The 144,179-nt window shown below is 44.9% G+C and overlaps 1 protein-coding gene across 2 annotated transcripts; it reads left to right on the top strand.

Annotated features, from left to right (window-relative positions):
* Positions 1-46,936: 46,936 nt before the first annotated feature.
* Positions 46,937-135,931, top strand: GCGR (glucagon receptor). Of its 2 annotated transcripts, none has more exons than XM_040436897.1 (14): positions 46,937-47,135; positions 91,466-91,606; positions 93,861-93,957; positions 110,273-110,380; positions 110,449-110,570; positions 111,918-112,024; positions 116,542-116,695; positions 117,447-117,600; positions 126,102-126,162; positions 128,702-128,771; positions 129,668-129,735; positions 129,921-130,059; positions 130,148-130,189; positions 135,338-135,931. In XM_040436897.1, the coding sequence occupies exons 2-14, from the start codon at positions 91,553-91,555 to the stop codon at positions 135,620-135,622; spliced, it is 1,461 nt and encodes a 486-aa protein (XP_040292831.1). In that variant the 5' UTR covers positions 46,937-47,135; positions 91,466-91,552; the 3' UTR covers positions 135,623-135,931. The 2 variants fall into 2 exon arrangements, with proteins under 2 accessions (XP_040292831.1, XP_040292830.1); XM_040436896.1 differs by having other exon boundaries at positions 129,668-129,756.
* The last annotated feature ends 8,248 nt before the right edge of the window (positions 135,932-144,179 follow it).

Here is a 144,179-nt window from a genome sequence, read left to right as displayed (position 1 = left end):
CAGTCCCAAACAGCACGAAGAGGTGAGATGAAGGGAGCGGGCGGAGGGAGGAGAGAGAGCCAAGCCGGGAGGATCGATCCACACTCACTGCGATCAAGACAGCTGGAGAGGAGAGCAGAGGCGCCGCAGTCAGGAATCAGCGGTCAGCCGAGCAGCGGGAGGAGAGGAAAGAGTGACATTTCACGTCAGCCCAAAAAACTCGCTCCAGTATTTTTGATTTATCAGTTATAATTTTTTCTGTATATATGGCATCCTATTACCATACTGATATTAATAGTCCCCTGATGAACCTTTGATTATCTATAAGGTGAAATGCGTTGGACCAATGTATGTTGTGTCAGAATGTGGTAGGGCTGTATAAGGACAGGTTAGCCCAGGTACGTGGAAAGAGTACATCTACCTTCAAGGTGTATCTCTGGGCTGAGCAGTGTTGGTAGGGGCAAGAATAGGGACAGATATTATATATTGATTCTCTGCCCCAAATGTATCTTGTCCAGATTTTTTGCTAACCTTCCATTGTATTGACAGCTTTGTTGCACTATAGATATTATGGTCCAGTTTTAGAACCATATTTATTATTTTTGGTATTTTTAATTGTATGTGGATTAAAAGTTACGTTTTAGGAAGTTGCCCTCAGAGATGTAAGTGTTGTTACAGCAACTGTCTTTTTGGACATCTTGGTATTCAGTGAATAAGAGGAATGATAACCATATTGTCACCCAGATTTCCCAGGTACAGATACAACTAAGAATATGTACAGTGAAAAAAAACTAAAAGTAAGAAAGGATTTCTCCCCTCCGTGCCAGGGATATGGCTGGCAGTGCAGCTGGTATCCGAACAAGGTAATGTGGTGCCGTGTGCATGGCTGGTGTTAGGGAGTCAGAAAATAAACCTAAAAAAATATATAAAAAAATAAATATAATGGGGCAGAGTCATGAAACGATTGACGCCACATGTGTAACGCCCCAGAGTGGCATTACCACTACTGCACCTTGCTACTATCTCTAATGGGCTAAAATTATGTCATTTTGTGTATTTATTTCAGGTCCACTACACTGTGCATTCCTATTTCTAATGTAACTGTTATGTTCAAATGTAATGTGCTTGGTTCACCAGCAGGTGGCAGCAAACATGGCAGAACTATAGTTAGGTAGAATGGAGCTTTCCATTCCATTCTAACACCTCTCTCTGAAGAGGAGTGGATGAGTCCCACTTCTTGTAGGAAGGGTAGGGACCAGTTTCTAGAGCAGTCTAGCTTACCCCCTGCTAGGGGAAGGAGGGTGTGCTGGGCACGTCTCTGCTGGATGTGCCCAGGCCAAGCCAAGCCAGCAAGAGCACCTTCAGCTCTGCTGGATGTGGAGGCCAAAACTTAGAGCCTCAGGAGCCAAGAGGAGAGTTCCCTGGCATAATTAAGAGACAGCCTACAAAGAGAGAAGTTGCAGCATAAAGAAGAAGCTGGGTTATACAGCAAGCCTGTAAGTACAGCAGAGCCAGAGAGCAACAGATGAGTTTGCCTACCAGAGTTTTAATGCCAAAGCCTGCTGGGACCAAGACAAAGCCTGAAACTGTTTAGAGAAACATTTACCAAAGTAAAGCTGCTATTCAACCTTATGACAAGGTCTGGACTCAATTATTTCTTTAAATTCCTTAACTATTCCCCCTATTTGTCTGCTTCGAGCCAACACCTGGGGTCCAACCGTATCCAGGTAGGAGAACCGGGACACTCACTTACACTAGAAGGGACATTTTAGGCCACCCTATACCACTCGGCCATTCCTACACCACCACCACCAATTACAAAAGGGGCCCTGGCTGTTGCCGCTGCGTTGCACATGTATAATGTCAAAAGAGCTGCAAATTATAGCGCAAAAGATATATGAAAAGTGGCGACAAAATGAGTGGGCTTAGCAGGAGAGGACGGGGCCAGTTGCCTGACAGAAGCTGGCGTAAATTCTAGCTCATATCTATGCCGACTCACAGCAGCTGTAAATGTGATTTTCTGGTGCAGGGACTGCTGGGCGGGGCAGCAGGTCACTGTTTAGACAGTACCATGTGCTGCATAGGAACAATGGGAGAGATTTAGCAAACTAGTGTGAAGTAGAACTGGCTTAGTTGCCCATAGCAACCAATCAGATTCCTCCTTTCATTTTCCAAAGGAGCTGTACAAAATTAAAGGTGGAATCTGATTGGTTGCTATGGGCAACTCAGCCAGTTCTACTTTACACCAGTTTAGTAACATAGTAACATAGTACATAAGGCCGAAAAAAGACATCTGTCCATCCAATTCGGCCTGTCATCCTGCAAGTTGATCCAGAGGAAGGCAAAAAAAACAAAACCCTGTGAGGTAGAAGCCAATTTTCCTCACTTTAGGGGAATAAAAAATTCCTTCCCGACTCCAATCAGGCAATCAGAATAACTCCCTGGATCAATGATCCCTCTCTAGTAACTATAGCCTGTAATATTATTACACTCCAGAAATACATCCAGGCCCCTCCTGAATTCCTTTCTTGTACTCACCATCACCACCTCCTCAGGCAGAGAGTTCCATAGTCTCACTGCTCTTACCGTAAAGAATCCTCTTCTATGTTTGTGTACAAACCTTCTTTCCTCCAGACGCAGAGGATGTCCCCTCGTCACAGTCACAGTCCTGGGGATAAATAGATGATGGGAGAGATCTCTGTACTGACCCCTGATATATTTATACATAGTAATTAGATCTCCTCTCAGTCGTCTTTTTTCTAACGTGAATAACCCTAATTTTGATAATCTTTCAGGGTACTGTAGTTGCCCCATTCCAGTTATTACTTTAGTTGCCCTCCTCTGGACCCTCTCCAGCTCTGCTATGTCTGCCTTGTTCACAGGAGCCCAGAACTGTACACAGTACTCCATGTGTGGTCTGACTAGTGATTTGTAAAGTAGTAGGACTATGTTCTTATCACAGGCATCTATGCCCCTTCTGATGCAACCCATTATCTTATTGGCCTTGGCAGTAGCTGCCTGACACTGGTTTTTGCAGCTTAGTTTGCTGTTTATTAAAATTCCTAGATCCTTCTCCATGTCAGTGTTACCCAGTGTTTTACCATTTAGTATGTACGGGTGACTTGCATTATTCCTTCCTATGTGCATAACTTTACATTTGTCAGTGTTAAACCTCATCTGCCACTTATCTGCCCAAGCCTCCAATCTATCCAGATCCCTCTGTAGTAGTATACTGTCCTCTTCAGTGTAAATTACTTTACACAGTTTAGTGTCATCTGCAAATTTTTATTTTACTATGCAAGCCTTCTACAAGATCATTAATAAATATATTGAAGAGAATAGGGCCCAATACTGACCCCTGAGGTACTCCACTAGTGACCCAATCTGAGTGTATACCGTTAATAACCACCCTCTGTTTTCTATCATTGAGCCAGTTACTTACCCACATACAGACGTTTTCTCCCAGTCCGAGCATTCTCATTTTATATACTAACCTTTTATGTGGTACAGTGTCAAATGCTTTGGAGAAGTCCAGATACACGACATCCATTGATTTGGCGCTGTCAAGTCTAGAACTTACCTCCTCATAGAAACTGATTAAATTAGTTTGGCATGACCGATCCCTCATGAAGCCATGCTGATATGGCGTTATTTGCTTATTTCCGTTGAGATGCTCTAAGATAGTGTGACAGATCCATCTTTATAGACCTATATTGCTGGTTCGTCTGCTTGCCTTCATTTCGCTGGATTTCCTGTCCGTAGGCCCCTGTTCGTGTGTTTCCCCAAATACCGATTGAAAATACCGAACGGACGGCCACCCAGGAGAGGAGTGTGCTGCTAGTTAACCTAAATGGCCTCATTGTTCACAAAGGACTTGAACTAACTTGAACTCCTGGTCTAATTCGTGGCATTGTGGGATGTTAAATGTCTGTGTATTGAAAAGGGTTGGGACATTGTATGCTTAAATGGTGATTTCTGTTCTGTTGTCCCCACATGTGTATTGGTGATTTCCCTCTGTCTTGAGAGATAATTGGATTACTCCTCGGGTGTCACCAGGGCAGAGAGGAGGAAACCATGATGCATTGTGGGGATGTATTGTCTCTGTAGTGCTGCATGTCTGTCCTGTGTCACAGTCTCCATTCTGGTCCCCTAGGGGCGTGTCCACCAGATGGGGACCTGCATAAATACGGGCGGGTAGCCCTCAATAAATCATTCCTGTTTGACCTTCAAGACGGAGCTTGGTCTCGTTTGTGGAGGGATTTATTATTGGGACAGCGCTTTCGTTTATTGCTAGCTGTGGAAGGAGTTTGACGATCGGCTGGATTAAAAACTGCATTTCTGGAGAAAGGGGATTATTCACTAAACGGCGGCTTCATCTACCTGGCGGTGAGTGTTGTAACAATTGGTGGCAAGCAACGGGATGAATCCCACCGCCCAGAAGGCCAGCTACAAATCCCAGGGTGGAAATGCAGTATGAGGAATTAAGGCGTGCTACCCTTAAAGATATATTGGAACGCAGAGGACGATCAGCGAGTAATCTCAAGAAAAGAGAGATTATTTCTATATTATTGGAGATGGATGCAGCACAGGGAACGGAGAGAGCTAATGTGCCTGGCATACTGGATTTAACACCCGAGGAGGTACAATTTAACCGGGCAGTCCAGATAAGGCTGGCACACCTTGGCCCTAACCCTGCAGCAGATATTGTGATCCAGGTGCAAGCAGCAGTAGCAGCACAACAGGCGCTCCAGGGAAGAGGAGCTGCAGCAGCAGAGGTACCCCATAATAATAATGGAAGGAGAAAGGTACCTTTTGCTGCATTTAGACATTTTGTGGAAACGGAGGGAGAGATTGACGGGTTCCTGGCCGATTTTAAAAGGCAGTGTGCCTTACACCAGGTACCCGCAGAGGAATGGGTCACTATCCTCTCTGGGAAATTATCCGCCCGGGCCAGTGAGGCTTTTCGGGCCATCCCAGAGGAGGAAATTACAAGTTACCGGGCAGTAAAAGATGCCCTTTTGTCCAGATACGCTGTCACCCCTGAGGCGTACCGGCGGCGATTCCGGGACACTAACAAGCAGGCTGGCGATTCTTATGTGGAGTGGGCATGCAGGGTACACCACACCGCAGCCCACTGGATGGCAGGGTGCCAAGCGGTAACTGGGGAAGAGGTGCTGCAAGTATTTTTGTTGGAGCACTGCTTTGATCGGTTACCTGCCGGAGTCAGAGAGTGGGTTAGGGACCGCAAACCCGCTACCTTACCTGAAGCTGCTCGTCTGGCCGATGAATACACAGATGCACGAAGGCTAGACCAGACAGCAGCCAAGGTCCCTACCCGAGTGGAGTACAAACCGGCAGCACCTCCAACCACTACTGTGTATCACCCCCCAGCGCAACGCACCCCCACAATACCACCAGCAAACAATTATGTTCAACCAGCTCGGTTCAACGCCCGGGATTACTCTCAGCCTATCCGGTGCTATGGGTGCAAACAGTTGGGGCACAAGAGACCGGAGTGCCCATTGAACAATACCAACCAAGCGCAGTCGTAGAGAAAACCAGCCGGCGGAAATCAGCAGCCACCACAGCCTTCCGCTCACTGTCTTGAGCAGGAGGAATTTTGGGGTATACTACATGAGGCAGATCCAGTACAAGCAGCCCAGCAGGATAACCGGCAGCAGCACAGGCAGACCGTTAGACTAAATGGCAAAGTGGTCACTGGTCTGAGAGACACCTGAGCCACTATGACCCTGCTCCAAAAGAACCTTGTTTCGGAACACCAACACACTGGAAATACTGTGGCAGTGAGGGTAGCAGGAGGCGCCGTGTTCCGTCTACCTGTTGCCCGGGTTCATTTGGATTGGGGAGTGGGCTCTGGACACGTGAATGTGGGGGTTATGAAAGACTTGCCTGCTGATGTCTTGCTCGGGAATGACCTGGCCCCTTTGGTTTCTGCTTCTGCTCCAATGGGACCTGCTGATGTCAACCCAGTGACTACCCGGGCCCAGACCCGTGTTGCTGGAACCAGCCCACCTGCCGCTGAGACCCAGGTAAGACCCGATTCCCCGACTGATATCCTAGGACAGACCTTTTCTAGCTGGGATTCCCCAGAGGAGTTTGGGAGGGAAACTCAGGCAGATCCGACTCTCCAGAAGTATAGAGACAGAGCAGATACTGGAGAGGAAGGAGTAGATGGGGAGCGGTATGAATGGGTGGGGGACAGGTTATATAGGATCCCTAAACCGTCCCGAATCGACAGCTGGTGGTGCCCGCTAAATACCGGCGGGAGATTCTGCGGATAGGGCATGATGTTCCATTAGCCGGACATCTAGGGTCCCGCCGCACAGCCTATAGGATCATGCAGAACTTCTTTTGGCCAAATGTTAATCAGGCTGTGCGGATATATTGTAGTACGTGTGACACTTGTCAACGGGTAGGAAAGCGGGGGGACCACCCAAGAGCTAGACTTATGTCTATGCCTATCATTGGGGAGCCCTTTGCCCGCATAGCCGTTGACATTGTGGGTCCACTGGCCAGGGCTAGTCCATCCGGTAAGAAGTATATTCTCACCGTGGTGGACTATGCCACTCGCTATCCAGAGGCAGTAGTGCTGTCTGATATAGAGGCAGAGACAGTTGCTGATGCCCTGGTTAGGATTTTTACTAGAGTCGGATTCCCTAAGGAGATTCTCTCTGACCAGGGAACCCAATTTACCGCTGTGCTCACCCAGCAACTGTGGAGGGTGTGCGGCATTAAACCGATACTTAGTTCCCCGTACCATCCACAGACTAACGGCCTCTGCGAGCGATTTAATGGCACCCTCAAACAGATGTTGAGGACCTTTTCTGACACTTGCAGAGACTGGGAGCGATTCCTGCCTCATCTGTTGTTTTCTTACAGAGAGGTGCCCCAGGAATCTAGTGGGTTCTCCCCCTTTGAGTTGCTCTATGGGAGGAGGGTCCGCGGACCCCTAGATCTCATTAGAGGACACTGGGAGGGGGAGACAGAGCAGGAAGGGACCCCCATAGTACCGTATGTCCTGGAACTCCGGGACCGCATGGAGAAACTGTCCCTGATGGTAAGAGAGAATCTCCAGGTGGCCCAGGGGAGACAGAAGAGACGGTACGATCGGGGTGCCCGGCAGCGAGTCTTCCAGGTTGGGCAGAAAGTGCTAGTGCTCAAACCTGTGAAGGCGAACAAGATGCAAGCATCTTGGCAGGGCCCATATAAGGTGTTAGCTCAGGTGTGTGATACTACCTACCTTATAGCCAGCTGTTCAGATGAAAGGATCCAGCGATCCTTTCATGTGAACATGCTAAAGGAGTATCAGGAGAGACCGGAGGATGTCGCTGCAGTATGTGCCCCTGCTGCAGACGATACAGAGAGTTTACCCTTACCCGATTTGTTAGAGAGGGACTCCCAGACTGACCTTACTAGTCTTGTACAGCTAGGGGATAGATTAAGCCCCACAGAGAAGGGACAGGCAAGACAGCTTCTGTGGAAGAAGCAGGCGACGTTCTCCCAAGAGCCTGGCTACACTACCCTAGCTGTACATAAGATAGAGACCCCTGGACAGAACCCCCTAAGACAGCCCCCTTACCGTATCCCTGAATCAGTCCGAGAAGGAATGCGGAAGGAGATACAGGAGATGACCCAGCTTGGGGTCATCGAACACTCCGATAGCCCTTGGGCTTCGCCTGTAGTCCTGGTGCCTAAGAAAGATGGGACCACCCGGTTCTGTGTAGACTACAGGCGGCTCAACGAGTGGACCACCACTGACGCCTACCCGATGCCCCGGGTAGACGAATTATTAGATCGTATTGCCAGGGGATGCTATCTGACCACCATAGACCTGTGTAAAGGCTATTGGCAGATTCCCCTGGCCAAGGATGCTATCCCCAAGTCGGCCTTCGTCACCCCATTTGGCTTGTACCAATTTAAGGTCATGCCATTTGGGATGAAGTATGCCCCGGCTACCTTTCAGCGTATGGTGGATAGACTTCTCGATGGATTCCAGGAATTTGCTTCTGCATACCTGGATGACATTGCGATCTACAGTGGGTCCTGGGAGGAACACCTAGTACATGTAGAGGTAGTTTTGGACAAAATTCGGGCTGCTGGCCTGACATTGAAGCCAGAGAAGTGCCATCTAGGCATGGTTGAAGTGCAATACCTGGGTCACAGGGTGGGGTGTGGGAGCCAGAGACCGGAGCCGGCTAAGATAGAGGCAGTAGCTAACTGGCCCACACCTATCACTAAGACCCAGGTGTTAGCCTTCCTAGGGACAGCAGGGTATTACAGACGCTTTGTCCCAGACTACAGCACTATTGCTAAGCCCCTGACTGACCTGACCAAGAAAAATCTCCCTAAGCAGGTCCTGTGGTCTCCGGCTTGTGAAGCTGCGTTTCAAGCACTCAAACAGGCTCTTGTAAATGCCCCTGTCCTGGCTGCCCCAGTCCCTAACAAACGTTTTCTCGTCCATACAGATGCTTCCATGTATGGACTGGGGGCTGTGCTGAGCCAGGTCGGGGAAGATGGAGGAGAGCACCCTGTCGCATATCTCAGTAGAAAGCTGTTACCCTGGGAAGTGAGTTATGTGGCAGTGGAGAAGGAATGCTTGGCCCTGGTCTGGGCATTGAAAAAGTTAAGCCCTTATTTGTATGGACAGGAATTTTCCCTTGTGACGGACCACAATCCCCTTGTCTGGCTTAACCGTGTCTCAGGAAACAATGGTAGACTGCTGCGGTGGAGTTTAGCTTTACAACCGTATAACTTCACCATCAGCTACCGACCCGGTAAGCAGAATGGGAATGCAGATGGATTGTCCCGGCAAACCGACGTTCTTGCTACCTCCTAGTCCGGTCATCCCCAAGTTGACCCGCTAAAGGGTCAAGCCGGGTCTGCCGGAGTGTCCCACAAGGGGGGAGCCGTGTGACAGATCCATCTGTATAGACCTATATTGCTGGTTCGTCTGTTTGCCTTCATTTCGCTGGATTTCCTGTCCGTAGGCCCCTGTTCGTGTGTTTCCCCAAATACCGATTGAAACTACCGAACGGACGGCCACCCAGGAGAGGAGTGTGCTGCTAGTTAACCTAAATGGCCTCATTGTTCACAAAGGACTTGAACTAACTTGAACTCCTGGTCTAATTCGTGGCATTGTGGGATGTTAAATGTCTGTGTATTGAAAAGGGTTGGGACATTGCATGTTTAAATGGTGATTTCTGTTCTGTTGTCCCCACATGTGTATTGGTGATTTCCCTCTGTCTTGAGAGATAATTGGATTACTCCTCGGGTGTCACCAGGGCAGAGAGGAGGAAACCATGATGCATTGTGGGGATGTATTGTCTCTGTAGTGCTGCATGTCTGTCCTGTGTCACAGTCTCCATTCTGGTCCCCTAGGGGCGTGTCCACCAGATGGGGACCTGCATAAATACGGGCGGGTAGCCCTCAATAAATCATTCCTGTTTGACCTTCAAGACGGAGCTTGGTCTCGTTTGTGGAGGGATTTATTATTGGGACAGCGCTTTCGTTTATTGCTAGCTGTGGAAGGAGTTTGACGATCGGCTGGATTAAAAACTGCATTTCTGGAGAAAGGGGATTATTCACTAAACGGCGGCTTCATCTACCTGGCGGTGAGTGTCGTAACAGATAGCATCTCTCAGAAAACCTTCAAACAATTTACCCACAGTTTGATAAATCTTGCCTAATTAATTTTGGTGCCGACAGAGCAACATGATCATCGGATGAACGAGGGTTTGCTTGTTCATCGGGTGATCGCCAGCACCGTTTACAATGGGCAGTTATGAGGAATGAGCATTTATGCAAATGCTCATCCCCGATAATCTGCCTTATTACCGGGGTTCTCCCATGACTAATGTAAAAAATGAAAATCAGACTTAATTTAGTACATGACAATCTCTTTCTAACAAATTGAGAACCAGCCCTGGACCTCACATGGATCCAGAGATCTCCACATTCATTGCTCTGCTAGATTTAGCTGGCAGCTCAAGAGGAGTGTCTTTTCTGCTGCAGCTCAGGAGGCGTGTCTCAGCTCTCCCTATCACAGCTCAGGAGGCGTGTCTCAGCTCTCCCTATCACAGCTCAGGAGGCGTGTCTCAGCTCTCCCTATCACAGCTCAGTAGGCAGTTGAAGGGTGAAACTGAGCATGTGCGGCCTTCTCTGTGAGCCAGATAAATAAGTAAGAAAAAATAAACAGCAGGTGGTGCTATACAGATATATTTTATTGAATATCTCAGTAGCTATGCTAAATTTTTAATGATATGCAATTGCAAAAGTATTCCGTTCCAGGTGCTGGTTTGAAAACTGTAGAATATTTTCCGTTTGAACAACCCTTTAAGGCCTTATTCACATTTCCATGTCAGTATGACATCCGTGGAAAATCTGTACATGTTTCATCCGTGAAGAAGTTTGTGAAGGATCTGTGTTTGGTCCGTGTGTACGTTTTTTACCCTCCGTGTGTCATCCATATTCCACAGACATTGCTCAGCTGACAATTTCCAGAGCATCTCCTACCGGTGGTGAATAGTCTGTGTTGTGCCAGTGGTTTTTCACGGACCCGCATACTTCAATGGACATGTTTGGTCTGCATGGCACGGTCAGTAAACAAAATACTGATGTGTGAATAAACACATTAAAATCAATGGGTACCTGTGCTGTCTGTGGAAAATGCGCCATTCAGTCCATATGATAAATGGGAGAAGAGACCTGTTTTCTGAGCGCATGAAATATTGCTAAATAAGGCAATCACAAAATGTTCTTCTTATCTTTCTCAAATCTTAGCCGAAAAAGTATTTTTTGTAAGAGTTCAGCGTCCTCCTCCTCCTCTGACACTGTTTTTCTAATGCAAAACTCAGAAGATGGATGTCAGTGAAGAGTAAATATTTCTAAACTTTTCTCAAGTATTCCTTCTAGACCGCAATCCGTTTATTCCTGACATCATTAAAAGCTCGCTTTCAAAGCCAGAGAACACCACCCCATAAGAGTCACTTTTGGGTAATTGTTTTTCTATAACTCATTTTTTTTTCCGTTTCGAAGATGACTAAACACGAGATTTCTGTTGACCGACCGCTCGTTCAGATGATAACTATTCCTCCAACTGCCCCATAAAAATCCTTAGAGGAGCGTGCATGTTTTTCAGTTGGAATAGGGGAATAAGCTACTAACAGACACTTTATCTGTGGGAAGAAAAGATCAGGCAGGTTGACATCCAACATGACCAATCCATCCAACGCATTAGATCAGAAATTGGTGAAATTCAGCTAATGTTTATGCCCAACTTGTCCTGTATAGAACTAGGAGCAACCCCCTGTCCTGTACCTGGTTTCACTCCCACGACCCATCCTCCAGGTTCCCTATGTGCATGGGTCGCCTATAAGTCATATTAGTCTAGCTTTGTCGAACAGTAGATACAGACCTACCAGAGTACCCCTATAATGACTGTAAGCATTCCCCCATAATCAGCGACAACCAACCAATTGTGGACAATCCAGGAGAGAAGAAAAGTATGTTGTAGGTGGCCATTCTGGGACAGAAGCAGGAACGGGACCTGGCACCAAACTGGTACCCAAGTGCAGATATCTGAATTAAGAACTGAAGCTTGGGGGGAAAGCAGAGGTGTATGCTACTTTAAGTCCCCCACCATTCTCATAATCAGTTTTCTCAGATCTTCTTGAAAATAATTCTTAGGCTGAGTTCAAATCAAATTTTTGCCCTACACGACTTACACGTTAAATGGCATCAGACACCATAAGGGTTCCATTGTAAAGGTATCCTTTAACATATATGTTTTCTTGCCAGATTCTGCAACTTCTTTGTTAACCAAAGGGCAAAAACGTAATGTGAACAGCTCCTTAAAAGGATGCAAGTGAAAAGACTTCTATTTGGATCAGGTTCTGTTGGATACATTAGGGTACGGCCACATGGTCAGGTTTCCTGATGCAGGTTTGGAAGTCAAAACCAGGCGTGAATGCAAAAACAGAAGATGCTTTCTCTCCTTCTATGATCTGCTCTTGATTTTGGCTTCCAAAACTGAAACTGTGCCTCCGTGGGTTTTAGTTACGGTACCTCACAGGTGACCTTGTCACCAACCTTTAATTTAAATGTAGTAGATATAGGACTGACATAATCATGGTCTGGGGACAGGAACTATCTTATCTTCTCACCAGACCTTCAAGATAAGTTCATTGGATGTCTAATGACCACATCATAAATGTGTTGGGCTGTAAGAGGAAGCAGAAGTGCCCAGAGGAAACACATGTAAGCGCTGCCATGTTAAAAACATCATGGTGCTATGTCTGAGTAGTTTATCCTTACGGACTGCCAGCATCTCTTCTAATGCCTGACTTCCTTCCTTCACATTTCCGATCTAAGGACCTTTCCAATTCCAAGCCTCCAGCTATTTACTCTTGCCAATATTTAAGAACACACTTCCATATACACCCTCAGCATCAGCTGAACTGGGTCCTTGTTCCTCAAGGTTTCCAGGCGGTAATAGTGCCAGTGTCTTCTATAAGGCTAGGGCTACACAGCGACTTTTGATCACACCACAATGAATTCACAACCATTGCATTGCTAGTCTCGCCTCAGGATTCTGAATGTGATTGGGTAGAAATCTAAAAGCTTTGGATTTACTTTACCAATTTTGTCTTCTGGCAACCATATAAATAGTGTTTCCCCAGAATGTCCTGTTGGTGGTTTTCCTTTTCCTCCCATTTTTCTGTTCAACTTTTTCAAACATAGTTGTTGTTTCTAATGGGTCTTATGTGTGGAAGGTGGAAGGTAGGATAGTGCCAGTCTGATTATTCGTCGCTCATCTTTTTTGCTATGTGAGCTTTCTCACATCAAAGCCATAAATATTTCTAGGTCCTGCCTCTTTATTTTTAGCTGCGTTGATACAAGAGTCCATAGCCAGGAGAGCAGACTCTAAAGAGCCCAGCGGGTGTGCCTACTTTCGGTGCCTACAAAAATAGGTGTCACTCACTGATAGGTCTGCCCACTGGACTCCTAAGCCCAGGATGAGCATAGATATAAATGACTAGTTCACATTATACTGAATGATTTAAAGCAAAACTATACATCAATCTTCTCAGCTTCTCCTGCTCTATAACCTGCTGGACCCAGGCAGGACTGTATGTACAACATGTGTATCAAGCCCCGGAGGAGTGAAGCGGAGAATGGGAGTGGTAGTGGCTCTGGCTGCAAAATTTATGCAAAGTGGTAAGCCTCACACTAAGGACTTCCCAGTTTTGCGGACCGCAAATTCCGGTCCGCGATGTACGGGTACCGACCGTATGCCCACCGTCTGCTGATGTGGACCCATTCCCTTGAATGGGGTCCGCGATCCACATTAGACGGTTCACACTGCAAAAAAGTTGTGTTTCTGTGATCTTCCAATCCGTGCCTCCATTCCACACCGTACCTTATCCTCCGGATTATGGACCCATTCAAGTGAATGGGTCCACATCCATGATACGGTGCGCACACAGCCGGTGCCTGTATATTGAGGACCCACTGTTTGAGAGCCACAATACGGGCACGGCCAGCACACGTTTATGTGCATGAACCCTTAGGGCCAGGCAGTGATAGGAGGATGTGTAACACTCCAGAGTTGTGTTACTACACGCCTCTACTCCGCTACTATCTTCTAAGAGCCTCTAAACTGTCATCAGATGTAATTTATATTATGTCTTCCACAAATGTGCATACAAATCTATGTTAAATGTAATTGTTCCTGTAATTTGCCTGGTTACCAGTAGGTGGCAGCAACACATTGGCAAGTACAAGTTACAGTTTAGTGTATCTGAGCTGGAATGGATTATTCCAGCTTAGCTCCCACTCTGTGTAAAGGTGGGCTGAGCCCACATCCTGCAGTATGGGTGGAGAAGGAAGTTAGAGTTAGTGTAGCCTTGCTAGGGAAAGGCTGTGTGTGTGAGGAGTTCCCCTGCATAGGGAAGACAGCAAGGACCTGGTCTCGGCTGAGACTTGGCCATATTCCCAGTCTGAGCACCTTCAGCTCAGCTGGATGAGAAAAGCAGAAAATTTCAGACAACCTGAGAAGAAAGCATCACCTGAGAATCCATCTGTGAGATAAGTCCAGAAACCTAGGAGAAGCTCATTCCTCCTTAGCTAGTCTGTCCCCATACAGCAGAAGTTACCAGATAAGAGCAGAAGCTAACCCTGCCACAATTGCAGAGCTACCAAGCAGACGTTTTATCCTGCAAGCTCCAAACAAATCAGAAGTATTTATTCCTGTCAATTCTTGCCAAAACCTGCCGGGACCAAGAGATCAAAGCTGTATACTGCTTGGATGCAAGTTATTTCAAGTAAAGAAACGTTTGAACTTCATCTAAAGGTCTGGACATCATTTCTTCTGCAAAATCCCTCTATTACTCCTACTATCAGTACACTCAAATTTATTGCAAGTGAGCCAGGAGTACGGCCGTACCCAGGTAGGAGACATCGTGACACAACTATCCCTATCCTACAGAGACATTATAGGCCATTACACCACTCTGGCATTCCTAATCTGGGACGTGCATTATTACACCTTGGAAGGGCCCTGGGATAGTACCCTGCGCATGCTGCAATTGGCTTCACAAACAAATACAGACTATTATCCACCTGACCCTGCATTAAAGTGGCATCAGCGTACCCGTTTCTTGTCACTGCAGATGCACCCTTTCTTCCCTTAGGGCACACCCTGATGTTGCGGCTCCTGCCTGATGGTACTTGGGGTGCCCTTGGTGTTATGAGTGTTGTACAGGTGCAGGGCAGGATATGTAGCTGCTGTAGCCAGTGAATGGTGCTGGAGTCAGTAGCTATTGTAGAAAATAAACAAGTGAAGAACAGAAGCAGTAGTACATCAAACAGTATCACACATTTCCAAACAATTCACAGTGCAAATCTTTCCAGATAGTGATGTATGGATATGAGAAATTATGGGGGTTGTAGTACTCTCTCTATCTTTCCCTCTGGGAAGTAGACCTAGTACTCTGACAAGTGAGCACGTGTCTTCTCTCACCACTCCAGCTAACTCACACTTTCTAGAATTAACTAGGTGCAGACCTAAGTCCAATGCCTAGCTTCCTACAGGGGCAGAGTCAGGACTGTTAACTCGGACTGATCCATACAAAACTATGCAGACACAATACAATCCATCAAATAACATTAAATAACAATAACAGTTTTCAAGTACCCTATTCTGGGGTACTGAACATGACAGGTTCTCTTTAACTCTAAATCCATCTGAATTCAAGCTAAATCTGTTGTGAATCAAGATTCCCAGTTTCAGTAATCCTCCTGGGAAATTCTGGACAAGTACGCTAACCAGGAGCAATGTCTCAGATGGCTGGCTGCTGTTTCCTGCAATCCTCCACTACAGATGGTTGTTATATGATGTCGTCCTGCACATCTTCAATAACTTGGAGCACTAAACATAAACTGAAATGTGTGTTTTATACCAAGAACTTCCACCATACAGGAAGCACAAATCACAGGCCGCTCTATTACATCATATACACTTGACCATCAACATTGCTACCAAAAGTCTACGGAGAACGTTAAAATCGTCTCTCTACGCGACAGCTGTAGATAAAATAGGGGCGTGCCATATTTTTTTGGCGAGTAAAGATTAACTATTACTTTATTAGATTTTATACTAAGGGCCCTTTTACACGGTTTGTATAAACGCTTCTTCCCGATAATCTGACAGTGTGAAAGGAGTCAGCAAACGTTAATGCATCGGGTGATCGTGTCATTCTGCCGGCACTTAAAATCATCATTCCTAGTGTATAAACAATAATTTTCTATGGAGACAAGCAATGGCTGAATCATTCGCTTGTCCCCATACAGCGGGGGTGATTGCCGCGTGTAAATGCAGCTTTCACCTCCGCAGACGATCTGACAGTGAGCGGGAGCGTCTGCTTAGTTCCCGATCATCTGTCAGATAATCAGCCCATGTAAAAGGACCCTTAGATTAAATTTCATTGCTCAGTATAGCCTGGTCAACACCCAATTTCTGTAAAAAATATATATATATAAGGTCTTGGTATATTTGCCTAACGGTGCGCACACAATTGTGCGCCAAGAATAATGTACAGTGCACAATTAATAATGCCTAGTTCCATATAGATAGCCTATACGGTGCCCAAATAATACTAACATGTGGCACTAAAGAAAGGCACCCAGTACCCAAAACTTTTGACATGTCATAGTGACATCATAAGTTTTGGTCGATAGGGGTCTGGGTGCTGATACCCCCACCAATTGTTAAAACAAAGAGACAGACGCCCCACTGAGCTGAGCGCTGTGCCCCTTCATTTCTGATCAGCTCTGCTCGGCTCTCCTCTATTACAGATCTGTAGTAGGTCTATGAGTCCGTGCACAGATGGCTCAGCTCTATAAGGCAGGGATGCCCAACCTGCGGCCCTCCAGCTGTTGCAAAACTACAACTTCCATCATGCCTGTACAGCCTGCAGCTATCAGGGCATGCTAGGAGTTGGAGTTTTGCAGCAGATGGGGGGGGTGGGGGGGGGGCGCAGGTTGGGCATCCCTGCTCTAAGGAATGACCCCACAACTGATGCCACCGACTCCGCTGAACTTACAGAGGCTGTGGCCTCTTCTGTTTGGATCCCAACCTGAAGTGTTTCCTTCTCATTCTGTTCAGCTCCATAATTGTAAATGTAGATGAACAGGAAGACTACGGAACGGTTTCGGTCAGGACCCAAGAGCCCCTCTGAGTGCAGCAGAGACATGTTAGTATTAACTAAAATGTCTTTCTTCAACAGGGCAGAAGAAAGCGTCAGGTTCTTAAAAATCCCAAAGAACCCTTTTAAATCTTAAGCATGAGCAATGTGCTCAGTGTCACCGATTCACCGATTTCAATCTCTTGGGGTTATATAGTCAGTATGGTTGAAGGACTTATGTCCATCAAGTTTAACCAGTAGTGCGGAGAGTAAAAGTGAGGAGAGGGGATCATAAATCTTTGTTTTCCCCTTTAGTCGTGGACATTAAATATATATATATATAGAAACCTGTGCTGTTGCAGCTGGGTCCACTACTAACTTAAAGGAATAATAATGTCTTCATACTGTCCATTGGAGTGCATGGAAGGGTCTACACCATCAATGGTTTTTGGATATATAGACAGGTGAGACATATTCTGGAGAACCGCTATGGGGGTCTGTGTCCACGCCTACTGATCCATAAGTCACGAGTCAATCTGCTCTGAGATGACTTGCACACCTCTTAATAATTTGGGGGCATCATGGCGGGTCGGTGCACCAGCTAGCAGCAAGTGTGGAATTCGGCTGTTACTTGAGCCAAAAAACTGTCATAAGTAACTTTAAATGTATTAGGATGAGCAGGTACCCACCCTCTTATTTACAGAAGTGCCAAGCGTGGCTTAAAAGGGCAAAACAAGGTTTGTGCAGTTGTCATTCAGTTATTATATGGGACACTGTGGTGGTCATGGGGGACTGTTCTCAAAACCAGGTTACAAATGTTTTAGTCTTCAGTGGTTCTATGTCTACGGCAATTATATAATGGAGCAGCTAACAAGGGTGCAATGCCGACAACAAACAAATATCCTATCGGATGAAAAGCACTTAGCTCAATAATTCAAAGAGTATTTCCAGAGCCCTGCACCTACACCTGTAACATTAGCTCACAGCCCCTGAATCAAGAGTGGCCGTTCATTTGGCAGGTGGGTATTGGGAATGACCAGGCAACTGTGGATTCATTGGAAAATAGGATCGCGCTGCAGATATTCCTGAGGTCCTCTTGCACACCATGCGGTTTAACACCATCAGATCCAAGCACGGGGCGAAATGTAAGTACTCATAAAATTCCTCCCCTCATCCAAACCTATAAAAACCAAGGGGTCGTAGAATAGTGAAGCACATTTACATACAGTGCCTTGCAAAAGTATTCACCCCCTTGACTTTTTTTGTATTTTGTTACATTACAGCCTTAAGTTCAATGTTTTGTTAATCTGAATTTTATGTGATGGATCAGAACACAATAGTCTAAGTTGGTGAAGTGAAATGAGAAAAATATATAAATAAAAGTATTGTTTAGAAATAGAAAACTGAAAATTGGCATGTGCGTATGTATTCACCCCCTTTGTTAGGAAGCCCATAAAAAGCTCTGGTGCAACCAATTACCTTCAGAAGTCACATAATTAGTGAAATGATGTCATGTATGTGCAATCTAAGTGTCACATGATCTGTCATTACATATACACACCTTTTTTGAAAGGCCCCAAAGGCTGCAACACCTAAGCAAGAGGCATCACTAACCAAACACTGCCATGAAGACCAAGGAACTCTCCAAACAAGTAAAGGACAATGTTGTTGAGAAGTACAAGTCAGGGTTAGGTTATAAAAAAATATCCAAATCTTTGATGATCCCCAGGAGCACCATCAAATCTATCATAACCAAATGGAAAGAACATGGCACAACAGAAAACCTGCCAAGAGACGGCCGCCCACCAAAACTCACGGACCGGGCAAGGAGGGCATTAATCAGAGAGGCAGCACAGAGACCTAAGGTAACCCTGGAGGAGCTGCAGAGTATCTGTACATCGGACGACAATAACCTGTACGCTCCATAGAGTTGGGCTTTATTGCAGAGTGGTCAGAAGAAAGCCATTACTTTCAGCAAAAAACAAAAAGGCACATTGTGAGTTTGCGAAAAGGCCTGTGGGAGACTCCCAAAATGTATGGAGGAAGGTGCTCTGGTCTGATGAGACTAAAATGTAACTTTTTGGCCATGAAAGAAAACGCTATGTCTGGCGCAAACCCAACACATCACATCACCCAAAGAACACCATCCCCACAGTGAGACATGGTGGTGGCAGCATCATAGTGGGGGGATGGGACTGGGAAACTGGTCAGAGATGAGGGAAAGATGGATGGTGCTAAATACAGGGATATTCTTCAGCAAAACCTGTCCCACTCTGTGCGTGATTTGAGGCTAGGACGGAGGTTTACCTTCCAGCAGGACAATGACCCCAAACACACGGCTAAAGCGACACTTGAGTGGTTTAAGGGGAAACATGTAAATGTGTTGGAATGGCCGAGTCACAGCCCAGATCTCAATCCAATAGAAAATCTGAGGTCAGACTTAAAGATTGCTGTTTACAAGCGCAAACCATCCAACAGCTGGAGCAGTTCTGCAAGGGGGAATGGGCAAAAATCCCAATGATAAGATGTGGCAACTGCTCATAGAGACTTATCCAAAGCGACTTGGAGCTGTGATTGCCGCAAAAGGTGGCTCTACAAAGTACTGACTTTAGGGGGGTGAATAGTTATGCACATTGACTTTTTCTGTTATTTTGTCCTATTTGTTGTATGTATGCTTCACAATTAAAAAAATTAAAATAAAAAATATTCAAAGCTGTGGGCATGTTCTGTAAATTAAATGATGCTAATCCTCAAAAATTCATGTTAATTCCAGGTTGTGAGGCGCCAAAATACGAAAAAAGTCAAAGGGGGTGAATACTTTTGCAAGGCACTGTATATGTCCCGTAAAAAGGTTTATTGTACTCCAATCATCCAAACCTATAAAAACCAAGGGGTCGTAGAATAGTGAAGCACATTCACATATATGTCCCGTAAAAAGGTTTATTGTACTCACAAAATTACACTTGTAATCAGCATATCAGAATTTAAAATCTCCACGCTGCCCTGTATTTTAAATTCGGATATGCTGATTACAAGTGTAATTTTGTGAGTACAATAAACCTTTTTACGGGACATATATGTGAATGTGCTTCACTATTCTACGAACCCTTGGTTTTTATAGGTTTGGATGATTGGAGGAATTTTATGAGTACTTACATCTCGTCCCGTGCTTGGATCTGATGGTGTAAAACCGCATGGTGTGAAAGAGGACCTCAGGAATATCTGCAGCGCGATCCTATTTTCCAATTAATCTACAGTTGCCTGGTCATTCCCAATACCCACCTGCCAAATGAACGGCCACTATTGATAACAGGTGTAGGTGCAGGGCTCTGGAAATACTCTTTGAATTATTGAGCTAAGTGTTTTTCATCCGATAGGATATTTGTTTGTGGTCGGCATTGCACCCTTGTTAGCTGCTCCATTATATAATTGCCGTAGACATAGAACCACTGAAGACTAAAACATTTGTAATCGGAATGCCTCTTAGGTTTTGAGAATCTGCAGCGCGATCCTATTTTCGCACAATTTGGAATTAAAGTGAACTTGACCCACATCACTATACTAGGATCTGCAGCGCGAACAGTCCAGGCAACGTATCAGAGACCTTTTTTTCTTTAAACTGTGGATTCATTGGTTGATCAGCCTGCGTAAATCTACCAAGTGGGCGCTCTTGTATTCGAGAAATCTGCATTAAGTCGAAGGGCATAAATGAGTTGTGCAACTAGTCATGACCTTCGTGTGTAGCAGGCAGTATGGGTACGTATCTGGTACACCGACTAGTAAGTATATTGCAGCACAAAATCCCACTCAGCAGAGCCAAATATCACACTGCAGCACAAAATAATTGCCCCGGCAGCACCAAATACCTTTCCAGAAGCTGTCCGTCTGTGGTGGCCACGTTCTGCCCTCCTAACTTCAGTTGCGTCAGGATGGCAATATAGTGAAATTCATGAGTCAGAAGATCACATGCAGCCACCAGCCAGGTACATGTGCACTTGAGGTTCCCAGTGTTAATTAACTCTGCGAGCGTCAGATCATTGATGAATGATGTGGCTGAAAGATGTCATCATCGTGGTCTGCTGCCAATAGAGAAGATGATGAAAGAAAACATCCACATCAGAAGAGAAGTCACTGGATATAATCAGTATGTAGTGCTTTATTCTCCTTGATGTTTGGTTGTGCTGAATGTAACGTCCATCTAAATATGTCCACTGAGGCAGAGACCACCAGTGGTATGGTAGAGCTCTCTGCAAGATCTACAGTCATTTTGGTGCAAACCAACCTGGTGGAGTCAAAATCTTCAACCAAGGTTAAAGTCAAAACATCCAAACAGCTGATACTGTGGTTGTACTGTGCAGTATACTGTTTTTTTGTACTCATGGGGACCAAGCTTGAGGAACAGCCCAGGGCAGGGTTGCCAACTGTCCAGAAATTTCTGGACAGTCTATAAAAATGGGCAACATTATGATTTTCCAATTTGTCTGTAAAAATGTTGGCTGTTCATGATTTTGGGATAAGTTGTCCAGAAAAATTCCGGTTGTCAACCCTGCTTTTGGGCCACTTTTGGCTACCATGACCTATCTATCTACATTGACGTAACTCCATATGGCAGCCATTGAATGAAGTTGTTGCATGATTTTATGACAGTGGGTGGACTAGTCAGAGCACAGAAAAAAATGTTTTTATGCCAATTACAGTACGGGCAAAATTTTTCTTTTTCTTTAATTTCCTATAGGTTTAACCGCTTCACGTCCGCCCATAGACTATAAACGTCCTATGGGTGGACGTCTATTTCTGACAGCACGTTTTAGAACGTCCTGTCAGAAATAGCAGCTGCACGCTAATCGTGCAGCTGCTGATCGGGTTGCCCGCTGTCAGTGACAGCAGGGCAACCCTAAGACAAGGCAGGGACAGTTCCCAGGTGTCCCTGCCTTCACGATCGCTGCAGACACAGCGCTCTCCGAGCGCTGTGTCTGCAGAGCAGGAAGCGCTGTGCGCTTCCTGTTCCGGCCCGGCGGTCATGTGACCGCTGTGACCGGAGAGTGCAGGGGCTGTGTGAGGTCTCTCAGAGACCTCGATCAGCCCTGCTCTGAGGCTGTACAGCGCTGGATTGCTGCTGTACAGCCTCTATAGGGGTGTATTTGTCCTGTAACTGGGGCTACTATGTCAGCCCCAGTTACAGGAGAAATCAACTGTGAAAAAAAAAAGAAAAAGTGAAGCAAATGTCCCCCAGAGGTCTTGTATGACCTTATGGGGGACGAAAAGTGTAAAAAAAAATAAAAAAAAATAAAGGGTTGAAAAAATAAAATAAAATAAAGTTTCACATGTAAAAAAAAAAAAGTTCCCAAGTAAGGAATAAAAAAAAAAAATTAAAAATAGAAAAAATAAAATAAAATAGACATATTAGGTATCGCCGCGTCCGTAAAAACCAGCTCTATAAAAGTATCACATGACCTAACCCCTTAGGTGAACATCGTAAAAAAAAAAAAAAAAATGTCAAAACAAGCAATTTTTTTCACCTTGCATCACAAAAGGTGCAACACCAAGTGATCAAAAATGCGTATGTCCCACAAAATAGTACCAATAAAACCGTCACCTCATCCCGCAAAAAATGAGCCCCTACATAAGAAAATCTCTTAAAAATAAAAAAACTATAGCTCTTAGAACATGGAGACACTAAAACATCATTTTTTTGGTTTCAAAAATGCTATTATTGTGTTAAAGTGAAAAAAATAAAAAAAAGTATACATATTAGGTATTTCCGCGTCCGTAAAAACCAGCTCTATAAAAATATCACATGACCTAACCCCTCGGGTGAACACCGTAAAAAAAAAAAAAAACTGTGTCAAAACAAGCAATTTTTGTCACCTTGCATCACAAAAGGTGCAACACCAAGTGATCAAAAATGCGTATGTACCACAAAATAGTACCAATAAAACCGTCACCTCTTAGAACATGGAGACACTAAAACATAATTTTTTTGTTTCAAAAATGCTATTATTGTGTAAAACTTTAATAAATGAGAAAAAGTATACATATTAGGTATTGCCACGTCCGTAACAATCTGCTCTATAAAAATGTCACTTGACTGAACCCCTCAGGTGAACGCTGTAAAAATAAATAAATAGAAACTGTGCTAAAACAACCAATTTTTTGGTCACCTTGCCCCATAAAGTGTTATAATGAATGATCAAAAAAATCATATGTACCCAAAAATAGTACTAATAAAACTGGCACCTTATCCCCTAGTTTCCAAAATGGGGTCACTTCTTGGGAGTTTCTACTGTAAGGGTGCATCAGGGGGCTTCAAATGGGACATGGCATCAAAAAACCATGTGGAGTTCCTTTTCTTCTGCGCCCTGCCGTGTGCCCATACAGCAGTTTATGACCACATGTGGGGTGTTTCTGTAAACCGCAGAATCTGGGTAATAAATATTGAGTTTTGTTTGGCTGTTAACCATCGATGTGTTAAAGAAAAAAATTTATTAAAATGGAAAATCTGCCAAAAAAGTGAAATTTAAAAATTTGATCTCCATTTTCCTTTAATTCTTGTGGAACGCCTAAAGGGTTAACAAAGTTTGTAAAATCGGTTTTGAATACCTTGAGGGGTGTAGTTTCTACAATGGGGTCATTTATGGGGGTATCCACTATGTAGGCCCCACAAAGTGACTTCATACCTGAACTGGTCCTTAAAAAGTGGGTTTTGGCAATTTTCTTAAAAATTTGAAGAATTGCTTCTAAACTTCTAAGCCTTCTAACATCCTAAAAAAATAAAATGACATTTCCAAAATGATGCCAACATAAAGTAGACATATGGGGAATGTTAAATAATAAATATTTTATGAGGTATCACTTTCTGTTTTAAAAGCAGAGAAATTGAAATTTAGAAAATTGCGAATTTTTCTAATTTTTGGGTAAATTTGGGATTTTTTCATAAATAAAGGTGAAATATTTTGACTCAAATTTATGACTATCATGAAGTACAATGTGTCACGAGAAAACAATTTCTGAATGACTTGGATAAATAAAGGCGTTCCAAAGTTATTACCACATAAAGTGAGATATGTCAGTTTTGCAAAATTTGGCCTGGTCAGGAAGGGGGCAAATGGCCCGGATGGCAAGTGGTTAATAGGGTTGCCTAGTGATGGCATATCTTATGTATAATCGGTAGGAGTCCAAATTGTCCCCTCTGCTTTCTTATAATCCGGCCCTGAACATAGCGGAGACATACGCCCCTCCTCTTAATTAGAATGGCTTTAAGAAAAATGTCAGGCTTTCTCATCCAGAGTCAACACATTAAAGGGGTTGTCCGGCTTCCTCACAACACAGAAATATCACCATTTTAGTAAACCACTGGCTAGGAGGTCGTAGCACGAAGTATGGAGATCGACAAGTAATCCTGAAAGCGTTAAAGGGAACCTGTCATCACCTTTATGCTGCCCATACTAACGGCAGAATAAAGTAGAGACAGGTGAGTTGGCTTCAGCCGTCTGTCAATTAAAAGTTAAAAGTAAGTGGTTGCCGAGAACCAACATCACAATCATTGCAGACTGGGCCTGGAAAAGAGTCCTGGCCACCTGAGAAGAGTCATGGTTATTCATGTAGTCCTGCTCTCCTGCCCACCTGCTGATGACTGACAGTCTTCTACCTAGTTTTCTCCCTTTCTCTCTAGGAGAGAACTGCCAATCATCAGCAGATCGGTGAGAGTGCAGGAGATTATGAATACCCAGGACTCTTCTCAGGTAGATTTGACTCTTTTCAAGGCCTGTGCTGTAATGATTATGATGCTGGTTCTCAGCAACCACTTACTTTTACCTGATGAGCGACACACCGCTGAAATCAGCATTTCTGTCACTATTTTATGCTGCCCTCAGTGAGGTCACCATAAAGTTGATGACAGGTTCCCTTTAACGGGAGTGGTAGGGGATCAATGTAATATATATTTTTTCCCCAGTTATTGAATAGAATGCCAGTACTACAGTCAAGACTGACATACAGTTAGATATGTGGGCTCAAAAAGGGAATGGAACTATAACAATAGGAAGCTCTATAGGCACTATGGCTGCCATTAGTGGTTGTCACCGTTTGGCTGTAACTAAGTGAATTCAGAAACATCCGAATGAAATAAGAAATGACCATGATGCCAGCTTCTGCTGATTTTCATCTGCTGTTTGCCATCCTCGCGGCTTGCTGTGTGTTTGACTCATATCCATTATTCCTACTGCTTCTTCTTTACATAATAATCTGAATTTAGGAATCGGTTCCTATTTTGCTGATCAGAATCACATTGGGTGTTCCACACCATGCAAATCTCCTTCCTTGTGCTGCATATCGGAGATGATAACAACAGGAGCCAAGTGTAAATAACCCAACATAAAAATGTAATTTTATGCAACAGTGTCATTGTTTTTATGGAGCTCTCAAATATCTGATCCCCGCAGGAGTAAGCACTTGGCGACAGATCCGATCGGTCTCCTCTACCTGCTGGTACCATATCACGACCGGCGTGCCGATCACATACGTGACGCAAAGGGAGGGAAAAGGGAAGGCCCTGTCCAAGGGAGAGGGAAAGGTGGTGACCCCTAACTCACCTTGAGGCTGGCACCTGACGTCCCTAGACGGGGTTTCTCACCCGTACGCCGATCACGTGCCTAAACCCTGGCTTTCCCTAAGATGAGCCCTAGGTAGTGAATAGGGCGGTGGGGACATTAGTCCTCACCACTATCACTAAAGGAAAACACCAAGGAGAGGACAGACAATACAGACAAAACATATAATCCAAGGTGGGCAACAACAGCGGACAACAAAAGCCCAACAGGGATCCGGAGGGTAACGCTCTGGAACGAGAACCAGGAATCAAAGCTACACAGCTCCAGTGGGTCAGTATAGAAGTCCAGGCAGGAAGCTCTATATCTGGCAACCAGAGAAGTGGGATGGAGAATATAAGGGAGGTTGGGAGTGCCGGACAAGAAACAGCTGAGGAGAAGAAGCTACGGATCCCTGAGTGAGACAAAAAGGATTGCAAGGCAAACACAGAAAGCTACCATTAAGAAACAGCGCGATCTTTAGACATAGAGCGCGCAGCCACCCGCTGCGACTTCCTGATCCCGGGTATAACGGAGTCAGACGTGGCTCTAGACACCCTCGTGACAGTACCCCCCTTTCCACGAGGGGCCTCCGGACACTCAGTACCAGGTCTCTCAGGATGAGAAGCATGGAAAGCTTGAACTAACCTGTTGGCGTTTACCTCTGACGCTGGAACCCACATTCTTTCCTCGGGACCGTAACCCCTCCAATGCACCAGATATTGAAGAGAGCGGCGGACCCGACAAGAATCAACAATTTTGGATATTTGAAACTCCAGATTACCATCAACAATAACAGGAGGTGGCAGCGGTGACGGTTCTAGAGGTGAAAAATACTTTTTGAGTACCGACTTATGGAAGACGTTATGGATTTTAAAAGTCTGAGGTAGCTCCAGGCGAAAAGCCACGGGGTTAATGATGGTTACTATTTTGTAAGGACCAATGAACCTAGGACCCAGTTTCCAAGAGGGAACCTTTAACTTAATATTCCTATTAGATAACCACACATAGTCATTCACTCCTAGGTCCGGACCTGGCGACCGTTTCTTATCAGCCATGCATTTATACTGTATTTACTTCCCATATTTCTCAAGTTAGCTTGCACCTTCTGCCATACAGATGAAAGAGATGACGAAAACCGTTCCTCTTCGGGAACCCCTGATGACCCACCTTCTTTGAAAGTACAGAATTGGGGATGAAAACCATATGCACTGAGAAATGGTGACTTGCCAGTGGATTCCTGACGGCGATTATTTATAGCAAACTCGGCTAACGGTAAATATGATGACCACACCTCTTGGTTTTCAGACACAAAACACCTTAAGTATGTCTCAAGATTTTGGTTGGTACGCTCAGTCTGTCCATTCGACTGAGAATGGAAAGCGGAGGAAAAGGACAAGTGTACCCCCAAACGGGAACAAAAAGCTTTCCAAAACTTAGAAATAAACTGGGTTCCCCTATCCGAAACAACATCGGAAGGGACTCCGTGAAGCTTCACAATTTCACTGATGAACACCTGAGCAAGAGTCTTAGCATTAGGTAGTGCGGGTAACGCAATAAAGTGTACCATTTTGCTAAACCTGTCTACTACTACCAAGATAACTGTTTTACCCGGAGACAAAGGTAAGTCAGTGATGAAATCCATTGATAGATGTGTCCATGGCCTATTGGGAATGACAAGTGGCAATAAAGACCCTGTTGGACATGTATGAGAGACTTTTGCGCGTGCACAAGTAGAACAAGTAGACACAAAATCCATTACATCCTGACGCAATCTTGGCCACCAAAAACGACGAGACAATAGCTCCAACTACTACTAGCTTTACTACCCGGGTGCCCAGCAAGTGCCGAATTATAATGTTCCTTTAATAATTTGAGACGCAAGATTAACGGTACAAACAATTTCTCTGAGGGGCAAGAGACCGGGGCGTCCCCCTGGGCCTCTAACATCTTCCCCTCCAGAACAGAGTGTACAGCAGAGACAACCACTCCTCTTTGTAAAATGGGTACCGGATCACCCAAATTACCCCCTCCAGGGAAACTACGAGATAATGCATCTGCCTTGGTATTTTTTGCCCCAGGACGATAGGTGATGAAAAAGTTAAACCTGGTAAAAAATAGCGACCACCTAGCTTGTCTAGGGGTGAGACGCTTAGCTGATTCGAGGTACAGAAGGTTTTTGTGGTCCATAATCACCGTGACGGGGTGGATTGCCCCCTCTAAAAAGTGACGCCATTCTTCAAACGCTAGTTTAATAGCTAATAGTTCCCTATTGCCAATATCATAGTTCTTCTCCGTGCAGATAGTTTTTTAAAAAAGAAAGCGCAAGGACGCCATTTGCCAGGAGACGGACCCTGAGACAGTACAGCCCCCACTCCCACCTCTGACACATCTACTTCAACAATAAAAAGCTGGGAGACATCAGGTTGAATTAGTACAGGTGCCGAGGTAAACCTCTCTTTTAGAGAGGAAAATGCAATTTTAGCGGCGTCAGACCATTTAGAAAAATCTGTCCCCTTTCTAGTCATGTCAGTAAGGGGTTTGACAATCACAGAATAATTTTTAATGAACTTTCTATAGAAATTTGCGAAACCCAAGAACCGTTGCAGTGCTTTAAGGTTCTCAGGAAGATCCCAATCTAAAATTGCCTGGACCTTCCTAGGATCCATACGGAAACCTGAAGCAGATAAAAGATATCCCAGGAACTGTATCTCCTGAACGGCGAAGACACACTTTTCAATTTTCGCATATAATTTATTTGTCCGTAGGACCTGCAGTACCTGTCTGACATGTATCTAATGTGTTTTCAGATCAGACGAATAAATTTAAATATCATCTAGGTATATCACCACAAACCTGCCGATAAGATGACTAAAAATATCATTAGCGAAATGTTGGAAGACAGCAGGAGCATTGGTCAGACCGAAAGGCATGACTAGATTTTCATAATGCCCCTCCGGGGTGTTAAAGGCTGTCTTCCACTCATCCCCTTCCTTGATACGAATCAGATTGTAGGCCCCCCTAAGATCAAGTTTGGAGAACCACCTAGAACCCGCAATCTGATTAAACAGGTCAGGAATGAGAGGAAGGGGGTATGGGTCTCCGATGGTTATCTGGTTTAGTTCGCGGAAATCTAGGCAAGGACGCAGGCCCCCATCTTTCTTTTTAACAAAGAAAAACCCTGCAGCCACGGGTGATGAAGAGGGTCTGATGTGTCCCTTAGCTAGACTCTCGGAGATATAATCTTTCATGGCTTGTCTCTTGGGACCCGAAAGATTATACAACCTGGTCTTGGGTAATTTTGCACCGGGAATCAGGTTAACTGGGCAATCATAAGGACGGTGAGGTGGTAACTTCTGACAACCCTTTTCAGAGAAAAACGTCCTCAAAGTCCGAAACAAATGTAGGTAGAGTAGCTATGGAGCAATTTTCTCTGCAATGCTCACTCCACTCCAATATCTCCCTGGCCTGCCAATCCACCACTGGATTGTGCGCTACCAACTAGGGAAGACCCAATACCACAGGAGTGGGAAGGCCCTCCAGAACATAACATGAAAGACACTTGTTATGGTGGTCCCCTACCCGAAGGTGTAAGTTATGGACAATGTGAGTGAGGTTTCTCTGAGACAGAGGAGCAGAATCAATAGCGAATATGGGAATAGGTCTCTGTAGCGTACAGAGAGACAAACCCATAGTGCGGGCAAAATGGGCATCTATCAAATTTACCCCTGCTCCACTGTCTAGAAAGAAAGAAATAGTCTCCGTCTTAACACCAAAAACAACAACCGCTGGCAACACAAATTGAGATGTTCGTATGGAGGAAACGTATATAACCCCCGTCTGACATAGGGGGTTAGTAGTTTTCCGACGGTCTTTTGTTTTTGAGTAAGGAAGGACAGACATTAATGAAATGACCCCTCCCCCCACAGAAAAAACAAACCCCACGCCTACGGCGAGCCTCAGGAGGACGGACCTGACGAGTAGTTCCTCCTGGCTGCATAGGCTCGTCTAAGTCCGTACAGACTAACTGCTGCTTGGAAGGGGTTACCAATTGCTCAGGATTTTTCAATCTGTCCCTAAGACGTCTATCTATTCTGATAGAAAGGGACATAATAGCATCAAGGGAAAAGGGGGTCTCATACAGCGCAAGCACATCCTTAACCCTTTTGGATAACCCAGAGCAGAACTGACTCCTGAGAGCCGGGTCGTTCCACTGGTATCCGTAGCCCACTCCCTGTAGGAGTCTCCGTAACTTCGACTCAGCCAGGGCGACTCGTCAGGGTCATCATATATGAGACCCAAGGCCCCAAAAAATTAATCCACTGACCGGAGAGCCTGGGAATCAGTGGGTAAAGAGAACGCCCAGGATTGCGGGTCCCCCTGAAGCAGGGAAGTAACAATCCCCACCCGCTGTTCTTCATTACCAGAGGAGTAAGGGCACAGCTTAAAATATAGCTTACAGGCCTCACGGAACGTCACAAATTTGTCCCTTCCCCCAGAAAGTCTGTCAGGAAGAACAACCTTGGGTTCCGCAGCAACCTGGTTACCCATAGCAACCGCTGGGCTTGCGGTCTGCTGCAATTGCTGCTGTTGCTGGAGGACCGACGCCTTCAATCCTGCCACCTCCAAAGACAGGCCTTGAAGTTGCTTTGTCAAAGCAGCAATAGGATCCATACTGGATTCTAAATAGGCAGAAAGAAAATTTTTCTCTTTTTTTCTTTTCTTTCTACCTACACAAAATAAGGGCCAGATATAATATCACGAGCGGCGTGCCGATCACATACGTGACGCAAAGGGAGGGAAAAGGGAAGGCCCTGTCCAAGGGAGAGGGAAAGGTGGTGATCTCTAACTCACCTTGAGGCTGGCACCTGACTGTCCTGACGTCCCTAGAAAGGTTTTTCACCCGTACGCCGATCACGTGCCTAAACCCTGGCTTTCCCTAAGATGAGCCCTAAGTAGTGAATAGGGCGGTGGGAACACTAGTCCTCACCACTAACACTAAAGGAGAACACCAAGGAGAGGACAGACAATACAGACAAAACATATAATCCCAGGTGGGCGACAACAGCGGACAACAAATGCCCAACAGGGATCCGGAGGGTAACGCTCTGGAACAACAACCAGGAAAAACAGCTCCAGTGGGTCAGTATAGAAGTCCAGGCAGGAAGCTCTATATCTGGCAACCAGAGAAGTGGGATGGAGAATATAAGGGAGGTTGGGAGTGCCGGACAAGAAACAGCTGAGGAGAAGAAGCTACGGATCCCTGAGTGAGACAAAAAGGATTGCAAGGCAAACACAGAAAGCTACCATTTAGAAACAGCGCGATCTTTAGACATAGAGTGCGCAGCCACCCGCTGCGACTTCCTGACCCCGGGTATAACGGAGTCAGACGTGGCTTTAGACACCCTCGTGACAGGGACCTTCAGTCATAGAGTACTGAATTCCCCTACCCTCTGGTAGGCGTCTTAGAGCCCTACATGCCCGCACCACTAGGCTGAAGAACAGCTTTTACTAAATGCTCGGAGATTATTGCCCCTTCCTAGGATAGAAACTACCACAGACTGAAAGTGACTGCTGCATTCATGACCCCATGATGATCTCTTGTCTGCAGTGGTGTCTGAATCAGTGTGTATATACAGGGAGTGCAGAATTATTAGGCAAGTTGTATTTTTGAGGATTAATTTTATTATTGAACAACAACCATGTTCTCAATGAACCCAAAAAACTCATTAATATCAAAGCTGAATATTTTTGGAAGTAGTTTTTAGTTTGTTTTTAGTTTTAGCTATTTTAGAGGGATATCTGTGTGTGCAGGTGACTATTACTGTGCATAATTATTAGGCAACTTAACAAAAAACAAATATATACCCATTTCAATTATTTATTTTTACCAGTGAAACCAATATAACATCTCAACATTCACAAATATACATTTCTGACATTCAAAAACAAAACAAAAACAAATCAGTGACCAATATAGCCACCTTTCTTTGCAAGGACACTCAAAAGCCTGCCATCCATGGATTCTGTCAGTGTTTTGATCTGTTCACCATCAACATTGCGTGCAGCAGCAACCACAGCCTCCCAGACACTGTTCAGAGAGGTGTACTGTTTTCCCTCCTTGTAAATCTCACATTTGATGATGGACCACAGGTTCTCAATGGGGTTCAGATCAGGTGAACAAGGAGGCCATGTCATTAGATTTTCTTCTTTTATACCCTTTCTTGCCAGCCACGCTGTGGAGTACTTGGACGCGTGTGATGGAGCATTGTCCTGCATGAAAATCATGTTTTTCTTGAAGGATGCAGACTTCTTCCTGTACCACTGCTTGAAGAAGGTGTCTTCCAGAAACTGGCAGTAGGACTGGGAGTTGAGCTTGACTCCATCCTCAACCCGAAAAGGCCCCACAAGCTCATCTTTGATGATACCAGCCCAAACCAGTACTCCACCTCCACCTTGCTGGCGTCTGAGTCGGACTGGAGCTCTCTGCCCTTTACCAATCCAGCCACGGGCCCATCCATCTGGCCCATCAAGACTCACTCTCATTTCATCAGTCCATAAAACCTTAGAAAAATCAGTCTTGAGATATTTCTTGGCCCAGTCTTGACGTTTCAGCTTGTGTGTCTTGTTCAGTGGTGGTCGTCTTTCAGCCTTTCTTACCTTGGCTATGTCTCTGAGTATTGCACACCTTGTGCTTTTGGGCACTCCAGTGATGTTGCAGCTCTGAAATATGGCCAAACTGGTGGCAAGTGGCATCTTGGCAGCTGCACGCTTGACTTTTCTCAGTTCATGGGCAGTTATTTTGCGCCTTGGTTTTTCCACACGTTTCTTGCGACCCTGTTGACTATTTTGAATGAAACGCTTGATTGTTCGATGATCACGCTTCAGAAGCTTTGCAATTTTAAGAGTGCTGCATCCCTCTGCAAGATATCTCACTATTTTTGACTTTTCTGAGCCTGTCAAGTCCTTCTTTTGACACATTTTGCCAAAGGAAAGGAAGTTGCCTAATAATTATGCACACCTAATATAGGGTGTTGATGTCATTACACCACACCCCTTCTCATTACAGAGATGCACATCACCTAATATGCTTAATTGGTATTAGGCTTTCAAGCCTATACAGCTTGGAGCAAGACAACATGCATAAAGAGGATGATGTGGTCAAAATACTAATTTGCCTAATAATTCTGCACGCAGTGTATACTCACAAGCACTTCCTACCTTGCTCTTGCCATATATATGCTGTGAACTGTGAATAGTAATGCTTTCTAGTGCAATGTTTAGGTTTTTTTCTAGTGTAATGCTTTAGTTTAAATGTCAGTTCTTGTTCCTCTGTCCATGGCATCTAGGATTGCTCCAAACAACATTTCATTGTATTGTACATTGTATTACATTGTATTGTACAGTGACAATAAAGGCATCTTATCTTATCTTATCTAGAAGATGGAAACAAGGAAGATCAAAAGGGTCACAAGAACCACTGCCGAACGCCACACAGTACACGGCCCATGCCGATGTGAAGCCAAGACAACTCCCATCTAAGGGTACGTCCGGAGAGGATGTATAGGCTGGTAATTTTCTGCAGTAGAAAATCTGCTGCTGATCTGCTGGAATTTCCAAAGCAGCAAGATCTGCACCAATTAACCTGGATTGTGTCACAGAATTCAGAACGTCAGATCTGCAGGTTTGTCTCGGTTTTGAAACGGCTGAAATCCTCAGTGAAAGCCCGCAACATAAATTGAGATGCTGTGGAGTTAAAATCTGCACCATAGCCGTTGCAGACAGGGGGAGATTTTATAAATTGTCAACACTTTGATGCTACTGTATTACGTGGTTGAAAATTTGCAGTGTATCTGCACTTGGGCATGGACCGAGGGCCCGCGGCCACTAGGGGGCCCACTCCCTCCTGCAGCCAGAGGACGCAATAACTTTTACTCAGTGGCATACTAGGGGGGGGGGGGCGTGGGGGGGCGGTCCGCCCCGGGTGTCAATACAGATGGAAGTGCTCATTGCTGGAGCGCAGGGAGCTGGGTCCTGTCACTCACCGCTCAGCTCCCCGCGCTCCACCCCAACCAGCCGGCGGCGCTTTGAATGGTGAAGCAAGAAGACTTCTCCCCGCTCCACCATTCAGCCTGCAGGCACGGATCTCGCTGCTGGCCTGTGTGGGCGGAGCCTGCAGCCCGGGAGTCTGCATAAGCTCTGCCCACACAGTGCTGCAGAGCGATCTGTTCCTGCAGGGGAGAGAGGACTGAGCTTCAGGAACCGGACAAGGTGAGTAGTTACTGTGTTTGTTTTTTTAACACAGAGGGGGCACAATGGTCATTGATAATGTGTAGGAGGCACAATGGGCATTTCTACCCTGGAGGGAGCACAATGGGCATTTCTACTCCGAGGGGGCACAATGGGCATTGCTAATGTGAAGGGGACACAATGGGCATTTCTACTATGGAGGGGCACAGTGCACAGAGGGCATTACTACTGGGAAGGGGGCACAATGGGCATTACTAGCACAGAGGGCATTACTACTATTAAGGGGGCACAATGGGGATTTCTACTATGGAGGGGACACAGCGGGCATTATTACTGTGAAGGGGGACAATGGGCACTACTACCATTAAGGGGCATTATTACTGTGGAGGCACAATGGGGATTATTACTGTGAGGGTGGCACAAAGAGGGCATTACAACTGTGACGGGGCTCAGATAGGGCATTACTACTCTGAAAGGGCCACAGAGAGGGCATAACTACTATGAAGGGGGCACAATGAAGGGACAAGTACTTTAAGGGGGCACAATGTGGGCATAACTACTGTTAGGGGGCACAGCACACATCTGTACAAAAGTATTGGGGGGGGGGTGCCAGAGAAAGGGCCCACCCTGGGTTCCAAACAACCTAGGCACGCCACTGCTTTTACTAAATAATACATTTTACTCCCTGGAAAAAGTCCCCCATATTCATCAGCGCAATAAGCGCTGTGAACGGCACGGGCAGCCCAGCGATGCTGCCTGTGCCTGAAATAACCAATAACAAAGCTCCTTACAGCAAGGAGCTTTGTTATTGGTTGGGTATTGGCGATACAGGTCGGGTCAGGCAGAGGAAGCCGGCGAAAGCTGGAAGGAGGAGGGGCCGTCTCCCAGAAGTGGCTGTATTAAGGAGAGCGGGGCGCGCTGCCCAAGGACCCTGGGGAGCCGCGGACTCGTGACTGGACTGGTCTGAGAGAAAAGCTGACCCTGTGCCTGTGAAGCCCCCCCCCCCCCCCGGCCGTGGTGTTGTGGCAATGAAAAGCCCGGCCTGTTAGTCTTCAAGTAAGTGATTCCCCCTCCCCCAATCATGGTTACGTCCAGTCTCACAGTTCTCTGCTTCCCCCTCTGCCTGCCACCTCACTAGTGACCCTGATCCCCCCTCCTCCTGTCACCTCACTAGTGACCCTGCTTCCCCCTCCTCCTGTCACCTCACTAGTGACCCTGCTCCCCCCTCCTCCTGTCCCCCCCAGTGACCCTGCTTCCCCCTCTGCCTGCCACCCCACTAGTGACCCTGCACCCCCCTCCTCCTGTCACCTCACTAGTGACCCTGCTCCCCCTCCTCCTGTCACCTCACTAGTGACCCTGCTCCCCCTCCTCCTGCCACCCCACTAGTGACCCTGCACCCCCCTCCTCCTGTCACCTCACTAGTGACCCTGCTTCCCCCTCCTCCTGTCACCTCACTAGTGACCCTGCTTCCCCCTCCTCCTGTCCCCCCCCAGTGACCCTGCTTCCCCCTCTGCCTGCCACCCCACTAGTGACCCTGCACCCCCCTCCTCCTGTCACCTCACTAGTGACCCTGCTTCCCCCTCCTCCTGTCACCTCACTAGTGACCCTGCTCCCCCCTCCTCCTGCCACCCCACTAGTGACCCTGCACCCCCCTCCTCCTGTCACCTCACTAGTGACCCTGCTTCCCCCTCCTCCTGTCACCTCACTAGTGACCCTGCTCCCCCCTCCTTCTGTCACCTCACTAGTGACCCTGCTTCCCCCTCCTCCTGTCACCCCACTAGTGATCCTGCTTCCCCCTCCTCCTGCCCCCCCCCCAGTGACCCTGCTCCCCCCTCCTCCTGTCACCCCACTAGTGACCCTGCTCCCCCTCCTGTCACCCCACTAGTGACTCTGCTCCCCTCCACTAGTGACCCTGTGTGTTTCTGTACGGAGAGGAGCCTGGCTGGAGTGTGGTGAGTCCTAGCTGTGTGTCTGTCCCTGTGTGTGTCCCTGTCCCTGTGTGTGTGTGTGTGTGTGTCTGCCACTGTGTGTCTGTCCCTGTATTTGTTTGTGTGTCTGTCCCTCTGTGTGTCTGTCCCTGTATTTGTTTGTGTGTCTGTCCCTGTGTGTGTCTGTGTGTCTGTCCCTGTATTTGTTTGTGTGTCTGTCCCTGTGTGTGTCTGTGTGTCTGTCCCTGTATTTGTTTGTGTGTCTGTCCCTGTGTGTGTCTGTGTGTCTGTCCCTGTATTTGTGTGTGTGTCTGCCACTGTGTGTCTGTCCCTGTATTTGTGTGTGTGTCTGTCCCTGTGTGTGTCTGTGTGTTTGTCCCTGTGTGTGTCTATGTGTCTGTCCCTGTGTGTGTCACCATCACCATGCCCACAGTGTTCCTATGTCTTGACGCAGCTGCATCAGAACGTTATGTGCGGCGCAAGAAGAAGATGGAAAAGGAGGCAGCGCCGCCAGCATGGAGTCCGTGGGAGAGACACAGGGAGGCACACTAAGGACGTAGGTAACATTACCACATTCTCAGGACTAGTGTTATCTGTATTTTTACATAGGACTGCAGGTAACACTACCACATTATCAGCACTAGTGCTATCTGTGGTTTTACATAGGACTGCAGGAGACATCTACTATATTGTCTGTACTCAGAGAGTTATCACTGTATTCGCGTGGCCCACTGAGACTTTATCGCCCAAGGGCCCACATGAGCCTGGAGCCGGCGCAGTATGATATGTGGCTGGGGCTGTGTGTCAGTGCTCCAGATGGCGACCAAAATGGTCGCCAATGCGCCTTAAAATTTGCAGATGGCAACAAGACTTTTTAGCCTTGTCGCCATTTGCGACAAGGCTGCCGCGCTGTAGCTGAATATTGCGGCGGGCATGGGCATAGGTGACGCACTGTCATCTCAGACTCCTAGAGAAACAGACAGGAACGGCAGGTGAATTTGGGTGGAGCTGAGGTGAGTCTCCATGGTGCTGTAACAGGAAGAGGCAGAGCCCACTGACAACTCATGGGGCCCCATAATCTCCTATTGCCCGGGGGCCCCATGAGTTGTCAGTCCGCCCCTGTATCTGTCCCATGTGGTTGTACGCTAACACTTTGATGTCTACCAGATGCCTTCTTAAACCATCTAGAAACAAGAAGAATTCCATAGGAGAGGAGATGTTCCCCAAGAACCTTCAGTGACACAGACGTCAGCAGGAGGCAGTGTCGGCCTAGCAGAGTACCAAAGGGTCCTCCAGTGATACCATAGTGGGCCCCAAAGATCCAGGAGAGAAAAAACATCTGGAGCTGCCTTTGGAGACAATGAATTGGCACTAAAGTCTATATCTTTGAATCAAAACTTATAAGACTTCATTGAGGATATAGGGGTTGGGCCCAGAGAATAATTTTCTCTGGTGGGCCCAAAGAAACCTCAGTCCGACCCTGCCAGGATGCTAAGATGTAGACCGTTGATCACCAGTTTCGGGATCTCATGAAATTAATCAAGAAATGTGGTGGAAGATCTTGACTATGAGTTTCCACCAAGTTGGCTTGCACCAAAGTGACTGTAGGCCTTGAAGAGAGACATACTATGCCAATGTTGGTATCTGAGGCTATCCTTTGCCACAGTCTTCAACCTATATTTGGGTGCACAAGTCACTTTGCAAGGAACCACTTTGTGGGATCCCTATGGCCACCATATGATTACTTTCGAGGACCTTGACCTTTCCACAGCCATGAACAATGCCAGGTCTAAAGGGGCAATAACGGCAATTTGTTGCAGCGAAATATTTGCCACAAATAATTAGGTCCACCAACATGAATCCAGACTCTTAGAAGTATCGTTTAAGAGTATCATCCCCATATCTCACCAGGGCGGAACTCTTCTCTGTCCATTTATCAAAGTCTAAGAGCCTTTCTGTAACCTCCACAAACGGATGTCCTCTCTGCCGCTCTCTTGTCTCTGGTGCATCTCATGGAGGCTGATTTAGGCCTTCTACTCACAGAACTGACAGTAGGTCCATCTGGCTGTACACCCCATTTCCCAGCACACACAAGAAGGTTAGTAAGGATTACCCCTGCAGCAGCCCACCTAGGAGGTGCAGGAGGAGGATGAGTGTTCTGTCTTCATACACGTTCACACAGTGTGCAGTCTGACATTCAGCATAAACTTTTCCTGTCTTCCAAATAAGAGGACTGTTATTTGTAGTCTAACTTGTTTATTGGTCAACAGGATTGTGAATTGATGTCTGATCAATTGTTTGGTAAAACTACAAGAATACAAATGACATGTATAAGAATAAAGCATAGCATGTATCAACAGAAAGCATAGAACAGCATGTATTATAACATAACATTAACACTGGGCACATCGTAAAATGGCTGCCTGTACATAAGAGTGCATGTCTAGCTAACAGAAATAACTCCCTGAGTTTCACTACAACTACTTGAACAGCTCTGCATAACATACTGTCCCTGAAACAAAGGTAGATGTCACTCACCAGATATATTTGCACAAAGATGGTGGAGTATAAGAAGAAGAACATGCGTGGAGCAGCTCTGCTGATGTCCTGTAGTCTGTATGTAGACTGGAGACTGGCTTCTCCTTCCCAGAATGCCTTGCACTACCCACAATATCTAGCACCTCCCAGAAAGCAATAATCTTTATTGACAAGAAAACAAGGTGCAATACATTTTTACCACCACTAGATGGTGATGTTACCTAACTAATAACTACATAAATACAGCAGATGTGATCTGTAATGATACTGAAATGAATCTCCCTGTGCTGGGACAGAACAATGAGAGTGAGGATTGTAGTCTACTTGGTGGTAGTAATACTGTCCACAGTGGCAATCTCCCCTCTGGCTCTCCCTGGGACTCAGCAGTGACTGGAGGGCAACCTTTTCTTCCCTCAGTGCACATCTTGATATTGGAGCTCCTGCCTGGTGGTAGTTGGGGTGCCCTCGATGTTAGGTGTTTGGCAGGGTGCAAAGAAGGAGTATGGGTACAGCGGCTGATGAATGGTGGATTCAATAACCAGACCAGTTGGTAGCAATAAGTGTCTCTCTTTGTGAAAGTGCAAAATAGGAGTTGTGGTACATCCGACACAGCACCAAGGCCAAAGGCAATGTATGGACAGCAGCAATAACTGGTTGTAAGACTACTTCCCTCTGTCAGAACTATAGACAAGCAATGAGGTTCTTGGTAAATGCTTCTCCAAATTCCTGGACTCAGGGCTGAATATTTAAGATATGGTTGGCCAAACCATCTCAAAGTGTTGAATGGTGCGCTGGCAATATTCCCTCTCACAATGGTAAAGTTGTAATGCTGCAGTATTACCTCCAAGCCAGCAAAGGGAGGTGTCCCAGATGTATTATGCAGCAATCCGAAGCCAGGACCCAGTAGATGTGTGCTGTGTGAGGCAGATGGAGCTGAACTGCTGAATGAAGGAGCTCTGGCTCTGCTAGCAACAATGCCGGCCAAAGATACCAAGGAATCCAAAGAGGACCACGTGAGGGTCATTGGCCACAGTGACATATGCATGCAGGACCTAGGCTCCTAGTTGTTATTGTAAGGGCTATTGTTCAGAGATAGACCCTGAGAGACTACGTGTGGGGGAGGCTCCGCTCACACAGGTGTGCGCCCCAAGATGAAGTTAACTCAGGATGGTTTGATGAATTTTGCCTTCTGCTGTTTTAACTTTTATTCACAAATTACTGCCGGTTTCACAGTAAAGTCTTATCGTAAAGCCAGAAATCGTCCATATTCTTCTGCACATGTCCTGCGCCTTACAAGGTCTCTCTCTGCCATAAACGTGCGCAATACCCTGCTAACTGACTCCAATACACAGCCTTGAAGATTCTGGACCCTCTTACTTCCTTCTCTTTCTCTGGAGTACTTTAGCTGTAAAAAGTCTCAGAGATGTCGATTCTCTGGAACTTGAGGTGTTAGACTTCAGAGCGTTATCACATCTGTCTGTCCTCTTCCTCTGCTAACAGCAGACTCCTCTGGGGGTGGACACAGGGTCCATCTCCCTAGAAACCCGACCTGTAAACACGGGTTTAACCCTGAATTGTCCATACAATGCCATTAGGCACACAAATACAATAAATCACAACATTTCACTTAACAACGTAACATCACATCAATGAAACCTTTGCAGTGACCGTGTTCTGGGGTGCTGCACCCCACCTTTAATTTGCTATACAGATGCTGTAGAGAAACTTCTAGGACTCCACCTCACTTATGGAGATCACTTATGGTGGCGGCACACCTGGGCATTTGTAGTTGGTGCACTACCATGGGAGCATGTGACTTTTTTACACTCTAAAGCTAATAGATAGTTTGTGGTGAGGAGGTTTTGCCGTATCTTAATCTTTATGTCACCTGGGTGGAAAGTTGTACCTATTTTCAAACGTTGAAGGGTATGTAATGGCAAAACTATGCATTTCTTACTTAGGCATTCCATGAGCTCATTTGCCTTGGCACTGACTGCCTGGCACTAGTTATTACAATCCTGCCTATTATCCAACACTATCTCCTAAATCTTTTCAACAAAGTGTATTTCCGTATCCTTTTTACTTTTAAGTTCCAGGCAGCAGCTATTGGAATGCAAGCTGGAGGAGAAGTCGGCAACTTCGTCCTTCCCTGGGGTCACCACTGGGCTGGTCTGTGTGACACATCTGTAGTACCCCAGACCTGGGGGTATCTGCAATTGTTAATGGTTTAGGCTACTTTCACACTAGCGTTTTTGCTGGATCCATCATGGATCAGCAAAAACGCTTCCGTCTTGATAATACAACCGTCTGCATCCGTTATCAACTGATCCGGTTGTATTATCTCTGAAATAGCCATAACGGATCCGTCATGAACTCTATTGAAAGTCAATGGGGGGGCGGATCCGTTTTCTATTGTGTCCGAGAAAGCGGATCCGTCCCCATTCACTTACATTGTGAGTCAAGACAGATCCATCTTGCTCCGCACCACATTGCGGACAGAAAAACACTGCTTGCAGCGGTATTCTGTCCACGATGGGGACGCAACCAAACGGTACGGAATGCATTCTGGTTCACTCCGTTTCGTTCAGTTTTGTCCCCATTGACAATGAATGGGGACAAAACTGAAGCGTTTTCCTCAGCTATTGAGATCCTATGACGGATCTCAATAGCGGAAAGGGAAAACGCTAGTGTGAAAGTAGCCTTATATGTCATATTATGTATTTTTCACATATTTGCTTTTTATTCCAGTAGAAGAGGAGGAATGGTTGGCAGGGACAAGGCTAACCAACCTGTTACTCCCCTCTTCGTAGGAGGGGGTTGGTCCTGCTTCCTGCCAAAAGGGGGCGTGCCAGTCTAGATAGAGACAGAGAGGAGAGGACAGGGTGTTCCTGTTCTGATAGTGGGGAAGTGACGAAGCACATGTCAGAGCTCCCACTCATGTATGTTTTTCCCCTGTGAGGAAAGTTCAGGAACTGGATATCCTTCTCCTCAGTGGTGCAACTACAAATGACTGGGCCCCACAGCAAATTTTTGAACAGACTCCCCCCCTTAGCAACTTCTTGGCAACCCTGTGCAACTCCTTCTTCTTTGGCTAGTCAGGACTGCTCTCTCAACAGTACCCCTGTCCGTTTTCTACAGTGTCACTGTATATAATGTCATAATGTATAAAACTGTTGAGGGGGCCCTGACAAACTCTTTTATTCCTCCTCCTGTGTGGGCCCCTTCTGATTTTGGGCCCCAAAGCACCCGCTTCCCCTGCTTCCCCTATAGCTATGCCCCTGCTTCTCCTGCAAGAATAACAGCTAAAGGCAGCCTAAAAAAAACAGCAGAGTGAACAGCTACAATCAGCATTAAAGACACTGCTGCAAAGTGAGGGATTACAGCTCAGACACCACCACCTACCTAAACCATCTCTAGCCCAGACAGACCTTAAGCCTGTATTACAGTCAGCTTCTATAACCACAAGTGCTTGTTAGTGTCAACCTATTGCCATCCAACCAGCCACCATACCACCTCATCTGGTGCCAGAATCTTGCCACAGGTTATATAAAGAGAAGACTGTTATATGCATTCACGGTACTTGATTCTTCAATCTACATTTTCACTGCACCGAACCCCAGGGAGCACACCGTGACACAACTCTTCATCAGGGCCACTACCACTCCCATCCTCTGCATTGGCTCCTCAGGGACTCTCCTCACATCCTTGATGGACAAAGAAGAATTTAGGGGGAAATTTATCACAGCTTGCTTAGTTGCCAATAGCAACCAATCAGATTCATCCTTTCATTTTCCAAAGGAACTCTGAAAAATTTATGGTGGAATCTGATTGGTTGCTAGGGCAACTGTACTTTCTTGGCCAATTCATCTGTACTCTACATGTTATTACTTGGTTTGGGCACAATATGGGCCTGTCTGGGTATTCTACAGCACCTGTTTAATTGGGCAATGTATGGCATCCTTTGGACAATGACACTTTTAATGGTTGGGGCTTGACTACTTGACAGTATTGACGCTGTCGGTGCTCCTCTTTAAGCACTTTTCTGTGGGCACTATGAAAAACCATAGACACTTGTAGGCCAAAGAGAATTTTTTTTTGTAAATCCTCTATTTTATGGGTGAGAGAGGCAGAACCAAATCTTTGTCCATGGTTGAAGAACGCTTAAAGGGGTTCCCGGGAGATAAATATTGATGACCCATCTTCAGGACGAGTCACCAGTATCTGATCGGTGAAGGTCCAACTCCTGGTACCGCAGTATCTTCATAGTATATCATGCACAGCTCCGTACATTGTATAGTGGCCATGCTTGGTATTGCATCTCAGCTCCATTCACTTGAATGGGACTGAACTGCATGAAGGCCGTGTGACTGATGTACGTGACGCCACATGGCCTACGAAGAGGTCACGGCCCTTTCCAAAAGCTGATTGGCTTTCGGGACCATCAATATTTTCCTTGTTATCTTACCCACATAAGGCACCGTCCTAGTCTTTGCATTGATTCACAGGACTCTGATGTTAGTCTTCACCATTACGTGTGGTTCCTCTTGACTCTTGAGGTCCACACATATTAGGCTTTGCATTTCTCGTCTTTCCAGGTGTCTAGTCAGACCCAACATTCTCATAACAAGGGTCTGACCGTGGGACCCCACCTAGCGTGACCCGTTTGACCACGGGATACGCGCATTTAGGGTCCCGACTGTGTATGTCTGTTTATGTTTGTAAGGGGTTATTTCTTCCTGTTTTTGGGATATTCTAATCTAGACCGTTATATTTTAATATGTTACTGCCCCTTTGATTCTCATATATTTACGTTTTTGAGCAGTACTTCGGTGAGAGGTGCGGCCGCACCATTCTCCCTTGGAGGGACGACTCTCCATTTTTGTGCCATCAATATTTAAAGGTGTTTTCCAAGATATTTTTATTGATGACCTATCCTCGGGATAGGTCATCAGTATCTGATTGGTGGGGGTCCAACATCCGGGACACCCTGCCAATCAGCTATGAGAGCTCACCAAGCACAGCACCATTCATTGCATAACGGCTGTGGTTGGTATCGCAGCTGAGTCCCCATTCACTTCAATGGGGCTGAGCTGTGCCTTTCTCAGCTGTTCGGAGGGGGTCCCGGGTGTTAGACACCCACTGATCAGACACTGACGACCTATCCAGAGGACAGGTCATCAGTAAAGAATATCTGGGAAAACCCCAATAATTACTTTCCTGGGAGTACTAACTGTTACCGTAGTGGGAGCATGGTATAGCAGTATTACACAGTCACTGTATGGCGGTATTATTCAGACACTGTATGGCAGTTTATTCAGTTATGATACTCCTGAATCAGGTTAGCGCACTTTGTTCTACTATTGCTTTTTATTCTTTTTTTTGGCCCTTTCTCTTTTTTAGTCACTGCAACTGATAAGACCTGTCTTAAAGGTCTCTGACTTCCACAAATTAGGAGTTAAAGGGTCACGAAAAAGCTGCACGTATCATCCGCACACACACCCGGTTGAAAACAGGGAACACTAGATTGTATTCAACTGCACAGTAGATGGAATGGTTAAACTTTAGATTCCACATCCCTGGTGGAGGCAACATGCAAATTCTGCTGTATGTATGGTAGTATATTAGTGGGATCTCATATTTGTGGCCAGACGATGGCCCACATTCTTATGATGAAAGGGGTAAAATTAGGCAGATTTGACTCACAGGCAGATTTGACTGCAGGACTGTGGTGGAGCAGGGGACTTGCTCAACATCTGGTGGATCATGGTGCCTCCACTATTGACCAATGGCTGCTGCTATGGCATGAGGTCTAATAAGAACATAAGACCGCACGCTATAGTAGTAACACAATTTTTTAAAATATTTTTGGACAGTTTTAAGGAACCACAGCAGAGACCGGGGCTAATGAGGTCACACTTCTCCGAATCTCCAGCAGCTCCTCCTCCTCCCTGCGGCCAGAAGGTGATGCCAATCTCATTGTGCCGCAAAGCAAAACTTAGTTTGGGCCCCCACCCCCTATTGACATTACTAATGAATTGACATTATTTTTCTAAGGCAGAGGACATTTTTGATAAAAAAGTTGCCCTCCACCTCACTCAAGTTACATGACTTCTATGTCGGAAAAAGTGGCACATGCTTCATAAATATGCCGCTCATTCTGATCACTGTATTTCTCAATGTATTTACACCAGACAAGTGGCCTAAAGATTGCTAAGTCTCCCCCTTACAGCTGTAAATCCACTGCTTCCTTTCATATAGTATATAATAAAACTGGCTACCTACTGCCAACACTAGGGGGAGCTCAATGTATAGGAATGGTGTCACGGCCTTTGCTGTGTGCGCCGTGACACTTGTGCCATCCTTGCGGTTGCCGGTGGCAACGTGTTGCTGTTATGGCATGTGGTGGGAGTGTCTCGGCTTTGGCTGTGTGCGCTGTGACATGGTTGCCACGCATGCTGTTGGCTGGTGTGTGCACTTCCCCTTTAAGTTGTAGCCTTCCCCTGTCTGGTGCTGGAAGGGTTAACTCTTGACTGGGTGTGGTCACTTGGGTTTTATCTTCTGTGGCTTCCTGACTGGAGTCAGTTGTACTTCAGCTGTCGTTGGTGCTGGAGCTCTGCTGCAGTCCAGGGTGATCTATCTGCCCAGTCCTTGAGGGCCACCTTGTAGGACATCAATGTCATTTGCGATGTCATTCCTTTGTCTCCCTTGTATCTCCTATGTACCCAACCTCACTGGTTGCATGTTTAGTGTGGGTTTATGTTCAGGGTTTGTTGTACGTCTTGTTTGTTGTTACATGTCTGGGGTGTTTGTCCCTGCATGTGTGCAAGACGTTTTCCCTGTGTGTGTTGTACCTCCGTGAGGGGGCTGGTTTCCCGGAGGGGTGAACCATAAGTCTGTATGCAGTGCTGCCTGGGGCTGCCGTGCTCCTTGCGGTATGGGGTCCAGGCAGTATCAGGAGTGCTGGATACCTCTGTGTGTGTTGTCTGTACTGTGTCCTATTTGGTGTGTGGGCACCTGTACTTATGCACGGGTTCCAGTCGTGGTGGCTGCGGCAGGTAAGTGTGTTTCTGGTGTTCTGACCTGCTGACTCTGTTGCTGCATATGGTCTTTTCCTTTCCCTGCAGCTGGGCCATTTCAGACTACTGTTCATCCGTGTCTGGGAAGAACAGGTCGTCTCTCCCCTGCTCCTATGTGAGGGATTATCAGGGCGACTCAGGGCCAAAGGTATCCTGGTATGAGCCGTCCTACCATCCAGGTCCGCTCATACGGTGAGGAGTTAGGGTGAGGATTCGGGACGCTTTAGGAGACCTGCTCCCTGATTCCGGCGTCCTGGCCTAGCTGCTTCCCTGTTATACCTGACATTGTACGGTTATTTTTTTCCCCACTTCCCACCGTGAAAAATGTATACAGTTAGCATTAAAGGACATCTGTCAGTAGATTTGTACCTATGACACTGGCTGACCTGTTACATGTGCACTTGGCAGCTGAAGGCATCTGTGTTGGTCCCATGTTCATATGTGCCCGCATTGCTGAGAGAAATGAGGTTTCAATATATGAAAATGAGCCTCTAGGAGCAACAGGGACTTTGCCTTTACACCTAGAGGCTCAGTTCTCTCTGCAACTGCTGTGCCCCCTGCAGAGGGCGCAGCAGCTGCAGAGAGAGCTGAGCCTCTAGGTGTAATGTCAAGCCCCCTATGCTCCTAGAGGCTCATTTGCAAATATTAAAACACAATTTTTCTTAACAATAGGGGCACATATGAACATGGGACCAACACAGATGTCTTCAGCTACCAAGCGTACATGCAACAGGTCAGCCAGTGTCACAGGTACAAATCTGCTGACAGATGCCCTTAAAAGTCAATGAAAGCTGTAAAAGCTGTATGCACTTAGCTCCACCTAGTGGTGGCTGCTAGAAAATGCTATGATGAATTATATCGGGAACACAAGAAGGAGTCCAGGGCTGGGCCCCTCCCTCTCACATTGGGCCCTATAGCAGTCTAGGGAAAATGCCACTGCCAAGCAGCTTAGGAAGTACTAGAAGATCAGAGAAGCTGCCACAGTGTACGGTCTACCATCTGCATACTACACATCACTATGGATACGGAAGACCACACACTATGGTAGCATGAATAAAGGTACTTGATTGCAACCCCCTACTGAATTAGCCCTTCTATATGTAAATATGTAGAAATTTGAATAAAAGAAAATGAGTGGGAGCAACCACCAACCTCATCAGTCTCTTGCTGTACACTGCTGAGGTCAGTAATTGGCTGCAGCAGTCACATTGATGAACGGCACGTCATCGTTGCAGCACAATAAACAAAGATTGGTGGAGATTACCAGAGTTTTAGTGCTATCGAGCTGGATGAGCTTGGTCGCACGTGCCCAGTTCTATCCTTCAACTGCCACTAGCCCTATGTACTGTTACAGGGAGAGAGCTGCAGCAGAAAGGACATGCTCCCTGACAAAGGACACGTCTCCTAAAGAACAACTGTAGCAATGAATGGGGAGATCTCTGGATTCATGTGAGGTACAGGGCTGGTTCTAGCTTTGTTAGATGGTCACGTACTAAATGATTTCATTTTTTTACATCAATCATGGGATAACCCCTTTAAGTGATACAAATAAGGCAATGGTATGTATGATTTTTGGGGAAAGGGTGTGAAAGAAGAAAATGTTTAGTATTTTTTTCTTCTTTCTTCCTTTTGCTGCTATTGGGTATGCTATGTACTGAAATATATATGCATATGTGTTTGTTCTTTTTTTTTACTTTTCTGTATTTTCTGATGTGTAAATGCTGTTATGTCCACCGTCAGTGTAGTCTCATGTGTACGACGGCTTCAGCTGCTCATTTGCTCCATTTCTGCTTTAGGACCCAGCAGCGGAGTCGTCTGGTGTAGCCTGGATAAATGACAGCTTGTGTCCCCTCCCACCGGGCAGGCTGCTTACTGCATCTGTCAAGTTACAGACTTTGGCAAAGACACCGGCTCCTGGTGAGACATCTAACCTGCTCTGGGTGTCAAAGAAGAAAGAGACGGCTTCCCACCATGCACTGTGTGACATGACGGAGCTCGGGTGCCAGCATGGATGCTGAAGGATAACTCTCTGAACTCTTATGGTCATACAATTCCACAAGTGCCTCCAAGAACTTTGTGAGTGCAAACGCCTGTCCTTGTCTTTGTCTTCTATGTTCTAGCTGTTGTTACATAATTGACTCTTTGTGTCTATGAAATAAGTGCACCTGAGACTTGTAGTTCTACCTGAGATAGGATCTATTGTCTGGATGCCTCCTAGCCACCTGTATCTCTCACCGACCTGTTCAGCTAGGATTTATAGGTCTACCACCAGAGTCGTGGTCCAGACCTTCTTTATCCGAGCTTATTTTAACCTTGCAATTTGTCCTTCTGTATACGATTTTTAGCAATTTTTGATGTTCCCTCACTGGGTGATTATGTATACTTTGACGTACATGTGCGCCGTGCAGTCTTCCCACAGATTTGTGTACGTGAAGTTTTCCCAATGGGAGTTTGGGTTAGAAGTCACGTATTCCTGTGTGGGAAGCAGCTACTGTGCAGATCAATGAATGATGAGGAGCGAGTGACAGGACATTCACTAGATTTGTAGTTTGGAGGTTGTGGGAGTCTGGTTGTGCACTGCATGGAGATCTATGGTATAAAATTTTCCGTATTCTTAGGTGATCTAATTTTCATGATCTTGGAGCTTTCCAAGTCCGCAGCTCAGGAACTGGCCGCGGTGTGTGTTTGCTTCGGACGCTTGTTTGGACTTTGTTAATTTATAATGCATCTTGTTAGTGGTGTATTTCCTGAGTTGTGCAATGAGCTGCAGGTTACTGATCACCCAAACGACTCTAAAAGTAGAAGCTGGGATACACCAGATGTGGATATGACACGGAGGAGTGCAAATCTATACACGTGGGGTTTACTGCAGTGTATAGGCGATATTCTATACGTTGCTTCCTTGCACGTGTGCAAGGTAACACTTTATACGAGCTACGTGTCGGCCGGAGACGGAGTCATTAAACGTCCAGCTTCTGTAAGATAATACCCTTATAAAGATAAGGATTGAGGGGCTGTCTCAGAATGACTAGTATAGGCGATAGGTATCTGCTTGGTCTGAGTGCTGGGACCCCCACCAATTACAATTACGAGGGACCTATGTCCTCCGTTTGAAGGTAGGTGGTCGAGCATGCACAGTCTATTGGATTATGCAGGGTTCTAAATCTCCTTAAAGAGACCAGTCCTGGATGGAGACTTACTGGAAGTGCTCCATGGGGAACGAATGTGCAAAAAGGTATTGCCCAAGAAAGAGCATAATCTTGCTAGCGCCACCTATTGGAAGTGGATTTAAGATCCGACTTTCCAACAAGCCTTTGGATGGGAATATAGCCATGGCAGATATCCATCCGTAGACAGCTGTTTCGGGGTGGTTGCCCCTACTTCCAAGGCATTGTAGTGAGCAATCCAGAATTCGACTCCGTCCTGATGAAGGACAAGCAACCTGAAACATACGTCTACTGATGGATAACTGACTTGGTTATATTCCCTTGTCAAATCCCAAGGCTTGTTGGAAAGTCGGATCTTGACATACAGGGAGCCACATCCAATAGGCTCAAAGGTCTCTAGGACCTAAGCGTAGCATTTGACTACGCTTAGGTCCTAGAGACCTTTGAACCTTACAATATATTAAATATAGCGTCGCAAATATATGTTTGTTGGTTGAAACATCCAATAGGTGGCATTGGTGAGATGGCTTCTTTAGCGATACCTCTTTGCATATTCATTTCCCATGGAATATTGCCATTAAGTCTCCATACCATGGAGTACTTCCAGTAAGTCTCCATACAGGACTGGTCTCTGTAAGTAGATTCAACCCCCGTGCCTAAGCTGCTTCCAAGGTATCGCACTGAGCCAGCCAAAATCCTACTCTGTACTAATGAGGGGCAGGCACTCCAAAACAGCTGTTTATGGATGGATATCTGGCCTGGCTATATTCCCTAGTCAAATCCCAAGGCTTGCTGGAAAGTCTCTTTCTTGGGATATACCTGCTGAAAATAGCTGAATACAGCCCTAAGCTGTCTCCAATAGCCCCATGGAGAAACAGTGGGAGTGCTCCTCTCAAAGAGAGGACACCTGCTAAGGCACACAATGAGACATGTATCACCTATGCCAGGACAACCCCTCATTTCTGATTGCGGGCCAATATGTGATGCATACAGCACAATCATCGATCTATGAACCATCTCGACAAGTCATAGGCACAGAGAAAGTCCATGTGACACGCAATGAAAGGATAACAGATGATTAAATGCAGACATGGGAAGCCCTGCTGCTCTAATAATTGGATAGGGGGGCTCAAAGGGGGTCATTAAGTTGGTGCAAATGCATTGTCTCGCTTATTATTAAAGCGACTGGCCAGTCAGGAGCTCAGAAATTATTTGTTCGTCGCTACCTACAGGGAATGAATACCTGCTATGCATTTTCCTCAGCCTGGTGGCTGATCTGTGACTACAGTTTAGTTACAGTGTCTACAGGGTGTTTGAGGTAGTTTGAGACACGCCCCCTGTCTCATCATTGGTTCAGGCTACTGCTCTGTCCCTCCCCCTGCAGCTCTGATTGGTTGATGTGTATAATCACAGATCTATCATAGACTCAGCAGGAAGTCAGTGCATGGAGGGCTGATTTGTATTACACCAAGGGCAAAATGATCATAAAATACAAGTCACTAAACCTCCAGTGAGAAGATGATGAGATAATTACTGAGGCAAATAAGCATTGGTATGGAGAATCGCATGTATTTATTGGTTTACTTGCCCACTAGGGGCGCTCTTCTATTTCTATATTTGCTCTGAAAATGTACCTATTTTTCATTTTAAACATATTTGAAATAGTTTTTGGCGATATTTTGTTTTTAATTTTCCAAGTCACCATATTGTAAAAATCCTGAAATCCTGCCGTTTTCACACTGACCACTCAACCTCAGTTCTGTAGAGATCATTTATCAGCAGTCATTTCATTATTACCACAGGCAGGATGACAATGACAGATAACACACACACACATATAGGTAACACAGGATTAGTCATTCACAATAGATGATGCCACAGCTCACCTCCTCCTCCTCCCTGCACAATGACCTCTGCACAGCATGCCCACAACACTCCCAGGGAATAATCTCTAGACTACAGGTTCCTATGGTTGCTGGAAAGTATCTCTCGGGCATGTTAACAGCATCTCAGGCAAGATGGCCGCCCCCATAAACATGCAGAAAATAGAATAAAAAGTACAATAGAAAGTAGATTTTTAATTAGTTGTAAAAAAAATCTAAGTGATACATTGCCTTTAAGTGACCTGCAGATACTGTAATACAGCTGACTTCACCATTCTTAGGGCGCTACTTCGGGATATCGAAGTCTTGGGAAAACGAGTAGTGAAAATGGGAAATGAGGAGTCGTCTGAAAAAAAAAATCAGCATAAAATTGTGCAGATTTGATGTGAAAAGCAAATTTTTACAGGAAACTCACTGTGCATCTCAACAACGTGAACTCCAGTGTAATAAAAGCATAATGTGAGTTTGGCTAATGGTTCAGGATATTTTTTCAGTGAAATTGTAATTCCACACCAAATAACTAGCCCTAATGTGTGCTCAGCATGTAATAGGCCAGCGGGGGAAAAAATACATTTACTACCGGAAAAATCTGCGGAATTAGCGGCTTTCTAGATAGAACTGTGCAGCGGGTAATAAGATTCCTTTAATCCGGCATCCAATAATCTAGACAATCAGACAGTCTGCACTTGTAGCGCGCAATTGTAAATTCAAAATAATCCGGGATCTAAATAGAATCAGGAAGCCAGAGACAATCCATTATCAAGCTCTCCCATTAAAAGAACTCTCCCCACTGGGTCCTGCATTAGGTATAACACAGCGGCCCACGTTTAGTAATGTGAGTGCACCCAGATTTTGGCACAAATTGCTCCAAACAGTGGCTCGATTTGGTACATCTAGGTTTAGGGAACGTTTCTGCGCCTAGTCTGAAAAAGGGGCACGGCATAACTGAAGGGCATGGCGGTACAGTGAGGGGGCGTGGCCTAAGAGGCCTCATCTTGTGCCGTAAAATTCTGTCTCTAATTAAGCCAAACAGTTAATTGTTAGACAAAATGTGTCTCTCCATGAACCGTATTTATCGCCCACCCTGAGCCCCTGTGATAAATCCGGTGCATGTCTAAGACAGGTGGTCTAAGCTTACGCCATCTACAGGTCAGTTTCGCTTAGACTGTTCCTTTATTCTGGATTAATAGGTTCAGTACCCCATATCTGTACAGTTATATACTTTTATTTACTCTAAATATATTTACTCCACATTGTGTCAGTCACTGCACTCATGCCTCTGCCTTGTGTCAGTCACTGCACTCATGCCTCTGCCTTGTGTCAGTCACTGCCCTGATGCCTCTGCCTTGTGTCAGTCACTGCACTCATGCCTCTGCCTTGTGTCAGTCACTGCACTCATGCCTCTGCCTTGTGTCAGTCACTGCACTCATGCCTCTGCCTTGTGTCAGTCACTGCACTCATGCCTCTGCCTTGTGTCAGTCACTGCACTCATGCCTCTGCCTTGTGTCAGTCACTGCACTCATGCCTCTGCCTTGTGTCAGTCACTGCACTCATGCCTCTGCCTTGTGTCAGTCACTGCACTCATGCCTCTGCCTTGTGTCAGTCACTGCACTCATGCCTCTGCCTTGTGTCAGTCACTGCACTCATGCCTCTGCCTTGTGTCAGTCACTGCACTCATGCCTCTGCCTTGTGTCAGTCACTGCACTCATGCCTCTGCCTTGTGTCAGTCACTGCACTGATGCCTCTGCCTTGTGTCAGTCACTGCACTGATGCCTCTGCCTTGTGTCACTCACTGCACTGATGCCTCTGCCTTGTGTCACTCACTGCACTGATGCCTCTGCCTTGTGTCAGTCACTGCACTGATGTCTCTGCCTTGTGTCACTCACTGCACTGATGTCTCTGCCTTGTGTCAGTCACTGCACTCATGCCTCTGCCTTGTGTCAGTCACTGCACTGATGTCTCTGCCTTGTGTCACTCACTGCACTGATGTCTCTGCCTTGTGTCAGTCACTGCACTGATGCCTCTGCCTTGTGTCAGTCACTGCACTGATGTCTCTGCCTTGTGTCAGTCACTGCACTGATGTCTCTGCCTTGTGTCAGTCACTGCACTCATGCCTCTGCCTTGTGTCAGTCACTGCACTCATGCCTCTGCCTTGTGTCAGTCACTGCACTCATGCCTTTGCTCTGTGTCAGTCACTGCACTGATGTCTCTGCCTTGTGTCAGTCACTGCACTGATGTCTCTGCCTTGTGTCAGTCACTGCACTCATGCCTCTGCCTTGTGTCAGTCACTGCACTCATGCCTCTGCCTTGTGTCAGTCACTGCACTCATGCCTTTGCTCTGTGTCAGTCACTGCACTGATGCCTCTGCTCTGTGTCAGTCACTGCACTGATGCCTCTGCCCTCTGACGCTCACTGCACTGGTTGCTCATCCACTATAGAATACAATTTAAACTTCTCATTATCACCCACAAAACTCTCCACAGTCCTGCACCCTCCTACATCTCCTCCATCGACCGACCTACCCATGCTCTCCATTCTGCCCATGATCTAAGACTAATATCCTCCATAAACCAAACTTCCCACTCTCATCTTCAAGACTTCTCTCGAGCTGCACCAGTTCTCCGGAATGCACTACCCCAGATAATCAGGTTAATTCACACAGTTCTAAGCAGGCCCAAAAATTACTTTTCTCTAGACAGACCTGTCACATTCTCTAATGCTGGACTTATAGGCTCTGACCAGCAGCCAATTATCAGGGAAGGAAGCGTTCCTTCACAACAATGGGCTGCTCGTTCAGTGGAGGTGAAGCACTGTATTTACATGCAGCGATCACCTCCACGGTATAAAACGAGCGATGGCTACTACTATTACTTGTCCTCATACAGCTGCATTGTTTCTGGGCAGCAGAGCACTGTTTAGATAGCATGATCTGCTGCCCAGAAATGATAGATTTAGGTGCCCGCATGAATGATTGTATCACCCAATGAACAGGCGTTGCTCCCGTTCATCGGGTGATCTGTGGCATCTTTAAATGGGCCGATTATGGGGAACGAGCGTGCGTAGGAACGTTCATGTCAGATAAGTGCTGGTCCCACCTCTGGGACCCAATCCTATCACCAGAATGGGGCAACCAGAGCAGCCACGCATGCACGCCACCCTCTGTTCATCTCTATGGGAGTCCCGAAAATAGCCAAGCGTTGTCTCTTTCCAGCAGTCCTATAGCATTTAAAGACGAAGTGGTCACGCTTGCGTGGTCCGCTCTCCATTCACCGCTATGGAACTTCCTAAAACAACAAGTGCGCCCCCTAATTTAAGAATTCCCATAGACATGGAGAACACGCCATGCATGCAAGGTGTATATTTTTATAAAATATTAGTAATATTGTATGATTCACCAGTAATCCAGTACATTAATCCGACACTCATCAGGTCCCATTAATACTGGACTGTAAAACTTTATTTTTTTCCGTTTTTTGCCATGTATTGGAAATGATGTTAATATTCTGCTAATGCCCCTATCTATTGAAAACATTTTTCATAAAATTTCTACATTTTTCCAGGAACGTGTAGTGATAAGGATGTGTGGATATACACAGGGCTATAAACGTGCTCGCCGCATGCAGCGCTATGTTCCAGGGTACTGGTAGACTTAGCTTCTGATTATGGTTTCTTCAATCTTACGCGTGTTGCTTGCTCAGCATGAATTCTATATAACGTAAGTGCCGGACAATTTTCTCACCGTGGTGGCCAAGAGCCCAATTCTCTACAAGAGCCTGGAAAAGTGTTAGCCATTTATGATGTGCCAGATGGAAATCAAAAATCCCCGGGGTGAAACCCAAGGACCCCCCCAAAAAAACCAATTTTCAAATAATTTTCAGGAATACTAGGCTGTACAGATGTATCTGCGGAGGTGGAAATGAGCTCTGTGATCTTACAGCACGGAGAGATCTTCCTGGAGTCAAATCTGCCCAAGGGCAGGGTCTAGACCAGGGGACCTGGCACTCACGCTGTTGTGAAAGTACAAATCCCGTATGCTCTATTCGCTTCTATGAGTCTTCCAGGAACCGCCGACCAACTGTGCATGCTGGGAGTTGTTGTCTTAAATGGAGTCTGTATTTTCTTGCTTGTGTGGATTTCCATAAGGGGTGATGAAGCTGCGATAGCACTTTTACTTTGTTTGTGTTTGCATCATGGTATGATATAGTTCATGCTTTTTGGCATATTCTAGAATTTGTGTCATCAATGTATTTTTATTGTCATGGTGTTTTTTTTTTAACACATCTTGCACTAGGCATTTTGCTATCACTCGCACTTTATCAACCTCACATACTGGTTTTCACCTTTTTTGCAGTTATCAATTGATGCTCCTTATGAATTCTGTGTATTTTAAGTGTTTTTTATGTGTTCTTTTTTTGTCTATGTGTGCTATGGTTTGTTCGTACACATAGTTTTTTCGCCCACGGGAAGCACCCAGGGCCAGTGGCATGCCTTCAGTGCAGATGGACCATGCAACTGCTATGGAGCCCGAGAGGAAGGGGACTGAGCAGTGAACTTCTTTCTCTTCACCATGTAAAAATGCTGCATTTTCATACAGCTGCCACTAGAGGGAGCGCAATGGAAAGAGGTTATTTCAGCTTCAAGTAAATTGTAACTGCATAAATTCCTGTGCACTCAGCTCCCCCTAGTGGTGGCTGCTGGCAGACAGCTTTATAATAGAAGGGAAGCAGTAGATTTATCAATGTACAGTATTATGCTTTGTGTCTGGTGTAAATACAATACGGTGGTCAGAGTGAGCGCCATATTTATTAAGCACTTGTTCCACTTTTTCCAACATAGAAGACAGATAAAGTGGGTGAGGTGGATGGAAGCTTTTTTAATTACAATTTTTTTTTATTAAAATTTCCTCCGCTTAAAAAAAAAGACATACATTTGTCACTTTGGGGTCCATGCTAAGTTTTTACTAAGGCATTTAGATACACTTGTGGTGCCCACTATCGCAATAGTTCCTTTGAAATTGGTTTATGTGTTTAAGATAGTGATTGTGAGCACAGCACCGTAGAATATGTTGGCGCTGTAAGTTAAAGAGAATCAATAATATATGTCAATTATATGCCATCCTCAGAATAGGTCATCATTATCAGATTGGTGGGGGTCCGACATCTGGAACCCCCATCGATAAGCTGTTTTAGGCAGCCTCCGACCCTGGACACTATACAGTAGATGGAACCAGAAGCAGACAGCTCATTATGCTCTATAGTGGCCATACTGGGGTACTGCAGCTCAGTTCCCATTCAAGTTAATACAGCAGGAGCTGAGCTGCAGTATGCCAATACCGGAAACTTCCCTGTATAGTTTCTGGCCCCATCAGCTCAAAGTTGGATCTTCAGGGATCTGATATTGATGATCTATCCCGAGGACAGGTAATCAATATCTAAGTCCCGACCCCTTTATTAGGTTTTCACATAATTGTGGTCATGGTTCTAGATAGGGAGAATTCGTTTTAAGGGAAATTTTTTGCTTTGCTAGTGTTACCATAGTTATGAAATGGTGTACATATTTAAACATAACCTTTTTGTCTAGAAATGTTACCCCAGTTTTTGCATGCTACCCCCCGACTAGAGTGAGATTGCACCATTTTTTGCATTTTTTTACTAGGATATACTGAACCTAGCTAACCACAACCACCTTTCCGAAGTGCCGAGAATGAGATAAAATCACAAAAAGTTAAAACTTTTTGAGCAAAAGTGGCGTATGCCAAAATTTGCTCCTTTTTTCCACCAGATGGAATAATAAATGACTGTAACAGTATGAAAAGCTGCAACAAATGCTGCATGTAAATCCACTTTGTTCTTAGCTGGTTGTGGCGCTGTGTGTTCTAATTGTTGGGGGATTGTGGTGAAATGACCTTTAATTCTGCACAAACAAAGCGGAGATGTCATGGTTTTCGTTGTGCTTATTATCGGTGTGGTTTTCCTGCAGCGGATTACTTTTTATGAAGTTAGAACTATGTAGATTGGTCACTGACACTAATGTGTAAAGACACAAGAGGAACTCCTTCTGCTAGTTTTCTGGCATCGAAAAGATCACACATTTTAGAGCTAGACCCTATTGTGTAAAAATGTGCAGGTTTTGGGGTTTTTTGGCCACTTTGTGGGCAGTGGGCTAGGTCAAAGCCTGGCACATGCATTATAATTTGCACCAGAAAACTGAAGCAACTCAAACCTGAAATCTATTCCAGCTGCTAATTCCTAATTGTGACGCATCTGTAACTCAGATTAAGACCACCGCATAAAATGCGGATCTTAATAAATTCCCCTCATCCCCAGAATACAGCCGGATGTTCAAGCATTCATTAATTTACCAACTCCATAGACATAATAGTAAGTTATTCTACCATCCCTATGGATAAGACTTAAAGTGACTGTTCAGTCAAGAGCTGAAAATGATATGTAAGTCAGTACCTATAGGCAATACTTACCTGCTATTTATTTTCCTCAGATCTTGCTGCTTGGCTATCTTTTAGCTCATTTCCATTAAGACAGAGTTTTGATCTGTGACTACAGTTTAGCTACAGTGTCTACAGGGAGACTGAGGTAGTCTGAGACACACCCCCTGCCTCATCATTGGTTCAGGCTGCTGCTCTCTATCCTTCCCCCAGCAGCCCTGCCTCCACTGATTGGCTGCTGTGTATAAACACAAGTCTTTCACAGGCTCAGCAGGAAGTAAATAAGACTTAGTAAGGGAGAACCTGGAAGGTCATATTAATAGGAGGAAAGCCTTTAGTGCTGCGTCCACTATATCTACTAGCAATGGAGGACTGAAAGGAAGGTGGTATTGGCAGTGGACATCCCTGCAGGGAAAATGTATAAATGCTCTATCACGGTATCAAGAGTCTAATCTATCGGGTTATAAGACTGGTCTCTGCAATCTGAGGGGTTCATTGACTTAATGGACACTGGGATGGACCAAGGGATGGCCAGTTTGACCTAGACTGTGATACAGTAATGGGCCCCAAAAGTCTAAATTCATACGACAGTGGAAAAAAAAAATTGCTTCAGTGTGTGCATCCATTTTCTGTCCGTCTATCCGCTTTTGACGGCCATTTTGTATCCGTTTTTAAAAGCCCTTAAAATTGACCAGTAAAATGGATGAATTTTATTGGCTTTTTTTTTAACATACCAACCCCTGTGGTGCCCTCAGTATATATAATGCCCCTTTAGTGCCCCTCAGTATAAATAATGCCCCTCTTAGTGCCCCCCAGTATACATAATTGCTCCCCATTGTGCCCCCAGTAAATATAATGCACTACTATCAAGACCCCCTTCCCCCACCCCAGACACTTAAAAAAAAAACACCTCATCCACTTGCACGAGAGGGAACACTTAAACCACACTGGAACCACCAGGACCTGTCGCTCCCAGCGTTGTGACGTCAAATCATGTTACGTCAGGACACTGTGGACATCAGGTCCTGCTGTCCCCAGTGTGGTTTAGGTGTTCAATGCCCCTTTTTTTTACATAGTGGAAAAAGCCACAGAAAATTGCAAGTTAACAAATATTTCCATATTTGAAGGGGTATGTCTTTAACGAGAAGCTTTGGGAGTCCCAAAGGTTTGAATAGAGTGGTGGTGTGCATTCTGGACCATTGCTCCATTCAAACAGGACACAAGGACAGTAGATAGGGGATAACTGTTAAGGGTATATTAGATGGGTAGATTTTCTGCCCGATAATCGCTAACGAGCGTTCGTAGTAACGCTTGTTAGCGATTATCTGGCAGTGTAATACTGCCTCCAATTGCCCGATGAATCAGTCAATTTATCGGGCAATTCCGATCTTTCAGCATGCTGAAAGATCTGGCTTTGCTGGAGGCAGATCGTGCTCTGTAATCCTGATCTGCCGCTGGATGAGCATGGTGATGAGCAATGGCATAACGATCACTCCTCCCCATGTTGCGGAGGACATCGCTGCATGTAATAGCAGTGGTCTCCTTTGCTAGCTATCTGGCGACTGCCGGGAGGGAACACTTTCCTCCCGACAATCACTTGCAGCATCGGGGTGTCTAATACACCCTTTAGATCAGTGGGGGTCAGAGCTGGATTCTCCTAGAGGCTCATTTATATAAGCCACAACCCACAGCACACACAGAGAAAAGGAGAATCTTGCTCTTCTATATCTGTAGCGCACCCCTTAGGAGCAGCATTATACAGAAGAACCATGCAGTGTGCTTGTGAATCCATCACAAGGGATGAGATACAAAACTTACTAGAGTCAGCAGTAGCGTCTGTCGGCCTCTGTCTTCCACCATCAGTTCACCTCTCCTCCTCACTCCTGCTCATTCCAAATACTTTTATGGGCAGTAGCTATAACCTGATTGCTGAAGGAGCTGATAAGTGGTAGGCAATTAAGAGTGCCGTATTTGTGTGAGGGGAGGCGGGGCGTTCACTATTTAAACCTGGCCCTCCTCCCCCCACTTGTCGGTTCGAACGATTTCGAATCGGCTTGTGGGTTGGTGCCAGAGAAGGGCATGCGTCACTGGAGGATCGGGGGATCGGCTGCGTCGAGCTCGTCGCTACGGTGATTAGGTAGGCAGGGTGGCTTGCACACCCGTCTCGCTATGTATAACATGTGGGGCTGCCGAGCGTGCCGCCGGTCCCCAGCTGCGCTGGAGACTGCCCGCACTCCCGATCGCTTCCGGCACCCCGAGACAGGCACCCCGATCCGCTCCAGGCCCTGCGCTAAGCACCCCCGCTCCCACATGCAGCGTACCCCAGGCAGGCACCCCTCACCTGTGGCTCAGCAGCGACGGGTCACGACGTCCGCTCGCATACCCTGAGCATCGGTCACGCCGGCCGTCGGCTCCACGACGCAGCGTTATATATCACTCACTCCCGTATCAGAACGTTCCGCCGTAGAGGAAAACGCCGTCCGCTCACACAGGGGTCTATTCATTAGCTGCAATCAGTAAGCGGAGGTCCAGCTGCAGGATCAGGGGACGGAAGCCGAAACCTATAGGCGATTAATACGCCGCGGCTTTCCCTGTACAAATAGTCGATAGCGGTGGGCACGGGATGCAATGTTCCACATGGCGGAGCGCAAATCCCTCGCAGCCGATCCTGATGCACGTTCTCCTGGTAATTACAATTAGCGAGGCTGTGAAGGTGGACATGCTTATTCATGTCTAGGAATCCGCTGCAGAATAAACTCGTCTACTTTACTGCGCCAAACTCAGGCAAGACGAGATAAGCAGATACTCAGACATGTGCACTGTATAACAAGTTATGATTTCAATGGTTAATTCTAACCTAGAAGGGAATCACTGGCTTGCTGCGCTCCAGCAGGTCCTGGCTTGAGAGAGGGCGGGGGATGGTCGACACCTACAGGCCCATACTGGTACTGCAGTCTTGGTGCAGGGCTCCTCTGCTCAGGCACAGTGGCTAGGTACTAAGGCAGGAGTAAAAAATATATATATATATTTAAAAAAAAAAAATTTGGAATATGTTCAAGGATCAAATATAAAGAGGGCTTCAAGGAGGGGGGCTGGCCAAGTCACTTTGCGCACGCAGCCGGGCCGCCCATAAGCCCATACGGTCAGTCAGGGGGTTGGTTCGGGCGCAGTCACAATAATCCGGTGGTTAGCTAGGGAGCGGTGGCATGAGTGAAGTGTCGCCCAGCTGGCGTGCGCTCACTCACACGTCTGTCCTTGGTTATTCAGGTTCACAGGTGGTGGGCTAACTTACGATACTGTGGGGTTCGTGGCTGTCATGGCCGCCAGGTGAGTCAGGGGTGGTGCATGCGGGGGCCAACCCCCTCTTTTCTCCTGCATAGGCTTGGGGGACAGGGGATGGTGGTCTATTATGTCCAGGCCTCTGGCGCATCTCTTACAGGGTGGCGCCTACAGTCGTGGCCTTTGGTGGGGGGGAAAAGAAAAAAAAAAAAGAAAAAATTATAATAATGGTATAGATAGGAATGTTGCTTTGCCAGGTCTGTCACGACTACAGACTTCTTATAAAGCCCTGCCACGACTGCAGGCATCAGTCTGTCACGACTACAGACCCGCTCTAAAGCCCTGCCACGACTGCAGGCAACAGTCTGTCACGACTACAGACCCGTTATAAAGTCCTGCCACGACTGCAGGCATCAGTCTGTCACGACTACAGACCCGTTATAAAGTCCTGCCACGACTGCAGGCATCAGTCTGTCACGACTACAGACCCGTTATAAAGCCCTGCCACGACTGCAGGCATCAGTCTGTCACGACTACAGACTCGTTATAAAGTCCTGCCACGACTGCAGGCATCAGTCTGTCACGACTACAGACCCGCTCTAAAGCCCTGCCACGACTGCAGGCACAAATCCGTTACGACTGCAGACTCATTATTAAGACCGGCCACGACTGCAGGCATTAGTCTCATGTCAACAGACTCATGAGGTAATACTACCACGTCTACAGGCGATGGTCCGTTACCGCTACTCTCGATGTAGGGTCCCCTCACGACTATAGGGGCTAGTCGGTCACATCCACAGACTCGGTCGCACTCCCGTTAACTACAGGCACTGGGTGGGCATCTACGGGTAGTTGCGTCACGACTACGCACGTGGGTCAGCCACGGCCTGGGAGGTCAGCCTTCACGGTCACAGGTAGGTCCAGTTAGGCTTCAGTCTCCCAGCGGGTTCCAGTCACAATAACCAGCCCCTAGGTGAGGGGGGGCACTCCCGCACCGGCGCACAATGCCAGAGAGCTGTGCGGCTCCTCACGCGGCACACGGTTCAAACCAGCGGGGGCCGGGGCCCACGGTAAAGGAAGGGCTCCCTCTGATCCGGTGCACATTGCCAGGGAGTGGCGCTGCTCCCCACGCGGTACGAGTGTCCAGCTGGCGGTGGGTTGGCCCTCCCGCACTGGTGCATTCTGCCAGGGAGCAGCGTGAGCTCCCCACGCGGCTGGGGGGTAAGGCTCCTCATCTTCAATAAAGTCTGGCACGGGCCGCCGTGCCGTTAGGTAGGCAGGGATCAGGGGAAGGAGTACTAGGCTCGGTCAGGGGGAGCAGATCATAGGCGGTGGCTGGCTTCCTGCTGCCGGCCGTACATTAGGTTCCAAGGGGGTTATTTAGGCACAAGATGTTAGTTAGTCCGTGCAGGTGATCTGCGTTATACCATGCTCTTCATGCTTGTACTCAGAGCTGTGCCCATACGGGAGCTGCTTAAGTGGTTGATAGTGAAAAAAAAAAAAAAAAAGTATGTGTATATATATATAAAAAAAATAAAAATAAAAAAATAATATATACATTTTTGAGTCTCTCACGCATGGCTTCTCCGTGTTAGTTTTACACATACAGATCTGCCATTAGAGTCTCTCACGCATGGCTTCTCCGTGTGAGTTTTACACATATGACTCCGCCATTAGTCTCTCACGCATGGCTTCTCCGTTTTAGGTTTACACATATGACTCCGCCATTAGTCTCTCACGCATGGCTTCTCCGTTTTAGGTTTACACATATGACTCCACCATTAGTCTCTCACGCATGGCTGCTCCGTTTTAGGTTTACACATATGACTCCGCCATTAGAGTCTCTCACGCATGGCTTCTCCGTTTTAGGTTACACATTTGACTCCGCCATCTGAGTCTCTCATGCATGACTTCTCCGTTTAGGTTCACACATATGTCTCCGCCATTAGAGTCTCACGCATGGCTGCTCCGTTTTAGGTTACACATATGACTCCGCCATTAGAGTCTCTCACGCATGGCTTCTCCGTTTTAGGTTTACACATAGGACTCCGCCATTAGAGTCTCTCACGCATGGCTGCTCCGTTTTAGGTTTACACATATGACTCCGCCATTAGAGTCTCTCACGCATGGCTTCTCCGTTTTAGGTTACACATTTGACTCCGCCATCTGAGTCTCTCATGCATGACTTCTCCGTTTAGGTTCACACATATGTCTCCGCCATTAGAGTCTCACGCATGGCTGCTCCGTTTTAGGTTACACATATGACTCCGCCATTAGAGTCTCTCACGCATGGCTTCTCCGTTTAGGTTCACACATATGTCTCCGCCATTAGAGTCTCTCACACATGGCTTCCCCGTTTTAGGTTTACACATAGGACTCCGCCATTAGAGTCTCTCACGCATGGCTTCTCCGTTTTAGGTTTACACATAGGACTCCGCCATTAGAGTCTCTCACGCATGGCTTCTCCGTTTTAGGTTACACATATGACTCCGCCATTAGAGTCTCTCACGCATGGCTTCTCCGTTTTAGGTTACACATATGACTCCGCCATTAGAGTCTCTCACGCATTTCTTCTCCGTTTTAGGTTACACATATGACTCCGCCATTAGAGCCTCTCACGTATGGTTTCTCCGTTTTAGGTTACACATATGACTCCGCCATCTGAGTCTCTCACGCATGGCTTCTCCGTTTTAGTTTTACACATATGACTCCGCCATTAGAGTCCCTCACGCAGAGCTTCTCCGTTTTAGTTTTACACATATGACTCCGCCATTAGAGTCTCTCACGCATGGCTTCTCCGTTTTAGGTTTACACATATGACTCCGCCATTAGAGTCTCTCACGCATGGCTTCTCCGTTTTAGGTTTACACATATGACTCCGCCATTAGAGTCTCTCACGCATGGCTTCTCCGTTTTAGTTTTACACATATGACTCCGCCATTAGAGTCTCTCACGCATGGAGATTAAAAAAAAATAAAATAAAAAATTTCCTCACCAGGCCCAGCTGCGCTGGGACTAGTCTCCCATCTCACCATAGCTAAGAGACTGATGGCCAATTCCTTGGCCAGTAATACTCTGAGGGCTTACAAGACAGCTTGGCACCTGTTTCAGAGATATGAGAACACCTACCTGGCCGGGGACCTATCACTCACCTATTGGGCTTTGTCGGGGTTTTTGCCACTCTCAATTAAACCTGTCCTATAGCATTGTTAACTATACATGGCAGGTATTCAGCACCATTGGTGCAGGCTACATCCGGACCTACCGTCACTCTTCTCCGCCCACCCGATCAAAGCGGCGTTGAAGGGTTTGCGCAAGATGTCTGTTGTGAAACGACATGGGCGTCAGCCATTTACCGGTAGCTTGTTCAGGCCGTGACAGGCAAACTGCAGGGGCAAACCGTTCGGGCCGCAGGTTAGCGCTCTGGTAGAAACAGCCTTGTACCTGGCTTTCCATGGATTCCTCAGGTCAGGCGAGCTCATGGGCACCAATACGCTGGCTGGGTGCCTGCGGAAAGGTCAGCTCATCCGGCGCGGGTCCATCTATGTCCTCACCTTGGCCTCGTCCAAGACGTCACGGCCGGGGCAACCAGTGGCGGTCAGATACTTTCCCACGGACAGCAGATGGTGTCCGGTGCAGGCCTTGGAGGCTTGGCTGCGTAGTATTTAGTCCAAGCGGCATGTTCTCCCGTACTCGAACTAGGCAATGCCCGGCTAACCACCGCGGCCTTTCTTACGTACTTTCAGGTTAGTTGACAGGTCCAGGGGTCGGTCCTCGCTGGATCACAGGACATTCCTTCCGCATGGGCGCGGCAGCGGCGGCGTCCATGCATAAGGTGCCAGTACATGTCATCAAACGGTTGGGTCGTCGCAGTTCCGTGTGTTCCATACGTAATATCCCGGATCCTTATACGAAATATCATTGGCTTTCGAGTTTTGGTCTGTAGTTTCTGTTATCAAGTTTTCTAACTCCTATGCATGGTTCTTTTGGCCCCTTTAGGCTACCCTTCGATAAGCAGTTCCGGCATAACTCTGCTGCTTCTAGGTTGGGGGGGTGGAGTATAGGCGTAGGTAGGGGACCCTCTCAGCATGAGCCGATCCGAGCACAAGTGGTAGGCAATTAAGAGTGCCGTATTTGTGTGAGGGGAGGCGGGGCGTTCACTATTTAAACCTGGCCCTCCTCCCCCCACTTGTCGGTTCGAACGATTTCAACCCACCCAGGAGCCCTCCCTTCTTTCAGGTCTCATTATTGGGGTAGCCCCCTTTAGGCTACCCTTCGATAAGCAGTTCCGGCATAACTCTGCTGCTTCTAGGTTGGGGGGGTGGAGTATAGGCGTAGGTAGGGGACCCTCTCAGCATGAGCCGATCCGAGCACAATTTGACTATGAAGACAAATTTTACCTGTGAACGGAGAGAAAATGATCAGTTCCGGGACAGGTGGACAAGTGCCTGTAAGTGGAGAAAGAGGCATCTTTCTTTAAAAAAATATATTACAAGGTTTCTTATATTTTCTTGTATGACTGAATTATGCAAAACTTGTTTAAAACAGTTTTACAGTGAGCGTGCTTGGCAATTTCAGTATCTTCCAATTTTCTGTAGCATGACCCCACATGCTTGCTCTCTCTTGAGAACATGAATCTGGAACCCATTTATCACCCGTCGTAGAGTTCAGACAGCTCAATTGCTATGATGTGCATAATTCAAACCCCATGAAAATGTATAAACTCCCATTCACTTTTATTGAAGTCCAGCAATTTCGGACAGTAAGCTCGGCTGTTTCTGTAACCCTGGTCACATTTCACAGCCTGGATGTGGTGACCAGCTGGACAGAGTGAGACGAGACTGTGGAGATGCGGAGCTGAGAATAACCTCTCAATATCTCCACAAAGATAGGGGTGATGTATTACTAAATTCTCACACCACAAGATCCACAGCCTGAACACAACAAATCTTAAAGGAACACCAAGCCTAAAAATAAATGCTAAAAGTAAACAAGAAATACAGTTGTCCTCAATCAGCAGCACTTTCTGCATGATTCGGACACAAACCGTATTGAAGAAATTCTGCAAACTGATCTGCTCCAACTCCAGCTGAAGACTGACCGAAGGAGTGGGGCTTAGTAAAGGTGGACACATTTTGTCCTACAAAGCTGCTTCAGCCACTTACAGCTTTACAGTTTTACAGCTTCTCACAGAAAAGTGAGGAGGAGGGGGACATGGACGATCTCCTGGAACACATGTATTTCTTGGTTTTACCTATAATAAGAGTCAAAATAGGACCAAGGGAAAGGAGGAAATGAAAGGAGGAAGTGCTGGGATGTTTTTTTTGTACTTTTTTGAGTTTAGCATTCTTTTACGGTCTTGAAAGTATACATCTGCTAAAGGGCTTAGTCCAGGACTGACCCTTTAACCTCCAGAAGTCCTTTTACCAGTGAAGATCACTAGAAGCTCTAACGTTTGGGGCTACCAGTCTACTACTTCTTAGTATAAAAAAAATTCATAAAATTTTATGGTCTGCTTAGAAAAGTGAAGGAACTTGGAATGTAGCTACAATGACTTTTCATCCTTATTGTTGGGATGTTGCTTTTGGCAACAGTGACCCAAATTTGCATGACATGCATTTTGCTTTCCAAGAAAACCGATTCCTTGCAATTTCTTCTTAAGCATAAGTCATTCAGAATTTCAGAATTTCAGAATTCCACATAGATATGGAATGGGATGGGTTGTCCATTGATGTCCTCAAGGACCCATTTGACCCTATTTAATATTCCTACTTGACCTTAGTGGTTCTCTGTAGCTGATTTTCTACCATTGGTTATCAACCTTTACCTTCTTTCAATCATTTGATATAATTGTTAATACTCAAGAGACCAAAGCCATGTTCCCGCTGAAGGAACATCCAAGGTGCAGGTAAAGGACAGGGGGCACTACTTGGGGGATGTTCTTTGTTGGCTTGCCAGTTGGGAACTGTCGCTTCCCACCATAATCCGCTTGGAATGTTTCCTGGATCGTCACTTGTACTGCCCCTCTACAGGTGTCCTGGCCTCATGTTTTGGTTTAAGGAGCTCAAGTTATGGCACGGTCACAGGTCACATCTAACACTGAAAACTCTTGAGCAATTATTTAGTAATTAGGAATGTTTCCTGTGTACTGCTTAGGAGGGTAATGGCTTATGCCATGACCTGATCTTGAGCATTGGAGGCTTTCTATGAGGTAGTTTCTCTTTCTATTTAAAGCCTCCTATCTGGTCGGAGCTGCCTGCGGAGAAATCTGGTTTGAGCTAGCCCTGGAATGCTACCCATGAGGGTGTATTAGAACAAAATTACGTGTGTCAAATCTTCTCTCTAGCCGGATTAAACATAGAAATATGAAAGGATTTAATCAGCCTAATGAATACATCTATTGTTTAAATAACTCCATGGCTGTACCATGTGGTGCACGCAGACCCAGTGCCCAAATCAGATTAAAATACATCCGGTTTAGTTCGCACCTCTCTTCCGTGCTCCGTGTCCCTTAAGGTTTGGTCACAATTGACCAATCTCCAATTTACGTGTGGCCTCCTTGTGACCTACAGATGGCTGGAATGCTAAGCTCGAGATGTTTGGGCTCAGCTTAGGAGCTATACCTTTTACAAGAACATGTTTTTTTTTCATAAATTGGTGGTTACCTTGACTTCAAAAAGTTGCATTAACTTCTCTTCATTCAGTTTTAGAACTGCTAGTTTCAGACTTTTGTCACGTGGATATGTTTTTCCCAGTACTCTATGCTGGATGTGAGATCTGTGTAATTTTACTGACAGGGCCACCTCAACAGTATCATAATATGACATTATATACAGTGACACTGTAGGAAACAGACGGAGCGGCTGCTAAGCCTCGTCTTGACTAGCCTCAGGAGCAGGGGTTGCACAAGAGGCAGAAGTTGTGAAGAAGTTGCTGGTGGAGAGGGCCCATTCAAAAATTTGATGTGGTGCCACCAACTTACGGGAGATGCACAAGCTTCTGATTACGCAAACAAGATAACTATACTCTGTAAAGTAGAGGCTCAATCTTGATGGTTACACTCCTAAAGGCACAGTTGTTGGTTCAATATTTACACCACAAAGTTTGGTGGGTACACTCTTAGGCCTCTTTCACACGAGTGTGACGAATTGGCTCCGGGTGCATTCAGTAAAACTCGCACCATTTTGCAAGCAAGTTCAGTCAGTTTTGTCTGCGATTGCGTTTAGTTGTTCAGTTTTTTCCGCACGGGTGCAATGCGTTTTGATGCGTTTTTCACGCTCGTGATAAAAAACTGAAGGTTTACAAACAACATCTCTTAGGCAACAATCAGTGAAAAACGCATTGCATCTGCACTTGCTTGCGGATGCAATGCGTTTTTTACTGATGCCCCATTCACTTCTATGGGGCCAGGGCTGCGTGAAAAATGCAGAATATAGAACATGCTGCGTTTTTCACGCAATGCAGAACTTATGCGTGAAAAAAAAACGCTCACGTACACAGACCCATTGAAATGAATGGGTCAGGATTCAGTGCGGGTGCTATGCGTTCACGTCACGCATTGCCCCCGCGCGGAAAACTCACTCGTGTAAAAGGGGCCATAAGAGGCTCAACTGGTATTGGCTGCAGTTCTCAAACTTGGATACAGTGTAGGACAGGGCTGGCCAACCTGCGGCTCTAGGCTGATAGCTGTATACAAACTGGGCATGCTAGGAGTTGTAGTTTTGCAAGAGCTGGAGAGCCGCAGGTTGGTGTAGGACAACATGACAGCTCTGTTAGAAGTCTCCATTGTGCCATGGTCTACCCATTTTCAGAATTTCAGCTATAATTGAGATATGCATCTCAGCAAACAAGTCTCAGTCCTTTGGCAGCTTGCGCCTTGACCAGCACACTCTCAATCCAGCAGTCACTGCCTTGTGTGGCAGCTTCCGCTCTGCTTGGCAAACTTCCACTGCCTCCCTGACCTGACTCCTAAAGATTAAGCAGTTTCTTCAGAAATGCACTCATGCGCTCTGTCTATCTGCACCACTTTTATCATTCTCTCACTCGCAACTCAACTCTTCAACCCCCAATGGTGCCAGAATGCCTCGATATATAGTATGTGCTCCTCACTTTATCACGAGTGGTGCAGCTCCACACATCTGTATGTCATCATCTCACATGTCAAGAGCCATCACAGTACCCCCTGCAAATGAATAGCGACCCGGTAAAAAACAAAAGGGGGCAATATCCTGCAATGCAAAACAGTAAGGCCTGCAATAAACAGCATGACACAAACAACAGGCACATAACCCCTTTCTTCCGCAGCGATTTTCTGTTTTTGTTTTTTACTCTCTGCCTTTCCGTAGTCATAATTTTTTTGGGTTTTTTTTCTGTTCACATAGCCGTATGAGAGCTTGTTTTTTTGCTGGACAAGTTCTACTTTCTAATGGCACAATTTACTATTACATATGATGTAGTGGGAAGCTGGAAAAAAATTTCAAATGGGGTGGAATTGGAAAAAAATAACAATTCAATTTTATGGGTTTTGTTTTTACGGTGTTCCCTAAGCTAAATCAGGGCAATTACAGAGATACCAAAGGAATCTAAAAAGAGAGAGAGAGATCAAAGAGTGCGAGAGCGTATCATCATCCCCCGGGAAAGAGTAGAAAAAGAGTACGGTATCTGGAAATGAGATGGGCACAAGAGGCCTTTAGGCAGTTTTTATTGGGCAAGACGTCAGTTTTGGTGATAAACTAAGCTCTGCTGGTGTGGGTCTGGCAGAACAAAGGGAAGGTTATAGGCCAGGTGGATGCCCTCTCACCAGCCTCCCGTGGTTATGCATGTGTTCACCCTCACGGGCTTGAACAAAGGTGGGGGGGTATGTGAGACAGTGACAGATCTCACACAGGTTAGAGCCAAGAAAGGGGTGGATAGTGCAGTCCACACCCCTATTCCACCACAGGTGAGACCAGCTGGAGGTAATCATACTGGTATAAAGCACCTCCCCGGGTGTCGGTAAGGGGGGAGTGTGCAAACAGAGGCCTGGTGAGGCTGGGCAAGGATGAGAGACCACGAGGCTGGGAGATATTCTGACCGTGCGGCAGCCTGGGGATTGGTGGACTATTGGGATGAGAAAGCCACACCTAAAACAGTGTGTGAACTGTGATGTATACTGTAGGTGAGTCAGAAAGACACGTCTTATGTTTTAGTTAGTGCCCAGATGGGCAGGCTTTTATTTTGTACTGTTTATGTTTGTGCTTTTGCCACACTAAAGCACAGTTTGAACATGAAAATCCGTTGTCTGTGAAGATATCTGTGAGCGTGACCCCAGTGAAAGAGAGCTACCCCTCACAATATCTACAGCTACGGAGCTGTGTGAGGGCTCATTTTTGTGGGCCAATTGGTAGTTTTTATTGATACCATTTTGGAGTGTAGGACTTTTTGATCATTTTTTTTATTAAATTAGTTTTGGGGGGGTGAAGTAACCAAAAAACAGCAAATCGTCCATTTTGAGTCTTTCTGTTATGCTGTTCACCATATAGGATAAATACATTTATATTTTAAAAGTTCAATAATTTTGGGACACGTTGATGCTAAACATCTTTGTTTTAAATTGTTTATTTAGCTTTAAAATGGAGAAAACGGGTGATTTGAATAAAAAAAAATATTATTATCTTATCTCTTATATATATAAAAATTTGTTTCTGTCTGTCTAGACATCTGTCTGTCTGGACGTTCTTTATGCTTGACCAAACGACTGGACCGATCTTCACCAAGTTTGGCACACAGGTGCATCAGGTGTCCGGGGAGGTTTTAGACCGAGTCTCAGCTCTCTAGGACGTTCCGTTCCTGAGATATTCTCAAAAAATTATCTGCATTAGCCAATAGAAGCCAGCAAGCCTTTCACTTAAATCCGAACTGCCATTTACACGGTCACATGTCCCTTATTAGCCAATAGAAGCTCGCAGGTCCTACTCCAGGTTGCCATAACAACTGATCACAGGTTTTAGCAGTTCACAGGTCCTTAAATATTCGTTCATATGACGTATGACGGCACAACTACACTGCTACATGCATGGGGGGCAGGGGCCACTATTAAACGGACGGCCGCTGTGGAGTTCACTGTTAAAAGGGGCAGGCACTGTGGAGGTCACTGTTAAAGGGGTGGGTACTGTGGAGGTCACTGTTAAAGGAGCGGCCACTATGAAGGTCACTGTTAAAGGGGCATGCACTGCGGAGGTCACTGTTAAAGGGGCAGGTACTGTGGAAGTCACTGTTTAAAGGGGCGGCCACTGTGAAGATCACTGTTAAAGGGCGACCACTATTAAAGGGGTGGGAACTGTGGAGGTCTCTGTTAATGGGGCGGGCACTGTGGAAGTTACTGTTAAAGGGGCGGGCATTGTGAAGGTCCTTGTTAAAAGGGGAAGACACTGGAGGTCACTTTGAAAATGGGCAGACACTGTGAAGGTTACTGTTAAAGGGGCGGCCACTATGAAGGTCACTGTTAAAGGGGCGGGCACTGTGGAGGTCACTATTAAAAAGAACGGGCACTGTGGAGGTCACTGTTAAAGGGGCGGGCATTGTGGAGGTCACTATTAAAGGGACGGGCACTGTGGAGGTCACTGTTAAAGGGGTGGGCACTATAAAGGTCACTGTTAAAGGAGTAGTCACTGTTAAAGGGGCGGGCACTGTGGAGGTCTCTATTAAAGGGGCGGGCACTGTGGAGGTATCTGTTAAAGGGGCGGCCACTATGAAGGTCGCTGTTAAAGAGGTGGTCAATGTTAAATAGGTGGGCACTGTGAAGGTCACTGTTAAAGGGGCGGGCACTGTAGAGGTCATTGTTAAAGGAGTGGGCACTATTAAAGGGACTGGCAATGTGGAGGTCGCTGTTAAAGGGGCGGGAACTGTGGAGTTCACTGTTAAAGGGGCAGGCACTGTGGAGGTCTCTGTTAAAGGGGTGGTCAATGTTAAAGGGGTGGGCACTGTGGAGGTCAATGTTAAAGGGGTGGGCACTGTGGAGGTCAATGTTAAAGGGGTGGGCACTGTGGAGGTCAATGTTAAAGGGGTGGGCACTGTGAAGGTCAATGTTAAAGGGGCGGGCACTGTGGAGGTCACTGTTAAAGGGGCGGGCACTGTGGAGGTCACTGTTAAAGGGGCGGGCACTGTGGAGATCACTGTTAAAGGGGCGGGTACTGTAGAGGTCACCGTTATGGGGGATACTGTTGATATCTTTTTACGACACATGGAAACATGAAATTAAATAGATTAAATATACCCGTGCAAAACCAGGTTCTTCTGCTACTATATAAATAATTTTTATTTCTTATTTTACTTTTTTTATTTTTTATTTATTATCAGCCCCCCTAGGGGACTTTAACATGTGATCGTCTGATCACTTCTCCCATACACTTCAATGGTGTACCATTGCAGTCTATAGGAGAATCAGTACACAGGCAGGGACTGAGGCTGCCATAGTAACCAAACCGATAGAAAAAATATGTCTATTGTAATTTATTTTGTTAACTTACATTTTTTAAATGAATACTACTAAAGGTTTTTAGCTAGAGAAATTCCTTTCATTAATAACAGTAAGTAGCTCTGTATTAACAATTTAAAAGTAGAGACTGAATACATTTTAAATATACATGGATATCCCCATAAACTGTCAGAATGTTAACAGCATTTGGGGATACCCCCAGGAATGACCCTATATATGGCATTAGCTATATATGGAGTCAGGCAGGGGACTCCTAAACTGCAGGGACTTCCGACCGGATGGATGACTGCTGTGTTAAAGAGAGGATGCGTGTCTGTAAAAAGAGAACATCGGCCCACTGTCTATGAAAGGCAATCGAGCCACAGGGAATCCCGGCAAGGTACACTGACAATCCACCCCTGAATCCCTGTCCATCTCCGCAGATGTGCAGGGTCCTCTAGCGGCCAGAGCACACTGCTGCTCTGTCATTCGAGTCTACAGTAAGGCCTGTATAATGAGTTTCCTATCGCCGTATTGAAGGTTTAATGCAGGGATGCTCAACCTGCAGCCCTCCAGCTGTTGTGAAACTACAACTCCCACCATGCCCTGCTGTAGGCTGATAGCTTTACGCTATCTGGGAATGCTGGGAGTTGTAGTATTGCAACAGCTGGAGGGCCGCAGGTTGAGCATGCCTGGTTTAATGTATTTCCCCGCTACGGCCGAATGAGCAAGGCCACTAGTAATCATTACTGTAAGTAGTGCTGCATGCCAAACTGTATAAAAGAACAAATCCAAACATGGATTTGTTATGGATTGTGCTACAATCAGGACGAATATGAATCTACCATCACTACATTCATCCCTTTACTGATTTCTCCTTCCACAACTCATGAGGGATCTCATCTCCCTTCCACTGACACAGATGCCAAGGAGCATGCGATTCGGCCACCTTCCACACAGTTTAATTTTGGTGCTGCGTGTCTTCTCCCTATCTACAATGTCATACTCTACAACCTGTGTGAGCTGCCCTCCTCAGATGTCTTCCCCCCTCTCCAGACTCTGATCTGCTGTGCACGACCTCCTCCCCCTCCTTGCGGCTATCTCTACCACTGAGAGAACGAAGGAGAAGAGCAGAGTGAGCTATCAGAAAGAGAAGCAGCAGGACAATCAGCTAGGTGAAGGAGCGACTGTACAGCAGTTTGACTTTGCATTTAGAAAGTATATGAACAATACAAAAAAAACTGTGCAAAGGTGCCCATAGCCTTTAAGTCTCATAGGAGAAAATAAAAATATGCTTCTAAAAGCAAGTGTCAGAATCTGCAAATCTAGGGACTGTTCAGACGGCGCTACGGGAAACTATGTTGCCGTTCATATGGCCACAGATTTATTTCCGTGCAGTTTTGAGATCCACGTCAAAAACTGGGACAGGGATTTCCTGTGAAAACATAATCTGCATGTGAACCTGCGGTAGTGCAAACTGGAAATCCGAGATTTCTACTGAAAAATGCAGTGAGTGCACATACCCTTAAAGGGCACCTATGACACTGGCTGACCTGTTACCTGTGCACTTAGCAGCTGAAGACATCTGTGTTGGTCCCATGTTCATATGTGCCCGCATTGCTGAGAAAAATGAGTTTTTAATATATACAAATGAGCCTTTAGGAGCAATGGGGGCGTTGCCATTACACCTAGAGGCAACTGACACCCCCTGCAATTTGATCGACAGGACCAGGCAGTTTAAATCTGATCACACACCCCTAGCCCTAACTTCTCCTAAAGTCTTGCGCCGTGCGCTTCAGTATCCGGCACGGGCGCAGTACAGGAAAGTGGCTCGCCTGCAGTTCACTTCTATACTGTGAGCCTCTTTCCTGTACTGCCCCTGTGATGGATACTGAAGTCAGGGCCAGATGTGGTCACGTTTACACCTGGCGCTGTCAATCAAAGTGCAGAGGACACGGCAGTTGGAGAGGGAACAGAACCTTTAGGTGTAACGGCAACTCCCCAGTTGCTCCTAGAGGCTCATTCGCATATATTAAAACCGCCTTCCTTCCTCTCCCTGGGCTGCAGCTAGTGACATTTTATTGTGGCTGCAGTGGTGATGTTTCATGTACCTTGCAGCCAATCACTGACCTCAGGGGTGTACAGTCCCGAACCACTGAGGCCAGTGATTGGCTGCAGCAGTGTACAGGAAATTACAACAGCCACAACAAAGCGTCACTAGTTGCAGCCCTGTAGCATTGGATCGGAGCAGGCGGAAAAAGGGATTGGAAGTGCTTTTATTATTTTATCAGGAGATAGGCAGTTTGCATTAATAAACAAATGGCATGGACAACCCCTTTAAGCTCACTGCATATATGTTTATATAGCCCCCGAACTCTGTGGTTGTGTGAATAGATGGCGCCTTTTGAACTCTGTATTGCAAGAAATCAGAGCTCTGGCTCATTTTACATGGGGTTTTCTGGGTCCAGAATTTTGATGGCCCGTTCTCAGGATAGCTCAGCAATATCTAATCAGCAATCAGCAATCAGTGCTGTGGCCTTTTCATTGTTTGCACCTGCCCGCCATATAGTGGCGGTGCAGGACGTTGCAGCTTCGTCAAGAGCCATGTTTATCATGGCACATAGCTGGCGCTATATTTCTTAGGGTCAACCTGTTAAAGAGCACCTGACAGCAGGATAAACCCAATTACATCAAGTTTTCTACCTGATAGGGTTGATCCTGCTGATTAAGATAATATTTGCTTTGGGAAAATTGGTTGTGGTGTTTCTGTTATGCAAATGAAAGGGGGGGGGGGTATAGCAAGCACTGGAAAGCTGAGGTGCTTTGAGGGGTTAGGCTCCACTGAAGCCCTCATCTGCATAAAGAATACAAGTCTTTTCTTTCTCAAGAACATGACCACCGATTTTCACAAGACAGGTATCATTTTAATCAGCAGGATCAATCCTACCCAGCAGTATGGTTGGTTTAATACAGTTGATCGGACTGACCAGTGTTCTTTCAAGTGCTATTTACGGAGGTGTGACCTTGGAGTTTGCAATGAAAATCACACAGTATCAAAAGGTTCCCTCCAAAATGATTCCTGGACAAAGGCATATAAGATCTAGTATGTTCTGTTAATGCAGAATGCTGGATCCACACGATGAGAGCAGCCAGTGTCCTCCCCGTTTCTGGTTTTAGTCTTGCAGTACATATATCTAGAGGAAACAGTTTCTACTTCTGTAGTTGATGTCTGTATGCGTGCAATGACTTGTGATTGTGGTCGCAGAAAAGCCACTGTGTGTGCATATACATTGTCAACTTCCCACTTCTTAACCTGATATTGAACTGCATGCCTGTGGATATTATATATATATATACAGTACAGACCAAAAGTTTGGACACACCTTCTCATTCAAAGAGTTTTCTTTATTTTCATGACTATGAAAATTGTAGATTCACACTGAAGGCATCAAAACTATGAATTAACACATGTGGCATTATATACATAACAAACAAGTGTGAAACAACTGAAAATATGTAATATTCTAGGTTCTTCAAAGTAGCCACCTTTTGCTTTGATTACTGCTTTGCACACTCTTGGCATTCTCTTGATGAGCTTCAAGAGGTAGTCCCCTGAAATGGTTTTCACTTCACAGGTGTGCCCTGTCAGGTTTAATAAGCGGGATTTCTTGCCTTATAAATGGGGTTGGGACCATCAGTTGCGTTGAGGAGAAGTCAGGTGGATACACAGCTGATAGTCCTACTGAATAGACTGTTAGAATTTGAATTATGGCAAGAAAAAAGCAGCTAAGTAAAGAAAAACGAGTGGCCATCATTACTTTAAGAAATGAATTTCAGTCAGTCAGCCGAAAAATTGGGAAAACTTTGAAAGTAAGGGCTATTTGACCATGAAGGAGAGTGATGAGGTGCTACGCCAGATGACCTGGCCTCCACAGTCACCGGACCTGAACCCAATCGAGATGGTTTGGGGTGAGCTGGACCGCAGAGTGAAGGCAAAAGGGCCAACAAGTGCTAGGCATCTCTGGGAACGCCTTCAAGACTGTTGGAAGACCATTTCAGGGGACTACCTCTTGAAGCTCATCAAGAGAATGCAAAGCAGTAATCAAAGCAAAAGGTGGCTACTTTGAAGAACCTAGAATATGACATATTTTCAGTTGTTTCACACTTGTTTGTTATGTATATAATTCCACATGTGTTAATTCATAGTTTTGATGCCTTCATAGTCATGAAAATAAAGAAAACTCTTTGAATGAGAAGGTGTGTCCAAACTTTTGGTCTGTACTGTGTATATATATATATATATACACACACACACACACACACACATTACTCACAAAAAAAGTTAGGGATATTTGGCTTTCGGGTGAAATTTATGGAAAAAGTAAAAAGTTTCCGCTCCAGTGATATTATATCAGACAAGTCGGGCATTTAAGTAAAAGCAGGAATGGTGATTTCTCAAACAATTTATTGAAACAAAAGCCAACACCAGTGGTGGGTATACCCCCACAAAAAATGTCAGCGTCTCAATAACTTGTCATGCGGCCTTGAGCATCAATTACAGCTTCACAACGACGTCTCATGCTGTTTACAAATCAACTTATTGTCTGCTGAGACATGGCATCCCACTCTTCTTGAAGGGCGGCCCTCAGGTCATTGAGGTTCTGGGGTACAGAGTTACGAGCCTCTACATGGCGACTCAGCTGATCCCATAGGTTATTAATGGGATTCAGCTCTGTAGAAAGTACAGGCCACTCCATTTGAGGTACCCCATTCTCCATGAGATGTTCCCTAATGATGCAACCTCGATGAGCTGGCGCATTGTCCTCCATGAAAATGAAATTAGACCTGTATTTTTAATGCACAATTCACTGCAAAAAATGCACCAAAATGATACGCAACTGACAATACTAGCTAATTCCTCAGGCCGATGTTAAAAGCTGAGAACTTTGTATTTTTAATGCACAAACACAATGACTGGATAAATACTGTTATTCAAGTAGTATGGGCACAGCATAGGGGCATTCTGGTGTAAGTCACAGCATAGCATGGGGACATTCTGGGGTAAGTCACACAGCATAGCATGGGGACATTCTGGGGTAAGTCACAGGAGAAGAAGCGCTGATGCTTGCTGAATATATATATATTGGTTTATAGTTTCCTAAAACACTATAAATACTTCTGAATTTTATAAAATTTATGTACATGCAGGGGCGGATTTGCCATTTCTTTGGCTACAAGCAAAGTATTGTTTGGGGGCTCTCATCTCATCGCCAAGCTCCAAGCCGTCACACAGCTTAAACTGTGCCCTGTTGTAGCAGTAACCTGTGCCCTGTTGTACCGCTAACCTGTGCCCTGTTGTACCGCTAACCTGTGCCCTGTTGTACCGCTAACCTGTGCCCTGTTGTACCGCTAACCTGTGCCCTGTTGTACCGCTAACCTGTGCCCTGTTGTACCGCTAACCTGTGGCCGGTTGTACCACTAACCTGTGACCTGTTGTAGCACTAACCTGTGCCCTGTTGTACCACTAAGGCTACTTTCACACTCGCGTTTTGGCTTTCCATTTGTGAGATCCGTTCAGGGCTCTCACAAGAGGTCCAAAACGGATCAGATTGTCCTAATGCATTCTGAATGGAAAAGGATCCGCTCAGAATGCATCAGTTTGCCTCTGCTCAGTCACCATTCCGCTTTAGAGGCGGACACCAAAACACTACATGCAGCGTTTTGATGTCCGTCTGACGAAACTGATCCAAACGGATCCGTTCTGACACACAAAGGAAGTCAATAGGGACGGATCCGTTTTCACTGACACAATCTGACACAATAGAAAACGGATCCGTCCCCTATTGACTTTCAGTGGTGTTGAAGACGGATCCGTCTTGGCTATGTTAAAGATAATACAAACTGATCTGTTCTGAACAGATGAAGACGGTTGTATTATCTCAGCTGTGCCCTGCTGGGGGGGGGGGGGGGGGGTTCACATCAGCGTTTCACTTTCTGTTTTAGCAATCTGTTCAAATGTGATTAAAACAGAAAATAAATCCATCCTCAGAGTTCAATAGAAAAAAAAAAGGAAAGCAGCATTCAGTCAGGTTTCTGTTATTTTGAATGCTGTTCCGTTTTGGAAGTGTTCCGTTTTTCTTTCCATTTTAGCAAATTCATTTATTTTCTGTTTTAATCACATTTCAACGGATTGCTAAAACGGAAAGTGAAACACTGACGTGAACCCCTCCCTAAGCTGTGCCCTGTTGTACCACTAAGTTTTGCCCTGTTGCACCATAAAGGAAAGGTAATCACAATTTAAATCCTAGTCAACGAGTGCCGTACATGTACAGTGCTGCAGGAAGTGACTTGCCGACCGGCACGGTGATGGGATGGTCAAGGGAGCTGTGCTTTCTCAATCAGGGGCAGGGGTCTAGGCTGTGTCTCATAGGCAACTGTCAGTGTAAGGGCCCATTTTGCAGATCGGATGCAGACCTATTGATTTCAATGCACACCGTGTGCTGCCCGCATCCGCACTTCCATTCCGTAGCCTGCCAAAACGCTAGAACATGTCCTAGTCTTGTCCATATTTGCAGACAAGAATAGGCATTTCCATCATGGAGAAGAACGTTCCGATCCACAAAATGCGGAACGCACGTGGCCTGTATCCATGTTTTGCAGATCTGCAATTTTGCGGTCTGCAAAATTGGATACGGTCATGTGCATGAGCCCTAATACTCGTGGTAAAGTTGAGGCACACAGTTTTCAGTGTTGCAATTTCAAAAGGATTTATTCATTCAAATCATACAGTAGTTTCATCCAGGGCCGGGCCGACACAGAGGCTGGGGAGGCTCCAGCCTCTGGGCGCTCCAGCCTCAGGGCGCAGCAGGGGCCGGAGACCGGTCACCGCCGGAGTCAAACACTTTAAGTCCCCCAGGCGGCAGGCCAGACAGTGGCGAGCCGGCGGCAGGCGAGCGCTTGCTGCCGCTTGAGTTGTGATGTGACAGCAGTGCGAGTGCGGTACTGCATCACAGCCGGTGATTCAAAGGACCCAGGAGGGAGCCGGCAGCGGCAGGAGAACGGTGGGCGGGCCCAGAGCGTGATGCGTCACGCTGATGTCACGCTGCGCCAAGCAGAGCCCGCCCACTGACTGAATTCTTCTCCCGACTCCTGCGCCTGCTGCCTTCTCCAAGTTCTCCCGCCTCAGCAGCCTGCCCACTGTGCCCAGCTGTCCTGGTGTGGACTGTAGTCTCAGAGTAGACTCAGTCTTGTCTTGCCTCCAGTAATAAAGTGCCCTGCTGCCTCTGTATAACTTGTAAGTAGTAGGCGGCGCCAAAATCTCAGGGAGGGAGACAGTTTGAAAAATAAAAATGTGATTTTTACAGTGCCTGCTGGGAAGGGGGGATGGATGCATATGAGGCATAAAAGCAAAGCTCTGCAGATGTGACTATTGGGTCAGTCAATCACTAAATGAACCCTGTTATGGGGAGAAACTGTGGATGACACTATTTGTCATAGACAGACCGTCTGTGTATGACAAATAGTGTCATCCACAGTTTCTCCCCATAACAGGGTTCATTTAGTGATTGACTGACCCAATAGTCACATCTGCAGAGCTTTGCTTTTATAGTAGTAGAATACAGTCACATTGCACGGGCCCTGCTGTCATTATGAAAGCAAATGCGACCCCACACCTCTTTTATTGGTGGTTAGTAAATGGGTCTGTGACAGACCCATTTACTGACCACCAATAAAAGAGGTGTGGGGTCGCATTTGCTTTCATAATGACAGCAGGGCCCGTGCAATGTGACTGTATTCTACTACACCTCCCCGCTCACTGGATATAATCTTATTAACTATATAACCGGGCCCCGCTAGCGCTGTCATCATAAAAGCAGATACAGCACCACAGCCTCACCCCTTGTATTTGGGGGTCATTCCTACACGGACCCTGTTATGGGGGGGATTCCCCCAATAACAGTGTCATCCTCAGATCCCCCCAATAGCAGTGTCATCCACCACAGATCCCCCCATAACAGTGTCATCCACCACAGATCCCCCCATAACAGTGTCAACCACTACAGATCCCCCCATAACAGGGTCATCCACCACAGATCCCCCCATAGCAGTGTCCTCCACCACAGATCCCCCATAGCAGTGTCATCCACCACAGATCCCCCCATAACAGTGTCAACCACTACAGATCCCCCCATAACAGTGTCAACCACTACAGATCCCCCCATAACAGTGTCATCCACCACAGATCCCCCATAGCAGTGTCATCCACCACAGATCCCCCATAGCAGTGTGTGTCATCCACCACATATCCCCCATAGCAGTGTCTTCCACCACAGATCCCCCCATAGCAGTGTCATCCACCACAGATCCCCCATAGCAGTGTCTTCCACCACAGATCCCCCCATAGCAGTGTCTTCCACCACAGATCCCCCCATAGCAGTGTCATCCACCACAGATCCCCCCATAGCAGTGTCATCCACCACAGATCCCCCATAGCAGTGTCATCCACCACAGATCCCCCATAGCAGTGTCATCCAATCCACCACAGATCCCCCATAGCAGTGTCCTCCACCACAGATCCCCCCATAGCAGTGTCCTCCACCACAGATCCCCCATAGCAGTGTCCCCCACCACAGATCCCCCATAGCAGTGTCATCCACCACAGATCCCCCATAGCAGTGTCATCCACCACAGATCCCCCATAGCAGTGTCCTCCACCACAGATCCCCCATAGCAGTGTCCCCCACCACAGATCCCCCATAGCAGTGTCATCCACCACAGATCCCCCATAGCAGTGTCATCCACCACAGATCCCCCATAGCAGTGTCATCCACACATCCTCCATAACAGTGTCATCGAAAGATCCCCCCATAATGGTGCCATCCACAGATCCCACATAACAGTGTTGTCATCCACAGACCTGCCCGATCTGGAGATCGCTCAGGGAGTCCCATCCTGTGGATGGGGGATACATTTTAAATAACAGGATAACCCCTTTAAAGTCATACAAGTCTGCATTTATTTTCATTTCCCTCCTCTGTGCCCCCATATAGTACAGGCTCCCCCATCTGTGCTGTCATATAGTACAGATTCCCTTTCTCTGTGTTGCCATGTTTAGTGGGCTTTATTACTGTGTGGGGCAATACGCATTGGGAGTTTGTACAGAGGTGGGGATGGTGCTGGAATCATGGAATGAGAAGCCTAAACTATTAGTTTTGCAGATTCTGCGGAGACGAGTGGTGGCCAGAAAAAGACTGATTCCAATCAAAGAAGACGTCGCCTTTGATTCACCCTTGAGTCGCCCTGTGAGTCAATATTTATGTACTTTTAATCACTTATGGTTTGCAGAATCTGTGTAGTAATATTGTCATATTGGTTTTAATTTTGTTACAGTGTGGTGTTAGTATCCAGTCACTATGCGGGGGTCATTCCTGTTAGATTCTATATTTATATGGATCTAAAGAGGTTGTGCATTTGTTTACAGCTATAGTTAATTGGTACATAATCATTAAACTGCGCATACTTATGTGTGATTACAACACTAAGTATTTAGTAAAGACTCCACAAGTTGATGGGGGGGGCGCACTTGGGAAGCTCAGCCTCTGTTGGTGGTTGACCTTGTCCCAGCCCTGACTACGTGTATACTGGCTGCTTGCAGCCCTTGACTGGCACCAGAACCTATTAAGTAGAATGCGGTTCTCCATCTTCTCAAAATTCTGAGCCCTAATACTGACAGTCACATTGCATTACAGCACAGAATGTAGGGATCAGACCCTCAAAAGTTGAAGTCCCCATAGTGGGACAAAAATAAAAAGTTGAAAAAATGTTTTCTACAAATAAATAAAAGTTTTAATGCATTTACAGTTGTCAAAAAAGACATATTAGGTATGACCGCACCCGTAAAACATTATATAATCTACCCAGTCAGGTGAATGTTGTAAACAAAAAATAAAGCAAAACAGCCATTTTTTGGTCACCTCGCCTAACAAAAAAGCATAATATTGAGTGATCAAAAAGTATTATGTATCCCAAAATGGTACCAATGAAAAGGTCAACTCATCCCGCAAAAAACAAGCCCATCGTCAGAAAAAAAAAAGGGGTTTCAGAAAATGGTGACACACAAAACATAATTTATTTTCTTGTGCAACACTGAAGATTTTTTTTTTAAATAGACATATTTAGTATCTCTGTGTTGATAACAACCTGTATCACACGATCTACCCCATCAGGCGAACACCGCAAAAAACAAAACAAAAACGGTGCCTCCCAAAAATCATATCAAAAAGTTGTATGTACCCCAAAATGGTATCAATTTAACCGTCACCATTGCCAGAAAAATAACAAAAATATGGCTTTCAGAAGTGACGGTGCAAAAACTTTTTTTTAATGCTTCATGTAAAATTGATATCTCTGTAATCGTACTGACCAGCAGAATAAAGAAAACGTCATTTCTCCCGCATGGGAAACCAAAATTGCTGCTATTTCTCTATCCTGCTTTGCAAAAAGTTAAATAAAAAGTGTTCAAAAAGTTGTATGTACCACAAAATAGAAACAATGATAATGGCAACTCATCCCGCAAAAAGTAAGATCTCACACAGCTCCACTGAGAGAAAAATAAATGTATGGTTCTCAGAAAATGGCTGTACTGGTACGGAGAGGCTGTTCAATAGGAACATGGTGCCTGTAAACCAATCCATCAAAATCTGCGCTGCAAAAGCCAAAGGGTGATCTTTCCCCTTCTGAACCCTGCAGTTTATCCCAATAGCAGTTTACATCCACATTTATGGCATTTCAGTACATTTTAAAGAGCTTGGTGGGTGTCAGAGGGCACAAGCTTGGCACAGCATATTTGGTAATGGAATGCCATATCTGTGGAAAGCTTGCAATTTTCACTTTGCATGGTCCGCTGCGCATTAATTTCTGCAAGATACATGTAGCATCAAAATGATGACTCCACTCCTTGAAGGGGTTCTCCGGGAATTAAGAAAATGAAAATACTTAAATATTACTTCATTATAAATATATTCCCAAATACCTTACATTAGTTATAATGGCTCGTTTTGTCTGGGGAGCAATCATTAGGAGAAACAAAATGGCCGCCATCCTATTAGTCAGACAAAACCTGTCCTAATCACACAGCAGGACAAGTTACTTCACAACACTGAGGTAAAGAGCTGCCTCATCCTCCTCTGCTCTGCTTGTCAGGAATTATCATCCTGAATACAGTTTAATATGGCCATCAACTGAATCTCTGTAGGAATGGAGTTCATGAGCAGATCTGGCTAATGAGCAGCAGCACTTGTACGCAGTCTCCATTACCACAGCCCCACATTACCGCAATCTGTGCTGTCCCTCCTCTCTGTACTTCATGTCTCCTCATGAACTCCATTCCCATAGTGATTTAGCTGAAGATCTTCTCATCTGTATTCAGGATCATAATCCCTGACAAGTAGTAGAGGAGGATGAGGCAGCTCTTTACCTCAGTGTTGTGAAGTAACTTGTCCTGCTGTGTGATTAGGACAGGTTTTGTGTGAACTAATGGGACAGCGGCCATTTTGTTTCCGTTGATGATTGCTCCCCAGACAAAACAAGCCATTATAACTAATGAAAGGTATTTGGGAATATATTTATAATAAACTAATATTTACATATTTTAATTTTCTTAATTCCCAGAGAACCCCTTTAGAATGATTGTGCAGCGATTTATATAGATGACCTATTCTCAGGATAGGTTATCAATATCTGATTGGCGGGGGTCCGACACCCCCGCCGATCAGCTATTTGAAGAGGAGGTGGTGCTCCATGCGAGCGCTGCTTCCTGTTCATTACACTGTACGTCGTCAGAGATCCTGGGTGTCAGACCCCCGCCAATCAGATATCGATGACCTATCCTGAGAATAGGTCATCAATATACACTCACCTAAAGAATTATTAGGAACACCTGTTCTATTTCTCATTAATGCAATTATCTAGTCAACCAATCACACGGCAGTTGCTTCAATGCATTTAGGGGTGTGGTCCTGGTCAAGACAATCTCCTGAACTCCAAACTGAATGTCAGAATGGGAAAGAAGGGCGATTTAAGCAATTTTGAGCGTGGCATGGTTGTTGGTGCCAGACGGGCCGGTCTGAGTATTTCACAATCTGCTCAGTTACTGGGATTTTCACGAACAACCATTTCTAGGGTTTACAAAGAATGGTGTGAAAAGGGAAAAACATCCAGTATGCGGCAGTCCTGTGGGCAAAAATGCCTTGTGGATGCTAGAGGTCAGAGGAAAATGGGCCGACTGATTCAAGCTGATAGAAGAGCAACGTTGACTGAAATAACCACTCGTTACAACCGAGGTATGCAGCAAAGCATTTGTGAAGCCACAACACGCACAACCTTGAGGCGGATGGGCTACAACAGCAGAAGACCCCACCAGGTACCACTCATCTCCACTACAAATAGGAAAAAGAGGCTACAATTTGCACGAAGACTGCAGAATTGGACTGTTGAAGACTGGAAAAATGTTGCCTGGTCTGATGAGTCTCGATTTCTATTGAGACATTCAAATGGTAGAGTCCGAATTTGGCGTAAACAGAATGAGAACATGTATCCATCCTCTGATGGCTACTTCCAGCAGGATAATGCACCATGTCACAAAGCTCGAATCATTTCAAATTGGTTTCTTGAACATGACAATGAGTTCACTGTACTAAAATGGCCCCACAGTCACCAGATCTCATCCCAATAGAGCATCTTTGGGATGTGGTGGAACGGGAGCTTCGTGCCCTGGATGTGAATCCCTCAAATCTCCATCAACTGCAAGATGCTATCCTATCAATATGGGCCAACATTTCTAAAGAATGCTATCAGCACCTTGTTGAATCAATGCCACGTAGAATTAAGGCAGTTCTGAAGGCAAAAGGGGGTCCAACACCGTATTAGTATGGTGTTCCTAATAATTCTTTAGGTGAGTGTATATCGATGCACAACCCCTTTAAAATAGGGAAGGCCAGAGTTACTACTGAGCCATATGGTATGTCCAGGCAAAAGATTAGGGTCATATGTAGGGTGTTTCTAAAACCAGGAAACATGGCATAATAATAAGAGGACTTGCTTTTCACACTGGCATACACTGGACACAACATATTGGGCACTTGGATGGCTTATCTGTGTAAAAATTGCAATTTTCACTTTGCACCATCTTCTGTGAATTAATTTTTGCAAAACACCTGCGGAGTCAAAATGCTCCGTACACCCCTTGGTAAATTCTGTGAGGGGTGTGAATTTTTAAAATGGGGTCACCTCTTGGGGGTTTCTTTTTTTATTTAACCTAAGAGCCTCTGCAGTTGTTGGCCAGTGCTGTATAAATCAGTAAACTAGGCCTCAAATACACATGGTGCTCTCTCTCTTCTGAGCCCTGCGGTGTGCCCATACAGAACTTTACGACCACATTTTGGGTGTTGCTGTATTCAGGAGAAAATGGGTAGCAAATTATGGGGTGCTTTTTCTCCGGTTACCCCTTGTGAAGATGAAAAATATGGGGCTAAAGCAACATTTTATTGGAAACAAAATGTTCTTTGAAACACCAATGGGGTCAAAGTGCTCAGTATACCCCTCGATAAATTCCTTTAGGACTGTAGTTTTTAAAATGAGGTAATTTTTTGGGGGGGTTTTACTGTAGGAGAACCTCAGGGTCTCTTCAAATGTGACATGGCGCCCAAAGACCATTCCAGGAAAAGCTGCCGTCCAAAAAAACATATGGTGCTCCTTCCCTTCTGAGCCCTACCGTGTGCCCATACAACAGTTTATGACCACAAATGGGGTGTTCCTGCAAACTGCCAAATCATGGTAATAAATATTGAGTTGTGTTTTTTTGCTGTTTACCCTTGCTGTGTTACAGGAAAAAAATGGATTAAAATGAAAAATCTGCAAAAAAGAGAAATTTTTTAATTTCACCTCAATTCTCCCTTAATTCTTGTGAAACACCTAAAGGGTTAACAAAGTTAGTAAAATCTGATTTGAAAAATTTGAGGGGTTGAAGTTTCTAGAAATGGGAATTTATGGGTGGTTTCTAATATGTAAGCCCCTCAAAGTCACTTCAGAACTGAATTGGTCCTTAAAAAAGTGTCTTAAAAGCAGATAAATTCAAATTTGGAAAACTGTGAATTTTTCCAAACGTACTGTAAATTTTGATTATTATTTTTTAATAAATAAAGGTAAAACATATTGAACAAAAATTTACCGCTAACAATCAAGTACGATGTGATGCAATAAAATGGTTGCAGAATCGGTTGGATAAGTACAAGCATTCAAAAGTTAGTAGCACATAAAGTAATGCGTCAGATTTACAAAATTTTGCCTTGGTCGATAGGGTGAAAACTGGCTGTGTCCTGAAGGGGTTAACCCTGTTTTCTGGCGGTCCTGTTTTTCGTTTCGCACCATCTGTTGTTTGCTATCACTTAGTGTTTGTACTTCACCAAAGAATCCCTGAATTTTGTATCTCCTTCCATCTCTGCAGCCCAGGAGCTTAGCAAAGCATTACTCTCACACTCCTTGACAAAAAATATAACGCATCGAGATAGAAATGTCGTATTGTGGCAAAACTCGGCATGCAGTTATTTCTCAGGCAGATATGTAAATGATTGAAGTGGTAGTTATGGTCCTGGTAGGCATAGTAGTCCTTGGCATTAGGAAAGTGTTGGTAGGGTGCAAGGCAAGAGTATAGCTGCAGGACCGGCGGATCATGGTGGCAATGCTCAGGCTTGTTGGTTGCCGTAAAGAAGTCTCTTTTCTAAGTTGATGATGAGTGTTGTAGTACAGTTAGAAGCAAAGGCATAGTTCAGAGGTATTTACAGGACAATATTTTTCCAATGGCCATATATAGGCAGCAACAATGGTGGCATAAACGAGCTGTGCCTTACTGACGTGAGCTTGCATGGTCTTGATGTGGTTTGAGACCTTGTAAGATGGCTTGTCTCCTTCTCTCAGGGTTACTTGGGTGATAAAGATGTTTCTCAAGCAGCTGAAGTCTCAGAGATAGAGGTCCTCTGGACTTGGGTCCTGGTCTGCAGAGGCTCTCACACACATGTCTATCCTGCTGCTCTGCTCAGACTAGACTCACTAACCAGGGGGTGGACCAGGTCCATCACCCTGGTAATGTAACTATGCTGCCCACTAATTGCCATTACGCAGTGCAAAAGAAAAGATAAGTGTTTTAACATCAAATCACTGCATTTACTGTAACTTTGCAACTTTGAATTAAATTTTCTAACAGCAATTAACCCTTTGGGAAACTGCATGTGTTAGGATGTGAACAGGATTTCTCAGAATTAGTCACAGTTTAGGTTAGACTTCGAGGGGTGATCTTGTGGAGTTACACCACTAGGAAAATACAGTGCTTAGTAGGTTCTACTGATTAACTTGACCTCACGGCAAACATGCCGGACACCCGTGCACAAAAAAAGACAAAGCAGAGCTAGAGAGAGTACATAGGAGGCAACAAAGGTAATGGCTGGAATGGGTGGACTACAGGTCCCAGAAAGATGATAAAAATTACTGGAGAGATCTAATTTATTTATTTATTTATTTTATGCACTTATATAGTTCTACTATATTCCGGAGCACTTTACAGACATTATCATCCAACTGTCTCCAATGGGGCTCACAATCTAAGGTCCCTATCAGTATGTCTTTGGAGTGTGTGAGGAAACCCGAGGAAACCCATGCAAATACGGGGAGAACATACAAACTCCATGCAGATGTTATCCATGGACAGATTTAAACCTAGGACCCCAGCGCTGCAAGGCACCAGTGCTAACCAGTGAGCCACCGTGCTGCCCCAATCTAATAATTATGTATAAATATAGTATATCAAAGGTCAATACAGAGCTCTCTCCAGTCATCTATTTAGCTATAACAAGGGGACATCCTCCACGTCTAGTGAAGAGAAGGTTCCTCCACCAACACAGAAGAGGATTCTTTACGGTAAGAGCAGTGAGACTATGGAACTCTCTGCCTGAGGAGGTGGTGATGGTGATTTCATTAAAAGAGTTTAGGAGGGGCCTGGATGTATTTCTGGAGTGTAATAATATTACAGGTTATAGCTACTAGAGAGGGGTCATTAATCCAGGGAGTTATTCTGATTGCCTGATTGGAGTCGGGAAGGAATTTTTTTTTACCCAAAGGTGAGGAAAATTGCCTTCTACCTCATGGTGGGTTGTCCAATGGATCAATGTTGCAGAATAATTACTGGATGGACTGGTCTTTTTTACTGGATGGACTGGTCTTTTTAATCACTGGATGGACTGGTCTTTTTTTCAGCCTTACAAACTATGTTACTGTGTTTTCTGACATATAGGCACTCACATGATCTTAGATACTTTTTGTTTTAGCTTTGATACTTTTAGTCACTCTGAACATTTCCTGAATTTCTGGTTTAAAAGAGCAACATAAAAAATAATGGTTAAAGGGAGCCTGTCATGTTGTACCTGCAGTTGTAACTTCGGGCAGCATGTTATAGAGCAGGAGGAGCTGAGCAGGTTGATACATAGGCCCTGATTTATCAACCTTGGACAGTTTGAAGTTTGTCTTCAAATGTGTCTATTTGTGTAAAGGTAACGGTCAGTGAGTCAAATTTAGGTAAGTTATTGAATTTAGAACAGGCAAACTATCACATTCTGACTTATCCTTACCTGCCACAGCTACCACAGGTCAGGAGTGGGGCGAGACAATTTTTTGAGAATTGTCCTCTTGTCCTCTATGATGAAGAAAGCCAAAAACCAACTTACTCCACAGGAAAGCCCACAAAGAGCTGGATGTCTGAAGCCGACTTAGCGGGAGCAAAAAATAACTTTGGCCTGTCGCAGACCATTGATGAGTTTGTCTTAGAAGTCAAACGACAGAAAAGTCCCAATTTACTTCAAAATAAAAACCAGTTTGATAAATCAGGGCATAGATGTTTTAGGAAAATATGCACTATAACTTGTAATATATTTATTTAAATCACTGCTCTTTTCATGCTTAGGAGTCCAGTGGGTGGTCCTATTGTGGTGCTTACAGAGATAACTGTCAATCGCTGATAGGACCGCACACTGGACTCCAAAGCATAGAAAAGCAGAAACTGAAATGAATAAAAATACAAGTTGCACTAAATCTTCCAGACAAAACTATACATCAATCTGCTCAGCTCCTGCTGCTCTATAACATATATAGTGCTGCACTGAGTCCTGACTGAGTACAGCATCAGGATGTCGCACACTATGACCTGACGTGCAGCGCGGCACTGACAGAGTGGTGGCGCCGTCTTGAGCAGGAGAGGTAAGTTCATTTGGTCTAAGCTAAGGTCTGATGCGGATTCGGGATGTGATGAAGATAGGGGGTCTGATCTGAGGTGTGATTAACCTTGGAGGTCTGAAGTCTGATGAAAAATATCCTTTTCTTATTTTCCTCCTCTAAATACTAGGTGTGTCTTATGGTCCTGTGCGTCCTATAGTCCAAAAATACAGTATATACATGTGCGAGTGTGTGTGCTTTTGCAGGATGTTCTTGTATGGAGAAGCAAACTTAAAGGCTATGTGCACCTTCGGGGACAATTATTTTTTATGATTGCATTTTACTCATTTTGGGCTAAAATTTTTTTTTTCCAATTGGTCTTTATTAAAAATATTCAGCCGTTCTGTCACAAAGGGTAACTATATGTCTAGCTGTGAGAATCGTGTGGTTCATCTAATAGCCCTTCTAACTATAATTACTAAGAGGTCATAATCAACAATTGAGCTATAATGAGTGTTTATAATGCCAGAGATAAAGAGCCATCAGCTGAGCTGCCTGTGACAGAACAGAGTGAAAGCAGACAGCAGGCTACTAGAGAATCTTAAGGCTGTACAGAGAAAGGGGTTCTAAATTTTTAATAAAAGAATTGAAAAAAGGATTTTTAGTTAAAAATGAGTACAATGCAATAATAAATAGAAAATTGCACCCAAAGGTTTACATAGCCTTTAACTACACGTTCAATACAGTTAAAAAATGCATTCTAACACATACCACCCCAACATATGCCAAGAACACTCTTGGGGTAAGTAGTGCCTTAGTCTAAGCTCCAGCATCCGTCAGTTATTTTCATGTCTCTCCTACATTATTGATGTGCTATAAATCATTTCTGATCCACCCCCTTCATCTCCACTATTCATGTGATTCCCTAATCTAGTCTACAAAGTGGAGCATAACTGGCGGACAGAAGCTTAGGAAAAATGTACATATCTGCAAATACAGTCAAGCATTGTGTAGTTATGACATGTTCTCCCAGCAAATAGAATTATGTTCCATGAGCACAATAGTCAGGGAGTTATATATAGTCGCCCTCTCTGTTTATCTACTGTTAAAGAGTGGAAGACGTGTTCCAGCTCATTGATTCGGGACACATTTAAGAAGAGATTTTTCATTGATTATTTGCTAGAAAACAATTGTGAACCTTATAAATCACCATGTTGTATTGTGTGTTTTATAAGTGAGCAAAGGTCGCACTACATTTTGTCCAGGAGAGTAAAAATACTCCTCCGACCATTTTTGAGGAGTATTTTTCGCCCGAGGAGGATTACGAAATTTGCAGTAATTCAAATACATAATATACCTGCCTACACTTGCTCACATCTGCGTTTGGAGCCTCTGTTGCCGATTCTGTCTAAAGACCAGATAAAAAAGCAGCACTTTTTTGGTCTGGACTCGTGAATGGAAACTGGATGGACTCCATCATGGTAAGCAGGGGCTGTACAGCTTCTTCCCTGTCAATTAGGCCGAGTTCACATAACATTTTTGCCATATATTTAATGTACACACAAAAAACATATATACATTAACAGATGCCTCAGACAGACGCCATACTGTGGCATCTGTCACCATAGAATTCCATTGTAAAAAAATAAATAAAATAATAATACGTTAGTCTACATGTTTTTTGCTGGACTTTGCAGGATGGAAAAACATGGTACACTACACTTTCCCATCCTGCAGTCCTAAAAAAAAGTACTTTTTTTTTTTTTGGAACTCCATGGTGATGGATGTCACAGTATTGCATCTGTTGTGTATGTTGATTATATGACAAAAACCCAGCCTTACGTGCCCGATCCCGCACTTCCGTTATTTTCGTTGTTCTGCTCCATTAGATGAGCAGAACAACAGAAATAAATAGTGGTGATGTGAACGGGGCCTAAGAGGTGGGGATTTATGCAGGGGACTAGAGATGAGCGAATTTCATATTTTGAAAATCGTTTGGTGGTAAAAGCAGAATTGCGTCATGGATTCCGTTACCACGGACCATAACGCAATTCTATGACGGAATGCATAACGTAATGTCTAGAAGTCTATGGCCTGCATAACGGATCCGTCCCGTTTCCGTTATGCAGGGGAGTCCAGTGTCTTGAGTGTATCACTTCCTATTTGTAAGTAACTATAGGGCAATTTTGGGGGATTTTTACAATAAATAAGTTAGGTTTTATGGGATAATTTTTCAGTGATTTAGGCAGAAATCTGCTGACAGATGCCCTTTTAGTATTCATGATTTTAAACAGAACCTATGTAGTTGATTGAGCAGATTAAAGTTGTCCATACACTTTCAATAGCTGTTGACCATCAGCCGTTCCTCCCAACCACTCCATACACATGCACGTTCTGGTGGCAGCTTATCTCTTGTGAGAACTAAAGATTGAGCATGTTTATAGCATGTGGACCCTTCCTTCCTCTGACATCTTCTGTCGGGTAAAAGTAAGGAACCCCAATACATATCAAATAGTTGACCAGTTCCACCAAAATTGGTGGGTTCAGCTGATTTTGCTATTATGTGTATGGACACCTTAAGAATTTGTTGGGGAAAAATGGTACACTTGAGTTTAGGTTTATTAATTGAAATCTTTCTATAATGGCATGACATCATGTCAGAGAAATTGCACCCAATAAATAGATCTGCCTGGTCCTACTGGCAGCAAATATCCCACCCATCTTGGTCAGTCCAAAGCATTAAGAGAGATTACACATGGACTTCTTCCAGCCGGGTAGACACAATGATCAGTGAATCCACTTTTTTTTAGATGTGAATGGAAACAGATTCAAGAAAATTTCCAGTAGAGATCTCTTAAGACATTCTGTAAGATTGATATTGCTCTGGTCAAGTGTGAATTTTCTGTCTCTCTTTTTCCTAGCCCTGGCCTCTGTCTTGTGCACGTCTCCCGAAAGTTCCATCATCAGAGAGCAGAAGATCCTCCAGATGAGGTTATCGGTGCCCAGTGATGCCCCTGACTGCCGTCCTCCGTGTCTTGCTGGTGCTAATACTGCTTTACCAGGTACAGGAATAAATGGAAAGATATGACTCTCCTTTTTTCACTATGAGTCCCGTGATCGTCCAAAAGACAGAGCCTGACTCGTGATTCCTGGAAATCCTCCAACTGTGCTCATGAGGGAATGACCAGGAGTACAGGTCACATCCTCTGTGTGAGAGGGATACATGCACACACAGCCACAAGTGACACCACACATGGATGTGAAAAACAGTACGGTTCAAGAAAAAAGTGCATCACCATTCATAATAGATATGTATAAAACCTTGCAAGGTTAAAGGCTGAAGACATATTTGCTAAATCTTCCATCATCCATCAAGATGGAGCAGATTTCTTATTCTTTAGATGCAACTTTTTATTAATTCTTTTGTATTTGAAATAAGTTGATTAATTTTCAGGTTGTATTTAGTAATAAATCACTGACCTAATTCACTTATGACTTAAAGGGAACCTGTCACCTGGATTTTGGGTGTAGAGCTGAGGACATGGGTTGCTAGATGGCCGCTACCACATCCGCAATACCCAGTCCCCATAGCGCTGTGTGCTTTTATTGTATAAAAAAACCGATTTGATACATATGCAAATTAACCTGAGATGAGTCCTGTATGTGAGATGAGTCCAGGGACAGGACTCATCTCAGGGTAATTTGCATATGTATCAAATCGGTTTTTTTACACAATAAAAGCACACAGAGCTATGGGGACTGGGTATTGCGGATGTGCTAGCGGCCATATAGCAACCCATGTCCTCAGCTCTATACACAAAATCCTGGTGACAGGTTCCCTTTAAAGGGGTTGTATCACCTCGTACACTGGGGGCATATCTCTAGGATATACCCCCAATGTCTGAACAGAGCCTGCAAAATGGAGGAGGGCACACCTCCTTTCATTTCTATGGGAGTGCCGAAAATAGCTAGCACCATAGAAGTGAATAGAGTGGTGGCTGCGCTTGTACGGTGTGCTTCACACTCATTTCAATTGGACTTCCGAAAATAATCAAACTCACTGTTTGGCTATTTTCGGCACTCCCATATAAATGAATAGAGGTGCATCCGCCTTCACTTTGTGGGCTCCGTTCTAAACATAGGTGCGGGTCCCAGTAGTGGAACCTGCAGCTATCAGACATTAGGGGCATATAGTAGCAATATGCCTCCAATGGATGAGATGACTCAACCCCTTTAATAACATTAAGATGAGTGGGGGAAGCGCCGAGGTAACCGCTTCCTCAAGCAAAATTGTGATGGGGTTGAGCTTAAGGCTCTGTTTGGCAGGTCAAGTTCTTTCACGCCAAACTCACCAACCATGCCTATGGACCTTGCTTTGTGCACCGGGGCACAGTCATGCTGGAAGATAAAACAGAACTATCAGTTGTAGACCAACCCCCCAAAAACAACCCCATAGCATTGTTCCTCCTCCACCAAACTCTACAGTCAAGCAGATAATCTTCTCCTGGCATTTGCCAAAACCAGACTCATCCATCAGTCAGATAGAGAAAATTGGTTCATCACTCCACAGAACATGTTTCCACTGCTCCAGAGTCCAGTGGTGGCACGCTTTACACTATTCCATCCAATGCTTGGCATTGTGCTTGGTGATGTAAGGCTTGCATGCAGCTGATAGGCCACGGAAACCCATGCCAAGAAGCTCCCAACACAGCACACTTTTGTGCTGATGTTAATGACAGAGGAGGTCTGGACTTGGTGACTTTTATGAACTATTCGCCTAAGTGCTTGGTGACCCCTCTCTGTAACTCTATGTGGCCTCCACTTCGTAGCTGCTTCCTAGTTGCTGTGGTTCCTTCCAATTTACAATAATACCACTCACAGTTAATGGTGGAATATTTAGGAGGTAAGAAATTTCATGAACTGACGTGTGGCAGTGGTGGCATCCTATTACAGGACCATGCTGAAATTCAGTGCGCAGTAAAGACGGACTGCCTGGCTAGAGGCTGGATTTTATACACCTGTGGCAATGGCAATGAACGAGACACCTGAATTCAATGGTTAAGACTTGTCCCAATACTTTTCTCCATATACAGTATATAAACATATAAGTAACACCTAAATATTATTTTTTTCACATGACTTTGAGACATTAATAAAGAATCATTGCAAGCTACTGTATTTCATATGTGCATGAAATGAGCTGCTCATCAGGTTACTGCCATTTAGGAAGCTATCTTGTATGATTCAATTAGCCTCTGCATAACAACGCTTTTCTGCATGTCTGTGAATTGGTTTCCATGACTGTTTTCTTCACAGACTGTCTCGGCTCAGGTTATGGATTACCTGTATGACAGCTGGAGGAGGTATGAAACTGAGTGCCAACAGAATATGTCCATGGAGCCCCCTCCAACAGGTGAAATCCAACTCTTTATCATGTATGCTTACAGAATGTAGACACAAGACTCTGTTCATATATATATATATATATATATATATATATAATATCTGATGACTCCACCACCTAAAGCCCTTTACTACAGCACCAAGAAATTGCAGACACACTTGTTGATGATAAATATACTTAAAGAGGTTCTGCACTTTGTTTTAACTGATCTATCCTCTGGATAGATGATCAGCTTCTGACTGGTGGGGGTCCGACACCCGGGACCCCCCCCCCCCCCCCCCCAACCAGCTGTTTGAGAAGACAGTGGAGTTCCAGCAGCACCGCGGCCTTCTCACTGTTTACCGCTGGCCCAGTGACGTCACGACTAGTATCAACTAGCGTGGGCGGGCTAAGCTCTGTTCACTTGAATAGCGCTTAGCCCCGCCCACGCTAGTTGATACTAGTCGTGACGTCACTGGGCCGGTGGTAAACAGTGAGAAGGCCGCGGCGCTGCTGGAGAGCCGCTGCCTTCTCAAACAGCTGATCGGCGGGGTTCCCGGGTGTCAGACCCCCGCCGATCAGAAGCTGATGATCTATCCAGAGGATAGATCATCAGTTTAAACAAAGTGCAGAACCCCTTTAACTATGGCCTTTCTTTATTCTACAAATGTTGGCGTGACTGTAATGCCCTATGAGACAGACTAATTGATCCTAGAAGTCATATGAAGGGTTATTTGTGTTCTATTAGTTGGTCCTTCTCCAGATGCTCACACACTGTAGTTAGTAGCCCACATTTTATTAGGTGTACATCTTAGCTGCCTTTACACATGTGGCTGACCCAAGAACAACAACCAACGAGTTGCAATAACACAGTTGTACCAATATCTAAGTAGTGAGACCCCTAGAGGCCATACACAGCATAGAGGATGGCTAGAGGCTGGATTTTATACACCTGTGGCAATGGCAATGAACGAGACACCTGAATTCAATGGTCTTCTCACTGTTTACCGCTGGCCCAGTGACGTCACGACTAGTATCAACTAGCGTGGGTGGGCTAAGCTCTGTTCTCTTGAATGGCGCTTAGCCCCGCCCACGCTAGTTGATACTAGTCGTGACGTCACTGGGCCGGTGGTAAACAGTGAGAAGGCCGCGGCGCTGCTGGAGCGCCGCTGCCTTCTCAAACAGCTGATCGGCGGGGTTCCCGGGTGTCGGACCCCCGCCGATCAGATGCTGATGATCTATCCAGAGGATAGATCATCAGTTTAAACAAAGTGCAGAACCCCTTTAACTATGGCCTTTCTTTATTCTACAAATGTTGGCGTGACTGTAATGCCCTATGAGACATATTGCTACATCCTTTCCCGTTTAAATGAAAGAACAATGAAATATAACTAACACAAAATGGTAAACATGTAAAACATAGCTATAAGGCCTCTTGCCCATGAACGTTAAGGGCTCTGTGCCGATGCTGCAGACCCCAAATTGCAGTCCCCAATGCACTCGGGTCCGAGATCTGTCCATTCCGCAAAAAGATGGAACAAGTTCTATTTTTATGCGCAACGGAAGCACGGAATGGAACACCACGGAAGCGCTCCGTAGTGCTTCCATGCGGTTCCGTTCCGTGCTTCTGTTCTGCACCGCATCTCCGGATTTGCGGACCCATTCAAGTGAATGGTTCCACATCCGTGATGCGTAATGCACATGGCCAATGCCCTGTGTATTGCAGAACCGCCGTATGCAGCCCGCAATACGGCCACGGGAGCACTACGGCCGTGTGCAAGAGGCCTTAGATATAGTCCTTGAGGTGAGCTGCCTTTCTGATTGTTCTGCCAGCTCACATAACATATGAGGTTTCTTCACACAAATCTTGGTGTTCTTCTGATTCTGGTAGTCTATTTTCTGGGACTGGCTGTCTCTGACCAGAGACCTCCCCATGCTCCTCAGCAGTTTCCGTTTCTTTGTTGCCGGTATTCATAGTCTCATTGCTTTAAGTGCCCATATACTGTTCCAAGGGCCCTATATCATCTCTTTCTTGTGTTTTTCTCAGATGTCTCCGATTTCTGATCAATCTTCTTCCTTCCTCTGTTATAATTTCATAGGACAGTGCTCCCAATTTCTGGACGACCTTTGCCTTTTTGCCAGTGTTTGTCATATTTGCCTATTGGCTCAATCCGTACATTTTCATTGCTCTGGAGAACAGGCAGATCTTTTGCAGATTTATTGTAATAGACTTTCTCTTCAGTTTGGCTTTAACATTGCCCACAAGCTTTGGCTTTAGTAGTTGACCTGCCGTTGGTAAGAGAGTCCTTGTACGTTACTCATAAGCCGCTGTGCTGGACTGTGCCTCTTTTGCTTTCTGCATGAGTCTTTTGGCTGTTTTTACTGCTGACTCTGCTTTGCCATTACTCTGAGGATATCCTGGAGATGATGTCTGGTGCTCAAATTCCCACCTCTCCCTGGATTTGTTGAACTCTTCAGATGTAAATTGAGCAGCGTTGTCAGAGAACACAATATCAGGAATGCCATACCTGGCAAAATGGGCCTTGAGTTTTTTAATGACTGTTTTTGCCCTTGTGTCCTGCAAGTAGTCTATCTCCCAGAAGTTGGAAAAAATAGTCCACAGCTACCAGATATTCCTTTTTCATTTCACTTGAACAGATCTGTTCCTACTTTTGACCATGGTCTGTTTGGAATTGTATGTGGTTGCAATGTCTCTTTCGGTGGCTTATCATTGCACGATGCACATATTTCACACTGTGCTATAAAGTTTTTTATGTGGTCATTCATTCCAGGCCAATAAACATATTCTCGTGCCCGACGTAGACATCCTTCTACACCTAAGTGAAGTAGAGTGCAATCTTTCTATTATGTCTCTTCTGAGGGATTCCGGTACAACAGCCCTTTCTCTTTTAGAAATGATTCCATGCTGCACAGAGAGTCCATCTCTTATGTGAAAAAATGGAGAAACTTCCATTGGGGCATGTTGCTTGTATTTTGGCCATCCCTTCAAGATGACACTCTAAGGTCTGTACAGATCTGTATTTGTTTCAGCCTCTCTTTTGAGACAGATATTCACACATATCGATGCTTTCAATGTCTTTTTCTTCTTCATTTGTTATGGGTAGCTAAGCTCTGCTTAGGGCATCTGCAATCAGTAAATCCTTCCCAGGACAGTAACAAATGTCCAAATCATATTTCTGAAGCCTTAAACTCATACGCCGTAGTCTTTTTGGGGCATTCAGTAGTGGCTTCTTTGTAATACTTTCTAAAGGCTTGTGATCCGAATGCACCACTACTACTTGTCAACCGTAGGTGTACTGGTGGAATTTCTCCAACCCAAATACTGCAGCTAGTCGTTCCTTCTCGATTTGAGCATATCCTTGCTCTGTTAGGCCCCTTTCACACGGGCGAGTTTTCCGCGCGGGTGCAATGCGTGAGGTGAACGCATTGCACCCGCACTGAATCCAGACCCATTAATTTCTATGGGGCTGTGCACATGAGCGGTGATTTTCACGCATCACTTGTGGGCTGCGTGAAAATCGCAGCATGTTCTATATTGTGTGTTTTTCACGCAACACAGGCCCCATAGAAGTGAATGGGGCTGTGTGAAAAATCGCAAGCATCCGCAAGCAAGTGCAGATGTGGTGCGATTTTGACGCATGGTTGCTAGGATGAAAGTCTATTTACTGTATTATTTTTCCTTATAACATGGTTGAAGGTCAATTGAGGGTTAAAAAAAATAAATAAAAATTAACTCACCTCCTCCAATTGATCGCGTAGCTGCCGGTCTCCTATTCTTTCTTCAGGACCTGTGGTGACATCACTGTGCTCATCACATGATACATCACATGATCCATCACCATGGTGATGGACCATGTGATGAGCTCAGTGACGTCACCACAGGTCCTTTGACAGGTCCTGAAGAAAGAACAGGAGAACAGCAGCTACGCGATCAATTGGAGGAGGTGAGTTAATTAATTAATTTATTTTTTAACCCTCAATTGACCTTCTACTAAGCATTCTGTATTAAAGAATGCTATTATTTTCCCTTATAACCATGTTATAAGAGAAAATAATAAAATTGACAGAATACTGAACCCAAACCCGAACTTCTGTGAAGAAGTCCTGGTTCGGGTCTGGGTACCAAACATGCCGATTTTTCTCATGCGCGTGCAAAACGCATTAAAACACTTTGCACTCGCGGGGAAAAATCGTGCATGTTCCCGCAACGCACCCGCATCTGTTTCCGCACGTCACCCGCAACGCCCGTGTGAACCCAGCCTTAGAGTTAAAGCTCTGCTTGCATATGTGATTGGCTGTTTATCCTGCATTAGTGTGGCTCCAAGGCCTGTTTCTGAGGCATCACATTGTACTACCACTGCTTGATCTGGATTAAAATATTTTAGGGTTGCTGTGTCTGCAATAGCATTTTTCACTGACTGAAAAGCCGTTTCATGGCTTTCTGTCCATTCCCAGAGTGTGTCTTTGTAAGTTAGCTGTCTCAGTGGCTCACACATGTCTGATAAATGCTTGCAAAATTTAGAAAGATAATTCACCATGTCCAGGAATCAGGGGCGGATTGGCCATAGACCTTACAGGAAAATTTCCCGGTGGGCCAATATATAGGGGGCCGCCTGAGCCCTCTTCTTGGCCGGCCAGTGGAAGTTTTTTGGTGATGTATTTTGCGCTGCTGGCAGTATTTTGTGATGGACTGTGGCATTTGGCTCTGTTGGGGTGGTATAATATGGAATTGCTGGCCTTGCCTTCCATCAATTTGGACCCGACTAGAAAATGGGGCCAGTTTTAGTATTTTTTCCAGGGCCACTTTAAGTTCCCAATCCGCTCCTGCTAGGAATCGTTGTACTCCACGTACATCTGTAGGTGTAGGCATGTCCTGTATTGCCCTCACCTTTTCTAGATCCACTTTAACACCATTTGAGGTTAGAAGATGTCCAATATATGGTACTTCTGTCATTTTTAGTTTCAATTTTTCCAGGTTTAGTTTGAATTGTTTTTTCTACATCAGTCCAAGAATTGTTTCATCTTTTTATCGTGATCCTTTGTTGCCGATTCTAGATCATCACCTTCTCCAACTATTAGTATATCATCTGCTATTATTTTTACTCTAGACAGTCCTTCCAAAGCTTGCATCAATTTTTTGTTGGAACACTTCTGGAGCCGGGCTTAATCCCATGGGCATTCTCAGTCACTTATATGCGGTAAATAAACTTGATTCTTTATCCAGTTCCACATGCCAGAACCCATTTTTCACATCACATACCGAAAATATTTTAGCCTTTGAGAGATCTGGGAGAACATCTTCTATTGTAGGCATTGGATAGTGATTTCTTTTAAGAGCCTTGTTCAGTGGCTTAGGATCAATGCATATTCTTAACTTGCCTGGTGTTTTTTTCCACTACTACTAAACTGCTGATCCAGTCTGTGCTTTCCTGTACTGGTGCCAGAGCCGGTTTTAGACAGTGTGGCCCTGGGCAAAATTGAAAGTGGGGCACCAAATCCTGAAATGTTGAACCAGAAGTCTGACAGGACTTTGTAGGCACGGACAGCGGTTGCAACCACAGCAGCTGATTGCAGAATGCTACATTATCTCTCTTTAGCCTTTCCACTGTAAGCTGCTGATCCTGCAGAATCTGCATCAGGTTTTTTTGGATGTGTTTTTTCTGATGCATTTTATAACACACTTTGTGATGCAGTTTTGCTGTGAATTTTCATTAAGATCTATTCTCAAAGGGAATTCTGGACATAGAACCCGCATGAAGAATGTCCAGGGCACTTCACTTTTTTCATGGTGCAGTTTATAAAACCACAACCATCCGGGCCCCTGAAAAGAAGGGAGAGCACAATGTGCATGCACGGTCATTCTCCATTATGCTATGGGTGTTCTGATAATAGCTGATCACTGGCAATTCAATAGCAGTAAATGAAGATAATGCTGCTCATACGCACTGTTATGGGGGATCTGTGGATGACGCACTTATGGGGGATCTGTGGATGACGCACTGTTATGGGGAGATCTGTGGATGACGCACTGTTATGGGGGATCTGTGGATGACGCACTGTTATGGGGGATCTGTGGATGACGCACTGTTATGGGGGGATCTGTGGATGACGCACTGTTATGGGGGGATCTGTGGATGACGCACTGTTATGGGGGGTCTGTGGATGACGCACTGTTATGGGGGATCTGTGGATGATGCACTGTTATGGGGGGGATCTGTTGATGATGCACTGTTATGGGGAGATCTGTGGATGACGCACTGTTATGGGGGGATCTGTGGATGACGCACTGTTATGGGGGGATCTGTGGATGACGCACTGTTATGGAGATTCTGTGGATGACGCACTGTTATGGGGGATCTGTGGATGACGCACTGTTATGGGGGGATCTGTGGATGACGCACTGTTATGGGGGATCTGTGGATGACGCACTGTTATGGGGGATCTGTTGATGATGCACTGTTATGGGGGATCTGTGGATGACGCACTGTTATGGGGGGATCTGTGGATGACGCACTGTTATGGGGGAGATCTGTGGATGACGCACTGTTATAGGGGGGTCTGTGGATGATGCACTGTTATAGGGGGGTCTGTGGATGACGCACTGTTATGGGGGATCTGTGGATGACGCACTGTTATGGGGGATCTGTGGATGACGCACTGTTTAATAGCAGCCCTGGTCTGCTGCCCCCAATTACTGGAAAAATAAATAATAAATCCACTGCTAATTTGGACCTCAGATTCTTAATCTATACTCCAATGCCTCCACCCCCCCCCCCCCAATTAACAATGCAGACCACCTAAACAATGTCGTCTTCAGTAACTTAACTAGAGCCCTCTATGGCCCAGACAGCCATGTGGTAATTGAAAGCAGCACCGCCACATCACAAGCAAGCTGTTTGGTGGTGTCTTAAAAGTGCTGCAGACCTAGCTCATACTGGAGTCACAGGGAGCCCACACATGGGGCACAAGAAGCTCACACACAGCTCACAGAGGGGGCACACGTCAGGAGCAGAGGGGACACAGGGATCACATATGGGGACACGAGGCACAGGGAGCACACACAACTCGCACAGAGGGCACAGGGAGTGTGTGCAGGGGCGCAGAGAGCTCACAGATAAGTGACCATCAGTACTTGAGGGTAGTGCAGGGCTGTTGCAATGAGAGTGTGACCCCCAGCAGCCCTGCAGCCTCCTCCTCAGCACTCCCTCAGTGCGCCTGCGCCGATGACGTCTTCTCTTTCGGTGAGGCCATCGGCGCAGGCGCTCTGAGAGAAGGACGCTCACCTCCTCAGCACTCCCTCAGTGCGCCTGCGCCGATGGCCTCACCGAAAGAGAAGACGTCATCGGCGCAGGCGCACTGAGGGAGTGCTGAGGAGGCGAGCGTCCTTCTCTCAGAGCGCCTGCACCGAATGAAGACAGGCGCGGGATTTGAATTGCAGACAGGGCCAGCCGGAGGGGGCGGTTTTTTAAAAGGAGGGTGCGGCGGCTACCAGCAAGTAGACGCCCTACTTGCTGGTAGTGAAGTCATTTGCATATTTTAAAAGTTAGATTTTTAATGAAACGAAGCCACAGACCAAGGTAAGAGCCCTAAATAGGGAATAGTCGTTCAATAAGGATTTTAACAAGCCCAAAAATGAAAAATGTGTTTTGGGGGTGACAGAAGCCCTTTAAGAAGTAAATAGAATATAAGTAGAAAATTTGTCTGGCCACATAGAGACCCCTCACTGAGATAATAAAGTGGGTAAGGTCATAATGACGCATTAGCAGAGGAACGTATATCACAATGGACACTGCTGTTATTAGGCCAATGTCAATGGGCAGTAGATAACACAATTGCATGTTAAATAAAACATACAAATGAGACCGCCTTGTTAAGTCCCTTGGGGTGTACAGTATCTAACTTGAAAATCAATTGCGTTTCTCTGCGGAGCAGCAACATATCCATGTCCCCTCCGTAAACAGACGTCTACTAATAGCCTGCTATGCTGGGACAGTGGCCATCAGGAGTGGCATCCACAAGGGCCAGTACTTCCCTAGTTGCGACCACAGGGGTGGATAAAGTGTTTTTCTTTTTACTAATTTTTTGTGAGAGTGCTGCCATTATTTTTTATTCTTATATTGTCCTGGATTTGTTGCCGGATCCATTTGCCTACACCTCCATATTTATATTTGGTCTGATGTGCTGCCATTGTTATAAATAAATAAATAAATATATATTAGGGTTACTCCTGCAGTATATAAATATTTTTCTAGAGGTAGTTGCATGTTGTGTGTGTGTGTGTGTGTGTGTGTGTGTATATATATATATATATATATATATATATATATATATTACGCTTTTTGTGAGGCAAGGTAACAAAAAAATGGCTGTTCTGGCACAGTTTTTATTTTTTGTCTTTTAAAATGTTACCTGACAGGGTACATCATGTAATATTTTTATAGAGCATGTCGTTACGGATGCGGTGATACCTAATACGTCTTTTTTTTATTTTATTTGGGTTTTACACAGTAAAATTATTTTTGGGAAAAAAAATCATGTTTTTGTGTCTCCATTTTCTAAAAGCCATATTTTGGTTGATTGTCTAAGGTAGGGTATCATTTTTTGCAGGATGAGATGAGGTTTTGATTGATACCATTTTAGGGCACATATGACTTTTTGATCGCTTGGAATTACACTTTTTGTGTGGTAAGGTGATAAAAAATTGATTTTTGGCACGGTTTTTATAAAAAATTTTCAAAGGTGTTCACCAGACGGGTTAGCTCATGTGATATTTTTCTAGAGCAGGTCATTGCGGACGCAGCGATACAAAAAATGTTTAGTGTTTTTTTTATTTTTTCAATTTTTTTTACGATAATAGTTTTTTATTGTAGTTTTATAGTTTTCAAAACAGAACATGAATTCCATAAACATCACAGTAGTATTAAGCTTGACATATTTCAAGTACATGTATAGTAGTAGTTAGGTTATATTCAAGCTTCTCTTTTCCTCTTCAACATCTACCTGGAATGTAGTCAAGTGGACATTAATCAAGGAAATGTTAACAGATGTTATCTTACCATTTGATTGTACTTGTTACATTTGGTATTTGGCTGAAACTCTTTCTAAATAAAGAATATACAAAAAAATTACATGTGTAGTAGTAGTAGTCTTTCACACTTGCGTTGTCCGGATCCGTCGTGTACTCCATTTGCCGGAATTACACGCCGGATCCGGAAAAACGCGTAAGAACGCATAATTTTTTATTTCCTGATACGTCTTTCCGGCTTTTTTGGTAAGAGACTGATCCGGAAATCCTGAAGCCAACATCAACGTTTTTTTTCCGGATCCGTCGTACGGATCCGGTATGGGGCTGGATCCGTACGACGGATCCGGAAAAAAAACGTTGATGTTGGATTTCCGGATCAGTCTCTTTTCGCACCAGCCAAGTCCTTCCTGGCGCAGGCGCAACTTCCGGATCCGTCGTTGCGTCGTAACAACTGAAGATGTTAGGACGGATCCGGAATAATACATTTCAATGGGCTATTATTCCGGATCCGTCGATGCGGCAAGTGTTCAGGATTTTTGACCGGAGCAAAAAGCGCAGCATGCTGCGGTATTTTCTCCGGCCAAAAAACGTTCCGGTCCTGAACTGAAGACATCCTGATACATCCTGAACGAATTTCTCTCCATTCAGAATGCATGGGGATTATCCTGATCAGGATTTTTCCGGCATAGAGCCCCGACGACGGAACTCTATGCCGGAAAACAAAAGCGCAAGTGTGAAAGAGCCCTATGTCGGCAGAAACAATGCACAAGGAATAACAATTCCATTTGAGAATAGTCAATTACAACATGTTTGTTCATGGAAGAAAACATGAAAGTTTACAACATTAAACTAGGTAATCTCAGCAATCTCCAATTATCGGAAACACCAGGGGTTTATTGACTAGGTATAAATGCATAGGTGGACGTTAGCCAAGATTTCAACGAGTTTTTAAAGCGTGGGTAAGCGTGGTTCATATAGGCAATCATTTATTTGTGTGTACAAGAGGTATTTACTAGATCCATCACTTGTTTCAATTGGGGGACTGTTGAGGATTTCCAGTACCTCGTTATAACCAGCTTAGTAGACAGCAGAACGGGAGCTGTAACCAGGCGGGTTCTGACTGGGAAGTTTGTAATGTCATGAAATAATAAAGCCAATTCTGCGGAAGGACTCGTCCGAATCCCAGTGATAGACGAGAGGAGAGTAAAACTAGCGGTCCAAATTTCCCGGAGCTTGGGACATAACCATAGAATATGAAGGAGGGTACCCCTTCCTCCACAGCCCCTCCAGCACAGATTGGTAGTACCTGGGTAAATGTGGCTAAGTCTATCTGGCGTGAGATACCATCTGAGCATAGTCTTGATAGCAGCTTCAAAGTGGGAGACACAGGTAAATGAGACGGATATGAAAGAGAGGGATGATGGCCAGCTATGGTCTGAGAATTGTTTACCTAATACCTTCTCCCATGAGAGGAAGGGAGTTGATTTGGTGAATTTGTGTTTGGATGGGTCTCAAGCTACTCGACCAGGGATCTTTAGTATTCCAGAGGTCCAGAACATCTTTGCATGCAGCTACTTTAAAGGAATCCTTACCATGAAGGAAATGCCTCATCCTGAGGTATATATAAAAATCTTTATGGGGTATTGAGTATAATTCGTGTAGAGAGGAGAATTGTTTAAATTCGGAGGCTTCAAAGAGTTGTGAATCTTGGGTTAGACCTCTATTTACCCAATTAGCAACCTCTAGGTTAGGAACAAAGAAAGTCAGAGTTTCTAGTGGGGGCATATGAGTGGAGAGAAAGTGTTACTCCGGAAGTTTTGAAATAGAAAGTCACACCAATATCGAGGTGCGAAGAAAGCTTGGGAGGTCTCCCAGTGGGAGTGTAGAATTTAATGCAGGCCACAATCAGAGCTTTTAAATTATGGCCTGGAGAGACAGCTGATTCTATATGTAGCCAGTGATGCTGCAAATCTCCTTTCCACCACTCTTTCATAAAGCTCATGTAGTGTCCCACTAGATAGGCGTGGGCACTACACAAGGGTCAATTGGTGTGCGTGTACTCCTACTCACAAGGGACAGAAATATTATATTTAACTATGCAATTAATGTATTTTCTAATGTGTTTTTATATGCAATGTTCCCCTGTGTTAATGCTTAGCAGGCCTAGTTAGGGTGTAGTTAGACATCCTAGACACTAGAGGGAGATAGGGAGCCCCTAGTATAAATGTCCAGGCCCAGACAGGGAGAGGGAGTTCATAGTCAGGAGTCTGTGGAGACAGAAGTCAGAAGGCACCAGCCAGAGATATGCTGAGGGCCTCCTCCTGACATGCAGCTTGATAGCCCTGGCTGCTAGCTATGACCAGGAGGCTAGTGAAGAACCCTAGCCTGCCTGTAGTCCAAGGGAGCCTCAGTTAGCTCCGAAGTCACCCCAGTAGCAGGACAGAACCTCCTGGGAGAAACCTGCAGTCATCCTCAAGCCAAGTAAGGATATTTCCAGCCAAGATAAGTAAACTAATAGGCAGAGGAACTATAAAGCAAAGCAAGGATTAATACGGGAGGAAGATATATATTTTACCAAGGATTTAAGCCACCATTTAGGCATCCGGGCCTTGGGATAAGAAACCAGACAGGAGTTCTAAAAGAACAGTGTACACTATTTCTGAGGAAAGGTACAACCTGATTCTGAGTGTGTTGTGGATTTACCCTCTGAGTATCTTGCATGATTAATACCTGCCATCTTGTGAAATAAGCCTGCTTGTGAAGCTTGTGATATAAAGAACTGCATTACTATCTCAATGTACAAAGTTGGACCGTTTAAGTAAAGCAACGTTTGGTTCACTATACCACCTGTGTACCTCACTTATTCCAACTATAAATCGGTGTGCCACCGTTACAGGCACTGGCGTCACAAATCCAAAAGGGACCTTGCCCCAGGCACTCAAAATACCTGTAACATCCAGGGCACCTCATCCACCATCAGGCCTGGTCGCTACATACCGAGTGTGCCCCAGAGGAACTGTGTCTACCTCTCCTTCACTGCCGCATGCCTGCCCAGGGTTCTCCAATACAGTGAGCAACCCTCGATTGCCCATAACCGTGACCTCACTTCGCAATACCCTGCAGGTCTGGCGTGCTGCACTCATCTGGGTGGCGAGGTAGTAATCATATATATTGGGAAGCCCTAGACCGCCTGCTTTTTTGTGTTTTGTCATTATTTTGTGTGCAATCCGAGGTCTACTGGGAGTCCAGACAAACCTATGTAGTAATCTATTAATACGGTTGAAAAAGGCTTGTGGTATCGGTATAGGAACAGTTCTGAATTTATATAGTATCTTGGGGAGAGTCAACATCTGGAAGGTCGCTATGTGGCCTACCCAAGATATCTCGTGTTTGCTGTATTGGGCGAGATCTGTTTCCACTTCTTTAAGTAGTGGAAGGTAGTTGCTACCGGTTGTTTTAGTGACTCTAGTGCCTAGATATTGGACATATTCAGATTGCCAATATAGATTAAAACTGGATTTTATTCTCGACAAGAAGGTTGTTTTTATATTAATAGGGAGAGCTTGGGATTTCTGTTCATTAACTTTGTAGTAAGAGAGTTCTCCAAATTGACGAATAATTTCCATGACTGCTGGTAATGAGTGATCCGGGAAGCTTGTGGTCAGTATGACATCGTCTTCATATAATGAGATTTTGTGAGCTCTTCCACCTATGTCTATCCCCTTAATATGGTCGGAGAGGCGAATTGCTTGTGCTAGGGGTTCAATGGACATAATGAATATGAGGGGTGAGAAGGGGCAGCCTTGTCGGGTACCATTGGTGATCGTAAATGAGGAGGATAAGGTATTAACATATACACGAGCCGAAGGGTTGCTGTATAAGGCTTTCACTGCTCCCAGAAAAGGGCCACAAATTCCCATTATCTGGAGCACAGAAAATGCAAAAGACCAATTTATGCTGTCAAATGCTTTTTCAGCATCGAGGGTTACTGCTTCCAGGCCCGACCTTTCAATATAGTCTACAATGTTCATGACTCTTCTAGTGTTCCCTATGATTTGTCTACCTTAAATAAAGCCTGATTGATCGCAATTAATCAAGGACGGTAGGATGGGTTCTAACCGATTATCCAGACCTTTGGCGTACATTTTTAAATCTGTGTTTAGTAAAGAGATAGGTCTAAAGTTTTGTGGGGAGTCAGAAGTTTTTCCTTTTTTCGGGATGGTCACTATGACAGCGGAGAGCATTTCTGCTGGAAAGCTGCCAACTTCAAACCCTTTCTGGAGGACGTCACTTAGGTTGGGAAGGAGGGTGTTCTGGAAGGATTTGTAGTAACAATTTGATAGACCATCAGGTCCTGGGGCTTTATGCATAGGAAGGCAGTTTATAACCTTTTGAAGTTCGGCTTCGGTGAGTGGATTCCCCAAAAATTCTGCTTGTTCTGCGGATACTGTGGGGAGGTGGAGCTTGGTGAGAAATGAGTTGATATCAACCGGGGGGTTTTGGGCGGGGTTCTTGGGCGGACTCAGGTTATAAAGGGAGGAGTAGTACTCCATAAAGCTATCAGCGATGCCTTGTGGATCCAGGACTTAAGAACCATCTAAGGATGACTTTATATATGGAATCCTGGCCTTTGCTCTCTGGGATTTTACTCGTTGAGCTAGTAATTTGCCCGCTTTATTATTTTGCGAGTAATATCTAGCTTAAACTTTTTGTAAATTTCGCTCATATCTATATAGAAGACAGTCTTTGAGCTAAAGTCTAAGGACTTTCAGGGTGTCTTAGTATAGGGGGGGTATTCTTATTTCTCCTCTCCAGGTCTTCTATTTTGGACAACAGCTCAGAGATCTTTTTATTTCTGGCTTTTTAGCTGCCGAGCCCACTTTAATAAAAATTCCTCTAATAAATGCTTTATGAGCCGACCATAGCGAAAAGGAAGAAGAGACTGATCCAACATTATGTCGGAAATATTCCTGAAGAGCAGTTTCAATCTCCGCCCTATATGACTCATGTGCCATTAGGAAGGTATTGTTGTGCCAGAGTCTGGTGGGAAGGGGGATAGGTCTCTTGCGGTGACAAAGTGATTGCTGCATGGTCTGAGCACTTTATCATTCCAATAGAGGATTCTAAGACCCTCGGAAGTAGTGACCTGGAGAGTAAAAATAAATCTATATGGGAATATGTTCTGTGGGCGGTAGAAAAGAAGGAATAATCTTTCTCTTGTGGGTGATGGATACCCCATACATCATATAATTCCTCCGAAGAGATCCAATGTTGGAAGGGTACATTTTTAAATCTATATGGGGCTGAGGAGTCTAGGTCAGGGTTGAAAGTTAAATTAAAGTCTCCACAGAGAAGTTGTTGACCCTGTTTTACTTTATCAACTTTCTTAAGAAGCTTTTTCAGAAAGCTAAGTTGATGGGAATTTGGGGGGTATAACGCCACTATAGTGTAAAGGATGTTTTTGATAGAACAGACCTTTATGATGTATTTGCCCGCATCATCTACAATTTTCGAGATAGGGGTGAACGCTAGAGTATCTCTGAAAGCTAAGAGAACACCTCTTTGTTTTTTGGTAAAGTGTGATTGAATATCATCTGGAATTTGGGTGGCGAATTCTGTGACTATATTGTGCCACTATGTGGGTTTCCTGTGCACAATATATGTCACACTTGAGTTCCAGGGCCTCCTGCCATAGAAAGGATCTCTTCGGAGGGCTGTTAAGGCCCTTTACATTTATCGATACTATCTTAATAACCATTGTACATACAATAAAAGCTATACATTACAATGACCCGGTTGCCCAAATTAGGAGATACGCATCTGGTGGAATCAGAAGCAGCTGTGTGGTATTTATGGAGATCATCAAGCAGCTGAGAAAAGGTGGGAAAAAACTGGTAAACATAAAAAACATAAAGAAGGCAACAATAGACCATAAAACAGAATAATCTGAGCAGTAATAAAAACTGCTGCCTTTTGTGAGGGTAAAGTCGACTCTGGGAAGTCAGGAGCAAAAAAAATCTGAACTTCTGAGTGTGTCAGCTATAAACACCCATGTAGAAGCAGGCTTCAATGTTTGGTGCCTCTCCTGGACTCTACTCTGCGCCATTCTTCAGCAATTTTTGGTATTCAGCAATGTCAATATTCCAAGAAGAAAGGAGAGAACTGTCCATTTCCACCGAACTGATGGTATACCAGGAGACATCTTTGTTTATTAGTAATCTTATCAGAAACCCACAGCAGTATGCGATTTTATGATCTCTCAGTGCCAGTGTGACCGGTGCCAACTGGCAGTGTTGCTTTAATGTGACCGCTGACAGATCAGCAAACAGCTTAATGGTATTATATGGGGCAGGCAGGGTACCCCTCTTCCTGGATGATTCTAATATCTGCTCCTTCACGTGGAAGTAATGAATCCTCGCCAACACATCTCTCGGAATAGAGGTTGGGAGATGGCTGGGTCTTGGAACCCTATGGGCCCTGTCGATGACTAGGTCTTGAGCAGTCAGGGTCGGTATAAGGGCCTGGAACATTGAGCAAAGATACTCTTTAAGGTCAGCATTGGGGACATCTTCATGGATACCCCTGAACTTTATGTTGTTCCTGCGGGATCTATCCTCCAAATCATTAAGCTTAGCCTTTATCCTCTCCAGCTCTTCAGAAAGCTCTGAATGTGCATCCACTAGGTTATTATGAGAGGAAGCAAACTCTCCCATTTTGTTTTCAATATGGGACACTCTGGAGAGAGAGCAGAACAGACTCTTACAGATAGTTGAGGACCATAAAGAGTCGGTTATCCCACTTTTCTGGCAGCTTTAAATCACACAGAGAAGGCAGTTACTACACACATCCTCACTCTGGCTTGTTCACCAGAAGACTTTTCATTAACTAGGGGAAAGTGGGGCTAGCCCACCACTGGCTGCCAGTTAACTATTTCATTCCTTATACAGTCTTTTTGGATCACAAAGTGGACAATACAAACACATAAATCTATTGTACCACTGAAAGTGCATACATAGCATTAATCAACTCTTGTAGCAATAAAACATACTACATAAGAAAATCAACTCTTTAGCAGTTCACTTAAGCAGTGAACCAGTGGTTCACTGCATAAGGGGGGGGGGCTCAAAAAAATTTCACATGTTAAAGCACTACTCCCTATCACATCTCCTTGGCCAAAGTGCACTCTACTTGTTTTTACATCAAGGTTCCTCCACCAACTTCCACACCATAGAATGAAAACCACATTTTGACTTTTTGGTACTTGTTTCCACTGCTAATTCCATTGCTGTGTTTCCTCAGGACTGGTCTGCAACAGGACATTTGATAAGTACTCCTGCTGGCCAGATGCTCTACCTAATACCACTGTTAATGTCTCTTGCCCCTGGTTCCTGCCTTGGTACACGAAAGGTAAGATGTCTTCAGTAGGTAGTGATAATCGAGTCCTGCTATACAATAATAAGATTTTCCCCTCTCAGTACAGCATGGCTATGTGTACAAACACTGCGGACCAGATGGACAATGGGCAGCCAAAGTGAATGGCCACCCTTTACGTGATGCACAGGAATGCCAACTAGACCCAACAGATGTGAAGGACCAGGTACAATTAAATATCTAATGTTATATATATTTGGAGCTCCAGTCCTACACTGATTGTATCTCTGATTTCTGATAAGGTATTGGTCTCCTCAGGCTCATTGTTCCTCTGGCTGGCAGTTCCTGATGGGTGGTGGGCTTTTTGCCATGACATTCCTCAACCTATTCCCACCCATGGCTGTGAGGTTGGGCCCTGAGCTTGCCAAATATCTTAGTGTTTTAAGTTGTTACATCCGTCTGTTGTTAAATCAGAAAATAAAGATATAAACAAGCAATTTATTAAGGACCAAGAATTGTGTTTCATCTGGGCTTCAGAAGCACCTATTGTTTGCTTCCTCCCCTTATCCGTTAAAGGGATTAAAGATCAGACTGCTGGGAACATGGGCTCTCTAAAAAGAGCTGTATGTACACATGTAGGTCCACTGTTTCATTCACTTCTATGGAGCTGATGTAGACATCATTCCACCTGTCCCACAGAAGTGAATGGAGCGGCGGACCGACGTGCTCTACTGCTACCTATAGAGAAGGAACTCGGGGAGCCCTCATTCTCAGGCTCCATGAGGTCCCACTAGCTGGATCCTCCCACAATCTGATATTTATCATTATCTTGTGCATAGGTGATGAATAATTTTCAATTGGCTATCCCCTTAAGGTTCCTTAGTAAAGAGTAATTGAATAAAACCTCAAATTCCAGTGACAATAGAAGGAAATTATAAGAAAAACAAAACTTCCTACCTGCCAAAAAATTATATTCTTCAAGCTTTGTGTTGTGCCATGCCTCTACAATTCCCCCTAAAAATGTATGAATAAATCAACAACTGGTTACCCTTCCACAGTGTTACTGTGAATGGACAATATCATATTGTGTAGGGACAGTCAGTCCCCCAGCTGGTAACACCCAGTTATCAATTTATTCAGAAATTTGTAGGATGATCAATGGAGCAACCATACAACGGAGAGTTCAAAAGGTACGTTCACATCTGCGCTACCTGATCCAGAACAGACTACCGGATTTCAGTGTATCCGGCATAGCTGGATACTACCGTTCACCTCCGGACCTCATTGACTATAATTGGATGAGCCCAGTTGCCAGCTTGAGCACTGGGTTTTGGCTGGACAAAAACTGCTGCATGCATCAGTTCTTGTCTGGCTGAAACTGGCCAGATCCCTGCAGAATCCCATTAAAGCTATTCATAGATAATGTGATCTGAGCTACGTCAAGGTAAATAAATCTACAGCTCCATGTAGCTAGAGATGATACATGGTGATTTTTTTTTTTATTGTGAAGATTACTTTTAGCTGCACTTTTGTCTTTTTCATCCATAACAGATCTCTTGTCCTTAAATTTCAGGAAAAATTTGCCAATACCTATGAAAGCTTTAAGATCATGTACACTGTCGGATATTCCATGTCTGTGGGGGCACTCACACTTGCACTTGCTATTCTTGTGGGATTTAGGTAGGTGGATGTTATGGTGAAAACACATTCTGGTTCCTCATCTAATTGTCCTCTAAAATGTCCACAGATCCAAATTTATTACCAGGAGTTCCGCCATCTCCCCCTGTATCTGCCCAAATACATTAGACTTCTAGGTAGATCTTGACAAATTTGAAGGTCAAGTTCATGAGGCTGTCCGATGGTCTCTTCACATCTTCTGCTGGTGGAAACAATGACAGGATGGATTTCAACACTTAGCTCCCTCCTCTACCGAAAGAACATGCATGGTTGATTAATTTGAACTTGAATATGGTGGGATCAAGAGTGATAGTTGTTGTCTGAAAGCCATTACATGTGCATGATCAGATAAAAGTTGGCCAATAACCATGGACTTTAGATATTTGTTCCTAAATCCCATGTTTTGGTGGGATCTATGGACAGTCCAGTGTTTATGCCCCAACTTAAACAATATATTGTTGGATCTAATGTATATAGCTTTTTAATCCCGTTAAGCCAGCCATATACTTGATATGCAAATGGATAATCAGCAGGCTCGTACTGGCCCACCAGGGAGGCGGGGGATTCCTCAGTGGGCCCCCAGTCTCCTGCGCCCGGAGATGAGATGGAGGAGTAATTATTTCTCTCTTGTTTCTCAGGAGAGATAATTATTGTAGCCACTAGGTGGCAGTATTGCACAGCGATGCAGCCTCCTACTGGTGTAAATTGTACAGGAGGCCCCGCAGTATCTTCTAAACTTCCCGGCTGCTGGCAGTGAAGGAGGAGAGAACATGTCTGGCCATACTTCTGCCCTCCCTGCTGTCAGAAAACTGGCTGCTGGAGAGAAGGACTCCTCTGTGGTGCTGGACTGATTTCTCAGGTGTGTGACAGTAGTGAGCTGTAGGAGAAAATAGGGGATTTGTTTATAGCAGACACAGATCTATGAATGTGTGCTGCTCTCTGCAGAGTTATGCCCTAGGTCCCCCCCCCCCCCAATGCCTCTGCTTTAGGTGCACCCCCATTAGTGCCACAGCTCGAGATGCCCCTCCAATGCCTCCACTCTAAAAGCACCCCTAATATTGCTGCTCCAGTATCCCCACTATTACCCTGCCTCAGGCAACCCTAATGCCGCTGCTTTAGGTGCACCCCCATAAGTGCCCCAGCTCCAGATGCCCCCACTCTAAATGCACCCCTAATATTGACTCTTCTCCACCTGCTCCAGGATCCCCACTATTACCCTAATGCCTCTGTTTTAGTTATGACCCTCCGTTTTTGCCTTTTGCTCACTTTGCTCCTCTAGAACCTTTGCTTGGGCTTTGTTTAAGGTTATGACCAGCAAAGGGGTTTGGACTTATGACGGAAAAATCCTGCACAGTGCGTCATATACTCCAGTATTGACACGGATGGTTTACATGGCGGTAGTGATGATAGTCCGTATTTACAGGCATCACTGCTGCCATGTAAAGAGATACTGGTGTAGTGGTGGAGGATTTAAAGGGGTTGTTCAGGTTTTCAAGTTATCCTCTCTACACCATAGGGCATAACTATATGATTAGTGGGGTACGATTCTGTGACTCCCCCTTCGCCCCCCCCCCCCCCCCCCCCCCCACACACACACACACACTGATTCCAGGAACGGGTGCTTTTCCCCTTTTTTGATGGTGTCCATTTATTCTTTTAGGGACCACTGGAAATAGCCAGCGCTGTACTCTGCCATCTCCAGTTACCCCATAGAGACTGGATAGAGAGGCAGAGCATATGCTCGACCTGCCACTCGGTCAAGAAGGGGGATCAGTGGGGGCTCCAGCGTTCAGACCACCATGGATCACTTAGTTATCCCCAATCCTGTGGATACAGGATAACTAGAAAAGTGGACATAGGTCCTTTAACAGGCGAGCATTTCTATTTTAGTTTGACACATATTTTGGGCCAAATTTTTTAATTTTTGTTTTATTTTAATTTATTTTACACCCAAAGAAAACCTTTAAAGATAGGGAATGTAAAAAGGTCCAACAGCTATGACAGGACAGGTAATAAGTGTCTGATTGGTGGGAGTCTGACTGCTGGGACCCCCATTAATCAAGGGAATGTGGTCTTAAGACCCTTGTGCACATAGATTGGTGCTAATGTAATTGAATGTCTCAGGAGCCCTTTTTTCATGATCAGTGGGTGTTCCAGCAGTCAGACCCCAGCAATCTGATATTTATCACCTATCCTGTAGATAGGCGATAGGTCATTATGGTAGGACAACCCTTTTAATTATACTGTAGATTATGTGCAATCTGAGTAGGTTACAATTTGGTAAATTTAATGCCAGACATTTATGCTTAAAGGGGTTAAAGGGTTTGTCTCACTTCAGTAAATAGCATTTATCATGCAGTTAATACAAGGCACTTACTAATATACTGTGATTGTCCATATTGCCTCCTTTCCATCACATTATACACAGCACGTATCCGTTGTTATTACCACCGTGTAATCCAGCAGTGGTGGCAGTGCTTACACACTGTAGGGAAAGGCTGGAAGTGCGCATAGGCCAACACCTTTACCTATAATGTGCAAGCACGGCCACCGCTGCTGGATTACATGGTGGTAATAACCACGAATACGTGCTGTGTATAATGTGATGGAAAGGAGACAATATGGACAATCACAATACATTAGTAAGTACCTTGTATTAACTTTCTCTACATGATAAATGCAAATTGCTGAAGTGAGACAACCCCTATAAGTGTGCTACACTTAATAGGGTTAGGTATAAAAGTCTTGGTGTGTGCATTGCGTGTTTCCTATGTGTAATTGCTGTTTGCTATATACAGTCAGGTCCATAAATATTGGGACAGCGACACAATTCTAACATTTTTGGCTCTATACACCAACACAATGGATTTGAAATGAAACGAACAAGATGTGCTTTACCTGCAGACTGTCAGCTTTAATTTGAGGGTATTTACATCCAAATCAGGTGAACGGTGTAGGAATTACAACAGTTTGCATATGTGCCTCCCACTTGTTAAGGGACCAAAAGTAATGGGACAGAATAATAATAATAAATCAAACTTTCACTTTTTAATGCTTGGTTGCAAATCCTTTGCAGTCAATTACAGCCTGAAGTCTGGAACGCATAGACATCACCAGACGCTGGGTTTCCTCCCTGGTGATGCTCTGCCAGGCCTCTACTGCAACTGTCTTCAGTTCCTGCTTGTTCTTGGGGCATTTTCCCTTCAGTTTTGTCTTCAGCAAATGAAATGCATGCTCAATCGGATTCAGGTCAGGTGATTGACTTGGCCATTGCATAACTGTGAATGTCTACCATCATACTTCATCTTTAATATTTCTGTTATCCCTGTAAGGGCTCATGAACACGACTGTTGGATGTTTTGCAGTCCGCAAATTGCAGATCCGCAAAACCTGGATATCGGGTGTGTGCATTCCACATTATGCGGAACAGAACAGCCGGCCTCTAAAAGAACAGTCCTATCCTTGTCTGTAATGCCGACAATAATAGGACATGTTCTATCATTTTGCAGAACGGCCATGCGGACATACAGACACGGAATGCACACGGAGACATTTTTTTTTTTGCGGCCCCATTGAAGTGAAGGGCATGGAAAAAAAATAAGTTTGTGTGCAGGAGCCCTAAGGTGGGCCCCCAGAATCAGTTACACTGGTGGGCCCTAAGTACCCCAGTCCGACACTGATAATCGGACATAGATCCAGTGATACAGTCTACCATTAAACATAGGAGACAGAACAGGCTGCTCCAGTCATACAAAGGTAGCAATAGGCATTAGATATATATAGTGAGATCCCATCAATCTTTGTAGGAGCTACCAACAATCTAATGTCTGGTAAGCAATGAACAAATTGGTGGGATCTGCCAACAAATATCTGGTGTCTGCGACCTCTTTTGAACGGGTTTCCAAGTGTTTTATGCTGATGAAGTATTCTCAGGATAGTTTATCAGTATGTGATCAGTGTGGGTCTGACTTCAAAGACCTCTGCTAATCAGCTCCTGTGAGGAGGCCGCAGCACCCTTCAAACAGCTGATCAGCAGGGGTCCCAGGAGTTGGACCCCCATGATCACATATTGATGACCCATGCTTAGGATAGGTTATGAGTATGAAACCCCTTTCAGCTGGTCGTACACCTTAGATACCTTTCAGACAACAGCAATTCCCCACAATGTCCCATACACATGAGCACTCAGCTAACCTCTGACCACCTATCTCTCCTAAAGACAAAGGACATGGCTTGTTGAAATCCAAAATCCTGGTCTTTCTTTACCCCTACTTCTGCCTAGTGGGAAGTTGAAACACCTTCAGAGTTCATATAAATTATGCTGTCTACTTTATTTTGCAGTATACTGATTAAAGCCAAAAGAATACTCTATGGACACATTTAGCATGTTTGTCGGGAGATTTCCCAGCGTACATGCTAAATTTATGTCACAAACATGATGTGAACATAGCCTTATGGATTTGAGTGGGAAGTACCTACTAGAAGCCTCATCTTTGACTTCATATTTCAATTTCTTGCAGTAAACTCCACTGCATGAGGAATTACATTCACATCAACCTGTTCATCTCGTTCATACTGAGAGGAGTGTCTGTTCTAGTAATTGACGCCATGCTGAAGACTCGCTACAGCGAAAAAATTGATGAGGAATATGTACATGTTTGGCTCAGCAGCAAGGTGAGAAGGTTATATGCCCGCATGAAGTCATTCTATGTATAGATGAGCAAATTGATTGTACAGATTCAGAATGAGTCCTGAATTTCCCCAAAAATGCAGATTCTTACAAACCCGAATACATGAATTTTCAGGCCAATTGGAGCATATTTGATCCAGTTAGAATTGATTCGGTCCCAAATCAAATGTTTTTAAAAATTTGCCGAACGGAAGATGAAACGAATTTAAAGAAATTCGCTCATCTCTAATTCTATGTCATCAGAGATTTAAAGAAAACAATAAAATCCACCATGGCTAACTAACTGTGTTTTAGCATCATTTTAGAATCTTTATGACCCATGTGAGGGTGTTTCTTTAGCAAACTGATTTGTTATATATGAACTGTAGACTTGAGCAATCTAAGAATGTAGGGAAACCAGAGGCAAAACATCCCTCATCAGATCTGCAATCCTAAAAACCTTTCTTTTGTTGTAAAGAACCTAAAAGGAACAATTACAAATATGGTCCACCCTATGGTTTAATTAATGACCTCTGATCATTGGTGGATCAAGTCATGGGAGATAATTCTAGTGATTCCCACTCTCCAGTATTGTACTAGATCAGGGAATGTAGGTGATGGTAAACCCCTAAAAACAAAATTGTAAGCTGTCTCCAATACCAAGACAAAAAGTTAGTTTAGCACCGTTTCTGGGTTTACTACATTCATCCCTATAATATTTATTTTTTCTCTTTTCTCTTACCCATAAACTTCCAGGCTGGCTGTCGAGCGGCTTTTGTTCTCATGCAGTATGGAATAATTGCTAACTACTGTTGGCTGCTGGTGGAGGGGATATATCTACGCAACCTCCTGGTCTTGGCTGTGTTTTCAGAGAGAAGCCACTTTGCTCTGTATGTTTGCATCGGATGGGGTGAGTACAGAGGTCATGCAGAAGACCAGTGGAGATGTGTCCTCAAACACCACAATGCTACTAGAATCAGAATATCAGTACGAAGAGTACTAAGGCCCATCATGTGTGCTAACGTTGTCATCTGTAAAACCAAAGACAATATCACCACTGCACTTCTTGCCATAGGCAACACAGGTGGTGTGGAGGTCTACCTGCTCGTGGTGGTTGAAAGGTCTACCTATTGGTGGCGATGGGGTCCATCTGATTGTCAGGGTTATCCAACTGAGTATGAGCAAATTACAGGGTGACAATTTATATGCCTACCCTCACAGATCCCACCGAGGTAATAAACCAGTTTTCCCAGGGTCCTGAACAGCAAATGTGTCTAGTTATGGACCAACATGGAGTCCAGAAATGTAGTATTATTAGATAGATTTGAAGATGTCTAATTAGTTTGGTTAACAAAAAATGATAGTATACAAACTATGGGTAGAACTAAACTATCTAATGTCACTTTTATGTGACTATCGTGTAAAGCTAGCAATACAATGAGATAGCTGTCACTTGTGCAGCTACAAAAGGGACAAAGTACATAAGGGACCTGTTGCAACTCTACACCTATTCACTGAAGTGAATGGGGCTGTGCGCAATACCAAGCACAGCCACCATGCAATGTACAGCGTTGTGCTTGGTGAGCCGAGAGAAGTGCCTTCTCAAACAACTGATCAGCAGGCGTCCCAGGTGCCGGACCCCCACGGATCGGATACTAATGACCTATCCTGAGGATAGGTCACCAGTAGCAACATCTCTGAAACCCCTTTTAAAGGGGTATTCTTACCTTTATCACATATCGACAGAATATGCAAAAACAATTTCCGATAGATGGGCGCTCCACCTCCAGGACTTGCGCCTATCTCCAGAAAGGGTTCCCTCAGCTCCTGTCCCACCTGGTGAAGTAGCCACCAGCTACTATATCCAGGTGGAGAATGAATGGAGAATTCAAATCTAATCATTTATGGCATAACTTGTGGATGTCTAACTGTACTCCTGTAAGGGTTTTTTCCAGGAATTTTGCAGCCTGCCCCCAGAAATAGAAGAGTCATACTTACCTGCTGCACATCACTCTGGTCCTCCTCTCTGCCTCCATTTTCTAAATTTTCAGATCCTTGCACAGTTTACATCTGGCAGTACATGGACATGGTCATATGCACTACTCCAGCCATTGACTCCATTAGTGCTCATGCACACGACCGCTGGTTGTTTTGTGATCTGCGAATTGCGGATCTGCAAAACACAGATACCGGCCATGTACATTTCTGTATTTTGTGGAATGGAACGGCTGGCCCCTAATAGAACAGGCCTATCCTTGTCCGTAATGAAGACAAGAATTGGACATGTTCTATAATTTTGCAGACGGCATGGAACGGACATGACTTTTGCAGCCCCATTGAAGTGAATGGGTCCACATCCAACCCACAAAAAATGAAGATCGGATGCGGACCCAAACCACGATCGCGTCCATGAGCCCTTAAGCGGTGATGTTGCATGTCACAGCTAAAGCCAGTCATTGACCATGCCATGCCAGATGTGAACAGTGCAGGGGCCAGAAGATGGAGAAAGTGGAGGCAGCAAGGAGGACCCGAGTGGTGTGGAGTAGGTAAGTATGAATCTCCTATTTCAGGGGCAGGCTGTGGGCACTTGCTTAAAAATTAATATTATCGCAAAACCTCTTTAAATAGTATATCTGACACCTTGACCAAAGAGGATAACTTCATCTCCTGCTGCTGGGATGTGTACAGTACAGCAGCTTCACAGTGATCATACACATGGACACTCGAATTTACATTCATATGTTGTCCAAGAACATCTTGTTCCAAACCTGTGGGCATTAACATGAATATGGGGTTGGTCTAGCAGACTCCACGCTTCTGTAAAGTCTATCCTCTACATTTTGAACCATGTCTTAGAGGATCCATGAATGAGGTTGGACAATAATGTTGGGTTCGACACAGTTCAACCTAGTAGAAAAGATTTGTATGGCCTACTCTTTGGGGGTGTTGTCATGAGGGTTCAGGAAAAATTGCTTCAAAAGAAACCGATATTGTAGGGAACATTTACTTATCTGGTTTCTAATGTACAGTCAGGTCCATAAATATTGGGACATCGACACAATTCTAACATTTTTGTCTCTATACACCACCACAATGGATTTGAAATGAAACAAACAAGATGTGCTTTAACCCCTTAAGGACACAGCCTTTTTACACCTTAGGACCAGGCCATTTTTTGCAAATCTGACCAGAGTCCCTTTAAGTGCTGATAACTTTAAAACGCTTTGACCTATCCAGGCCGTTCTGAGATTGTTTTTTCGTCACATATTGTACTTCATGACACTGGTAAAATGAAGTCAAAAAAATTATTTTTTTTGCACCAAAAAATACCTAATTTAACAAAAATTTGGAAAAATTTGCAAATTTCAAAGTTTCAGTTTCTCTACTTCTGTAATACATAGTAATACCCCCAAAAATTGTGATGACTTTACATTCCCCATATGTCTACTTCATGTTTGAATTGTTTTGGGAATGATATTTTATTTTTTGGGGATGTTATAAGGCTTAGAAGTTTAGAAGCAAATCTTGAAATTTTTCAGAAATTTACAAAAACTCAATTTTTAGGGACCAGTTCAGGTCTCAAGTCACTTTGCGAGGCTTACATAATAGAAACCACCCAAAAATGACCCCATCTAAGAAACTACACCCCTCAAGGTATTCAAAACTGATTTTGCATACGTTGTTAACCCTTTAGGTGTTGCACAAGAGTTATTGGCAAATGGGGAGGAAATTTGAGAATTTCATTTTTTTTGTCTAATTTTTCATTTTAACCCATTTTTTCCACTAACAAACCAAGGGTTAACAGCCAAACAAGACTGTATCTTTATTGCCCTGACTCTGCCGTTTACAGAAACACCCAATATGTGGCCATAAACTACTGTACGGCCACACAGCGGGGCGTAGAGTGAAAGGTGCGCCGTTTGGTTTTTGGAAGGCTGATTTTTATGGACTGGTTTATTTACACCATGTCCCATTTGAAGCCCCCCTGATGCACCCCTAGAGGAGAAACTCCCTAAAAGTGACCCCATCTAAGAAACTACACCCCTCAAGGTATTCAAAACTGATTTTACATACGTCGTTAACCCTTTAGGTGTTGCACAAGAGTTATTGGCAAATGGCGATGAAATTTGAGAATTTCATTTTTTTGCCTAATTTTACATTTTAACCCATTTTTTCCACTAACAAAGCAAGGGTTAACAGCCAAACAAGACTGTATCTTTATTGCCCTGACTCTGCTGTTTACAGAAACACCCCATATGTGGCCGTAAACTACTGTACGGCCACACAGCGGGGCGTAGAGGGAAAGGTGCGCCGTTTGGTTTTTGGAGGGCTGATTTTGCTGGACTGTTTTTTTGGCACCATGTCCCATTTGAAGCCCCCCTGATGCACCCCTAGATTATAAACTCCATAAAAGTGACCCCATCTAAGAAACTACACCCCTCAAGGTATTCAAAACTGATTTTACAAACTTTGTTAACCCTTTAGGTGTTGCACAAGATTTAATGTAAAATAGAGATACAATTTCAAAATTTCACTTTTTTGGCAGATTTTCCATTTTAATATTTTTTTTCCAGTTACAAAGCAAGGGTTAACAGCCAAACAAAACTCATTATTTATGGCCCTAATTCTGTAGTTTACAGGAACACCCCATATGTGGTCGTAAACCGCTGTACGGGCACACGGCAGGGCGCAGAAGGAAAGGAATGCCATACGGTTTTTGGAAGGCAGGTTTTGCCGGACAGTTTTTTTTTACACCATGTCCCATTTGAAGCCCCCCTGATGCACCCCTAGAGTAGAAACTCCAAAAAAGTGACCCCATTTTAGAAACTACGGGATAGGTTGGCCGTTTTGTTGGTACTAGTTTAGGGTACATATGATTTTTGGTTGCTCTATATTACACTTTTTGTGCGGCAAGGTAACGAGAAATAGCTGTTTTGGCACCGTTTTTTTTTTTGTTATTTACAACATTCATCTGACAGGTTAGATCATGTGGTAATTTCATAGAGCAGGTTGTCACGGACGCGGCGATACCTAATATGTATACAATTTTTTTTATTTATGTAAGTTTTACACAATGATTTCATTTTTAAAACAAAAAAAATGTTTTAGTGTCTCCATAGTCTAAGAGCCATAGTTTTTTCAGTTTTTGGGCGATTATCTTAAGTAGGGTCTCATTTTTTGCGGGATGAGATGACGGTTTGATTGGCATATATTTTGGGGTGCATATGACTTTTTGATTGCTTGCTATTACACTTTTTGTGACGTAAGATGACAAAAAATGGATTTTTTTACACCGTTTTTATTTTTATTTTTTTACGGTGGTCATCTGAGGGGTTAGATCATGTGATATTTTTATAGAGCCGGTCGATACGGACGCGGCGATATCTAATATGTATACTTTTTTTTTATTTATGTAAGTTTTACACAATGATTTCATTTTTGAAACCCAAAAAATCATGTTTAAGGCCTCTTTCACACTTGCGTTGTCCGGATCCGGCGTGTACTCCACTTGCCGGAATTACACGCCGGATCCGGAAAAACGCAAGTGTACTGAAAGCATTTGAAGACGGAACCGTCTTCCAAATGCGTTCAGTGTTACTATGGCACCCAGGACGCTATTAAAGTCCTGGTTGCCATAGTAGGAGCGGGGAGCGGGGGAGCGGTATACTTACAGTCCGTGCGGCTCCCGGGGCGCTCCAGAATGACGTCAGAGCGCCCCATGCGCATGGATGACGTGATCCATGTGATCACGTGATCCATGCGCTTGGGGCGCCCTGACGTCACTCTGGAGCGCCCGGGGAGCCGCACGGACGGTAAGTATACTGCTCCCCCGCTCCCCACTGCACTTTACCATGGCTGCCAGGACTTTAGCGTCTTGGCAGCCATGGTAACCATTCAGAAAAAGCTAAATGTCGGCTCCGGCAATGCGCCGAAACGACGTTTAGCTTAAGGCCGGATCCGGATCAATGCCTTTCAATGGGCATTAATTCCGGATCCGGCCTTGCGGCAAGTGTTCCGGATTTTTGGCCGGAGCAAAAAGCGCAGCATGCTGCGGTATTTTCTCCGGCCAAAAAACGTTCCGTTCCGGAACTGAAGACATCCTGATGCATCCTGAACGGATTTCTCTCCATTCAGAATGCATTAGGATAATCCTGATCAGGATTCTTCCGGCATAGAGCCCCGACGACGGAACTCTATGCCGGAAGACAAGAACGCAAGTGTGAAAGAGCCCTTAGTGTTTCCATAGTCTAAGAGCCATAGTTTTTTCAGTTTTTGGGCGATTATCTTGGGTAGGGTATGATTTTTGCGGGATGAGATGACGGTTTGATTGTTACAATTTTGGCGTACATGCGACTTTTTTGATCACTTTTATTACCTTTTTTGTGAAGTAAGGTGGGCAAAATTTCAATTTCATCATAGTTTTTTATTTTTTATTTTTATGGCGTTCACCGTTCGGGTAATGTAACATGACCGTTTTATAGATCAGGTCGTTACGGACGCGGCGATACCAAACATGTGTAGGGAATTTTATTTTTTTCATTTTTAATCAGTGATAAATGTGTTTTTTGATTTTTACTTTTTTTTCACTTTTATTCACTTTTTTTTGACCCAGACCCACTTGGTTCTTGAAGATCCAGTGGGTCTGATGTCTGTATAATACAGTACAGTACAATATATATATTGTACTGTACTGTATTTTACACTTTGTCTGAACAGATCTATGCCTTTTAGCACAGATCTGTTCAGCACCATGGACAGCAGGATGCCTGAGAGGCGTACTGTTGCCATGGGAACCTTCCCCGTCTGCTCAGTACTGGTCAGAACTGCGCAGACGGGGAAGGGTAAGGAGGGGATCTGTTGGGGGGCTGTCTGGGGGCTCTCTCCCTCCCCATCGGGGGGCTGCAAAGGCACAGCAGCCCCCCGATGGGAGAGGGAGGGAGCTCCCTGCGCTGTTAACCTTTTCCATACAGCGGTCCGTACGGACCGCTGTATGGAAAGGGTTAAACGGCTGACATCGCATCGCAGATGTCAGCCGTTTATACCAGGGTGCCAGCAATGTGCTGGCACCCTGGTATACCCACTAGAAACCAACGATTATACAAGGGGAGGCGGGCGGGGGATCGCGATCCCGCCTGCCGCACCGCCCGCCTCCTGCACCGCCCACACGGCCTGGGGGGTGAGTAAAACGTTAATTTAGGCATATAAAGTTTCTGATCCCCGCGGTCAGGGACCGCGGGGACCAGAAACTGCAGAAATCGCAGCAAACCGCAGGTCTGAATTGACCTGCGGTTTGCCGCGATCGCCGACATGGGGGGGTCACGGGACCCCCCCCCGCGCATTTAGCCTAGGTGCCTGCTCAATGGTTTGAGCAGGCACCGGGTTCCGATCACTGCCAGCCGCACAGCAGTGATCGAAAATACACCTTAAGAGGTTAACTGCAGACTGTCAGCTTTAATTTGAGGGTATTTACATCCAGATCAGGTGAACTGTGTGGGAATTACAACAGTTTGCATATGTGCCTCCCACTTGTTAAGAAACCAAAAGTAATGGGACAGAATAATAATCATAAATCAAACTTTCACTTTTTAATACTTGGTTGCAAATCCTTTGCAGTCAATTACAGCCTGAAGTCTGGAACGCATAGACATCACCAGACGCTGGGTTTCATCCCTGGTGATGCTCTGCCAGGCCTCTACTGCAACTGTCTTCAGTTCCTGCTTGTTCTTATGGCATTTTCCCTTCAGTTTTGTCTTCAGCAAGTGATATGCATGCTCAATCGGATTCAGGTCAGGTGATTGACTTGGCCATTGCATAACATTCCACTTCTTTCCCTTAAAAAACTCTTTGGTTGCTTTTGCAGTATGCTTTGGGTCATTGTCCATCTGCACTGTGAAGAGCCGTCCAATGAGTTCTGAAGCATTTGGCTGAATATGAGCAGATAATATTGCTGCTTTTGTTAGCAGTCACATCATCAATAAATACAAGAGAACCCGTTCCATTGGCAGCCATACATGCCCACGCCACGACACTACCACCACCATGCTTCACTGATGAGGTGGTATGCTTAGGATCATGAGCAGTTCCTTTCCTTCTCCATACTCTTCCCATCACTCTGGTACAAGTTGATCTTGGTCTCATCTGTCCATAGGATGTTGTTCCAGAACTGTGAAGGCTTTTTTAGAGGTCGTTTGGCAAACTCTAATCTGGCCTTCCTGTTTTTGAGGCTCACCAATGGTTTACATCTTGTGGTGAACCCTCTATATTCACTCTGGTGAAGTCTTCTCTTGATTGTTGACTTTGACACACATACACCTACCTCCTGGAGAGTGTTCTTGATCTGGCCAACTGTTGTGAAGGGTGTTTTCTTCACCAGGGAAATAATTATTTGGTCATTCACCACAGTTGTTTTCCGTGGTCTTCCGAGTCCTTTGGTGTTGCTGACCTCACCGATGCGTTCCTTCTTTTTAGCAATGTTCCAAACAGTTGTTTTGGCCACGCCTAATGGTTTTGCTATCTCTCTGATGGGTTTGTTGTGTTTTTTCAGCCTGATGATGGCTTGCTTCACTGATAGTGACAGCTCTTTGGATCTCATCTTGAGAGTTGACAACAACAGATTCCAAATGCAAATAGCAGACTGGAAATGAACTCTGGACCTTTTATCTGCTCATTGTAATTGAGATAACAAGGGGAATAACACACACCTGGCCCTGGAACAGCTGAGAAGCCAATTGCCCCATTACTTTTGGTTCCTTAACAAGTGGGAGGCACATATGCAAACTGTTGTAATTCCTACACTGTTCACCTGATTTGGATGTAAATACCCTCAAATTAAAGCTGACAGTCTGCAGTTAAAGCACATCTTGTTTGTTTCATTTCAAATCCATTGTGGTGGTGTATAGAGCCAAAAATGTTACAATTGTGTCGATGTCCCAATATTTATGGGCCTGACTGTAGATGTGCCAAAGATGTGACAAATTTATCACAGTGACTAATAAATTTGATGCAAAGCTAGACACTACTGCAGCACCAAAATTTTGCACAAAAAGTTCCCCTGCAGTGGCTGCTGCAGGGGAACTGTTTGTTTGCACATGGGGGTGTCGAGAACTAGATGCATGGAAAGACAACCCCAGTACCATCTGTTGATGAAGCAACAATCCACACACAAAACAACCAAAAACACTAGAAAGCATATGTAAGTTGTCATGAAGATAAAGGTGCTCAAGATCTAGACACTGTGTAATTTAGAAAATCTGTCTGAACTTATGGACTCCGTCAGTGGGACCTCTTCTGTATGTCTGTATGACAAGTCTAGAGATCACATTTGGGTAATTTGCACCTTTAATCTCTGTTTCTTCTTGAAATCCTTGCTCCGTCTTTTTTTTGGGTTAAATTTTTGTGTTTCTTTGGCAGGTGCTCCTCTATTTTTCATCATTCCTTGGGTGGCTGTGAAATATACTTATGAAAATGTATCGTAAGTATGTGTATGGGTTCTCCTGGTTATCTATTATTTCTTTGCCTTGTTTTTTTTTTTCTTATTAGCACCTTAAGGATGCTTTCAGGCTTAGCTTTTTAGTGGTGTTTTTCTGTGCTTTTGCATTTTTTCATTTTTTTTTGCACTAACTTTTTGCGGTAAAAATGCCAGCTCCACATGTTAGCCGAAGGTGTTTGGGAAGTATGATACACAGAACACAGAAGCGTTTTTTTTCCCCTCTAGCGTTTTTGTTCATTAGCTGTTTTTTTTTGCCTTTAATTGTCAGAGAAGCCTGTGGGTCCTCCAGGTATAGAAGCCCTGAGATAAAAGTGGCTAAAGGTGTAGAGCCAGGTACAAGGGCCCAGAGATAAATGCAACTAAAGGTTTGGAGTCCCTGTAAAAGTCAGAGAAGCCTGTGGGCCCTCCAAGTATAGAGACCCAGAGATAAAAGTGACTAAAGGTTTAGAGCCCCTTTAAGCGTCTGAGAAGCCTCTGAGCCCTCCAGGTACAGGGACCCAAATATAAAAGTGATTAAAGGTTTAGGCCCCTTTCACACGAGCGAGTTTTCCGCGCGGTCGAAATGTGTGACGTGAACGCATTGCACCCGCACTGAATCCGGACCCATTCATTTCAATGGGTCTGTGTACATGAGTGTTGTTTTTCACGCATTACTTGTGCGTTGCGTGAAAATCGCAGCATGTTCTATGGTCTGCGTTTTTCACGCAGCCCTGGCCCCATAGAAGTGAATGGTGCTGCGCGAAAAACGCATTGCATCCGCAAGCAGGTGTTTTTCACTGATGGTTGCTAAGAATTGTTGTTTGTAAACCTTCCGTTATTTTATCACGCGCGTGAAAAACGCACCAAAACGCATTGCACCCGCGCGGAAAAAAACTGAACAACTGAACGCAATCGCAGACAAAACTGACTGAACTTGCTTACAAATTGGCACGAGTTTCACTCAACGCATCCGGACCTAATCCGTCACACTCGTGTGAAAGGGGCCTTAGTGTCAGAGAAGCCTGTGGTACAGGGGCCTCCAGGTACAGGGACCCAAATATAAAAGTGATTAAAGGTTTAGAGTCCCTTTAAGTGTCAGAGAAGCCTGTGGTGCCCATATCCCATTGTAAAGATTGCACCCCCAATTTGTATGCTTCCTGTACACAGAGCCCTCCGTTCAGCTTCTACCTTTGCAGCCCTGTAGCTCCTCATATTTGTAAGATCTGGTAGTGAGCGAAGGGATCGCAGGTAACGCTTCCGCAAGCTAATTCACATAAAATGAGTTCTGTTTATTTAAAAGCCGTTGCGGATGATAAGACTCATTACTGCTTGTCACAGGGACCGGCCAATTTCCTGAAGCTCTGGAGCAGAGCCAAATGTCAACAAATGTATTTGAAGCCCATGAATCTCTAGAGCAGCTATTATCTAGCACTTCTGTTTTAGGCTCAGGCTCCACAGGGACGCTGCATTGTCCGAGAGTCATGGTAAAACTCAGTATATTGGAGGTTTTGTCACAAGCGGCAGGCGATGCTGTGTTGTCATTGCATTTATCATCAGAAATCTTGTATTTACATCAGATTTTTATTAACATTGAAATATTCCAGTGCTCTGCAGCTAAGATTTCAGCTTTACTGTGTAGACTGAGGTAGGACCAGCACAGTCATTTCAGAGAGGGGTAATGGAAGATAGCTGATCTTAGGAGAAAGCTGAGCTTATATGCAAGCCTCACAAACATATTCTACATATCTGTTGTTAAAACTAAGAGACCCCGCCAGTGCCTCCATCACCGCAACGCACCATTTTCGTGTCTATGACTAAATGGTGGGATGAGGCTGTTGTTTCGACATGTTGAAACTGCATTTCCCAGAATGCCTTGCAGTGCTTTCACATGTACAGTGATGTTCTGTCCTCCCCTCATTTTCTTGTTCTTGCCCAAAACAGTAGAAAACACCACCTGAAGCGTTGTGTCCTTGCTGACCGCAGTTACCAAGGCCTACTACATACATACCCTATAGGGAGCCCAGACAGCTGCCTTAAGACCTAGTGAGATTGGTTTCCAGCTAAGGTTACCCTCCTCATTCTACCCCATAGACAGCGTGGAACTACAGGGAATGAACAGGTCTGACAGTCCAGCTGCCCTTCTGAGAAAGCAGGAATGTGAGCAAGCAGGTGTCTCTGGATGTAGAATTGATATAGTAATAGAAGAGGAGGCCCCCTATGGTTGTTTTCTTTTGGCAACCTCACTTAGGATTCCTTTTGGGCTTATAGGAGTGACTAGTTAGCCAGAATAGGTCTTTCACATTGCTGATATCACATGTTCCTATCACAATCACATATATACATATGTACACATGTACATATCACAATCACATGTTCCTAGGAATGCACGTTAAGAATCTAAGGCAAAAATACAAAACGGTGCCATGATTCAGTGCAATCAATGACCATACTCCACACCATCAGCAAGAAGTCATCTTGGAAATGGATGTTGACCCACTCTTAATGAGCAGCCCTTAACCATGCTTTTTGTGTTCCTCCATAGGTGTTGGACCGTAAATGACAACATGTTATTCTGGTGGATCCTACGGTCTCCTGTGTTCCTTGCTATACTGGTAATTACATATTATATTATATACAATAGGCATAGCATAGCACCAAAGAGTTTCCATGAGTGTGCAGCCTAATTGTAACTTAGTGGTAAAGTAAAGCAGGAACAAGGCTATTACACTATAACGAAGTAATGCTGTAGCATGTTTTCTTACATTGCATCCTACAATTGTTCTGCTAGGTGCAGAAATACTCGTTCTAAAATATCTCAGTAGTCTCAGGGGCAATAGAAGCTTTGTCCACGGAGCTTGTCTCCACCACTGGTTGTGCTACCACATCATACCCTCAGCTGTCACGCAGTACAGCAGTGAGGGGTATATACAGTATAGACTGCAGCATTTGGAAATCCAAAAAAATGATCTGACCAGTAAGAGCATCAGGACTGTGCCTAACTGTTTATCATATGAAGTGGCATCCCTGTGGTGTCATCCTCTGGTGGACCATAGCATGTATGCCACCAAGCACCAGTTCTGTTACCCCCGAAATGCAAGCTATAATTCCCATTTATAAGCAATTGATAAACCATGGTTCTTGTAGTTTGGTGAACCCACGATCCCTATGTTATGCAACATAGCTACTTACATTACTAGATACAATATTTTCACGACCAACTTTTATGCTTTACCTTGCTCAAAGATTCAGATCACTGCCCCAGTCCTATTTCTCAGTTGATGGCCAGCACCTAGGTACATACCCAGCTTTGCACATATATAGTAACCCAGTGGTATATTAGCATTGACCCAGAATGAAAGTGCTGAAACCCTTGCATTTTATCAACCTCCTGAGTGGCATGGTCTCTGGTCATCTGCTAATTTAGCCTCTGTGTTCATCTGATGGTCCCAAATAATCTCAGTCCGATACTATTCACTTATGTAATTATGGCCTCCTACTGTTTTTTTAGATCAACTTCTTTATATTCATGCGGATTATCCAGATTCTGTTGTCCAAGATGAGAGCTCATCAGATGAGGTACACAGACTATAAACTCAGGTGAGAGACATGTGAGCTCTGCAGATTGATACCATGAGCAGCGAGCAATGCTCTTAGATCACAGGACCAAAGTGTAACGTCCACCACCAGAGGACGAGTTGTTCTAGGAAGACAGCTGGGTGCGAGGTCCAGCTTCACATGGTTCTTATGATGTCTCTCCTCAGGTTGGCCAGGTCCACACTCACTCTAATCCCTCTGCTCGGTATACACGAGGTGGTATTTGCACTGATCACGGATGAAACTGCACAAGGGACACTGAGGCTTGTCAAACTCTTTTTTGACCTATTCTTTAGTTCATTCCAGGTAGGTTCTCCAGATCTTTTCCACCAGAACTCCACACCATTGCTCAATGTGCTATGATTATCAGTGATCTTGACTGTCTTCTCCGCAGGGTATGCTGGTAGCCGTGCTGTACTGTTTTATCAACAAAGAGGTGAGTACAATTTAGAATGGGAAGATAGAGGTAACTACCTATACTAATATTTTGCAATGTTGTGTTCTATAAAGAGGAGGTGTCTGCTCACTAAAGGGAACTAGGCAGGTTGATACAGATGTCCAACCTGCAGTTGGAATTCTGTATCAAGTTATAGAGGAGCTGAGCAAATTGATATATAGTCTAGAACAAGCAGAGATTTACATGAATAAAGTACTAGCCCTACTGCTAAAGGCATATTTGGGTGGACATTACATACAGCGCCGTTATACTGGCAAATAGGCTTCAGGCCTAGCAGCCAGAGGTCTATGAGGGTGAACTGTGGAGAGAGAAGCCATAAGCTCCAGTGTCCTGCCCGCAATTCCTGCCCCCTCAGTAGCTGCTCGGCCGCCACCTGAGGTGAGATGCATCATCTCGCCTCATGACAGATACTGTCCTGGCTGCCTGTAGATCGGGCTGCATTTTTATGGTGTCATTTTCCCTTTAAAGGGGTTTTGCCATCACAGACATGGGGACATATCGCTAGGATATGCTCCCATTGTCCGATAGGTGTGGGTCCCGCCTACACGGAGAACGGAGCAGGGAAAGTAGTGGAGGGTGCACTGTGCACTTTCATTTCTATGGGGCCAGCGAAAATAGCAGAGCTTGGCTATTTCCGTCGGCCCCATAGAAATGAATGGGAGCGGGGCCGCGCATGCGCGGTGCACTCCCATTCACTTGTATGGGAGAAGTGGGGTCCTCCAGCCACAACTCTCCCCGCTCCGTTCTCATTGTAGGTGCGGGTCCCAGAGGTGGGACCCAAATATATCAGACAATGGGGGCATATCTTAGCGAAATTCCCCCATTGTCTGTGATGGGAATACCCCTTTAAGACCATGCTTATTTTAGTAAATATCTACATTTCTGAAAATAACAACTGGAAATCCACAGTAAAATTGGCAGAAAAAAAAATTGACCTGTTATTCAGCGGAAGCACCATAGATTAGCAGTGGATTTGTGAAGGATTTTACTGCAGCATGTGGACCTTCTCTAAAACTGATGGCAAGAACTGCAACAGGGAAGACAGTTGCTAAAGAAGCAACAGTAATCAAAGCAGATATAAAAGCTTGTGTCAGAGAACAGTATTAGGGTAGATAGACAAGTGGCGTAACTTTATGGCATGGATGAATCTACGACGAAAAGCAGTGTAAAGGAAGAAATCCAAAGTGAGCCTAACATTTACATGTAGGACTGGCAGAGTTCGCAGTAGGTTTGCTGACAGCGCTAGGTAGGGATTGGGGAGAGCAGTACAAACATACCTTTTTTCATCAGGAGTGGTGAGACTATGAAGTTTTTCTCTGCTAGATTCTGCTCCTGCAAGTGCACAGGAGAAGGAGCTTCACTGTGACGTGTTCTCATCCCTATATGATCGGTGGGACCCTGGCTGATCAGCTCTTTGAGAAGGAACCGGTACTCGCAGTAGTTCCGCGGCCTTCTCGCAGCTTTGCCTAGGCCATGTGATGTCACATCCATCGGTCACATGACCTAGGCGCAGTTCAGCCCATAGAAGTGAATGGGGCTGATCTGTGATACCAAGCACGGCCACTTTACAATGTATGGCACTGTGCTTGGTGAGCAGGGAGAAGGTGCCTTCTCAAACAGCTGATCACCGATCGTGGGGTTCCTGGGTGTCAGATACTGATGACCTATCCTGCTCCACAATTCACCTGCCTGAGCTCTTCCCAGTGATGTCAACGTGCCTGCTGAGCTGAGCAGGAGAGCTTACAGGCTGGGGAATGACCCCGTGGCGCAATGATGTCACTGCTTCATGCCTTTTGCCCTGGGACAGCACAGTCTGGTGAATTGTAGGGCAGGGAGCTGACGGTTCCCTTCTTTACCATGGATATTCAACTGTATCTGCGTCCTAAGGACCATTGGCCAAGCTGAGTGTGCATGCGTATGGGAGGGTTGGAAGGAATATTTGCCAGCTAGAGGACTCATACGGACATACCGCACCACATACTCATACAGTAAGTGCACATACATGTACACGCTGTAGGATTCCTACGGAAATACCGCACCACATACTCATACAGTAAGTGCACATACATGTACACGCTGTAGGATTCCTACGGAAATACCGCACCACATACTCATACAGTAAGTGCACATACATGTACATGCTCTAGGACTCATACGGACATACCGCACCACATACTCATACAGTAAGTGCACATACATGTACACGCTGTAGGATTCCTACGGAAATACCGCACCACATACTCATACAGTAAGTGCACATACATGTACATGCTCTAGGACTCATACGGACATACCGCACCACATACTCATACAGTAAGTGCACATACATGTACACGCTGTAGGATTCCTACGGAAATACCGCACCACATACTCATACAGTAAGTGCACATACATGTACATGCTCTAGGACTCATACGGACATACCGCACCACATACTCATATAGTAAGTGCACATACATGTACACGCTGTAGGATTCCTACGGAAATACCGCACCACATACTCATACAGTAAGTGCACATACATGTACACACACTACATATGCACACTTTATAGCGTATGATGCGTTTGCTGCCCTGTCTATGGTTTCCACTTGCTGTGCAGACTCCTGCGCCCCCCTCCGAACATCTGCATCTTTATTTATAGAGAAAACATGTAAATTATTGTCTGTCTGTATACACAAATCTCTAGCCAAGCTTTAATGGAAGATTTGAACAGATGTGCGACCTGGGGGCGGCAGTTTCAATAATGGAGGAAACATGCATAGTAGCGCGAGAGAAGATGGAAGGGGGGGGGGGGGGGGGGGCAGGGTGACTGGGTGTATCGGTCAAGTAAATCTGCACGCTTGGCTGCCGGCCTGCACTGTGCAATAATCATATATGGGCCCCTAGTGCTCTACAGTCTACAGTACCCCCTTATATCTAACAATTCACCAGTATTTATGAGCCATTAGTTGAGGCCGTTACATGAAATCTAATGCACAGTAGGAAGCAATGGGGCCCTCTTGCCTACAGGGCCCCTGTGCAACATGTGGCATGTCCACCCCAGCTTACAGGTATGTTGTCTGGCATAGTCTTCCAATATGAGCTTGGGTGGTGGATGAGTAGCAGGTAGCTGGGCACCTAATCCATACTTGCCAACTTTCCCAGAACATCCAGAAGGCTCCTAGAAAATGGAGAAGACCTCATGGACTCCTGGAAGACCTGGCAAACCTGCATAGCTCATGAAGGGCTACTTGTCCCTGGGAAACAGCCCTCCATGAGCTCTAACTGTATGAGGCGCCAGAACATGGCACCCACACATGCTCTGAAGGGTTGTGTCGCCTCACAAGAAGGGACAAAAAGATCTGGAAAAAAGGGGCATGTCCATGCCCTAAAAAAAGTGACAACCCTCCGGGTTTGATGCCCTGTCCATAGGTCCATTATACCAAGTTCGCATTTTATAGAATTTATACATTTCTAGTAGGGGAATAATGGAGGAACCGCACAATGCAGAGTTATAAGAAAAGATGCTCCAGAATTTTTATTTAAGTATTTATTAAAACAGACACGTCAGGAGGGACAAGAGGTCCCCTGTGAAGCAGTAATTCCAGTTACAACAAATGATCTCCAATATAGCGGAAACTGTCACCAGGGGCAGACTGGGAACTTAAAATAGCTGTAGAAAAAAACCTAAAAGTGGCCCTATTTTGTAGTGGGGTCCAAATTGACAGAAAGTGGTGTCAACACGGGTAGGCACAGCCAGCAATACCATATTGCAGCATATTATACCACCCCGGAAGAGCCTAATACCACAGTGCATCACAAAATACTGCCCCAGCAGCAGGGACGGACTGGGAACTTAAAATGGCCCAGGAAAAAAACTAAAAGTGACCACAATACTTTAGTGCTGCACAAAATATTGCCTCAACAGAACCAAATATCACAGTGCAGCACAAAATACTGCAGTAAAGGCAGCGATACACTTGAATTAGGGCTCATGTACAAGACCGTATTTATTTTGCAGTCCGCAAAAAATACGGCTGACGTCCGTGTGCATTCCGTATTTTGCGGAACAGAACAGCCGGCCCCTAATAGAACAGTCCCATCCTTGTCCATCATGCGGACAATAATAGGACATGTTCTATTTTCTTGCGGAACGAAAATACGGACATACGAAAACGGTAACTTCCCTTTTTTTTTGCGGACCCATTGAAATGAATGGTTTCGCATACGGTCCACAATAGAAATGGAATGGACACGGAAAGAAAATATGGTCGTTGCATGAGCCCTTAGGGAGGGGGACCTTCCCTGATACCCCCAGCATTATTTTATATTGAGAGCATCCGATCGTTATGTATCTGGCCTGTGGCCATGAGGAGGGCTCAGACACCAGGGGCATCATCCCACCAGGAGATTTCCCTGTAGGGTCTATGGTTAGTCCGCCCCTACCTAGCAGTACAAAATACTTCTCCAAAAACTCCTTCTCCTCCTATTCCAGTTGCCTTAGGATGGCAATACATTTGAATTCAGGAGTCAGGAGGGGGGCATCAGATCATTATAGACCTGGCTGGCTGCAGTGAATAGTGCTCAGCTCAGGCAACCCCCTGGAGATCAGCCCACTGGAAAGTTTCCCTGTAGGGTCTATGACCAGTCCGCCCCTGACCGTCCGACTGCTGGGATCTCCACCGATCATGAGAATGGGGGTCTTGTGCACCTTGTTTGAATACAGTTATGGTTGGGCATATGTACACCAGCACTCCATTCAAACTCTTTAGGGCTGTCAGAGATAGCCAAGTCCCACAGAGATGAATGGGAACACAGAACCCCTGTATTCCTGTTTGGTGGGGGTCTCAGCGGTTGGTAATTTAAAATAGCATTCATATATAGTATTTCTATATTCCTATGTCTAGATGTAAACCAAGGGAAAATGTAGAGAGAAGCTCCTTACAAAGAGAAGGTTGGGATCACCAGGGATCAGAGGAGACGGGGAGGCATGAATACCAGTAAAGTCCTGATGGCTGAGGAAATCATGTGCTGGATTGCATGCCATCTGATACATTTCACTGATTTGTGAGGTGCCTAGAAGACAGTGCGTGTCATGACTTCCTCCTTTACCCTCTCTAATGGTCTCTGTCTGTCCACCCCCAGGTCCAGTCTGAGCTTCTGAAAAAATGGAAACGTTGGAAACTTGGAAAAGATATCGACGAGGAATACAAACATACAAACAGCCAAACCCCTCGAGCCGGCCTCGGAAGCGTCTGTGAAAAATACAAACTTGTGGACAGCTGTAACAATGGAAGCGGAAAATCACGAAAGAGCGACAGCACGTGGTACCATGAAAAGATGGGCAGCAGTGCCACCGAGCAAATCACCCTGAGCGAACGTCAGCACAGCTTCGAGTATCCTGACAGCAGCTCGGAGCATGTCCTCTAGGCCACTGAATGTAAGGTCCTGGTGTACCTTAGAGAAGAATCTGCAGGAAAGATGGGAATGTGCAGTGGAAATGGTTGTGGAGATGGAAGCCATCAACAAGGTCTCAGGTTCTAAAGAAAGAAGATGACAGGTGTCAGTCATTGTAGAAAAGAACTGTACAGACAAAGAACAGATGAGAACGTGAAGGTGAAATACTGTACCTCTATTTTTGAACTTAAGCTTTAGTTTCTATGATTTTCATAGCTTTCCAGAACACTTTAGAAAATAATACCATTAATAAACTACTGGATGTTCCAGAAATCAGCAGTATTACATGACTTGACCAATGTTCTGAATAATACCCAACACATGCAATACCCACCAAACATGGCTCTCGGTTTTCATCTCCCAGAGATCGGGGGCATCAAGACTCTATAAAGTAGTGGACGTAGAGGAGACCCTGATTGTAGGGATGTTGATGCCTGAAAAAGATCAACAGAACCAAATGAAGATATGGATACAACAGTTTTATGTCTCGTGAAAGTTTCTCAAAATTTGTAGAAGGTTTTTACACTTTTATGTTGTCAGGTTGGTCCAAGGACTTGCAGCCATTTATGTTAGCTGCTCTACAAGTTATGTGTGCCATTTTGTATATATGTTTCCCATCTCCAATATGAAGCTTACCCACCAAACCCCGTTGGTCTTTAGTCATCATCTAAGTGCAAATACACACAAAAGTAATGTCACCAGAACCCAATGTTTTTGGCAGAGCTGGCCGACCATGCTATGTGTAGGGGGAGGGGGGCAACTCTTCTCCCACAGATAATTAGGAAAGAACGATTGGGCATGTTGAATTCTAAGCCCAATCGTTTTGTCCTCAGGGGAGCTAAGCCACCACCACAGGTAGTGGTTTACTTTCTGCTCCCCGTTGAGAACACAGGCATGCTCTCCTGAACTGAGTGTGCATGTGTCTGGAGAAGTTGGGAGGAATAGCCGTTGTCTGAATGTTATTGAGATGTATAGGGGCCCTTCCTCGTAAACCGACATATTAGTACATATGCATCATGAACCCAGAGTTCATATACATCAGGAATCAGAAGCCTTCGGCACTCCAGCTGCTGTGAAACCACAACTCCCAGCATCTACACCTGTTCGGCTGGTCTTGTAACTTCCACAGAAGTGTAAGGAGGATTCTGGGAGTTGTAGTTTGAGAACAGCTGGACTGTCGGAGGTTGGTGATCCTTAATATAAACAATGGGGAGAATTTATCATTCTGTTTGTATCTGAAATCTAGTAGTAAAATAGTCTCAAATTTTGAAGCACAGATTTTCAACTTTTTTCAGAAGTTACGCTGATCTCGCCACATTTGAAAAGTGGTGGAAAAGAAGGCATGGTTAGCTATGTTAGGGCATGTTCACATCTGCATTGGAGGCTCCATTCGGGGAGAGAGAACGGACAAAAAGTCCTGAATGGACTCCATTATAGTCTACGGGCGCTGTTCGGCTTCGTTGGTCTCAGACCCTCTAGGAGTAATGATAACCCCCCCCGTTGCTCCTAGAGTCCTATTTGCATATATTTAAACTTCATTTTTCTCAGCAATGCAGGCACATATGAACATGGGACCAACACAGATGTCTTCAGTTGCCAAGCACACATGTAACAGGCAGCCAGTGTCATAGGTACAAAGCTGCTGACAGATGCCCTTTAAAGATGCTCCATATTTATCAAACAAGGTGCAACATTTGATTTTTGTGGAAATTATTGCAACATAGATTCAAGAAGAAAAGAAATACCTCTGATGATAAATTACCCCCAGTGTGTGTGTGTACAGATGTCGCAGAATCTAGTGTGACAGTGAAGTGCAACCCTATGTAGGAGCAAAGTGAACACTTAGACTCAGCTCACATAGATGATGGACGGAGGGATGGACAGACAGACTGATAGATTGATGATTGATAGATAGCAGATGAAGCAGAGCTGAGTTTATTTGGTACTAAATGGTATGTAATCTCTACATATATTGTGCTTACCTACTATATACAGTCAGGTCCATAAATATTGGGACACCAACACAATTCTAACATTTTTGGCTCTATACACCACCACAATGGATTTGAAATGAAACTAATAAGATGTGCTTTAACTGCAGACTGTCAGCTTTAATTTGAGGGGATTTAGATCCAAATCAGGTGAACGGCGTAGGAAATACAACAGTTTTCATCTGTGCCTCCCACTTGTTAAGGGGCCAAAAGTAACGGGACAATTGGCTTCTCAGCTGTTTCATGGCCAGGTGTGTGTTATTCCCTCAATATCCCAATTACAATGAGCAGATAAAAGGTCCAGAGTTCATTTCAAGTGCGCTGTTTGCATTTGGAATCTGTTGCTGTCAACTCTCAAGATGAGATCCAAAGAGCTGTCACTATCAGTGAAGCAAGCCATCATTAGGCTGAAAAAACGAAACAAAACAAACCCATCAGAGGCGTGGGCAAAACAACTGTTTGGAACATTGTTAAAAAGAAGGAACGCATCGGTGAGCTCAGCAACACCAAAAGACCCGGAAGACCACGGAAAACAACTGTGGTGGATGACTGAAGAATTATTTCCCTGGTGAAGAAAACACCCTTCACAACAGTTGGCCAGATCAAGAACACTCTCTAGGAGGTAGGTGTATGTGTGTCAAAGTCAACAATCAAGAGAAGACTTAACCAGAGTGAATACAGAGGGTTCACCACAAGATGTAAACCATTGGTGAGCCTCAAAAACAGGAAGGCCAGATTAGAGTTTGCCAAACGACATCTAAAAAAGCCTTCACAGTTCTGGAACAACATCCTATGGACAGATGAGACCAAGATCAACTTGTACCAAAGTGATGGGAAGAGAAGAGTATGGAGAAGGAAAGGAACTGCTCATGATCCTAAGCATACCACCTCATCAGTGAAGCATTGTGGTGGTAGTGTCATGGCGTGGGCATGTATGGCTGCCAATGGAACTGGTTCTCTTGTATTTATTGATGAGGTGACTGCTGACAAAAGCAGCAGGATGAATTCTGAAGTGTTTCGGGCAATATTATCTGCTCATATTCAGCCAAATGCTTCAGAACTCATTGGACGGCTCTTCACAGTGCAGATGGACAATGACCCAAAGCATACTGCAAAAGCAACCAAAGAGTTTTTTAAGGGAAAGAAGTGGAATGTTATGCAATGGCCAAGTCAATCACCTGACCTGAATCCGATTGAGCATGCATATCACTTGCTGAAGACAAAACTGAAGGGAAAATGCCCCAAGAACAAGCAGGAACTGAAGACAGTTTCAGTAGAGGCCTGGCAGAGCATCACCAGGGATGAAACCCAGCGTCTGGTGATGTCTATGCGTTCCAGACTTCAGGCTGTAATTGACTGCAAAGGATTTGCAACTAAGTAGTAAAAAGTGAAAGTTTGATTTATGATTATTATTATGTCCCATTACTTTTGGCCCCTTAACAAGTGGGGGGCACATATGCAAACTGTTGTAATTCCTACACCGTTCACCTGATTTGGATGTAAATACCCTTGAATTAAAGCTGACAGTCTGCAGGTAAAGCACATCTTGTTTGTTTCATTTCAAATCCATTGTGGTGGTGTATAGAGCCAAAAATGTTAGAATTGTGTCCATGTCCCAATATTTATGGACCTGACTGTATGTTACATCCAGTGGCATCAGAGGCAGAGCTTGTTGAGAGCTTATTTGCATTCCCTTCTTCCCAGAATTCCAGCGGAACATGTATGGTTTATAAGCCTTCTCAAGCTCATTAAGGGGCCCTCCATAAGGAGATATAGTACCCCCAAATCCTGACCTAGGCCTCTGAGCCAGTACTCTCTGCTTTGCACTGATAAGGGGCAATCATCCTGAAACAGCTGTCTGCAGATGAGATGCTGACTTATTTAATATCAAAGTCATGTCTCAGAGCCTATTTAAAGTATTGAACACTGGCTTATAGGATAACCACCTTACATCTGGTGGTATCAGAGGCGGAGGTTGTTAAGAGCTCATTTAAATAATCATGATCAACAACTAACAGTTCGAAATGCGTAGACCTTTCTTTCGGTCATATGCTCACGGTATGCTGTTTTTCATTTATGGGCTTCATTAAACATTGGATTTTAGATTGAAACACTAGGGGGGAGATTCATCAAATGGTGTAAAGTAGAACTGGCCCCTAGCAACCAATCAGATTCCACCTTTCATTTTCCAAAGGAGCTGTGAAAAATGACAGGTGAAACCTGATTGGTTGCTATGGGCAACTAAGCCAGTTCTACTTTACACCAGTTTGATGAATATCCCCCTATGCGCTGGTTCTTTTTCTCCCTATGATTACAGGATCAGACTACATACTGGGTGTTTGTAGTCTGTAACCATGGAGACACATACGTCTGCCTCTGAACTGTATACCGTAAAACTGCATTTTATTTTCCAAAGTATCTCCTCAGCAGGTCTTGTTTGGATATAGACGATATACGAGAAAATCACACGCATGTCTGGATGTCTTGTGGCCTCGTCGGCTTTGCGTAAATTTGAGGGGCGCACCCCTAAACCTATAAAACGAGGCAGCGAACGTTGCTTGTAAATGGTTAGCTGCGTTGGACTTGCACAGTTCTGCATCTGGAGGAGCAGCTCTGTGTCCTGCAACCCTGCAAGCACCTCACGCCGCCAGTCTGCTCTTCCTCTCCACATGGCAGCCCACTCAGAGTTGTCTGAGCTAATCTCTGCTTTTTCCATCAGTCCCAATATTCCAGCGCTGGCTTGTCTCACTGGTGACTGCCTCGCCCCCCCCCCCTCCCCCCCTCCTCGCTCACCCTTCTATTTGGTCTCCTAAATTTAAATTCTGTCACCGCTTCTGTAGAGGCCTTTCTGAGCAGAGTCCAGTCTCTCAGTCACAGATCCTCCCCTCGTGGCCATGACCCTATTCTGGCATGGTCTTTGGTTTTGGAGCCACAGCCTAGTACATGATTAACCCCTTCCCTGGAAGATGAACACCCCAGATGAATACTGAAAATACCAGTGACCTGATTTATTGCGTGATGGGATCTGCTGGCCTTCGAGGGAAAGAGAAGATAAATTATCTGATGCACACACGATCATAAACAGATGTAAATCTGCCTTCGCTTAGGTTGCCTGTTATGTAGCAGAGCTGATTTTGTCAGGTGCAGCAAAACTGAAGCTCAAATCTTCGTGCTATCAAAATGTGCTATTATCTGCAGGTGCGCCTCATGCGCATGAACGTATTTTCTTTCCATGTCCGTTCCTTTTTTTTTGCAGACTGTATTCTTTTCCGTGTGCATTCCGTTTCCGTATGTCCGTATTTCCGTTCTGCAAAAAATTAGAACCTGTCCTATTATTGTCCGCATTACGGACAAGGATAGGACTGTTCTATTAGGAGCCAGCTGTTCCGTTCCGCAAAATACGGAATGCACACGGACGTCATCCGTATTTTTTGCGGACCGCAAAATACATACGGTCGTGTTCATGAGCCCTAAAAGAGGATCTCCTATCTCTCCTGACATAGTAAATAATTCTGGAGAATTATCTCTGTATTGTACCATTTCTCAGTTATTCCTACTAGAATTGAATGGGTGTTACCTGTTGGGGGGAATGTCCCTGCCTACTCTGACTGATTTGATCGCCAGGAGAAGATGCCACGAGTGAAATAAAATATTACATATCGCCCGTATGCATAAGTGACCATCTAATACATGGGGGCCAAGTTTTCAACAACGTGGGCGCTCTTAGCCATGGTTCTGAACTCTGGCTAATACAGGGTGATGGACAACCCCTTTAACTTAGAAAGCTCTCACCAATGCACAATTCATGCAGCTATAAAGGATTTAAAGGGGTTATCCAGGCATTGGATTATTTATTTATTGAGGACCATGGCTTTCCAACAAGTGCCACGTCCCCTCCTTACCAGTCACAGCGCCATCTCTTAGTAGTGGCTGCGCCTGGTATTACACCTTAATGTAGGTCATACCAGAAGCAGCCACTACTAAAAGTATGGAGATGAACAGAAGTAGGATAAACAACGAAGGGGGTGTGTAGCAAACAGCAGATTGGCGGGTTATGTCAAGAGTTGGACCCCCATGATCTAATATTGATGTATAGGTCATCAGTACCGGATAACCCCTTTAATGACAAATTCATCTCTGCTACTTCTGTACATGTCATGATAACGTGAAAATGAGGAATCTCAGAGGAAATGTCAGAAAAAAACAATAAAAATTTGATCAACTATTACATTTATGTCAAGTTCTGGTACAATCCTAATATGAATCATATGATCGGCCCGATCGGATCATTCCATTATTATAGTAAAAAGAAGAAACCTGGCCAAGTCCCTGGTGGTATGTACCTACATGCTACTCATTCCACTGTGATTTTTTTTATAATAGTTTTTTTCCGTCTAGGGGTGAGTTGCCAAAAAAAACAGCCTCTCAGGATTGATTACAGTTATGTCAGTGCTAACACTGTGTCCGTATGTCCGTATATATGAAGTGTATGATGTGTCAGTATGTTATCCTCCAGAATGATGTCAATAAATATCTCTCCATGACGGACGTTCCTCTGTATTCTGTGCGCTGGCCGTGTCCTCCTTCCTCAGTAAATCATACAGCTTTAACCAAAATGGATGAACATACATTAACTATCAATAATCAATGTGAAAAACCCCTTTTATGGATCCATTTTTAATTTAACGGGGTTTCCCAGTAAACTATTCTTTGTCTCAGATTGGTGTAAAATAATAAAATCAGGTCTGCTGCCCCCCGTTCCGATGCTTCCCGGGTCCCGCATTGGCCTCAAATTCCTCGTCTTTCAACCACACAACCCCTTTAATGGATGTCATACATTTAGCATATTATTCTTTTTTTTTAGCAATACGTTGCAACTAGAGATGAGCGAATCAAAGTCTGAATTTCAGGAAAAATTCAATTCGCACCGAATCCGAATTTCCTCACGCTTCGTGGGAACAAAGTAAAATGGCTGCTGCACGTGTTAGGACATAGAGCAAGGAACTCTGGGAACGAGGGATCACCCACGATACCATGCATGCAGCCAATCAGCAGCCAGCCCCTGTGATGTCACAGCCCTATAAATAGCCTCAGCCATCTTGGATTCTGCCATTTACCAGTGTATTTAGTGCAGGGAGAGGTGTCAGCAGGCGCTAGGGAAAGTGCTAGGAAAAACTTGAAACCTTTTATTTTGCTAAATAGAAGTTCAGAGAAAGAGAAGCAGAACAAGGTTCAGTAGGGGAGGTTACAGCCTGGGTAATAGGAGCAATCCTATTAAACCTTGCTGCACTGACTGCGGATCCAAATTGCCATTACACTGCTGCTTTCAGGTTTGTAATATCTCTGTAATTCCAGCAAACCATTTTTGTTATTGGGGTGTTACAGCCATTAAGGGTCCATTCACACGTCCGTTGTTTCTTTCCTGATCTGTTCCGTTTTTTGCGGAACAGATCTGGACCCATTCATTTTCAATGGGTCCTGAAAAAAAATCTGACATTGAGCTGTCCGATTTTTTTTCAGGACCCATTGAAAATGAATGGGTACAGATCTGGTCCAGATCTGTTCTGCAAAAAACGGAACAGATCAGGAAAGAAACAACGGACGTGTGAATGGACCCTAACAGGGTTTATTACATGGAAATATTTCTACGTCTTATTTGCCCTTGTGCGGTGCAGTTTTATGTTCTAATGCATTTAGTGGGGAAAAAAAGGGCTTATTAGCCGTTGTGTGGTGAAGTGAGAAAATTACAGCCCTTTTTGGCGTGTATTCGTGGCAAAAAAAAAATGTATTATTTGCCGTTCAGCGGTGCAGTTATATTTTCTAAAGCCTTTTGTGGCATGTATTAGGCCTCTTTCACACGGGCGTCATGTTTTTGGCCCGGATAAGATGCGGGTGCGTCGCGGGAAAATGCGCGATTTTTCCGCGCAAGTGCAAAACATTTTAATGCGTTTTGCACGCGTGTGAGAAAAATCGGCATGTTTGGTACCCAAACCCAAACTTCTTCACAGAAGTTCGGGTTTGGGTTAGGTGCTGTGTAGATTAGGTGCGGTGTGATTTTCACGCACAGTTGCTAGGAGACGATCGGGATGGAGACCCGATCATTATTATTTTTGTTATAGGGGGAAAATAATAGCATTCTTAATACAGAATGCATAGTACAATAGGGCTGGAGGGGTTAAAAAAAAAAAAATTTACCCTCACCTTACTCCACTTGTTGATGGTGATGGATCATGTGACGGACCATGTGATGAGCGTAGTGATGTCACCACAGGTCATTTTCCTGTGCACAGCAAAGAAGAAGACAGAAGAGATGCTGGCTGCGTGAACAAGTGGATTAAGGTGAGTTAAATTTTTTTAAATTATTTTTTTTTAACCCCTCCAGCCCTATTGTACTATGCATTCTGTATTAAGAATGCTATTATTTTCCCTTATAACCATGTTATAAGGGAAAATAATAATGATCGGGTCTCCATCCCGATCGTCTCATAGCAACCGTGCGTGAAAATAGCACCGCATCCGCACTTGCTTGCAGGTGCTTG

The sequence above is a fragment of the Bufo bufo genome, chromosome 6 (genome assembly GCF_905171765.1).
Source record: "Bufo bufo chromosome 6, aBufBuf1.1, whole genome shotgun sequence".
In the NCBI taxonomy this organism is placed as follows: Eukaryota; Metazoa; Chordata; class Amphibia; order Anura; family Bufonidae; genus Bufo; species Bufo bufo.
This window is presented reverse-complemented; position numbering and strand designations above follow the sequence as displayed.

Bases quoted from the DNA above. Each gene is read 5' to 3' on its own strand.
- GCGR (XM_040436896.1), top strand. From the start codon at position 91,553: ATGCCCCTGACTGCCGTCCTCCGTGTCTTGCTGGTGCTAATACTGCTT. The intron at 93,958-110,272 runs GTGAAATCCAAC...GTGTTTCCTCAG, and splicing joins CATGGAGCCCCCTCCAACAG to GACTGGTCTGCAACAGGACA. The intron at 110,381-110,448 runs GTAAGATGTCTT...TTCCCCTCTCAG, and splicing joins CCTGCCTTGGTACACGAAAG to TACAGCATGGCTATGTGTAC.